This window comes from Mesoplodon densirostris, chromosome 6 (genome assembly GCF_025265405.1).
Source record: "Mesoplodon densirostris isolate mMesDen1 chromosome 6, mMesDen1 primary haplotype, whole genome shotgun sequence".
Taxonomy (NCBI): Eukaryota; Metazoa; Chordata; class Mammalia; order Artiodactyla; family Ziphiidae; genus Mesoplodon; species Mesoplodon densirostris.
In genome coordinates this window covers 30,306,550-30,428,445 of record NC_082666.1, presented here as the reverse complement: position 1 = coordinate 30,428,445, position 121,896 = coordinate 30,306,550, and the positions used below count along the sequence as shown (strand labels likewise).

The following is a 121,896-nucleotide window of genomic DNA, read 5'->3' as shown; positions in this document are numbered from 1 at the left end:
TCAAAGGACAAATCAAAGAGAGGCTGGACCACCGCCTGGCATAGACCCCAATGCTGAGACAGCAATCGCGCGGGGCGGCAAGAAGGCAGCAGCTGGCGCTTCAGGGGTGTCCTCACGGCTGCCTGGCACCTAGGCTGCAAAAAGCCCCCCGTCCATGGCTGTTCGCGAGCCGGCCGGAGGCAACCCTGGCAGTGGGTCTTCCCCTAAGGGCACGCTTCCTCCCCCAGCGTGTCCCGGGGCGGCAGCACCGAGCTCGCAGACCTGGGCTCTTCGGTCTGTAGGCGCATGCGCGGCCAGCGCGCTCCCAGCAGTCCCCTCCCCTCCCCTCCGCCAGGAGACATTTTGGGCACGCCCCAGCAGCAGGTCCCCGAAGAGCCAGTGTACGAGCGGCCAGAGCCCTAGTCAGGCTCCTTCGGAGGGCAAGCATGGCGCGGCTTCGAGCGCTGCGAAGGACAGCGGCCGGTATTCTTCCTTAAATTCCTTCTGTGGCTTCTCTACTGGTAGGGAGCAGCTCCTACTGCGGCGGGGGTGGGTGGGTGGGGGAGGGGGTAGAGGGGGTGGACAGCCCAGTCAGCGAGGCGTCCACCACCTGCCGGGCCCGTTAGGTGTCAGCCTTGACCCTTCGGTGCACTTTTGTTCCCTCAAGAGATCTTACCCCCAATGTCAGCTGTGACATTAGTTAGTTAATTTAACCTCATCTCCATGCACACCTGCATACACTTCGTAAAAATTCGTGTGTAGAATGCGAGTTTGTGTGACCATTGGGAAGGCAGTATGGATGCGTGCCTGTCGTGCTTTGCATTTAACTCGTGGACCTGTTTGCCGGGGTTAATTTTTACTCTGGTGATTTACATGTAGCTAAAGACCAGTGAGCCTTCACTCTTCTTTATTAAGTGCATTCTCTCTCCCTGTCGCCACCTCCAGCATGGCCTTGTTAGAGAGAGTATTTCTTAGTTGCTCAGAGGAATGGGGGCACTGAACTAGATAATGGAAATTCAAATTTAAACAAACAAATCAGCAGACTTCTGATCTTGGCTTCTTATTCTTGATATTGGTCCCAGAGTAACCGCTTTGAACATTTTCAGCTGTTTCTTCTAATGCTTGTTTCCCTTTTTCTGAGTTATATACACTTTCTGGTGCTTCTTGATATTTTCAGTTACAGATAGTATCTATTGCTTGGAAATTGAGGATATAGGTCTGTTAACATACCATTCACCCAAAATACACTTCCTTTCCCTCATCTGATAAATCACATTAAAATAGTTAAAATTTACACTATATTGATCTTTATGCCTTTATCACTAATTACATTACCTTCTTACACACATAACTACACACACAACACATAACTAAACCCAATTACACAGTAGTTACATTCGTGCACACACTGAAGTGATATTGCTTATACTATTAAGGCTAGGGAATTATTAGAGGGCTCTCATCTGTGGTTGTATTGGTTGTGCCTTTGCAAAGACTTTTGAATCATCTGCTCAGAGGAAGGGAGGCTTTTTAAAGTTAGTAATTCCAGAGGTAGTGAGTCAGTTTTTCAAGTTGATGGGCGTCCATATCTAACCAAGCAAGACAAAAAAACATCATCTGTGCCTGGACTGGATCTTTATGTTTAAGTTTATTTTCTTAGACTTTTTCTCCCTAGAATTTACAATTCATACCCTCATTCAACCCGTATTAATTAAACTCCTTTATGCTTCAGGCACTTTTACAAAAACTGGGGTGCAGAGGTGAACAAAAGTCAAAGTTCGTGTTCTCTTGGAACTTCCAGGTTAGGGGAAACAGGTAAACAAATGAAGGAAAAATATGTTAGGGATTGATAAATACAATGAGGAAAAACACGTAGGATATGGAGAATAGAAAGTGCTGGAGGGAGGTAGCAGGGACTGCTAGCTATTTCCCAATAGCCATTCTTCTCCCACCCCACCTTTTTTGAAAATTAGCCATAGAACCCTTGCAGCTTAGTGCAGCCATGTGACTAAGTCCTGGCCAGTGGGATGTGTTAATGCATTTATGACCTACTGTAAGTGGTCTTAAAGCAGTTTAGGTTGTTGCCCTCTTTGTTTCTTTCTTATTTCTGCCTGCTGGAATGTGGATGTAATGGCTTGAGTTCCTGGACTATGAGGTAGAAACCACATGCTGAAGATGGCAGAGCAAGAGAGAAGCAGCCAGAGTTCTGACACCATGGAGCACCATACTAGGAGCCCTGTATGAACTCCTTTTTTACTTGAGAAATCATTTTCTAGTGGCTTAAACCTATGATCTTAATGAAAAGGAGAGTATTTTCTCTTTTTCATTTGTTTCTATTATTTTCATTATACCTATCACTTATTAATCACCAAATTCTTTGCCAAAAGAATAAATTTCCTCTCAGTATGATTAAACCCATTAATCAGCTTAGCAGTTTCATCTTCTGGCATTGTCTTTTGGGTGTCTTTTGTTTTCTTGCTCCAGTGTGGACTAATTGTTCTCTAAGATAGCATGGTAGTAATTCTGGGATCTCCTCTCACTGATATCCTGGGGGTCTCATTTGCCTTGTGTTGGACCTCCTGTTGCCAGGATTTTGTAGCTTTTTTTTTTTTTTTTTTTTACTCCTACATTTTGGAGAGGGTGCGTGGGAGTTAAACTTTTGAGACTTGCATCTCTAAAAATGTTTTATTCTGTCAACCCTCTTGATTCATATGTTGGTTGGGTATATAACCCAAATTCTACATTGGAAATAATTTTTCCTTATATTTTCAAAGAAATTCTCCAGGGTATTATAGCTTCTAGTAAGAAATTCATAGCGTTCTGATTCCTAATTCTTTGTATGTGACTTGTTTTTCTTTCTCTTTTTGGAATCTTTTATGCTTTTTTCATTTTCCCTGGGGTTCTGAAATTTCACAATTACTGAAATTTCACAATTACATGCCTTGGAGTAGGCATTTTTTTTCATCCATTTTTCCTCACTCAGTGTCCCCTCTTAATCTGGACACTCTTCAATCCTGAAAAATGTTTGTGTTTCTTGGAGTTTTTTCCTTCTCTTGTCAATCTCTGGAACGTCTGTTTTTCAAACATTCTGCCTCCACTTGATCTTCTCACTTTCTTTTTCTACTATTTTACATCTCTAAATGTGTAGGTTTTTTTTTGGTGTAGGTTTTCTTGGGGTTAAGTACCACAGTTTTTTCTTTATTTTTTATTTTTTGCGGTACGCGGGCCTCTCACTGTTGTGGCCTCTCCCATTGCGGAGCACAGGCTCCGGACGCGCAGGCTCAGTGGCCATGGCTCACGGGCCCAGCTGCTCCACGGCATGAGGGATCTTCCTGGACTGGGGCACGAACCCGTGTCCCCTGCATCGGCAGGTGGACTCTCAACCACTGCGCCACCAGGGAAGCCCTAAGTACCACAGTTTTATCTTCTAACTTATCTACTGAATTTTAAACTCCTACTTTCACAGTATTTATTTACAAGAGCTCTTTTTTATCCCTTCCCCAGAATATTTTTATTTTTAAAAATAATATTCTCTTTCTTTTTCATGGGTTAAATATTTCTATATCTGTGGACATTCATTACAGGTATTTATTTTAGTCATTGTTTTAGGTCTTTTTCCTGTATTATTTCTTTTTCTTTCAAGTTTTATTATATTTTCTCTCATTTGATTCCTTTTCTCTCTTGTTACTAGGGTTTTTCCTATAATATTTTTATGTTTGTGATCCTTGACTATCAGATCATATTTTGGAGAGAGACAAAAAAAAAAAAATTGACAGCTCTTTGAGTACCTGGAGGGGTGGCTGTCAAACAGTGGTCTTCACTGTAGGGTTTTCTGACTGGGCTGTTTCATCACTGGGGAAATTGCCCCATTTGCTACCATGTGTAAGTCATTTCTCTTAGTTACCCCTCTGAGGAAACTTCCAGGATTCCATTTATGAGTTATAAGCCTTACTGCCAGTTTCCTATGACTGAGGAGGGTAGCATACTGAATATCTCAGTGTTTGGTTGGTAGTCATTCACATAATTTATTTAAGACTGGTTTTGACACTTTCCGCTGTATCTGGTATTCCTGAATGTGGTTCAACCTTTCAAGAATGTATTAAATAGGTTAGGCTAAAGTGCTGTAACAAATAGACACCAAAATGTATGTCTCAGACACAGTAGGATTTTTTTTTTATGTTCCAATACAGCTTTACTTATAGACATTGAAATTTGAATTTTATATAATTTTCACATATCGTGAAATAGAATTCTTTTAATCTTTCCCAACTGTTTAAAAATGTAGAAATCATACTTAGACCATGGATTGTGTAAAAACAAGGTGATAGAGCAGATTTGGTCCACAGCTTATAGTTTATAGACCCTTTTTTTTTTAGTTTCTGCTTTATAACAAAGTGAATCAGTCATACATATACATCTGTTCCCACATCCCTTCCCTCATGCATCTCCCTCCCTCCCACCCTCCCCATCCCACCCCTCCAGGTGGTCACAAAGCACCGAGCTGATCTCGCTGTGCTCTGCGGCTGCTTCCCACTATCTATCTACCTTACGTTTGGTAGTGTATATATGTCCATGCCTCTCTTTCGCTTTGTCACAGCTTACCCTTCCCCCTCCCCATATCCTCAAGTCCATTCTCAAGTAGGTCTGTGTCTTTATTCCCGTTTTACCCCTAGGTTCTTCATGACATTTTTTTTTTTACATTCCATATATATGTGTTAGCATACAGTATTTGTCTTTCTCTTTCTGACTTACTTCACTCTGTATGACAGACTCTAGGTCTATCCACCTCACTACAAATAGCTCAGTTTCATTTCTTTTTATGGCTGAGTAATATTCCATTGTATATATGTGCCACATCTTCTTTATCCATTCATCCGATGATGGACACTTAGGTTGTTTCCAGCTCCGGGCTATTGTGACTAGAGCTGCAATGAACATTTTGGTACATGTCTCTTTTTGAATTATGGTTTTCTCAGGGTATATGCCTAGTAGTGGGATTGCTGGGTCATATGGTAGTTCTATTTTTAGTTTTTTAAGGAACCTCCATACTGTTCTCCATAGTGGCTGTACCAATTCACATTCCCACCAGCAGTGCAAGAGTGTTCCCTTTTCTCCACACCCTCTCCAGCATTTATTGTTTCTAGATTTCTTGATGATGGCCATTCTGACTGGTGTGAGATGATATCTCATTGTAGTTTTGATTTGCATTTCTCTAATGATTAATGATGTTGAGCATTCTTTCATGTGTTTGTTGGCAGTCTGTATATCTTCTTTGGAGAAATGCCTATTTAAGTCTTCTGCCCATTTTTGGATTGGGTTGTTTGTTTTTTTGCTATTGAGCTGCATGAGCTGCTTATAAATTTTGGAGATTAATCCTTTGTCAGTTGCTTCATTTGCAAATATTTTCTCCCATTCTGAGGGTTGTCTTTTGGTCTTGTTTATGGTTTCCTTTGCTGTGCAAAAGCTTTGAAGTTTCATTAGGTCCCATTTGTTTATCTTTGTTTTTATTTCCATTTCTCTAGGAGGTGGGTCCAAAAGGATCTTGCTGTGATTTATGTCATAGAGTGTTCTTCCTATGTTTTCCTCTAAGAGTTATATAGAGTCTGGCCTTACATTTAGGTCTTTAATCCATTTTGAGCTTACTTTTGTGTATGGTGTTAGGGAATGATCTAATCTCATACTTTTACATGTCCCTGTCCAGTTTTCCCAGCACCACTTATTGAAGAGGCTGTCCTTTCTCCACTGTACATTCCTGCCTCCTTTATCAAAGATAAGTTGACCATATGTGCGTGGGTTTATCTCTGGGCTTTCTATCCTGTTCCATTGATCTATCTTTCTGTTTTTATGCCAGTACCACACTGTCTTGATTACTGTAGCTTTGTAGTATAGTCCGAAGTCAGGGAGCCTGATTCCTCCAGCTACATTTTTCGTTCTCAAGATTGCTTTGGTTATTCGGGGTCTTTTGTTTTTCCAAACAAATTTTGAAATTTTTTGTTCTAGTTCTGTGAAAAATGCCAGTGGTAGTTTGATAGGGATTGCATTGAATCTGTAGATTGCTTTGGGTAGTAGAGTCATTTTCACAATATTGATTCTTCCAATCCAGGAGCATGGTATCTCTCTCCATCTATTTGTATCATCTTTAATTTCTTTCATCAGTGTCTTATAATTTTCTGCATACAGGTCTTTTGTCTCCTTAGGTAGGTTTATTCCTAGATACTTTATTCTTTTTGTTGCAATGGTAAATGGGAGTGTTTTCTTGATTTCATTTTCAGATTTTTCATCATTAGTGTACAGGAATGCCAGAGATTTCTGTGCATTAATTTTGTATCCTGCTACTTTACCAAATTCATTGATTAGCTCTAGTAGTTTTCTGGTAGCATCTTTAGGATTCTCTATGTATAGTATCATGTCATCTGCAAACAGTGACAGCTTTACTTCTTCTTTTCCGATTTGGATTCCTTTTATTTCCTTTTCTTCTCTGATTGCTGTGGCTAAAACTTCCAAAACTAGGTTGAATAAGAGTGGTGAGAGTGGGCAGCCTTGTCTTGTTCCTGATCTTAGTGGAAATGGTTTCAGTTTTTCACCATTGAGGACAATGTTGGCTGTGGGTTTGTCATATATGGCCTTTATTATGTTGAGGAAAGTTCCCTCTATGCCTACTTTCTGCAGGGTTTTTATCATAAATGGGTGTTGAATTTTGTCGAAAGCTTTCTCTGCATCTATTGAGATGATCATATGGTTTTTCTCCTTCAACTTGTTAATATGGTGTATCACATTGATTGATTTGCGTATATTGAAGAATCCTTGCATTCCTGGAATAAACCCCACTTGATCATGGTGCATGATCCTTTTAATGTGCTGTTGGATTCTGTTTGCTAGTATTTTGTTGAGGATTTTTGCATCTATGTTCATCAGTGATATTGGCCTGTAGTTTTCTTTCTTTGTGACATCCTTGCCTGGTTTTGGTATCAAGGTGATGGTGGCCTCGTAGAATGAGTTTGGGAGTGTTCCTCCCTCTGATATTGTTTGGAAGAGTTTGAGAAGGATGGGTGTTAGCTCTTCTCTAAATGTTTGATAGAATTTGCCTGTGAAGCCATCTGGTCCTGGGCTTTTGTTTGTTGGAAGATTTTTAATCACAGTTTCAATTTCAGTGCTTGTGATTGGTCTATTCATATTTTCTATTTCTTCCTGCGTCAGTCTTGGCAGGTTGTGCATTTCTAAGAATTTGTCCGTTTCTTCCAGGTTGTCCATTTTATGGGCATAGAGTTGCTTGTAGTAATCTCTCATGATCTTTTGTATTTCTGCAGTGTCAGTTGTTACTTCTCCTTTTTCATTTCTAATTCTATTGATTTGAGTCTTCTCCCTTCTTTTCTTGATGAGTCTGGCTAATGGTTTGTCAATTTTGTTTATCTTCTCAAAGAACCAGCTTTTAGTTTGGTTGATCTTTGCTATCGTTTCCTTCATTTCTTTTTCATTTATTTCTGATCTGATCTTTATGATTTCTTTCCTTCTGCTAACTTTGGGATGTTTTTGTTCTTCTTTCTCTAATTGCTTTAGGTGCAGGGTCAGGTTGTTTACTCGAGATGTTTCCTGTTTCTTAAGGTGGGATTGTATTGCTATAAACTTCCCCCTTAGAACTGCTTTTGCTACGTCCCATAGGTTTTGGGTCGTCGTGTCTCCATTGTCATTTGTTTCTAGGTATTTTTTAATTTCCTCTTTGATTTCTTCAGTGATCACTTCGTTATTGAGTAGTGTATTGTTTAGCCTCCATGTGTTTGTATTTTTTACAGATCTTTTCCTGTAATGGTCGGAAAAGATACTTGATACAATTTCAATTTTCTTAAATTTACCAAGGCTTGATTTGTGACCCAAGATATGATCTATCCTGGAGAATGTTCCATGAGCACTTGAGAAAAATGTGTATTCTGTTGTTTTTGGATGGAATGTCCTATAAATATCAACTAAGTCCATCTTGTTTAATGTATCATTTAAAGCTTGTGTTTCCTTATTTATTTTCATTTTGGATGATCTGTCCATTGGTGAAAGTGGGGTGTTAAAGTCCCCTACTGTGAGTGTGTTACTGTCGATTTCCCCTTTTATGGCTGTTAGTATTTGCCTTATGTATTGAGGTGCTCCTATGTTGGGTGCATAAATATTTACAATTGTTATATCTTCTTCTTGGATCGATCCCTTTATCATTATGTAGTGTCCTTCTTTGTCTCTTCTAATAGTCTTTATTTTAAAGTCTATTTTGTCTGATATAAGAATTGCTACTCCAGCTTTCTTTTGATTTCCATTTGCATGGAATATCTTTTTCCATCCCCTTACTTTCAATCTGTATGTGTCTCTAGGTCTGAAGTGGGTCTCTTGTAGACAGCATATATATGGGTCTTGTTTTTGTATCCATTCAGCCACTCTGTGTCTTTTGGTGGGAGCATTTAGTCCATTTACATTTAAGGTAATTATTGATATGTATGTTCCTATTCCCATTTCCTTAATTGCTTTGGGTTCGTTATTGTAGGTATATTCCTTCTGTTGTGTTTCTTGCCTAGAGAAGTTCCTTTAGCATTTGTTGTAAAGCTGGTTTGGTGGTGCTGAACTCTCTCAGCTTTTGCTTGTCTGTAAAGGTTTTAATTTCTCCATCAAATCTGAATGAGATCCTTGCTGGGTAGAGTAATCTTGGTTGCAGGTTTCTCTCCTTCATCACTTTAAGTATGTCCTGCCACTCCCTTCTGGCTTGTAGAGTTTCTGCTGAGAGATCAGCTGTTAACCTGATGGGGATTCCCTTGTGTGTTATTTGTTGCTTTTCCCTTGCTGCTTTTAATATGATTTCTTTGTGTTTAATTTTTGACAGTTTGATTAATATGTGTCTTGGTGTATTTCTCCTTGGATTTATTCTGTATGGGACTCTCTGTGCCTCCTGGACTTGATTAACTATTTCCTTTCCCATATTAGGGAAGTTTTCAACTATAATCTCTTCAAATATTTTCTCAGTCCCTTTCTTTTTCTCTTCTTCTTCTGGAACCCCTATAATTCGAATGTTGGTGTATTTAATGTTGTCCCAGAGGTCTCTGAGACTGTCCTCTGTTCTTTTCATTCTTTTTTCTTTATTTTGCTCTGCAGCAGTTATTTCCACTATTTTATCTTCCACCTCACTTATCCGTTCTTCTGCCTCAGTTATTCTGCTATTGATCCCATCTAGAGTATTTTTCATTTCATTTATTGTGTTTTTAATCGATGCTTGATTCATCTTTAGTTCTTCTAGGTCCTTGTTAAATGTTTCTTGCATTTTGTCTATTCTATTTCCAAGATTTTGGATCTTGGAAATAGAATCTTGGATCAGCTTTACTATCATTATTCTGAATTCTTTTTCAGGTAGACTGCCTATTACCTCTTCATTTGTTAGGTCTGGTAGGTTTTTATCTTGCTCCTTCACCTGCTGTGTGTTTTTCTGTCTTCTCATTTTGCTTATGTTACTGTGTTTGGGGTCTCCTTTTTGCTGGCTGCACATTCGTAGTTCCCGTTGTTTTTGGTGTCTGTCCCCCGTGGCTAAGGTTGTTTCAGTAGGTTGTGTAGGCTTCCTGGTGGCGGGGACCAATGCCTGTGTTCTGGTGGCTGAGGCTCGATCCTGTCTCTCTGGTGGACGGGTCCACGTCTGGTGGTGTGTTTTGGGGTGCCTGTGGCCTTATTATGTTTTTAGGTAGACTCTCTGCTAATGGGTGGGGTGTGTTCCTGCCTTGCTAGTTGCTTGGCATAGGGTGACCAGCACTGTAGCTTGCTGGTCATTGACTGAAGCTGGGTGCTGGTGTTGAGATGGAGATCTCTGGGAGATTTTTGCTGCTTGATATTATGTGGAGCTGGGAGGTCTCTTGTGGACCCGTGTCCTGAAGTTGGCTCTCCCACTTCAGAGGCACAGCACTGACTCCTGGCTGCAGCACCAAGAGCCTTTAATCCACCCGGCTCATAATAACAGGGAGAAAATGTAGAAAGAAAGAATTAGTAGAAGAAAGAAAGAGAGAGGGAAAGAAAGGAAGAAGGGAAGAAAGGAAGGAAGGAAGGAAGGAAGAAAGGGAGGGAGGGAGGAAGGATGGAAAGAAAGAAAGGAGGGAGGGAGGGAGGAATGAAAGCAAAAGGAAGAGTGAATGGAGGAAGGTAGGGAGGGAGGAAGGAAAGAAAGAAAGACAGGAGGGAGGGAGGGAGGAAGGAAAGAAAAAGAAAGTGGGAAGAAGAAGGGTGGGAGGGAGGGAGGGAGGAAAGAAAAAGAAAGAAGGAAAGGAGGAGCGGAGGGAGGGAGGGAGGGAGGAAGGGAAGGTAGGAAAAAAAGGAGGAGGTAAAGTAAAATAGAATAAAGTATGAAATATAGTAGCGTTATTAAAATTAAAAAGTAATTATTGAAAAAAAACCGACAGATAGAACCCTGGGACATATGGTGGAAGCAAAGCTATACAGAGAGAATCTTACACAGAAGATTCTACATACACATTCACTAAAAGAGAGCAGGGGGAAAAATCAAAAATCTTGCTCTCCAAGTCCACCTACTCAATTTGGGATAATTCGTTGTAAAAAGAGGAAAAGGGCGAGAAGTCTGAAATCTTGCTCTCTAAGTCCACCTCCTTAATTTGGGATAATTCGTTGTAAAAAGAGGAAAAGGGGGGAAAGTCTTAAATCTTGTCCTCAAAGTCCACTTTCTCAATTTGGGATGATTCGCTGTCCATTTATGCACTCCACAGACGCAGGGCACATCAAATGGACCGTGGAGCTTTAATCCGCTGCCTCCGAGGCTGCACAGAGAGATTTCCCTGTCTCTGCTCTCACAGCTCCCGGGTCTCAGCCTTGGACCGGGCCCCGCCTCTGCGTGTAGTTCGCCGGAGGGCGTCCGTTCTTCGCTCAGACAGGACGGGTTTAAAGGAGCCGCTGATTCGGGGGCTCTGGCTCACTCAGGCAGAGGGGAGGGAGGGGCGCACAGTGTGGGGCGGGCCTGCGGCGGCAGAGGCCGGCGTGATGTTGCAGCAGCCCGAGGCGCTCCGTGCGCTTTCCCGGGAAAGCCGTCCCCGGGTCCCGGGACCCCGGCAGTGGCGGCGTGCACAGGCCCCCCGGAAGGCGGGGCGGACAGTGACCCGCGCTCGCACACAGGCCCCGCGGCGGCGGCGGCAGCAGCACCCCCAGCGTCCCACGCCCGTCTCCGGCGCTTCCCCAAGCAGCCCTCTTAATGCTCTCTCCTCGCGCACCAGGAAACAAAAGGGAAAAAAGTCTCTTGCCTCTTCGGCAGCTCCAGACCCTTTCCCCGGACTCCCTCCGGGCTAGCCGTGGTGCACTAACCCCTTCAGGCTCTCTTCCTGCCGCCAGCCCCAGTCCTCTCCCTGCGCTCCCACTGAAAGCCGATACCCGAGCCTCAGCTCCCAGCCCCGCCCGCCCCGGCGGCCAAGCAGACAAGCCTCTCGGGCTGGTGTGTGCCTGAGGGCACCGATCCTCTGTGCCGGAATCTCTCTGCTTTGCCCTCCACACTCCTGTTGCTGTGCTCTCCTCTGCTACTCCGAAGCTTTCCCCCTCCGCCACCTGCAGTCTCCGCCCGCGAAGGGGCTTGTAGTGTGTGGAAACCTTTCCTCCTTCACAGCTCCCTCCCATTGGTGTAGGTCCCGTCCCTATCCTATTGTCTCTGTTTATTCTTTTTTTCTTTTGCCCTACCCAGGTATGTGGGGAGTTTCTTGCCTTTTGGGGGGTCTGAGGTCTTCTGTCAGCGTTCAGTAGGTGTTCTGTAGGAGTTGTTCCACGTGTAGTTGAATTTCTGATGTATCTGTGGGGAGGAAGGTGATCTCCGCGTCTTACTCTTCCGCCATCTTCCTCCGGGCCACAGTAGGATTTTATTTCTTGTTATTTTATTTTATTTTTTTTTTGGCAGTACATGGTCCTCTCACTGTTGTGGCCTCTCCCGTTGCGGAGCACAGGCTCTGGACGCGCAGGTTCAGCGGCCATGGCTCACGGGCCTAGCCGCTCCGCGGCATGTGGGATCTTCCCAGACCGGGGCACGAACCCGTGTCCCTTGCATCGGCAGGCGGACTCTCAACCACTGTGCCACCAGGGAAGCCCTATTTCTTGTTCTTTAAGATCTAAAATGGGTTTTCCTAATTGGCAAGCAGCTCTTCTGTATGTGGTGAATTAAGGACCCAGGCTTCTCGACCCTGTGGCTCTGCCATCCTTAGAGCCCCACCATCAACTGTATCTAGTCATCAGAAAGGGAGTGAGAATTTACAAGGGGAAAGTACTTACCAGATAGTGAAGAGTAAAATGCATGACTGTAACTTAGAGAGGGAAGACATTGCTAAGTGCTGAGATAATTTCCTACTCACTTTCTCACAGGTTTTAATTATCTGCCAAACGCTGTGAGTTAAGCTTTATCTCCAAGTGAGAAAGGTGAATTTCTGAGAGAGAAGTAAATTTCTCAGGTTCACTGCTGCTCAGCGGCACATCCAGGGTTTAAAGCCAGATTTTAAAACTGGTTCAGTTTACCATTTATTTTAAATCAGTTGAGTAATCAATTCACTTTTTAATCTCTTTTAGCTTTACTTGACCATCATGGATTGCTTTTACAGCGTCTTTATAATTTTTTATGCGTTAATTATTCTCAACATTGTATTGAGGGCCACAGCATTAGTGCAAGGGGCTGATAGGCTTGTTCAAACCCATGGGTCCTGTTGTCTCTTTTGCCCCTTTTTAGGTCCTTCAGGATAGTGCCTAGGATTTTCCCATACACACTTTATGATTGAACCTCACGTCCCTCTATCTCTTATGAAGGTCGACAGACACATGGTTTATAGCAAATCAACACTACACAGATTAATATTCCTTCAGAAAATCATTCTGTGTTGTCTTTGCAAGATAGCTTAACGACATTAGTTGAAGTAGTCTTCATATTCAAGATGATTTTCTTCTTATATAGACACTGGATATTAAAAAACACAGCTCCCAATTTTCCCACTCTGTTGGAGTCATTGGAAGTTCGCACTCAGCACAAAATAAACATTGAAAATAGTTAGAGAAAAGTCGTAATTTTACAGGCCGCCTTAGTATAAATTCTATTTCAAAGTATATTTCATTGAATAAGGGTCCTGAGCCTGTGAGTGTTCTGGAATGAGACCTCTTGGTAGATTCATGTGACTAGAGTCTCGTTTGTGATTACCTCTTCAATGAGAGCTAGGCCCTCATTTGGTTGGTTAATTCTTTTCTCATTCCTGTCTCGCTGACCTTCTCGTTCTTAAGAGGTTCTAATAAACATTGATTATTCTCAAATCATATATCCTATTCCTCTCTCTTTCAGAGAACATCAATGATACCTATTTTGCAGACAAGAGAATATCAGATTCTAATGTGCCTGATACCATGTAGGAGCTGTCGTGTATATTAATGTCTTTTACTTAATATTTTCTTTCTTATTCTCTTTCATTTCACTTTGTGAGGTTCATATTTCCATTTTACAGATTAAAACAAAAACAGCAACCAAGAAGCTCAGAGAGATTAAGAGACAAAGGTAACAAAGTAAGTTGTTCAGATATGGTTCATTCATTTTAATACTCCCCAATAATCCAGTGTTTGAGTATACTGTTGGCCTGTATCTGCGGATTCTGCTTTAGCGGGTTCTGCACCTGTGGATCAAAAACATTAAAAAAAAATTCCAGACAGTTCAAAGAGGAAAAAACTTGAATTTGCTGCCCACAGGCTACTATTTACATGGTATTTACATTCTATGTACAGCTATTTCCATAGCATTTGCATTGTAGTAGGTATTGTAAGTATTCTAGAGATGATGAAGTATAAGGAGGATGTGCATAGATTGTATGCAAATACTACACTGTTCTCCATAAGGGACTTGATCATGGCAGATTTCGGTATCTGCTGGGGTCTTGGAACCAATCCCCTGAAATACCAAGGAACATTTGTACTATAACTTTGTTATTTCTTCCCTATTGATTTTTAAGTGTTTCCATATGTTTATTTTATAAATAATGTTTCAGTGAGTAACTGGTACATGGGAGTAGCTGGCAGGTAAACATGGTCACCTAACAGTTTATTGTTTAAGACTTTTAAATACAAAGCCATCACTGGCACTTAGTGATCTTACATTAGTCAAGACCGAGCTCCAGTTAATACTTGAAAATGTAGATCCCATATGTGGAGCATGGCAATTATTGTTTCTGCGTATCTCCTATAGTGTATCAGTATAGGTCACTAGGAATTCTATATGACCCTGTATAATGGGTGTATAAGACCGTTCTTATAACAAGAATCTGTTAGAATTTTTGTTTCTGTTAGATTAATATGCTATACATTGTTGTTTTCCAGTTTACTTACAGCCAGAAGAATTTAACATATTTGAGTAATTTCACACTAATATTTCTGCATTTATTAAGTTTTCAAACCAAAGCAGTCCTTTGTGTGTGTGAGAATTTACAAGCTGCTGCTCTTATAATGTCAAAAACTGAACCAAAGTGAACCCCGTTAGGCTATTCTCAGACCATTTTTAAATTAAATTAAATTAAATTAAATTAAATTCCATTTATTTATTTTTGGGCCAGGCCTTCCCCGACCAGGGTTTGAACCGAGGCCCCCTGCTGTGGAAGTGCAGAGTCCTAACCACTGGACTGCCAGGAGATTCCTTCTCAGACCTCTCTCAATAGTTTCATTTTGGTACCAGACTTTTTCATGAACTCAGAGAAATCAGTTTTTCATTTGCACTGTCAGTTTTTTTACCTCAATGATGTTTTAACTCTGAATAAAATAATTTTATTTTATTTATTGAACAGGTATTTTTCCCGGGGCTATTCTTCACATTTTGCATGTGTGCATGTGTGTGTCCACCTTGAGTCCTCAATTGCATCAGTGAACGCTCAGATTCTCACTGACTTTCTCTTTGCAAGAAGAACATGTTAGTGGACGTAATTACGTCCATCTGTGTCATCTCTGCGATGTCCTCTGTCCCGGCCAGGCTTGTCGTGTTCCTGATCCAGGGGTGCGTCAGCAAATAGAAGCACCTGTAGTTCATCAGCGGAGTGAAGCCCATCATTCTACTGGCTCTCCAGTTCTGTCTAGGACATGGTAAGAATGCTGGTCTGCTGCTGCTTTATAAACCTTCATCAGGGCTCTGGACTGGATGGATGAAAGGGCCCCTGGCCATCACCAGGAAATGTTCTAGCTAGTCCAAAGATAAATGAAAGAGGAAAAGGCAGACCCAGTTTTACACTTTCATGTGACCAAACATGGCCTTAAGCACACAGCTGATCTCACGCCAGAGGAAATCCATCCACACACACTGCAATTCATACCACCACCACCTCATTCCCTAAGTGACCACTTTTCAAGAAACTGAGGTGGAAGACTCTTAGTCAAAACTCAAAACCAATGCCTCTAACATGTCTGATAGATTTTAGCCTTCAGAGTTAGGGTGTTCTTTGCCTTACTAGGAACTCATCTGTCCTTCAGGTTCCTGAGGATCAGGTAAGTGAGAGATGACCGTGCTTCCTATTTTTCAGGTTTCCCATAGATAGTTAATTCATAATTTATTGTTTTTGCAGTGTGTTAGAAACATAAAATAACATAGCTGTAAGTACAAGCTACCAGGAGAGCTTAGAAGTGCCAAATCTAGTTTAAGAAGGCCGAGGCACTCAACTAAAATAAAAACTAAAGTTGTTTGTAAGAAAATCCTAGTATGTCTGTGATGGTACTGAAGAAATTCTTGTAAGGTTACTAGCAGGCTATTTACTTGAGGTGACAATATTTACAATAAAGACACTACATTATTACTGTCTCATTACCTTATGGCAACACAACAACAGCTCCAGAGATGAGGATAAAAATATAAAATACAATAGAAAGAATCAGATTGTATATGTAGGCTTTTATTAGGGCAGACATTTCCATAATTATAAATCTCATTAAAACAGATAGATGACCTAACACAACATTGTAAATCAACTATACTTCAATTTAAGAAAAACCAAATAGATGACCAAGTATCTTTATTAAACAGTGATCCAAAATGAAGTAAAAATTAGTAAAATTAACTGTAAATGAAGACACTGCAAGCACATAAACCAATGAGTTATCAATGTGCTTTAATACCAGGACCTAGGGCTTCCCTGGTGGCGCAGTGGTTGAGAGTCCGCCTGCCGATGCAGGGGACACGGGTTCGTGCCCCGGTCCGCGAAGATCCCACATACTGCGGAGCGGCTGGGCCCGTGAGCCATGGCCGCTGAGCCTGCGCGTCCGGAGCCTGTGCTCCGCAGCGGGAGAGGCCACAGCGGTGGGAGGCCCCTGTACCGCAAAAAAAAAAAAAAAAAAATACCAGGACCTAATAACATTATTTTCCAAGTAATTGATTAATTATTAATGTAAAAACCATTATTAACATAAATGGCACAGATGATTCTGTACTTTTCTGTAGTAAAGAAATGTTTAATGGATTTTTTTTATGGATCCCAATTGGTATTATATAGAAAATCTTACTGAACAAAAACTTTTATAATCTCAGAAAAACAGACATGATGAAAACGTTGATAATTTATACATACAATTTAACTATACTATCACAGGTATGGAAATGTAAGAATCATTTGTATGTAAGAAAATGGTATAGGGCTTCCCTGGTGGTGCAGTGGTTGAGAATCTGCCCACCAATGCAGGGGACACGGGTTCGAGCCCTGGTCTGGGAGGATTCCACATGCCGCGGAGCAACTAGGCGCGTGAGCCACAACTACTGAGCCTGCGCATCTGGAGCCTGTGCTCCGCAACAAGAGAGGCCGAGACAGTGAGAGGCCCGCGCACCGCGATGAAGAGTGGCCCCCACTTGCCACAACTAGAGAAGGCCCTCGCACAGAAACGAAGACCCAACACAGCAAAAATAAATAAATTAATTAATAAACTCCTACCCCCAACATCTTAAAAAAAAAAAAAGTCACTGGAACAGGACTTTACCATTAAAAAAAAAAAAAGAAGAAAAGAAAATGGTATAAAAGCAGAGGGTTGTCAAAATAGAGAACAAGAGATATTCTGAAACAAATGAAAAATCAAGACATTGTAGTAATGGCAACTATTTTTAATGTGTGACAGATACTGAAATACCAAGGGGAAAATGAACAGACTGTTTCCTGAAGTAGTGGTGACAGTGAATGGAGAGTAGCTTTTAAAAAATGCAAGGGATATAGCAAATTAGCTTACCACCTCCTTCAAATAAAAGTGAGAATCTCTTGGAAGAATTTAAGCACCATTAACAAACACATCTTATGGCAGTTCATGCAATGCTTTGTATTTCCGTGGAAAGCTATTTCAATGGTGAATATGATGTAGGAATCAGAAGCATATTTTGCTGAGACACTAGGTAATTGACACTTTCCCGAACTGAAAAAAAAATTCATAAGAAGGTATATAAAGTTGTTGACAAAATGAAATTTGTTCTAAGAATAACTCGTACCTAGTGAAATAGCTTACCAGCTGCCACAACTCTGGGATCCTCATGAGACTGGTGTCTCCCAGCTGCTCGGCTATCCTCACTCTCGTTCCACCAAAGAACATGAACTGCAGAAATAAATAAACCAGAAATAGATTCTAAAGACTGTGGCATTACTCAAATAAGAAAGACAGAAACATTCATCAGAAACTAAAAGTCCTATTCTTTAAATCAAAATAGTGAGTATCAAAAAGGTAGCACTAAGTATGTTAGTGATAAGATTTCAGAGGAGTCAAAGATTTGGGAGAGAAATTTATAAATTAATTAGTCAAACTGGTTTTATAGAAGAAGAAACAGAAGGATCTTACTTTATTTTGAAAAAGCAAGATTATAAAAAAAATTATGCTCACTACTGAATATTTGGCTGATGCAAAGAAGAAAACTGAAAGTAGCTGAAACTTATCCACCCAGAGAAAACCTTTATTAATATTTATTGTATTTCTTTTAAAAGATGAGAAATATAAAATTAGGGTCTTACTGTATATTATACTTTGTAATTGATTTTAAAAAGTCAACAATGAGAAGTTTCTATGACAATGCTATTAATCTTTAACATGTGAATTCTGCCCCATAGATGTAACAACTTTTTACACCAGCCCCTTATTGTTGATTTTTTTTTTTTTTCCTGCAGCACGCGGGCCTCTCACCACTGTGGCCTCTCCCGTTGCGGAGCACAGGCTCTGGACACGCAGGCTCAGTGGCCATGGCTCACGGGCCAAGCCGCTCTGCAGCATGTGGGATCCCTCCGGACCGGGGCACGAACCCGCGTCCCCTGCACTGGCAGATGGACTCTCAACCACTGCGCCACCAGGGAAGCCCTATTGTTGATTATTTATATCACTCAAAATAGTGTGGTATTCTACAGAATACTGAAATAAATGTTCTTTTACTTAAATTATTTAAAAATTTAAAAATAATTACAATGTAATACATGTTGGCTGTATAGATTTTGGAAAATGCAAATAAATAAAAAGAGAAAGCAGGAATAGTTTCTAATCCTACCACCCAGAATTCACCACTTTGCTATTTTGGTGTATCTTTTCCATATTTATGTATATATATATGTATTTTACATTTTTATGTATTTATAGACACACAGCATATATGTTTATGCTTATATGAGATGCATGATATATATGATGTATATGTGTGTCTGTGTATTACAAGTATATTATATACATAGGGTCATACTACATTGTTTCTAAAGTTTCCTTATTGTAAACAATGCTGACAAAAACTTCCTTAGAGCAGCACCTATCATGTATATTTATAAAAATAACAATGTCAAAGACAAATCACTACTTACATTTATTGGGTGCTTCCTATGTGCTAGGCCTGGCTCTAAGCGTTTTTCATGTATTAACTCATTTAGTCTTCACAAGAATCCTAGGTGGTAGGTTATGATTATCATTATTTTATCAATGAGCAATGTAAGGCACAGAAAGGTTAAGTAACTCACTCCAAGTCACAAAGTTAGTAAGTGGTGGAGCTGGGATTCAAACCCAACCAGTCTGGATCTCATTATTTCCTCAATGTAAACTCCTAAAATTAAAATTGAGAGAACCAAAGGGAGTATCTTATATAGGTACAGTGTATATACTATAAGTTGTCCAGAAATGATGCACTGAGTTATACTCAGCATATTACTATTCCCTTTTCTCCACTGAGAATGAATTTAAGATTAAAAAGTGTGCACACTCATTTTCAGTTTTTTCTTATAAAAGTTATATATGTTCATTATAAAAATTAAAATACCACTTAAAAATTATTTTCATCATTCAAGTGACCACTATATATTTTATATTCTTTCAAATTTCCTTCCTGTGTAACTGAACACACCTATACAACTATGCATATTTCCTAGAATATTGGCAAAAATAATTTTAAAATTAAGACTTTTCATTTATATTGCTGAATTTTGTGGTGGAGAATTATTAAGCCAGTATATGCTACACAGTAGGGGTACTTATTTTTTCCCAGCTTCTCTGGTACTATATCTATATAAGTATGTCTTTATTTGGTGAAAATGGCATCTCCTTATAGTCTTAATCTACGTCTTCCTAAATATATATTTAGTAGTCATCTGTACATCTACCTTTGCATACGTTTTTACATTTCTTTTTGCTTTTGAATTTCATTTCTGGTGTCTTAGGGCATGCAGAAAGATTGAGTCTTTTTATAAAAAATTAATCACTTGATATTTTTGCCTTCATTGTTTTCATTTGTTTTTTGGTTTAGAAATATAGTTCTCATCCATATTATTTTAAAAAAGCATCCAGGGGGACCTCCCTTGTGGTCCAGTGATAAAGAATTCATCTTCCAATGCAGGGGATGCAGGTTCGATCCCTAGTCGGGGAATTAAGATCCCACATGCCGTGGGGCAACTAAGCCCGCGCATCATAACTACTGAGCTCACATGCCTCAACGAGAGAGCCCAGGTGCCGCAAACTACAGAGCCCACGCGCCCTGGAGCCCTCACGCCACAACTAGAGAGAGAAAACCCGTGCTCCACAACTAGAGAGAAGCCCGCGAAGAGCCCGCGTGCCGCAACTAAGACCTGATACAGCCAAAAAAAAAAAAAAAAGCATTTATATTTTATTTTAGTAATTTTATGACTTCTTTTCTTCTACATTAAAATCTATAATCCATTTGAATTTTATTTTAGCATGTGGTATGAGATAGACATCTAATAATTTTCATAATTTTTCTCCTCTTCGTATATTTTCCAGCTTGAAAATATTTTTTTCTGTATATTCGGATTCTTTTCTTAGGATATGTTACTAGAAGTTAAATTTCTGGGTAAAGATCAGACGCTCAGTTTTGAATGTTAGGTTTGAGATGTCCACTGGACATTCAAGTAAGGAAGTTGAGGAGGCAGATGGAAATAATGAATTAGCTATTCTTGGTCATTTATCCTTCCAGATGAACTATACATGTATTTTCTAGAGTTTGCCACAAAAAACTGTGAAATTCAGATTGCAGTAACTTTCAAATTTAACGTTAAAAGCCTCAAATAGGTGTTTATTAAGTAAAGATATGCACTATCTATCTGTCTGCCATGTGTTACTCTCAGTGGAGCGTTAGGAAGTCATTAATCATGCATATGCATTATTTTTAGCATATATATGAATATGAATATATATGTATACACATATATACATTCACCTACATATATATGAATGACACAGGAATAGAAAGTCCAAAATGTTAACAGTGTTATCTCTAAGTAGTGGAAAATGGTTTTTTTCCACCTTTGGTCATGGCCATGATATTTAGTCTCTGTAAAAATATGTATTACTTTTTCATTCAGAGACAAACACTCTATCCCAAGTAATGTTATTTTTAAAAGTCAATAAAAAATATATTTAGAGGATAAAAACGATGAAGAACAGATTTTTCTTAGGCTCCTTGCAGTTTTTTAATTTTATCATTTTGATGTATCATGGCAAACAGGAGTTCAACATTTGGAAAAGCCTTCAGAAGTGGTTAACATTCTAAATAAATGTTACGTAAAACAGGTATTTTCAACCCTTAAAATGACAAAAAACCCTAAATATTTGGCAATAAAAATTAAATACATGGCATAATCAAAAACAGTGACAAAATATTGGAGGAACTTAGTAGGTCACCAGTACACTTTAAATTTCATAGAAGAAATGGACAACTATACCTCTGTTGAGTGCTCCATATTCTGTATGGAAAACTCCAACTAGTTTTGAGTAGCCTAGAGTGACATGGGCATTAACTGCTCTTTTAAATGCGTCACCCCACAGAGCTGGCCCACCAGGTTTCATCTGAAAAGTTACCAGCTCGTAGACTCCTGGAATAGGGAGAAAATAATTTATAAAAGATATTCAAGAAATTTCTCATCAGGTTAGCGTGGTTCCAGTGGAAGGCTAATCTACATATACAGATTTGGAGGATCGAACATAAAAATGTTTATGTACACATATTTATGATTTCTTTGCATTTCTTGCATTTTTCCTAGCTTTTATGTTTAGAAAGTCTTTCTCCATGTTTAAGGGTGAGCTATTAAGCTTATCATAGAGAACAAAGAAAAAGGAAGCTATATTAAGCTATTATCGGAATGATTTTTAATCTATAAAATTAGTCATTTAAACAAATAATGAGAATTTATGACAGGATTAGGATTTTTGAGCTGCCTGAGTCTAATTCTAGGTAAGAAATGAATAAGAAAAGTATTTTCTGATCTCATATATTTCCTTCTTCTTTCCAATTCTGAGAGGAAACACTTTTTTGTTTGTATAATTTCCCCCTACAGGTTTCCATTTCTAACAGGAACAGCCAGCAAACAAAGGACCCAAAGTGATATGTGAGATTTTGAGGGGAAAAAAAATGAAGAAGGTGGTTTTATTGTTCCTAAATGTCCAGGTAAACACTTGAAAATCAGTTTACCTTCTGGTCAGAAGTATGGAGCAGGTAGAAAAAAAGAAACTAGGGAACAAGTAGATTTGAGAAGTAAAAGGAGAAAAAGTACAAAGCAACTAAAGAATTATAAACAACATAGAGGCAGATAACCAAGATGTGACACTGTTCTAGGAGCCACTAAGTTCATGTAGACAGTGCTGAAGGCTGAGGGGAGGTCCAGGTGGATAGGATCCAAATAAGACATTTCAAATCTTTTGTCATCTAAGATACACTATGAAGTTGGGATTATGGGGGAAAGAAAACTTAGTGTATGCTTTTAAAAAGTCTGCCTTTTTAAAATTAGGTTGAGGTAAATATTTCCCTTAAGTCAGTAAGAAAGTGAAATCAGTAAGAAGATAAATCTTTAATAATTATTTTCAAACTGAGAAATAAGAGGAAAACAAAAAAGTTAAACTACAGTAATTCTGCTTAACAGTTTAAATTAATCCATTCCCCCCAGTTTTACAAGCAAAGATATACTTACTGTTTTTAGATTAACTGTAATCTGTGTAAAAAAAATACTAAGTTATGAGAAAATATCATACATTTTCCTTTACCTACCTATACATGTGTTCTGTGTTCTAGATCCCCAACTTCTCAACCTTTCTTCCCATGTAAACTTTTCATATTCATACCTAAACTTTAACAGTTTTTCCAAATTGGAAAAAATTTCATTATTTAATGCTCATTGTTTTAATTGTAAGCAAAGAGCTCAAATTCATTTTTATCTCTATAATCACAATATATTCTGATATAAAACAAAGGATTACTTTTTCCTACGGAACTTTAGTTTTTATAGCTTAAAATCTTCAGTATGTTCTTCATTAAAATTCAGTGTAATTTAGAGAGACGAGCTTACCTTCTTTGGGTGGTTTTTCTAATTTGCACCATGGCACCAGATAAGTAATTTCACTCTCTTGTTTATCAGTAAGACCCAAAATTGGAATGAGTAATTGTTCTCGCCATTCCTTATCATTGGCCAAGGCTTTCCGAACTTCAGTTTGATGAGCAAAATTGTCTTTGGGAATAACAGGAGTAAGAAAAATAAGTTATTTTGGTTTAAAATCACCTGTACACCTTTAACATATATAATATTGTATATCAACTATACATCAATAAAAAAATAAAATCACCTGTACTATTTCTGGGTTTCATTCAATTTAGCAAATGTTTATTGAAGCCACATAAGGACAATATGTTATATCACTAGAGATACCAACATAAGTAGTTGCTCATGGCCTAAAGGGGGAGTGGCAATGTAAACAACCAATGATGTCATATAGTAATGGGCTTTATAGGTGCTACCATTTAGTAGGTAGTTGTGAGACTTAGGTAAGTTATTGAATCATTCTGTGCCTGTCTCTTATTCTGTGAAATAGGGATAATGATATAGTATCTACCTCCAGGGCTGTGGTGAGGATTAAAAGAATTGGTACATGAAAGGAGCTTAGAACAATGTTTGGCACCAAGTGAGTACTCCGTATATATTATTTATTCTTATTACTTGAGGCATTTAAGTTATAGTGTTAGTTTAGAGAAAGGCTGTTTCTTCAGTAGTGCTGGTGGTGGGTAGTCAGGTCAAGGTACAACTGAATTAAATTTAACATAAATGAAATTAAGATTTGCTTTTTCAGCCTCTTTGAACAAACAGCTTCCAAAGAAACAGTGCTAATTCTTACTTATTGACACCCATTCTTTTTACCCAGTACTGTTTCTCTTCTGTTTGTTACCCGAACAGGTATATACATTTAATAACATATAGGCCTAGTACTATATTATTAGAGCCTAAGGTTAATGGTAAAAGAGTTTTCTATGGTTTATGCTAGAGATAAGGAATAACATCTGTCTTAGAGCTTAAGTAAGTTATATCACGATCTTACTAGTAATTTTCTTAATGGGACATAATTCTTCTTGTTGCACATTAAAGCATAAATTGTGTTTTAATGGGGTTTGTCCTATTACAACAGGGAAATCCTCTAAACTATGGCCATGTTAAATATAGAATGAGCATTTTTCACAATAAAGTATGTGATGAATATTAACTTTGGACACTATTATGACTCTTAACTTGATGACCAGACACTAAATGAAATTATTAAAAAGTTCTCTGGATATCATCAAGTCCTATGTGGACTTCAGAAATTAGACACTGGAGTAACAACCTGGGGATTCCTGTAACCTGTTCTTCATTGTCTACTAAACCAGCAGTAAGTCAGCTTCAATATGGGGAGAATTCTAATTCCTTTGCCTTTACTTCCCTAGAGCAGCGTAATGATAGTGAATTCCCTGAAACCTTGGGGTATACGAACAAAAGTGGTTCCCTAAATTTAACAAATTATTCAGTCTGAGTCGGGTGAGGCCTGGAAGTTAACTATTATCCCCATGAACCTCAACTAACCTAAATTAGAAATATTGAATTGTTTCTACTAAAATCCTGATATCCAGTTGCAGATTCAACAATAAGAAAAAATAACTCTCCCTTTTATGATCTCTACCCACTTGGGCTCTTGCAGTCAATGCTTTAAATTTTTCATAAATGATCTATACAATAAACCATTCTATGTTCTTTCTGAGCATTAAAGGCTAGTTCACAATTTCATGATTTGAAATATGAGATGTCACACTTTCCCAAGGATGATACATAGGAATTTGGGCAAAAGTTGTTAGAGGTACCAGTGGGAGGAGTAATCACTGAATTCATTTTTTGTTGTTGTTGTATTTGTTGTTCCTCTCTTTAAAAGTTGAATTTAACCTGTGTGTATTTATAGTAACATAGACCCAAGAGGTAAGTGTCATGTAACATTTAAAAGAGTGAGAATCTGTACTGAATACTTAAACTGGAAAAATCATACCATACTTCCAAATATGAAATACTTTATCGATCCTGCCTCCACATTCTACACTCCAGAATCCAACCAATTCAGAGTGAGCTGTCTGAAGATGTATGTTTTTCTTAACATTTTCCAGAAACTCATTCATCTTTGAAGGTTTAACGCAGTAAGTACGAAACTCATAGAATGTTCCATCATATTGTCTGGGGCCTGTAGCAAAAGATGAACACACCTGAAGAAACATAAGGCAAATTTAAGTATTTGGGGAACTTACGGCTTATAATATCATGTTACAACCACATCTAAATCTGCAAGAAGGGACACTCATTAGACTCACACTCCATGTTTGTACCTCTGTTGTCATCTCTCCTTAGAATTTGCTGAGATGTTAATAAAGGTAAGTACTCTTAAGCGTGCTGAATATACAGCTACTGCTTCCTAGCAGGGGTCCCTTAGCCACCTTTTCATGAAAAGTTAATCATAAGAAGCACTAGGGTCTTAATGAGAGTCCTTTATCCAAGAACTATAACTAGGATTCTAATTAATTACAAATGGTTTACCTTATTTATCCAATATTCTATCTTTAGTCAATACTATATGTTACAGTTATATATTTAAATGAACTTTATAAAATATACAGGTGTTCTGGCAGTAATGATGGAAATACGTTTACCTGCAGAAAGATCTTCTTTAGGTTTTTTTTAAAAATGTAAGTTTCAATTCAGGTTAAAGTATTTTCCAAATTCAGGGAAGTACATCACTGGTAAATAACAGAACTGGAATATAACTAATGTTAAAGGGAATCCATAATCTATTAAATTGCACTATAACATGGTGGTAGACTGTATGAATTCTATAAAGGAAAATCAACAGGTCAGAACTGTCTGAATCATTATTAGGTTTAATTATAGATGCAGTGTGAAGAAGGGCATTTAATCCACCCAATTATACTAGGTTGATGGAAATATCCCTTAAGAACCATTAGTTCTTCTTGTATTAGAGGTATGGTCACTATATAAATTTTTGCTGTGTTTAATCTTCTGAGTCTTAGTGAACTTAACTTTAGGTAGGAAATTACCTGCCAGAAATTATCCCCTGTAAATGTAAATGTGTATGTAAATACGTATATGCACACCTGTATACACACGCTCTCATATGGCATTTGTCTTTATAATTTCATGTTATTATAGTTTTGGATATCATGTGCCAATTCCTGAAGCTGATTAATCAGAATTATCTAATACAAATGTTGGTACAAACAAAGCTATGGACAAATTTGGGGCTCATGTTGACCAGCTGGTATGTCAAATGAAACCAGTAGGCTCCTTTCTCTGACATATTTCTGGTTATAACACACAATTGCCTATATATGTGATTTAATTGTGCATAATGTCATATTTATAATTATCTACTTGAGTTCATTCCACTCATGTCCCCTATGAGTTATATTCCTATTGCCCAAGTGTCTAAGCTTACAATGAAAGCAGGTATTCCCACCAAAAACAACTGCAGCTACTCCTACTTTTGGTGGACATGTTTTTTTTTGTGTCATTTTAACCAAATTCTAATAAGACAATATTACACAAACAACTGCCTGGTATAATAGTTTAATAAGTATTATAAATAATATATATCAGAAAATGAGCCAGTGGGGTATTTGTAACAGTTGCTTTTTTAGTTGATTTTTCAGGAATTTGTATTGATACTTGGAAACAAGTATGTGGTCAAGGCACATAATTTTGTTATCTTCCACAAGAGAAAGAAACAAGTAACAAAGGAAGCCCAGGGAAAGGTTAAACAGCAGTTGAAATAAGTATGTGTGTGCTCGGGGGAGGTGATTTTTGTTGTAGGGCAGAAACTAGAACTGTGCTGGGAGAAGAATCATGAGTACTTCAAGCTCCCTTATACTCGTGTCAGGGCTCATTTTCAGCAGCAGTAACTTCCAAGTCACCTATAAGAGAGCATTTGATCGACATTTAGTAAAGTCAAAGTTCAGAATAAAGTTGTAAGGAATAATTTTGGCCCTGCCCCGGTAGAGAGAATCAGTATAAAGGCTGTATTGCTCATTTTGAGTGAAGGGACCGTTATGGCTCCTCTTTAGTCTTTACAGGAAGTCAGTCTCTATGTAAATCCCCTTCCTGTCCTATCCCTTGAGAAAGAAGTACAAACCTAAACATCAAAAAACAACAAAACATCTCTAGCTTAGATTCACAAAACAGGACAATCCACGACAGTTAAGGCCGAATCACAAAAATCTATTTTGTACATTTCTCTCTTAACTTTTTAAATTTATTTAATTATTATTATTTTTTATATGTCAATGCCAATCTCCCAATTCATCATTTCTCATTTAACTTTAATGAGGTTGTCATCATCATATTTTCTAGGAAGTTCCCGACCCTGCATGACTTGGGCACTGACTGCAGAAGACAGTGGCAGCTGGGTAGATGCTGCACCACCTGTACCCTGGGCCCCTCTCTGAGGTTCTCTGCAAAATGCTCATAAGTTCTACTTCATGTATAAGCCCGTTCACTTGCTAGCGTCAGGTTGACCTTTTTCTCCTTCACCCTTCAGTCTAGAGGGGCTTGTGGCTTGTCAAAAGTCAGTAGAAGAGGCTGGACCAGTGCCTGGCATAAGGACCAGTGCCTGGCATAGGGACCAGCACCTGGCAAGGGACCAGCGCCTGGTACAGGGACCAGCGCGGTGAGCCCAAAGGCGCGGGGCGGCAAGAACGCAGCAGCTGGCGCTTCAGGGGTGGCCTCAGGGCCGCCGGGCACCCAAGCTAGAAAAGCCCCCCATCCATGGTTGTTCCCGAGCCGGCCGTAGACGAAACAGGCAGCCGGTCTTCCCCTAAGGGCACCCCTTCTCCTGCGCGCTCCAGGGTCCTCGCTTCCAGGTGCTGGGACTTGCTCTACAAGTACGCAGCAGCACAAGGCTCCCAGGTCAGGGAGCACGAGCCGGGTGGTGCGCCTCCCGGGCCCTCCCCTCCCCTTCCGTCTCCCAGGGATCATTTTGGGCGCGTCCCCGGGGCGGGTACCTGAGGCGCCAGGGTCCGAGCGGCCAGGGCCTTAGTCAGGCTCTTTCCGAGGGCAAGCATGGCGCGGCTTCGAGCGCTGAGAAGGGCAGCGGCCAGGATTCTTCCTTAAACTCCTCCTCCTGTGGCTTTCCGACTAGCAGGTAGCGGCGCCTGTACGACTGCCGGACGCAGGCTCGGGGCGGGGATCCGCGGGTCAGCTCCGCCTCACGCCCGGGGTTGGGCCGCGGCCGGAGAGCGCAGTGCGTAAGGCGTCCGCCCGGGGCCGGCCCCAGACGCCTTTGGTGTCACCTTTGACTTCCTGGCTCCTTTGTTTCCCCAAACGTTCTTACCCACATCGTCAAAAGTGATATTAGAATTAGCTGAATGCTGAGGTCGTTCCTGTACCACCTGTCTGGACATATCGCCTCATCTCCGAGAGCTCTTGCATACAATCAGTAAAAGTTCGTGTGTAGAAGGAGAGTGTGTATGACCATTGGGAAGGCAGTATGGATGCGTGTGTGCGTCATGCTTTGCATTTTAAATCGCGGACGTGTTTGCAGCGGTCGGGTGATTCACGTGTAGCTAAAGACTAGTGATTCTTCCCTTTTGTTCATTAAGTGCATTTTCTCTCCCTATTGCCACCCCCAGTATGACCTTGTAAGGCTCCTAATAATATAGATTGTATTTCTCAGGAGCTCAGAGGAATGGGGGCCCCCGAACTAGATTCGAAAATTCAAATTTAAATATATATAGTTTGAATCAAATAGTTTTTAAACCTTAAAAGCAAAACAGCAGACCTCTGATCTTGTCCTTCTTATTCCTGAAACTGGTCCCCAGAGTAGTTAACTTTCAACATTTTCAGCTGTTTCTTGTAGAGCTTGTTTATTATTATGTAAATGTCATTATATGCCTTTTCTGGTGTTTCTTGATATTTTCGGTTATAGATAGTGTCTGTTGCTTGGAAAATGAGGATTTAGGTCTGTTACATACCACTACCCCAAAATACACTTCCTTTCCTGCATCTGATAATGCTTACATTAAGAATAGTTAATTGTAACGTTATTAATTTGATTATATTGATGTTTACATAATTACTAATTACATTACCTTCTAAACATATAAATACACACACTAACTAAATCCAATTACACAATCATTACATTCATGCACACATTGAAGTAATATTGCTTATACTGTTAAGACTAGGGAATTATTACAAGGCTATTGTCTGTGGTTGTATTGGTTGTGCCTTTGCAAAGACTTTTGAATCACCTGTTGAGAGGAAGGGAGGCTTTTTAAAGTTAGTAATTCCAGTTTCTCTAGTGGATGGGTGTCCATTTCTAACCAAGCAAGACAAAAAAGCATCATCTGTACCTGGACTGGATCTTTATGTTTAAATTTATTTTCTGAGGCTTTTCCCCCCTAGAATTAACAATTCATTCCCTCATTCAACCCATATTAATTAAACTCCTTTATGCTTCAGGCACTTTTCCAAAAACTGGGGTGCAGAGGTGAACAAAAGTCAAAGTTCGTGTTCTCTTGGAGCTTCTAGGTTAGTGGAAACAAAAACAAATGAAGGAAAAATATGTCAAGGCTTAATAAATATGATGAGTAAAAACAAGTAGGATATGGAGAATAGAAAGTGCTGGAGGGAGGTAGCATAGACTGCTAGCTATTTCCCAATAGCCATTCTTCTCCCACCCCACCTTTTTTGAAAATTAGCAATAGAACCCTTGCAGCTTGGTGCAGCCGTGTGACTAAGTCCTGACCAGTGGGATGTGTTAATGCATTTATGACCTACTGTAAGTGGTCTTAAAGCAGTTTAGGTTGTTGCCCTCTTTGTTTCTTTCTTATTTCTACTTGCTGGAATTTGGAGTAATGGCTTGAGTTCTTGGACTATGAGGTAGAAACCACATGCTGAAGATGGCAGAACAAGAGAGAAGCAGCCAGGGTTCTGACACCATGGAGCACCATACTAGGAGCCCCGAACTGCCTATCTCTGGACTTCTTTTTTACAAGAGAAAATTTTTCTAGTTTAAACCACTGCTTTGTGGCTTAAACCTATGATCTTAATCAATAGGAGAGTGACTATTTCTTTTTCATTTGTTTCTATTATTTTCATTATACCCATCACTTATTAATCACGAAATTCTTTGCCTAAATAAATTTCCTCTCAGTATGATTAAACCCATTAATCAGCTTATTAGTTTCATTTTCTGGCATTATCTTTCGGGGGTCCTTTTTTCTCTTGCTCCAGTGTGGGCTAATTGTTTTTTAAGACAGCATGGTAGTAATTCTGAGATCTCCTCTCACTGATATCCTGGGGGATCTCGTTTGCCTTGTGTTGGACCTCCTGTTGCCAGGATTTGGTAGCTTTTTTTTTCGAGACTTGAATTTCTAAAAATGTTTTATTCTACCAAACCTCTTGATTCATATGTTGGTTGGGCATAAAATTCTACATTGGAAATAATTTTTCCTTATAATTTCAAAGGCAATTCTCCATTGTATTATAGCTTTTAGTAAGAAATTCATGGCATGCTGATTCCTGCTTCTTTGTATGTGACTTGTCTCTCTGTCTCTCTATAAAATCAAGGGAAGGAGTCTGCATAGATTCTTCTTGACAGACTGTGTGAGTGATATAAAGAATATGAGTTTGGAGCATACAGGCCTGGATTTGAATTCCGGTTCTGGTACTTATTGGCTGTGTAACCTTGGGTAAGTTACTCAGTTTCTCTGAGCCTCTGTTACCTTGTTTGTTATTGGTGATAATTAAACTCCTACCTAGGGTTGTAAGAATAATTGAGAGAATCTCATTATGGTACTTTCCCATAGAATTAATAACTCAGATTAATTTCTGCACTGAACCCCCAGAATATTAGAACCAGGGGCATCATTGGAATCTTTCACTTTTCTAAGGATAAATTTCTCAGAAATAAATGCATTAAATTGTATAATTTTGAAACTGAAAGGGACACTAGAAATACTTTGTTGAAAGAAGTAATTTTACATTTTTATTTTGCTAGTGGTGAAAATAAGCTCCAAGAGGGCAAGTGACTTGTTGATGGTTACACAGTAATTTAGAACTCAAGTCAGGCATAAAAGCCTTGTCGTTGGTCACCTGGGGTGCTTGCAAACAACCTAGCTCTTCATGTACCAACAACTCTGACCCCTACTAACTGTGCCCCTCCCAATTCTCTACTCATTTTGAAACATAAAGTGAATCCTGACACTCTCCACCAGGTTTCAGCACATTGAGCATAAAATGCAGACCCCTTCCAGGCCTGTGTCCTGTGGCTTCTGCCTCCCTCTCCTCCTCATCTCCCATCACTCTCCCTCGTAGCTCATCACATTCCAGCCCCACTGCCTTCCTGTTGTTCCTTAAACGTAAAAGCTCATTTCTTTTGTGGGACTTTGTACCTATACTTTCTATTGCCTTTGCTCATAGTGTTCTTTCTCCCCAAATCTTTTCCTGGCTTATTTTTCCTAATCATTTATGCCTTGGAAGAAGTTATCACCTTCTCAGGGAGCGTAGTCACTCTTCTCCTCATGCACTGCTTTATTTTTGGCTAAGTGATATAATTATTTGTTTACTGTCAAATTTCTCTACAGGATTGCAAACTCCTTGAAGGTAGGGACTTTTTCTTATTCACCCAGACTCTCAAATATGCAGAACAGTGTCTGGCATATAGTAGCTGCTCAGTGAATGTTTGTTGAGTGAAGACATGGGTGGTAGATTGGATTGACTTGAGTTCAGTATATGAGTGTTTAGGCCCTCTTTGTGTTCCATCATCCTTCACTGTAAATGAGTTTGTAGCTTACAAGTCTGTGGGGCGGATCAGATAACCAAGTGATGAGGTGGTAGATGCATGTTTGCCGTTGTTATTAATTGGTCCTGTGCTCTGAGGCAACAGGAGAGGCCAGGCCCTCTTGGGTGATCCTACCTTTAACGTCCCTTTGCAGAGACATGCCCTGCTCGGTGGGGGAGGAAGAGTGGACCACCACCCCAGTCCCCCAGACCATCACGGACCTCTTCAGAAATGGGAACTGGACGATGGAGAACCCCTCCCCCACCTGCCAGTGCAGCAGCGACAAAATCAAGAAGATGCTGCCCGTGTGTCCCCTGGGGGCTGGGGGACTGCCTCCTCCACAAGTGAGTCACTTTCAGGGTGTGATCGTTCAGGTGAGGTACAGGGTGGGCTTGGAGAGAAGGAATGGGTGACCTGCCGTGTCAGGAGGGTCTCTTTCAGTCTTGATTCTTGTCATAGGGAAAAGCATGTGAGTTTTGAGAGGAGGGGGCTTGGAGCACATTGTTCCTGTATCTGAGGGAGCTTAGCCTGCTTCTCTCTTTGAAGTCAGCCTAGTTTCCTTACTGGTTCGAGGTACAACCAGAATACAACACTCTGGATCAATGAGCTGTGGAAGGCACGCTGTGGACTCTCTGGTGTCACAGGGCAGACTGACAAGCCCAGCTTCATCTCTGCCTCTGCCACAGATGAGCTGGTGACCTTGGACAGGTCACGCTGAGTCCCTGGGCCTGTTTCCTCACTGCTGAATTAGGGAGGCTCATCCATAAAACTTCTGTGGGTCTTACAACTCTGACATCCTCGGAAACTCTGAGTGTGGGAAACAGTTCTGAGCCATTTTTTCTGAGAATGATTTCAGGAAGAGGCTTGCTTTTGATGTCTCTCTGCTGCCTTGTCAGCATCCAGGTTGCAGGGTGAGGAGAAGGAATTTCAAATGGTGTTGAAAACTTAAAGCAGTCCTTCCTGCTTACGTTTCTTTAAAATAAGAGCTCATCTCTTCATCAGTATAACTCCAATGAACAAAAGAATTCACTAGGCATAGTCAATGGTGCTGCTCCCTAAAAACCTTTTGTCACCATAAAGAATGATACTTCATGGTCTATTCTGATACTTCATAGTTGTTCAGAATAATTTGCTGGCGCTCTCCTTGGCTTGCCATAATGGCCCTGCTGAGAGCAGAGTGGATCAGGCCTTGGTGGCTGGCTGATGGCAGAGGCTGGGCCCTGTGGGCAGAGTCTGGTCACACTGTGGTACATGTTTGTCATTGTTGTCCTTGATTTGTTTTCTGTCCCAATTCTGCCCCGTAAAGACACATGTGCTCAGTTTACTTTGAATTTAAAAAGCTTCTAGCTCAGTCATATCTCATTAAATAAGGTTGTTTTTAATTAGTTTAATCCAAAGTGTGAGTCTCATATCTTAGTTACACTTTTCTCCCAAATCAGATTCATAAAGGGTCCTACGGATTTAAGGACAGTTTCTCAGGCTTTTTACATGGTCCCACGAAGGACTTGGATAGAAGAAGTGGTATGAAAACCATTTACTTTCACTGCTTTTCAACTCATTTGTCCCTCTGAGTTTTGAAGCAGTAGGTGGTACTCAGACGAAAAGAAGGAAGAATCGTTGAAATCCATTCATACCTTCAGGAAAATGAGCTAACTTACATGGCTGCCTCACAACATAGCTCTCTGAGCAGAGTAGTCTGGGACATCTACAGTGGCCCTCATGCAGGGAGAGCCAAGGCCTGTGTATAAGTCCTTCAGGTCTTTCTGGTCAGTGTCCCTCACTGCTCGTACTGACTCCTCATTCGTTTACCCTGCGATCCAAGTTCAGGCCTGAGCCACCATAGTTGGAGGAGCATCTGTGAGATGAATGAGTATTCTTTCTTTAACATCTCAGATGTCTAACTTTGTCTATAATCAAGCCCAGGCTCCTCCCCTTCCCCATTTAGCTTCTATTAGCCCCCTGGGCAGGAATAATAGGAGTTAAGAGGTTGCCAGAATCCAGTAGAGGAGATTGAGCCATAACTTTCACCAAATCTAACTTTAGACTTCCTTTAAAGAGGGAATTCATCTAAATGAAGCATGTACAGACTCATGCTATATCTGCTACAAAGCGGTACTGTGTTCATATTCTCAGTGTTCTAATGTCAGGCTGTACTTTTAGGTATGGTAGGTTTCTCGGGGTGCCAGTACTTCTCAATCATGTCCTCCAAGTCAAAGTTAAGGATGCCATCAAGCAAGTGAAGGAACACTGGAAGCTTGGCAAGTAACAGTATCCATCCCAAAACATGTCAGAAAAAGGGGCCCAGAGTAGTTGGTGCATGGGAGTAGTTGTCAGGTAAACATGGTCACCTAACAGTTTATTGTTTAAGACTTTTAAATACAAAGCCATCACTGGCATTTAGTGATCTTAGGCCAGTCAAGACTGAGCTCCAGTTAATACTTAAAAATGTAGATCCTATATGTGGAGCATGGCAATTATTGTTTCTGCTTATCTCCTACAGAATAATTACATAGGTCAATGGAAATTTTATATAACCCTGTATAAAGCATGTATAAGACCATTCTTATAACAAAAATCTGTTAGAATTTTTGTTTCTGTTAGATTAATATGCTATACATTGTTTTTTTCCAATTTATTTACAGCCAGAAGAATTTAACTTATTTGAGTAATTTCACACTAATATTTCTGCATTTATTAAGTTTTCAAACCAAAGCAGTCCTTTGTGTGAGAATTTACAACCTGTTGCTCTTATAATGTCAAAAACAGTGAACCAAAGTGAACCCCATTAGGCCACTCTCAGACCTCTTTCTTTTTTTTTTTAATAATTAAATTAAATTCCATTTATTTATTTATTTATTTATTTATTTTCGGGCCAGGGCTTCCCTGACCAGGGATTGAACCAAGTCCCCCTGAAGTGGAAGCATAGAGTCCTACCCACTGGACTGCCAGGAAATTCCCTCTCTGACCTCTTTCAATAGTTTCATTTTGGTACTGGACTCTTTCATGAACTCAGAGAAATCAGTTCCGCATTTGAACTGTCAGGTTTTTGACCTGAAAATGATGTTTTAACTATGAATAAAATAATTTTATTTTATTTATTGAGCCAGTGTTTTTCCCTGAGCTATTCCTCAGATATTGCATATGTGTGTCTGCCTTGATTGGGTCCTCAATTGCATCAGTGAACGCTCAGATTCTCACTGACTTTCTCTTTGCAAGAAGAACATGTTAGTGGACGTAATTACGTCCATCTGTGTCATCTCTGCGATGTCCTCTGTCCCGGCCAGGCTTGTCGTGTTCCTGATCCAGGGGTGTGTCAGCAAATAGAAGCACCTGTAGTTCATCAGTGGAGTGAAGCCCATCATTCTACTGGCTCTCCAGTTCTGTCTAGGACATGGTAAGAATGCTGGTCTGCTGCTGCTTTATAAACCTCCATCAAGGCTCTGGACTGGATGGATGAAAGGGCCCCTGGCCATCACCAGGAAATGTTCTAGCTAGTCCAAAGATAAATGAAAGAGGAAAAGGCAGACCCAGTTTTACACTTTCATGTGACCAAACATGGCCTTAAGCACACGGCTGATCTCACGCCAGAGGAAATCCGTCCACACAGACTGCAATTCATACCATCACCACCTCATTCCCTAAGTGGCAACTTTTCAAAAAACTGAGGCGGAAGACTCTTAGTCAAAACTTAAATCCAATGCCTCTAACATGTCTGATAGATTTTAGCCTTCAGAGTCAGGGTGTTCTTTGCCTTACTAGGAACTCATCTGTCCTTCAGATTCCTGAGGACCAGGTAAGAGAGAGGTGACTGTGCTTCCTGTTTTTCAGTTTTCCCATAGATAGCTAATTCATAATTTATTGTTTTTGCAGTATGTTAGAAACATAAATAACATAGCTTGTAAATACAAGCTACCAGGAGAGCTTAGAAGTGCCAAATCTAGTTTAAGAAGGCCGAGGCACTCAACTAAAATAAAAACTAAAGTTGTTTGTAAGAAAATCCTAGTATGTCTGTGATGGTACTGAAGAAATTCTTGTAAGGTTACTAGCAGGCTATTTACTTGAGGTGACAATATTTACAATAAAGACACTACATTATTACTGTCTCATTACCTTATGGCAACACAACAATAGCTCCAGAGATGAGGATAAAAATATAAAACACAATAGAAAGAATCAGATTGTACATGTAGGCTTTTATTAGGGCAAACATTTCCATAACCATAAATATCTCATTAAAACAAACAGATGGCCAAGTACCTTTGTTAAACAGTGATTTAAAATGAAGTGAAAATTAGTAAAGTTAACTGTAAATGAAGATACTGCAGCATATAAACCAATGAGTCATCAATAACTTTTAATACCAGGACCTAATAACATTATTTTCCAGGTAAGTAATTATTAATGTTAAAACCATAATTAATACAGATGACACAGGTAACATTGTACTCTTCCATAGTAAAGAAATATGTTTAATATTTTTATGAATCCTATCTGGTAGTATAAAATAAACTTTAATGGACAAAAACTTTTAAAATCTCAGAAAAACAGACATGATGAAAAGGTTAATAATGTGTACAAATAATTTAAAGATATTATCACAGGTATGGAAATGAAAGAATCATGTGAATGTAAGAAAATGCTATAAAAGCAGATGGTTGTCAAAATAGAGAAAAAGAGATATTTGGAAATAAATGAAAAGTCAAGATCCTATAGTAATAGCAACTATTTTTAATGTATGACAGATACTGAAATGCCTAGGCAAAAAGGAACAGACTGTTTCCTGAAGTGGTGGTGATAGTGGACAGAGGTAGCTTTTAAATATGCAAGGGACATAGCAAATTAACTTACCACCTCCATCAAATAAAAGTGAGAATCTCTTGGGAGAATTTAAGCACCATTAGCAGACACATCTTATGGCAGTTAATGAAATGCTTCATTTATCAGTGGAAAACTATTTCAAAGGTGAAAATGACATAGGAATCAGAAGCATATTCTGCTGAGACCCAAGGAAGTTAACACTTTCCCGAACTGGAAAAAAATTCATAAGAAGGTATATAAAGTTATTGACTAAATCAAATTTGTTCTAAGAATAACTTGTGCTTAGTGAAATAGCTTACCAGCTGCCACAACTCTGGGATCCTCATGAGACTGATGTCTCCCAGCTGCTCGGCTATCTGCACTCTCGTTCCACCAAAGAACATGAACTGCAGAAATAAATAAACCAGAAATAGATTCTAAAGACTGTAGCATTACTCAAATAAGAAAGAAACATTAATCAGAAACTGTAACTCCTATTCTTTAAATCAAAATAGTGATTATCAACAGGGTAACACTAAGTATGTTAGTGATAAGATTTCAGAGGGGTGAGCGATTTGGGAGAGAAATTTATAAACATTGTTTCCAAAGTTTCCTTACTATAAATAATGCTGACATAAATTTCATTAGAGCAGCAGTACATGTATATCTATCATAAGAGCAATGTTGATGACAACTTCTACTAACATTTATTGGGTGCCTACTACGTGCTGAGCCTGGTTTTACATTTTGTGTGTATTAACTCATTTAGTTTTCATAATAAGCTTCAGTGGTAGGTTATTATTATCATCATTTTATGGATGAGGAAACGAAGGCACAGTAAGGTTAAGTAACTCACCCAAGGTGACAGAGTTTTAAGTGGTGGAGCTGGGATTCAAACCCAGGCAGTCTGGATCTGATTATTTTCTTAACATAAACTCCTAAAATTTAAATTGAGAGAACCAAAGAGTATCTTACATATATACTTACAAATGTACGGTGTATATATTATACACTATCCTCCAGAAGTGAAGTACTGATTTATACTCAGCATATTATCATATTCCTAGTACACTGAGAATAAATTTAATATTAAAAAGTGTGTGCACACACATTTCAGTAGTTTTTTTAAATAAAAATTCTATACGTCCATTATAGTAAATTAGAGATTTAAAAAACCTTTAATGTCATCATTCAAATGTGATTATATATTTTATATCCTTTCAAATTTCCTTCTTGTATAAATAAAAACATGCATATTTCCTAGAATGTTGGCAAAAACAGTTGAAAAAATTAAGCTTTTTATTTTATTGCCAAATTATTAAGGGGGGCAAGATTAAGCCAATACAGCCCTACATAGTACAACAGTACTTGTTTGTCCCCAACCCCTCTAATACTATATCTATATAATATGTTTTTATTAGGTAAAAAGTGGCATCCAATTATTGTTTTAATCTGCAACTTCTTTAATATATATTAGTCATCTGTGTCGTCTTTGCATAAGCTTTTATTTTTCTTTTTGCTTTTGGATTTCATTTATGTTGTTTTGGGTATGCACAGAAATTTGAGCCTTTGTACAATAAAATCATCAGTTCTTTTCTCTCCTTCATAGTTTCTTCATTTGCTTTTGGCTTAGAAATGTTGTTCTCACATATTATTAAATAAATTTATCTATATTTTGTTTCAGTAATTCTATGAATTCAGTTTTATAATTGATATTTATAATCCATCTTGATTTTATTTTAGTGTATGGTGTGAGAAAGGCATCTAATAATTGTCATAATTTTTCTCCTCTTCATATATTTTCCAACTTAAACAAACATCTATTTTTGCACAGTCCAACTTTTTTTTTTACAATATATTATTAAAAGTTGAATTTCTGGGCAACGATCAGCTCAACTCTGGATATGTTAGGTTTGAGATGTCCATTAGACATGAAGTGGAGAATACGAGGAGGCAACTGGATATTATGGGTTTTCAAATATTAAAAGTCTTAGTTATCCTCTCAGATAAACCTTATAAGCATTTTTCGAGTTTGCCACAAACAAACAAACAAACAAAAAAACCCTCTGAAATCCTGACTGGAGTATCTTTCAACTTGAAAAGTTAAATATCCCAAATAGGTGTTTTATTAAATAAATCAATATGGTATACATACTATGTATATATAAGTAGTGAGAAATGGGTAATTTTTTTCTTTGGGCTTGTCCATGTTTTTAATACTTACAATAACTATATATTACTTTTCACCCCAAAACAACCCAAGTAATATTATTAAAAAAAATCATAAATGGTACAACAGTACAAACTTTCACATATAAAATAAATAAGTTGCTGAGAAGCTTAAAAGTTCCCATCACAAGGAAAAAAAAATTGTAACTATGTGAGGTAATGGATGTTAACTAAACTTATTGTGGTAATCATTTCACACAATAAATACATATATCAGATCATTATGTTGTACACCTTAAACTCACACAATGTTATATGTCAATTATATTGCAATAAAAGTGGAAAAAATCAATAAAACTACATTCAGAGATTATGTAGATTATGAAAAAAAGATTATGAAAGGAATAGGTGATTTCTTGAGGTTCTTTCCAGTTTAAAAAATTTTATCATTTTGATGTATCAGAGAAAAAAGCAGTTCAGTATTTGAAAAAGGCTTCATAAGGTATTAATATTCTAAATAAATAAGATTTAAAACAGGTTTACTCAACCCTTAAAATCACAAAAAACAAAAAATTTGGCAATAAAAAGTAAAATACACTCAATAATGAGAAGAGAGACAAACTGACCCAAGGAACTTAACAGTAGATCACCAATATACTTTGCAATTTCATAGAAGAGATGGACAACCGTACCTCTGTTGAGTATTCCATATTCTGCATGGAACACTCCAACTAATTTTGTGTAGCCTTGATTGACATGAGTATGAACTGCCCTTTTAAATGGGTCACCCCACAGAGCTGGCCCACCAGGTTTCATCTGAAAAGTAGCCAGTTCATAGACTCCTGGAATAGGGAGAAAAGTAAGTATTTTACTGAACACATTCAAGCAATTTGTAATCCTGTCTAGTTTGGTTCCAGTGGAAAGCTAATCTATATATAGATTTGGAGGATCATACACATATACATGTTTATGTAGACATATTTATTAATAATTTGCACTGTGATTTTATGTTTAGAAAGTCCTTGACCTACTTTAAGAATGAGTTGTTAAGCTTATAGAGAACAAAGAAAAAGGGACTGGAAGATATAGGTAAGTTATTATCTAAAATATTTTTAATCTATAAAATTTATCAATAAAATAGAAAATAACGGTATAGGACTTTTTAGCTGCCTGCATTTACACTTTTATAATAGAAATGAATAAAGTATTTTCCAATCTCTTACAGTTCTGTTCTTCTTTCCAACTTCTACTACTTTTTTGCTTTATATAATTTCCCCCTATAGGTTTCCATTTCTACCAGGAACAGCAAGCAAACAATGGACCTGAAGTGACTGTCTCAGAGTTTTTGAGGCAAAACAAACCCTAAAGGAGGTGGTTTTATTATTCCAGGTATATAATATCCAGGTAAATACCTGAAAAGTACTTTACCTTCTGGGTGGAAGTATAGGGTGGCTGGACAGAAAGAAACTAGGGGACCAGTAGATTTGAGAAGTAAAGGAAAAAAATGCAAAAGTTACTGAAGAATCATGAATAACATAGAGGAAGAGAACCAAGATTTGACATTGTCTTTGAAGCCCACTAGTTCATTTAGATGGTGCCTAAAACTGAGGGGATCTAGGTGGATAAGGATCTAAGTAAGACTTTTCAAATCTCTTGTAATCCAAAATGCACTACAGAGTTGGGAATAATGGGGGAAATAAAATTTAAATTAGTTTATGCTTTTTCTAATCTGACCTTTGTTTAAAACTGGATTGAGGTAATAATTTCTTTAAGTCAGCAAGAAGTGAAATCAGGAGGAAGACAAATCTTTAGGAATTATTTTCAAACTGAGAAATAAGAAAGAGGAAGACATAAAAGTTAGACTACAGTAATACAGCTTGGCAGTTTCAGTTAATTCATTCCCCGCAAACAGTCAAATTTTATAAGCAAATTTGTACTTAATGATTTGAGATTAGTAGTAATTTATGGAAAAATACTTTTATATCTAAAAGTTTGTCATATTTAAAAATTATGACAAAATATCATACACTATCCCTCATCTACCCACATGTGTTCCCTGCTCCCAAGGCCCAACTTCTCAACCTTTAGTGACCATGTCAACTTTTTCTATAATATAGCTAAACTTTAAGTATCAGTATGATACCAATTTGGAAAAATACTCCATTATTTAATGCTCAATTTTTAAGAATAAGCTAAGAGCTCCAACTTATTTTTATCTCAACAATCAACATATGTTCCTATATTATGCAAAAGATTAACTTCATTTTTTTCCAGTAGAACTTTAGTTTTTATAGCTTAAAATCTTTAATATTTTCTCCATCAAAATTCAGGGACTAAGACGGAAGGACTTACCTTCTTTTGGAGGTTTTTCTAATTTGCACCATGGCACCAGATAAGTAATTTCACTCTCTTCTTTATCAATAAGAGCCAAATTTGGAATGAGAAATTGTTCTCGCCATTCCTTATCTTTGGCCAAGGCTTTCTGAACTTCAGTTCGATGAGCAAAATTGTCTATGGGATGAAAAGGAGGAGGAAAAATAAAAATGTTTGATTTAAAACCACCTGTACTTTTTCTGGGTTTCATTTAGTTCATCGAGGCCACATAAGGACTATGTTATATCACTGGAGATACCAACATAAGTAAATGTGACACCTGTCCCCAAGTTGTTCATGGTCTAAAAGGGGAGTAGGAATGTAAACAACTGATGTCATATAGTAATGGGCTTCATATGCTCTACCACTTAGTAGGTAGTTGTGAGGCTTAGGTAAGTTATTGAATCTTCCTGTGTCTGTTTAACTCCAGGGCTGAAGTGAGGATTAAATGAATTAGCACATGAAAAGAGCTCAGAACAGTGTTTGGCACCTAGTGAGTACTCAATATCTGTTAACTATTCTTATTAATTTTATTGAGGCATTTAAATTATGGCACCAGTTTAGAAAAAGACTATTTTTCTTTGTCAGTGGTGATGGTGATGAGTGGTCAGGTCAAGGTATAACTGAATTAAATTGAACATAAATGAAATTAAGATTTGCTTTTTCAGCCTCTTCTTTGAACAGCTTCCAAAGAAATAGTGCTCATTCTCTTACTGTCATCCATTCTTTTTACCCAGTACTATTTCTCTTCTGTTTGTTACCCATATGTTACTAACATATGGGCCTTGTGCTAATATTTACTAATAGGGCCTTATAAGACTAATGGTAAAAGAGTTTTCTATGGTTTACGTTGCAGATAAGGAATAACAGCTTTCTTAGAGCATTAGTAAGTTATATCAGGACCTTACTAGTAATTTCTTAATGGGACGTGATTCAGCTGGTGGTGCATTAAAGCATAAATTGTGTTTTTTTAAATAAATTTGATTTTTGGTGGCGTTGGGTCTTCGTTGCTGCGCGAGAGCTTTCTCTAGTTGCGGCGAGCGGGGGCTACTCTTTGTTGTGGTGCTCAGGCCCCTCATTGCGGTGGCTTCTCTTGTTGCGGTGCACGGGCTCTAGGCGTGTGGGCTTCAGTAGTTGTGGTTCACGGGCTCTAGAGCGCAGGCTCAGTAGTTGTGGTGCATGGGCTTAGGTGCTCCGCAGCATGTGGGATCTTCCCAGACCAGGGCTCGAACCCGTGTCCCCTGAATTGGCAGGCAGATTCTTAACCACTGCACCACCAGGGAAGTCCCATAAATTGTGTTTTAATGGGGTTTGTTTTATTACAACAGGGAGAACCCCTAAACTATGGCCACGTTAAATACAGAATGAGTACTTTTCATATTAAAGTACTATATGACTATTAACTTTGGACACTGATGACCAAACACTAAATGAAATTATTAAAAGTTCTTTAGATATCATCAAGTCCTGATGTGACTTCACAAAAATTTAATATTGGAGTTAAACATTCTGGGGATTCCTGTAACCGTTCTTCTTGTAAACCAGAGGTTGGTCAACTTCAATATTGAAAGAACTCACTCATTTCCTTTCCTTTACCTCCCTAGACTAGTATAATGACAGTGAATTCCTTGAAACTCTGGGGGCAGAAAAAAACCCAAAGTGGTCCTGAAATATAACAAAATTATTAAATCTTAAGGATGGGTGAGGGCTTCAAAGTTAACTGTCATCCCCTATCAACTTCTATTTCCCTAAAGTCCCTAGATGTTTGAATGATTTCTGCTAAAACATTGATATCCAGCTATAGCTTCAATATAAAGAAAAAATAATTCTACTTTCTTTTATGATCCTAACCCACTCTGGTTCTTGCATTACCTGCTTTAAATTTTTCATAAAAAATCTTTACAATAAGCCATTCTAAACTTCTTTTTTTAGAATTAAAGTCTAGTTCAGAATTTTATGACTTGAAATTGGAGATGCCACATTTTCCCAATATTGCTTCCCATATGATAATATAAAGGTTCCAGCAATGGGCTGTTAAGAGGTATACTGTTGAGAAGAATAATCACTAAATTAATTTTTTTGATATTGCTTTTTTAGTTTTACTTAACCTGTATGTATTTATAGTAACATAGATCCAAGAACTAAGTCTCATGTAATATCTAACTGAATGAAAATCTGTACTGAATACTTAAGCTGATGACTCATACCATACTTCCAAACATGAAACACTTTATTCATTCTGCCTCCAAATTCTACAGTCCAGAATCCAACCAATTCAGAGTGAGCTGTCCGAAGATGAATGTTTTTCTTAACATTTTCCAGGAACTCATTCATCTTTGAGGGCTTAACATAATAGGTACGAAATTCATAGAATGTTCCATCATATTGTCTGGGGCCTGTAGCAAAAGATGAGCACACCTGAAGAAAGATAAGGCAAATTGAAATATTTGGGAAAGGTAGTGTTTATAATATTATGTTACAAACAAATCTGAGTCTGGAAACAAGGAACACTCATTAAACTCATAATCTGTTTCGACTTCTGTTGTCCTCTCTCCACTGAATTTGTTTAGAGATATGTCAATAAAGATGCCTGCTTTTAAACATTCTAAATATATAGCTACTGTTTCCTAGCAGGGGCTCCACCTTTAGTCACTTTTCCATGAGAAGTTGCTCATAAGAAGGCACTGGGGCAGTCTCTTTACCAAAGGACTACAATTAGGATCCTAATAAATTTTACAAATAGTTTATTATCCCTTATTTAGCTAATACTCCATCTTTATTGAATAGCATATGTATTAGACTTAAGCATTTAAAACAAACTTTTAACATATACAGGTATTTTGGCTGGCACAATGACAATGTGTTTACTGGCAGAAAACTCATTTTTTTTTTTAGGTTCTTAAAAGAATGGAAATTGCTGGTCAGATAGAAGTATTTTCTAAATCCAGTGAAGTGGACAACTAGTCAAATATAGGACAGGAGTGTAACTAAAGTAATAGGAAACTATGACTTAGCCAATTGCATTGTAATATGGTGATAGCCTGTGTAAATGCTAGAAAAAGGAAACATCAGTAAGTCAGAATTGTCTGAATAATTATTAGGGTTTAATTACAAATGCAACCAGCAGAAGGGCATTTAATCCACCCAATTATAGCAGGTTGATGGAAATATCCCTTAAGAACCATTCATTACTTTTGTAATAGTCATATGCTCACAATGTAAATTTCTAATTGGGTTCTCTGAGTAAACTTAACTTTCAGTAGGAGATGCTTTGTGTATGTATATGTGTTTGTGTATATATATATATATATGTATATACACACATGCGTATACATATACATTCATATAGCATTCTAGTTTACATATCCATCGTACGTAAGTTTGGTTAGCATGTGCACATTTCCTGAAGCTGATTATACCAGAATTATCTATTAAAGTAGTTTTGGTACTTATAAGGCTATTGATGAATTTTGGGCTTATACTGACTACCTGATATGTCAAAGGAAAGCAGTAGGCTTCTTCCTCTGACATATATTTTGTTTACAAAACACAGTAATGCATATATTTTACTTGTGTTTAAGGCTTAATTATAATAATCTCTCTTGAGGTCATTCCATGTCTATGATGCCCAACTAACTTAAGCTTGCCATCAAAAACAATTGCAGCTGCCCCTGTATTTGACAGATATTCTTTTTGTGCCATCTTACTAAACTTTACTAACAGAATGTTAAGCAAATAAAAACTGCCTAGTATTTATAGTTAAAAAATATTATAAATAAAATATAAGTAGATCAGATATCAGAAAATGGGCTAATAGGGTACTTGTAACAATTGCTTTTTAAGTTGCTTTTCAGGGAATCTGTATTTGGAGATCAAAACATGTGATCAAAGGCACACATTTTATTATCGTTGGCAGAAGAACGTGTCCTCCCTGTATCCTCAAGTCCATTCTCTACGTCTGCGTCTTTATTCCTGTCCTTCCCCTAGGTTCGTCAGAACCATTTTTTTTTCTTTTTTTTGGTTGACATTTAATAACGTCAAAGTTCAGAGTAAAATTCTAAGGAATAATTCTTGGTCCTGCCCCAGTAGAGAGAATCAGAATAAAGACTGTATTGCTAATCTCGGGTGAAGGGGCCATTAATGGTTCCTCTTTAGTCTTCACCAGAAAGTCAGTCTCTAGAGTAGATTATAATCCCCTTCTTACTGCTCTTTGAGAAAGAAGTAAAAGCCTAAACACCAAAAGGAAGAAACCTCTAGGTTAGATTCACAGAATAGGCCAATTCCTGACAGTTAAGGCTGAATCACAATAATCTATTTTGTACATTTTTTAGCCAGATTAAATGAAGTTGTCATCATCATATTTGCTACGAGGTTCCTGACACTGCCTGACTAGGGCACCAACCTCAGGAGACAGTGGCATCTGGGAAGGATGCTTCACCACCTGCACCCTGGGCCCCCTCTTAAAGGTTCTCTGCCTGCAAAATGCTGGAAGGTTGTGTATTTCGCTTAATAGGGGGAAGCCTGTCTTATTGCCCCTTCAGTCTGGAGGGGCCGGACCAGTGTCTAGCCCAGGCCCCAAGGCGGCGACAGCAACCTCGCAGAGCCGCAAAAACGCAGCAGCTGGAGCTTCATGGGTGTCCTCAGGGCTTCCGGGTACCTAGGCTAGAAACGGCCCCTGTTCACGACTGTTTGCGAGCCGGCCGGAGGCGACCCTGGCAGTGGGTCTTCCTCTAACGGCACCCTTCCTCCTGCCGCGCATCCTGGGGTCCGCCGCCTCGTGATTCCGAGACTTGTACTAGAAGTCTGCTCTGCGGCAGCAGCACCACGTTGGCAGGTCTGGGCCCGTAGGCGCATGCGCGGCCCGCGCTCTCCCCGCAAACGCCCCTCCCCGCCCCTCCCCCAGGGAACGATTTGGGCGCGTCCCGGACGGCCGGTACCTGAGGCGCCTGCGTCCGAGCGGCCAGAGCCTTAGTCAGGCTCCTTCGGAGGGCAAGCATGGCACGGCTTCGAGCGCTGAAAAGGGCAGCGGCCGGTATTCTTCCTTAAATTCCTCCTCCTGTGGCTTCCCGACTAGCAGGGAGCGGCGCCTGCACAACTGCCGGATGCAGATTCGGGGCGGGCCAGCTCCTCCTCCTGCGTTGGGGCCGGGCGCGGGGGGGTTGAGGGGCGGCCGGACCGCCCAGTCTGCCAGGCGTCCTTCGCAGCCTGAGCTCCAGACGCGTTTGGTGTTAGCTCTGACCCTTCCTTCCCCGTTGGTTCCCTCAAACGTCCTTACCCCCAGCGTCAGAAATGACATTAGAATTAGCTGAATGCAGAGGTCGTTCCCGTACCACCTGTCTGGGCCCATCGCCTCATCTCCTTGCGCACCTGCGTACAATTCCTAGAAGTTCGTGTGTAGGATGCGAGTGTGTACGACCAAGGGCCTTAATTTTTCTGTTCCAAGTGCATTCTCCTTCCCCATTACTGCCCACAGCGTGAAGTTGCAAGGCTCCTAATAACTTACACTGTATTTTCCAGGAGCTCAGAGGAATGGGGGCACCGAGCTAGGTATGAAAAAATTCAAATATAAACATACGTTGTTAAAATTCTGTGATCCTTAAAAGCAAAACCTCTGGTCTAGTCTCCCCTATCCCTGATTATTGCTCAGCAGAATAATCATCTTTCAACATTTTGAGCTATTTCTTCTGACGCCTGTTTCTGTATTTTTAAATAATAGGAATATTCTGCTATTTCTTGTGTTTTTTGTTTGTTTGGTTTTTTCTTTTCGGTTTAGATAGTATCTGTTGACTCCCTCTATGGAAGAAGAGGATTTATGTCTCTAGTATAACACTCCCCCCAAATAATTTCCCTTCCTGCGGCTAATAATATTTACATGAAAAATAATCAGTTAATTGATTACATCATTAATTTACATTATTCACATCATGTTAATGTTTATGTTATTCTTGCTAATAGTTACATTATTGCAAACATTAATGCAATATTGCTTATATTATTAGGACTAGGGGGTTAGTTGTACCTTGTACAATGACTTGAATCATCTGTTCAGAGGAAAGGAGGCTTTGTAAAATTCCAGAAGGGCGAGTCATTTTTCCCAGATGATGGGCATCCATTTCTAACTAATGAAGACAAAACAAAGCATCATCTGTGGCCAGACTGGATCTTTATATTTAAATTTATTTCCTTAGACTCCCCCCCCCGCTGGAATTAACAATTCATTCCCTCATTCAACCCATATTAATTAAATTTCTTCTATGCTTCAGTCACTTTTCCAGAAACTGGGGTGCAGAGGTGAACAAAAGACAAAGTCTGTGTCCCCTTGGAAGTTCCAGGTTAGGGGAAACATAGACAAATGAAAGAAAAGTATATCAGGGATTAATAAATACGACGAGGAAAGACAAAGTAGGATATGGAGAATAGAAAGTGCTGGAGGGAGGTAGCAGAGACTGCTAGCTCTTTCCCAATGCCATTCTTGTCCCAACCCCTCTTTAAAAAATACTAATAGAACCCAGGCAGCTTGGTGCATCCACGTGACTTAAGTCCTGGCCAGTGGGATGTTTTAGCGCATTTATGACCTACTGTAAGTGATTTTAAAGTTGTGTAGGAGGGGTTATTTTCCTCTTTGTCTTTTTCTTATTTCTGCCTGCTAGAATGTGGATGTAATGGTTTGAGTTCTTGGTCTTTGAGGTAGAAGCCACATGCTGGGGATGGCAGAACAACAAGAGAGAGGCAGCCTAGGTTCTGACACCATGGAACACCATACTAGGAGCCCTGGACTGCCTGTCTCTGGACTTCTTCCACAAGAGAATTCATCTTCTAGTTTAAGCCACTGCTATGTGGCTTATGTCTATGATCTTAATCATAGGGAGGTGACTTTTTTTATTTCTCTTTTTCATTTGTTTCTCTTCTTTTCCTTACACTTATTAATCACCAAATTCTTTGCCAAAACTCAAAATAATTAAACCTGTTAATCAGTTAATCAGTTTCATCTTCTAGAGATATCTTTCAGGAGTCTTTTCTCTTGGTCCAGTGTGGACTAAGCGTTCTCTAAGGTGGCCCTGTAGTAATTCTTGGATCTCCTTTCACTGATCTCCTGAGGAATCTCGTTTGCCTTTTGTTGGACCTCATTTTTCCGGGATCTTGCATCTTTTTTTTTCCTCCTAATTTTAGGAGATAGCACATGGGACTTAAACTTTTGAGACTTGCATCTCTAAAAATGTCTTTATCAACCTCCTTAATTTATAGTTTGAGTGGATATAAAACTTTACATTGGAAATAATTTTTCCTCATATTTTTAAAGGCACTGCTCCATTGCATTATAGTTTCTAGTGAGACATTCATCCCGTTCTGATTCCTGATCCTTTGTATGTGACTTATTTCTCTCTGGAAGCTTTTATGTTTTTCTTGTTTTCCCTAATTTTCTGAAATTTCACCATAATTTTCCTTGGGATAGATATTTTTTCATACATTGTGTCTCACTCAGTTGACCCCCCTCAATCTGAAAACTCTTAAATTATGAAAAATTTGTTATGTTTCTTGGATTTTTTTCTTCCTCCTCAATCTCTGGAACTTCTTTTGTTCAAACATTATGCCTCCACTTGATCCTCTAATTTTCTTTTTCCTCCTAATTTTTTAATCTTTCTTTTTTGCTTTTTTCAGGGGGGGGATCATGAAATGTTCCAATTTTATTTTCTAACTCATGTAGTAAAATTTAAATCTTCTAATTTCCAGTGTTTATGTCCAAGAGCTCCTTTTTACCCCTTTTTCCAGAATGTTTTTTTCCCCACTCTCTTCAGAAATATTATCCTCTTTTTGTTTCATGAGTTCAATATTTCTATCTCTCTGGGGACATTGATTATAGGTGTTTTCTTTTTAAATATTGTTGTTTTAAGTCGTCATTTGAGTTTTATTTTGTTTTCTATCTATTTATTTTTTCTGTCTCTGGTACTGGAGTTTTTCCTGAAATGTTTTTGTATTTGTCTATCAGCTCATATTTTGAAGTTGGACTATAAAAAAGCTCTGTGAGTATGGGTGGATCTTCCCAAGTAATGGGCTTTAGTGTAGGGTGATCTGACTGGGCAGTTTCCTTCAGTAGATGCCCATCACCCCACTGTTATTATCTATAAGTTATTTCTCTTGTCTAGTCAGTTTTCCCGGCAAGGAAACTTCTGGTGTCCCACCTGTGAGGTCTAATCTTTGTTGCCAGGTTCTTGAGGCTAAAGAGAGAAGGAGGCCAGAGATCTCAATATTTGGTAGTATCTTTCAAGCATATATATAATATATATATACACACATACATATATATATATATCATTTAGGCTAATTTGCTGTTACAAATTGACACCAAAAGCGTATTATGACTCAAACACTAATGAATTTTATTTTTTATGAGAAACCAGAGTTCATTTACCTACTTGGCAGGCAGCTCTTCTATACAGGATAAGGACCAGACTTCTTCCACACTGTGGCTTGGCCACCCTCTAGAGCCTCATCATTAACTGCATCCAACCAAGAGAAAGATAGAGGAAACGTCCAAGAATATTTCCAAAAGGAGAATGCTTACAAGATAGGAGTAAAATTTATGGCTACAACTTAGAATTAGGTAAACATTTTTAAGTACTGTTAGGTGCCTAAGGCAATCTCCTATTTATTTTCTCACAGGTTTTAATTATCCTCAAAATGCTATAAGTTAAATTTTGTCTCCATTTTATCAGTGAAAAAGGTGAAATTTTGAGAGATTAATTTCATCAGGTTCACTGCTGCTATGTGGCCCAGCCAGGACCACTTTTTAATTATTGCCATCTTGTCCAATGAGTGTGAAAATGCATTTTACACTGTATGTAAGAAATAGGTATCAGTTAAAGTGTGGAGGAAATTATATGAGGTGGGGAAAGGCAACAATCCACTTGATGATGTCTCTGCTTGGTTTTGTCCAAAGGTCAGCCTCATCAAATCTGCAGAAGGAAGTGGGAGAGATGGATCCAACGCTGGCCCAGCTGCATAGGAGGGCAGTAGCTCTACGTGTAAACTCCAGATGCTTGTACTTTGGTGACATTACTGGTAAGTACTTTCTTTGTGCTGCATCATTGTGTGGCCACTAGGTGGTGGTATAAACTAGTTTCCTTCATTAGGCCTCCAGTAGTGTGCGCTATTTTTGTTATTTTTAAGTTCCTGTAAGTTAACCTGTAGGTATTTAGAGTGGAGTTGTCTTACAGTTCTTCTTTTTTTGTTATATGGTATTATGTATAAAAGAGAAAAATTTCAGTAAAGATGAATTACTTTCAAAACTTTTATGAGTTGCTTTATTATTAATATAAATAAATGGTAATAAAGTAACAAAATTTCATTCAGTGTTTCTTAGCAAGCATCCTACTCATATCAGTGAATATGTATTAAGCACCTGTTGTGTGTTGAGTATTGAATTAAATGCTGTGGGGAAGGAAAAAGACTGGATACCTCTTCTTGAGATTGTCAATGTCTTGATATTTCTGTATAAGCCTCTTTGCTGCTAGCCTTCTTAGAATTAGTAGGAAAGACTTGTGAGCAGCCCAGTATTACATATAATATGAATTTATTTAACGCTGTTTCTATTAATAAAATAAATTGTTTTTTATTACTAAAACACATAAACATATGAGTTTAATATATATCCATTATATACCTTTTTAGATATCCTCTATTAATTGGCTTTCTTTATGTTTTGCATTTGAAAGTGAATTCTAGTGCCAATGACATTTAAAAACCTGTCAATAATAAAAGCAATTATTTCCTGAAATAGGCTTGGCATGTCTATTCCTTTGAATAATCCTTGTGCCTCACAATTGGAATTGGGGGGAAACGTTTGGGGGAGGTATTTCTGGACCTTTTGCTAATTGTTTTGGATTTTTATCATGAAATATGGCTGATTTCTTTCCTAGGTGTAAGTTTAAACACCTTTTACCTTTAGGCACTAGTGCGCTTAGTCTGTGACACATTTTTCCATGAAGTTCCTCTTTCAAATGAACACGCATTATCTGATGCTCTCCAATGGAATTCTCTTCCTCTCTGCAAGTTGTCATAGACACCTACTAGCTGAGTAGTCAACTCACTTTTTCATCTGTGTTAGCTTTACTTGACCATCTTTACTTGACCATCTTTAATTGCTTTTGCAGCATCTTTATAATTTGTTTTTTTTTTTTTTTTTTTTTGCTCTACGCGGGCCTCTCACTGTTGTGGCCTCTCCCGTTGCGGAGCACAGGCTCCGGACGCGCAGGCTCAGCGGCCATGGCTCACGGGCCCAGCCGCTCCGCGGCATATGGGATCCTCCCAGACCGGGGCACGAACCCGTATCCCCTGCATCGGCAGGCGGACTCTCAACCACTGCGCCACCAGGGAGGCCCTATAATTTGTTATTTTAAAATTTATTCTCAATATTGTATTGCGGGCCAGAGCATTAATGTAAGGGGCTTGTAGGATGTATCCAAACCCAGGGGGCCTATTGGCTCTTCTGTCCCTTGTTAGGTCCTTCAGGATATAGTTTAGGATTTCCCCAAATACACTTTATGATTGAAGCTCAGCTGTCCCTCTATCTCTTATGAAGGTTGACAGACACATAGCTTATGGGAAATCAGCATTATTCAGATTAAAATTTCTTCTGAAAAATGTAAGTTGACGTCTCAAGACAACTTAATAGTGTCAGCTAGAAGTGGGCTTACTAGAAGTGGGGTTACTAGTTCCATTACTAGATGTGAGCTTCATATTCAAGGTTATTTTCTTCTTATATAGATACTGAATATTAAGAAATATGGTTCCCAATTTTCCTACTACCTTGGTGTCATCAGAAGTTCTCACTCAGCACAAAATAAAACTAAAACTAGTTAGTGAAAAGTCATAACTTTACAGGCTGCTTCAGTATAATTCCTGTTCCATAGTGTTTTTCATTGAATAATGGTCCTGAGCCTGTAAGTGTTTTGGAATGGAGACTGTTGGTAGATTCATGTGACTAGAGTCTCGTTTGTGATTACCTCTTCATTGAGAGCTAGGCCCTCATTTGGTTGGTTAATTCTTTCCTCTTTCCTATCTAGCTGCCTTTCTCATTTTTAAATGGGTTTTAATAAACATTGATTATTCTCAAATCATATATCCTATTCCTGTCTGCCTCTCTTTCAGAGAATGTTGGTGATACCTATTTCACAGACAAGAGAACATCAGATTCTAATGTACCTGATATTTCATAGGAGCTGTTATATATATTATGTCATTTACTTATCTCTTTCTTACTTATTCTCTTTCATTTCACCTTGTGAGGTTGATTTTCCATTTCATAGATTAAAACAAAAATAGCAAACAAGAAGCTCAAAGAAGCTAAGTGACTGACAAAGGGTAACAAAATGAGTAGTTTAGAGCTGGTTCACTCATTTTAATTACTCTCCTATAATCCAGTGTTACAGGATACCATAACTTAGTTATTGATATTTAAGTGTTCCCATATGTTTATTTTATAAATAATGCTTCAGTGAATAACTCTGTGTGGATCTCCTTGGTCATATACCTGTAAGTGGAATGAATGAGTCAACTTCATATTTTTTTGTAGATTTTTAAATTGATTTATATTCCCACTGTCAGTGAATGGGATTTCCTCTTTCTCCATATTCTTGACAGTTCTTGTAACGGTTTAATATTTTTGTATCTCTTGGCTGAGAAATATCTCATTGATTTAATATACATTTCTCTGATTTCATGTGAATTGAGCCTCTTTTCATAATTTTATAGTCCATGCTGTTTTCCTTTTCTTTGAGGTCCTGTTTATATCCTTTGCCCAATTTTCTGTTATGTTGTTTATCTTAGTAATCTGATAGCTTAAAAAAAAAACAATCTGGATACTAATCCTCTTTTGTAGTATTTGTTACTGATATAATCTTTCATTTGTGTTAATATTTAAACCTTCCTAATGATGCATTTTTGCCATATAGATGTTTCTAAATTTGAATTAGTAGTTTTTTATGTTTTATGGGCTCATTTGAGATAACACTTTTCCTATCCCTGTGTATGAAGACATTTTCCTGTAGATATTTTACAGTTTTGCCTTTGGCATTTGATTTGTCTCAAATTTATTTTGGTCACAGTGTGAGGTGGAGGTTTAATTTGATCTTTATTTTTCCCTTTAATATTAGTAGTCCATTACCAAAGCACAGTTTATTAAATATTTCATCCATTCCCTACTGATTTGCAATGCCATATTAAGTATCATTTATTTAGGATATAAATTTCCACATATGCCCAGGCTATTTCTGAATACTCTATTTCTTTGACATATTTATGTTTACTTGTACCAGTGCTATGCTATCTGAATTATTGTAGTTTTATCATCCATCTTGACATTTAATACAGTAAATTTGTAGCTCTTATTCTTACATTTTCTTGGCTATTCTTGTTCTTTACTATTCTAGTTGAATTTTGGGGTAAACTTAAGAAATTTAAAAAAAATCCTAATTTCATTTTGATTGAAATTATACTAACTTTATAGAAAAATTTGGGCTGAATTGATATAGTTATTCTTGAATTTCTTAACATGAACAAAATAAAGCTCCCCAATTTGTGGGAGGTTTTCTTCTATGTGTTTTAAAGAAGAGTTATACTTTTCTTCAAAAATTCCTTATACAGGTTTTATAGATTTATTTGTGAGCACTTTATACTTTTGTTGGCGTTGTGAGATGCTTTCTAAAGTACATTTTCTAACCAATTATAACTGCTGCACAAAATACTATTGCATTTTGTATATTGATCATGTATTTAGAAGTCTTGCTAGATCCTCTTATTCATTTAAATTTTAAGATTTTCCTTTTATAGATTTTTTCTTACTTCCTATGTAGACAACCTTATTTTCAGTAAATAATGATAATTTTGTTTCTCCCTTTCCAATATTCATACCTCCTCTCCTTCCCTTCCTCCTTCTCTCCCTCCTGCCCTTTCTTCTCCCCTTCCTTCCTATTTTTCTCTTTCTTTTCTTTCTTTGCTTTCTCCCTTCCTTTCTCCTTCTCTTCTCTCTCTGCCTTTCTCTCTCTCTCTCTTTCACTGGGTAGGATTTCTGTGCAATGTTGAATTTGTTTGGAACTTTAAGGGAACTTGTTAGTTATAAGTTTTTTGATAAATACTTTTTATCGGGTTAAAGGAGTTTTTTTTCTGTTTTTAGTTTACTCAGTTTTTAATTTTTAAAAAATTGTGAATGCCTGTTGAATTCAAAACTTTTCCTGAATTTGCTAAAAACATCATTTGTTTTTATTCTTTAATTGATATTGTGGTGAGTTACATTAACATATTTTTATAATGTTAAGACTTCCTTACATCCCTGGTATAAACCCTGCTGAGATGTTAGGTATTATTATTTTGTACATTGTTAGATTCTGTTTGCTATTATTTTATATAGAAATTTTCTGTCTGTGTTTGTAAGTGTGATTGGCTCATAATTTTTCCTTTCTCATATTGTCATTCAGTTTTCATTTCAGTGTTATTTCAGGCTTATAAAAAAGAGTTGGGCGAGGTTCCCACTCACTTTTTATATTTTATGAAACAACTTGCATATGATAAAGGCTACCTGTTTTTGGAAAGTGTATTAAAAGTATCCAGGGAAATGGTATGAGCCTGGTAAAATTTTAAACTACTGGTTTGGTCTTTACCTGTCTTTGGAGTTTTTCGTTTCTTCTTTTTATAAATCTTTGGGCGGGATTCTTAGTGTATTAATTTTCAATCATTTTTTTTTGAATTTCTGAATTTTATTTTATTTTTTTATACAGTAGGTTCTTATTAGTCATCCATTTTATACACATCAGTGTATACATGTCAATCCCAATCTCCCAATTCATCACACCATAACCACCCCCCCCTGCTGCTTTCCCTGCTTGGTGTCCATATGTTTGTTCTCTACATCTGTGTCTCTATTTCTGCCCTGCAAACCAGTTCATCTGTACCATTTTTCTAGGTTCCACATTTATGCGTTAATATACAATATTTGTTTTTCTCTTTCTGAGTTACTTCACTCTGTATGACAGTGTCTGGATCCAACCATGTCTCAACAAATGACCCAATTTCGTTCCTTTTTATGGCTGAGTAATACTCCATTGTATATATGTACCACATCTTCTTTATCCATTTGTCTGTTGATGGGCATTTAGGATGCTTCCCTGACCTGGCTATTGTAAATAGTGCTGCAATGAACATTGGGGTGCATGTGTATTTTTGAATTATGGTTTTCTCTGGGTATATGCCCAGTAGTGGGATTGCTGTGTCATATGGTAGTTCTATTTTTAGTTTTTTAAGGAACCTCCATACTGTTCTCCATAGTGGCTGTATCAACTTACATTCCCACCCACAGTGCAAGAGGGTTCCCTTTTCTCCACACCCTCTCCAGCATTTGCTGTTTGTAGATTTTCTGATGATGCCCATTCTGACTGGTGTGAGGTGATACCTCATTGTAGTTTTGATTTGCATTTCTCTAATAATTAGTGATGTTGAGCAGCTTTTCATGTGCTTCTTGGCCATCTGTATGTCTTCTTTGGAGAAATGTCTGTTTAGGTCTTCTGCCCATTTTTGGATTGGGTTGGTTGTTTTTTTAATATTGAGCTGCATGAGCTATTTATATATTTTGGAGATTATCCTTTGTCCATTGATTTGTTTGCAAATAGTTTCTCCCATTCTGATGGTTGTCTTTTTGTCTTGTTTATGGTTTCCTTTGCTGTTCAAAAGCTATTAAGTTTCATTAGGTCCCATTTGTTTATTTTTGTTTTTATTTCCATTTCTCTAGGAGGTGGATCAAAAAAGATCTTGCTGTGATCTATGTCAAAGAGTGTTCTTCCTATGTTTTCCTCTAAGAGTTTTATAGTGTCCGGTCTTACATTTATGTTGCAAATCCATTTTGAGTTTATTTTTGTGTATGGTGTTAGGGACTGTTCTAATTTCCTTCTTTTACATGTAGCTGTCCAGTTTTCCCAGCACCACTTATTGAAGAGATTGTCTTTTCTCTATTGTATATCCTTGCCTCATTTGTCATAGACTAGTTGACTATAGGTGCATGGGTTTATCTCTGGGCTTTCTATCTTGTTCCATTGATCTATATTCTCTTTTTGTGTCAGCAGCATATTGTCTTGATGACTGTAGCTTTGTAGTATAGTCTGAAGATAGGGAGTCTGATACCTCCTACTCTGCTTTTTTCCCTCAAGACTGCTTTGGATATTCGGGGTCTTTTCTGTCTTCATTCAAATTTTAAGATTTTTTGTTCTAGTTCCGTAAAAAATGGTAATTGGTAATTTGATAGGGATTGCATTGAATCTGTAGATTGCTTTAGGTAGTATAGTCATTTTCACAATATTGATTCTTCCAATCCAAGAACATGGTATATCTCTCCATCTGTTGGTATCATCTTTAATTTCTTTCATCAGTGTCTTATAATTTTCTGCATACAGGACTTTTGTCTCCCTAGGTAGGTTTATTCCGAGGTATTTTATTCTTTTTGTTACAATGGTAAATGGGAGTGTTTTCTTAATTTCTCTTTCAGATTTTTCAACATTAGTGTATAGGAATGCAAGGGGTTTCTGTGCATTAATTTTGTATTCTGCAACTTTACCAAATTCATTGATTAGATCTGGTAGTTTTCTGGTGACATCTTTAGGATTCTCTATGTATAGTATGTCATCTGCAAACAGTGACAGTTTTACTTCTTCTTTTCCAGTTTGTATTCCTTTTATCTCTTTTTCTTCTCTGACTGCCGTGGCTAGGCCTTCCAAAACTATGTTGAATAATAGTAGTGAGAGTGGACATCCTTGTCTTGTTCCTGATCTTAGAGGAAATGCTTTCAGTTTTTCACCATTGAGAATGATGTTTGCTGTGGGTTTGTCGTATATGGCCTTTATCATGTTGAGGTAGGTTCCCTCTATGCCCACTTTCTGGAGAGTTTTTATTATAAATGGGTGTTGAATTTTGTCAAAAGCTTTTTCTGCATCTATTGAGATGATCATATGGTTTTCATTCTTCAACTTGTTAATATGGTGTATCACATTGATTGACTTGCATATATTGAAGAATCCTTGCATCTCTGGGATAAATCCCACTTGATCATGGTGTATGATCCTTTTAATTTGTTGTTGGATTCTGTTTGCTAGTATTTTGTTGAGTATTTTTCCATCTATATTCATCAGTGATATTGGTCTGTAATTTTCTTTTTTTGTAGTATTTTTGTCTGGTTTTGGTAACACGGTGATGGCAGCCTCATAGAATGAGTTTGGGAGTATTCCTTCCTCTGCAATTTTTTGGAAGAGTTTGAGAAGGATGGGTGTTAGCTCTTCTCTAAATGTTTGATAGAATTCACCTGTGAAGCCATCTGGTCCTGGACTTCCATTTATTGGAAGATTTTTGATCACAGTTTCAATTTCATTACTTGTGAGTGGTCTGTTAAAATTTTCTATTTCTTCCTGGTTCAGTCTTGCAAAGTTATACCTTTCTAAGAATTTGTCCATTTCTTCCAGGTTGTCCATTTTATTGGCATAGAGTTGCTTGTAGTAATCTCTTAGGATGCTTTGTATTTCTGTGGTGTCTGTTGTAACTTCTCCTTTTTCATTTCTAATTTTATTGATTTGAGTCCTCTCCCTCTTTTTCTTGATGAGTCTGGCTAATTGTTTATCAATTTTGTTTATCTTCTCAAAGAACCACCTTTTAGTTTTATTGATCTTTGCTATTGTTTTCTTTGTTCCTATTTCATTTATTTCTGCTCTGATCTTTATGATTTCTTTCCTTCTGCTAACTTTGGGTTTTGTTTGTTCTTCTTTCTCTAGTTCCTTTAGGTGTAAGGTTAGATTGTTTGAGATTTTTCTTGTTTCTTGAGGTAGGCTTGTACAGCTATAAACTTCCCTCATAGAACTGCTTTGCTGCATCCCATAGGTTTTGGATCGTCATGTTTTCATTGTCATTTGTCTCTAGGTATTTTTTGATTTCCTCTTTGATTTCTTTAGTGATTTCTTGGTTATTTAGTAACGTATTGTTTAGCCTCCATGTGTTTGTGTTTTTTACGTTTTTTTCCATATAATTCATTTCTAATCTCATAACGTTGTGGTCAGAAAAGATGCTTGATATGATTTCAATTTTCTTAAATTTACTGAGGCTTGATTTGTGACCCAAGATGTGAACTATCCTGGAGAATGTTCCATGCACACTTGAGAAGAAAGTGTAATATGCTGCTTTTGGATGGAATATCCTATAAATATCAATTAACCCTCTTATTTATTACTATTATTATTATTTGGTGATAAGAACTCTTAACATAAGATCTATCCTTAGAAAAACTCAAAGTATGCAATACAGAATTGCTATCTATTGGAACTATTGTCAGTGTATCTCTAGGACTTACTCATCTTGTATAACCAAAACTTTGTACCCTTTGATTAATATCTCCCTGTTTTTCCTTCCTTCTAGCTCCTGGCAACCACTCTTCTATCCTCTGCTTCTATAAGTTTGACTATTTTAGGTTCCTCATATACATTGTATCATGTAGCATGTATTTATCCTCTCTGACTGGCTTATTTTGCATAGCATAATGTCCTCAAGTTTAATCCATGTTGTTGCAAATGGCAGGATTTCCTTCTTTTTAAAGGCTGAATAATATTACATTTAATTATATACCACCACATTTTATTTATCCATTTATCCATCAATGGGCATTTAGGTTTCTAAGTCTTGGCTATTGTGAAATCATTGCAATGAACATGGGAGTGTAGATATCTCTTTGAGATCCAGACTTAAATTCCTTTGGATATATACCCAGATGTGGGATTGCTGGATCATATGTTAATTCTATTTTTAGTATTTTGAGGAACCTCCATACTTTTTTCATAGTGGATGCACAAATTTACATACCCACCAACAAAGTACAATGTTTCCCTTTTCTCCACATCCTTCCCAACAGGTTTTCTTTTTTTCTTCTGGTAATAGCCATTGTCACATGTGTGAGGTGATATCTTGTAATTTTAATTTGCATTTTCCTGCTGATTAGTGTTGTTGAGCACTTTTTCATCTGTTGTATATCTTCTTTGGAGAAATGTGTATTCAGTTCCTTTGCCCAGTTTTATTATTATTATTTTTTTTTGCTGTACGCGGGCCTCTCACTGTTGTGGCCTCTCCCACTGCGGGGCACAGGCTCCGGACGCGCAGGCTCAGCGGCCATGGCTCACGGGCCTAGCTGCTCCGCGGCATGTGGGATCTTCCCAGACCGGGGCACGAACCCGTGTTCCCTGCATCGGCAGGCAGGCTCTCAACCACTGCACCACCAGCAAAGCCCTGCCCAGTTTTTAATTAGATTATTGTTATTTTTTGCTATTGAGTTGCAATTAATCCTTTATCAAATATGTGGTTTGCAAATATTTTCTACCATTCCACAGGTGGCCTTTTCATTTTGTTGATTGTTTCCTTTGCTATGCAGAAGCTTTTTAGTTTGATATAATCCCTCTTGTCTATTTTTTGCTTTGGTTGCCTATGCTTTTGGAGTCATATCGAAAAAATCATTGCCAAGGCTGATATCCAGAAGATTTTTCCCTGTGTTTTCTTCTAGGAGTTTTATAGTTTCAGGTATTAGGTTTAAGTCTTTAATCCATTTTGAGTTGAATTTTATATATGGTATATGGTATAACATAAGCATCCAATTTGATTCTTCTGCATGTGATTATCCAATCACTTGTTGAAGAGACTATCCTTTCCCCATTGTGTATATTGGCACCCTTGTCAATCAGTTGACTGTACATATGCATATATGTATGTATATTTCTGGGTTCTTTATTCTGTTCACTTGGTCTGTATGTCTGTTTTTATGCCAGCACCATACAGTTTTGATTATATAGCTTTGAAATATAATTTGAAATCAGGAAGTATGATATCTTCTGCTTTCTTCTTCTTCCTCAAGATTGCTTTGGCTATTTGGGTTCTTTTGTGGTTCCATATTTATTTTAGAATTGTTTTTCTATTTCTGTAAAAACTCTGCTGGAATTTAGATAGAGATTGCATTGAATATGTAGGAACTTTGGGTAGTATGGACATTTTAACAATATTAATTCTTCCCATCCATGAATATGGAATGTCTTTCCATTTATTCATGTCTGCTTTAATTTCTTTCATCAGCATTTTATAGTTTTCAGTATACAAGTTTTCTACCTCTTTGATTAAGTTTATTCCTAAGTATTTTATTCTTTTTGTTGCTATTGTGAATGGGATTGTTTTTTAAATTTATTTTTAGATAATTAGTGTATAGAAACATACTGATTTTTTTTTTTTTTTGCGGTACGCGGGCCTCTCACTGTTGTGGCCTGTCCCGTTGCGGAGCACAGGCTCCAGACGTGCAGGCGCAGTGGCCATGGCTCATGGGCGCAGCCGCCCCGCGGCATGTGGGATCTTCCCGGACCGGGCACGAACCCGCGTCCCCTGCGTCGGCAGGCGGACTCTCAACCACTGCGCCACCAGGGAAGCCCCCCATACTGATTTTTTTTTCCATTGATTTTGTATCCTGCAACTTCGCTGAGTTTGCTTATTATGTTCTAACAGTTTGTTTTGGTGTGTGGAGTCTAGAGTGTTTGCCACATAAGGTCATTTCGTTTGCAAACAGAGATAATTTTAATTCTTCCTTTCTTATTTGGATGATTGTTATTCCTTTTCCTTGCTCTGGCTAGGACTTCAAATACTATGTTGAATAGAAGTGGTGAGAGTGGGCATCTTTGTCAGGTTCCAGTTCTCAGAGGAAAAAGTTTGCTGTCCTTTTGCCAGTTTAGATTGGTTGTGCCTGCCTCAAACTTTGTGCTCTAGTTCTTCATACCAGAAATTTACTTATTTTTACTTTTACTTTACTTTTACTTTACTTTTATTTACTTATTTTTAGCCTCAAAAATGTGAGTAGATAGAGGGAGATGTGAGGTAAGGGGATATATTAATTAGGATTTATATGGTTGTAAGTGGTAAAACCCAACTAAAATTAATTTTGCATAAAATACTAATTTGACTCATAAATCAAATGAACACAGGTGACTCTGATTTTAGCCATAGCTGGGTTCAGGAGTTAAAATGACATAATCAGGCACATTCTCTATCTCAGCTCTAATCTCCTTGGTTAGATTCTGCCACATATTGGCAAAGATGACTATCAGGAGCTCTGGGTTTACATTCTTCCAGTTTAGAGATCATTGCACAAAGAGCACCCTTTTTGCTGACACTGGGGTAGCACTTCTGGGATTGAGTCTGATTACCTTGACTCAGGTCAGTTGCTATACTATACCAGTCACCATGACTAGTATTTTCTTTTCTTCATGGTAGTTTTTTTGTTGTTGTATTCAGCACTTTAAAAATAAAATAAATTATTCATAATTCCCAGTTCCCATTCATCTTTTCCTTTCTGGAAATATCTCTTCTCAACTTTGTCCTTATGTTCCCTATTAAATCTTCAGTATAGGATCCTCAACTTCACCATTTGCAGTAGATAGCATGGCTAATTGGGGTTTCAGTTTTCATAACAAGGAAAACATTCTTTCTTTTTCATCAGTGTTTCACTAACTTCTTGTGACAGTTGCTGCTCCTCCTCAGTGAATGACTTCTTAGTTTTCCTTCTAGAGCTATAGCCATGCTCTAGGGCTCACAGTCAAGTATCCCACAATCACAGACAACTATTAGTAATGGTGAAGGAGAGGAAAAAATAAAGCTTTCTGCCCAACAGAATGTCATGTTATAAATTTGTATGCAATAGTAAACTAACATGTCACATAAATACTTTCCTACCTCTGAGCCCTAAATATTTCCAGAGGCTCCACAGTGGTTCTGATAGCCAATTTAAATCCTCCTTTGTTTTCTTCTAAGAGACTCTATAATCCCAGAAGTAATTTCAAGTTGAATCTTTAAATAATATAGAAGGTAGTAACTTTTAGATACCTTAGGGTTGATGTCTCAAAGAACTGATTATACCTAACTTACTAACATTAATTTCCCTTCTCCTCTGAATTATTATTTCCCTGGTTATACCAATAATACATATTCAGTATAGAAAATTTGAGAAGCTCAGGAAAACCCAAAGGAAGAAATGAAAGTCATTCATAATTATAGAATAAATATTCATATTTTTATATATACCTATTTATATACTATATTTACACACCCGAGAGCACACTGTATTTCTTGATCTACTACCTGCTTTTTTTTTTTTTTTTTTTTGCGGTACACTGGCCTCTCACTGTTGTGGCCTCTCCGTTGCGGAGCACAGGCTCTGGACGCGCAGGCTCAGCGACCATGGCTCACGGGCCCAGCCGCTCCGCGGCATGTGGGATCTTCCCGCACCGGGGTACGAACCCGTGTCCCCTGCATCGGCAGGCGTACTCTCAACCACTGCGCCACCAGGGAAGCCCACTACCTGCTTTTTTATAATTAACAGTATAGTGTATTTTCCCATATCATTTTAGTAGGTAATTTTAATTAATTTCATAATAATCTTTAAATGGTAAATAGGAAAAAGTATGTAAGAATGGAAAAGAAACAGTTTTTTGCTGGATTCTCAGCAACTTTTCACTTTTTTTTTTGCTTTTTGAAGGCTGGAGGACTGAGATCAGAGATTCCCTTCATTTTATTCCCTGTGAGTAAAAGCCAGTTCTCATTGTCAGAATGTACCACAAAGCCCATTTTATAGAATGGAAGATCAGTGTGATGCACAGTTTTTCTTTTCCAGGTGAAGCAGATATAAGGGTGTGGTAACCAAAGCTGTCGATGCACAGCCTCAAGGAATGTCCAATACCCTCCTGCTGTTTCTTCCCAACTGTCCCCTCTCACTCCATTTATCTTCTATTGACTTTCTGTCCCCTGACCCTGCTGTGCACTTCCATATCTTAGTGTTTTAGCTCCATCCACACTTACATTCTTCCAGCACTCCAGAATTGTGTTGGCCTTAGTTAGAAGATCACATTTCTATTTGTATTTTAAGATCCAAATATGTGCCAGGCCCTCTGCTCAATTTTGATGCCAGGTGTGTTTACTCAGTGTTGCAGGATGCATAAAGGGGAAAAAGACTCTGCCTCTTGATCAGGGGACTAGCAAGGTTTCAGAAGAGCCTGTTGGAGTAAAAATATTTCTGTGACTATTTGCGGAAATGGAATATTCCACAAGTATTTATGTTTTGCTTTAGCAGGCAGTACTTTGACAGGACTCAGATTTCAAACTTGTCTTCTCTGAGGTGGGCAGCAACTGAAATCTCTGTTCAGGTCTTTTAGCCTTAACTCTTCTTATGTGTAGTTTAGGGATCAGCCAGTATTTGGGCAGAGTTTATATAGAAATTTGGGGCTCCCACTCTCTGGCTGTATTTGACTGTGGTTTTCTTTTCTAGATTTTCAGCTGCTGTTGTCTTCCTGAACTCTGTCCTCTGTTTCTTTAAGTCAGTAAGATTGAAGTTTTCCATCTGAATTTTAGGCACCCTGTAGTGGTGGTGACTGTCCTTCCCTTATCTTAAAATCCCTAAAAGGGAAACTCACCCAGTGCCATTCCTTCTTATAAATGTTGACTGCCCCCATTTCATTTTCTGGATGCTTTTGGCCACTTCAAGAAGGTTTTGTTTTATTTTTTTATTGCGGTAAAAACTAACGAGATATAACCCCGCTTAACAAGACTTGAAGTGTACACTACAGTATTGTTAACTATAGCACAATTTGTACAGCTGATCTCGGGAACTTATCCATTTTCAATATATGAAACTTTTAGATGTCCTTTGGGGTTAAGAACCATGGTTAGAGAATGTATCCAGGAGAGGAATTTTTGTGTCATAGTTTATACACATATTTATCTTTTTTGTAATTTTTTTGTTTAATAAAAAAATTATTGGTTTGATTTTGGGATATATATTCATCTTTACTAATTTTCCAAATTTGTAGCTTAACAGAAGTGTATGAGGGCCCCTTTTGCACCATATTCTTGTCAATGCAATCTAATCTGGTTAGTTTGGAGAAGCGTTCTTTCAACCTCACATAACAATGGATATCATTTGAAGGGTGTTGGAAATTATATAAGATAGACATGAGAAACACTCTGCCTGAAGATATTTCTACTTGGTTTTGTCACAAGGTTAGTTAGGTTCATGCAAATCTGCAGAAGAAAGCAGGATAGATGGAGTCAAATACTGGCCCAAAAGGGCAGTGAGGGAAGTTACTGCATATATAAACTCTGCACATTTATAAGTTGTTGCTGCATCCCTGTGCATGTACTTTGAGAAGTCCTTTGTAAACCCTGCTGAAGGAATTATATTTTCCATTATATTCTGAGGCCACTAGATGGTGGCATAGACTAGCTTTTTCTTCATCCTTTCTTTGAGTACATACCTGGAAGTGGAATTAAGGGATTAACTTTACCTGATCTTGCTTATTTGCTCTTCAAAGTGTTAATTCCTATTCCCCGTGGCAATTAGATTTTGTGTTTCTCCATATTACTGTCATAATTTACTGATTGACTATTTTTGGGGTATGCAATGTCTCATTAAAAATTTTTTTGTTTCTCTGATAACTTGTGATTTGATTATTTTTATATTTTTATTGGTATTGGGGTTCCTTTACATTGTAGAAATTTCAGTTTTTTATTGGATTGTTTGTATTTTTAGAAACATACTCTGGACTAATCCTTTTTTTGTTTTTGTGTACTACAGATAATTTCTCCCATTTATGTCTAGTATTTAAACTTTCTTAATGGTGTCTTTAGTCATATAAAACTTTTAATTTTAAGGAGGCTGAGTCTTAAATTACCTATTTTTTGGTTGCATAATATTTCATTGAGTTGATGCAGGATACTTGGCTCATTCTCCTCCTATCTTTCTCATATTTTGATATTTTAAATAATGAAAATTTCTGTATGCTTTAATTTTTTTTTTCTTTTGGCTATATCCCTTGGATAAAATTCTAGCTGACTCTCAGGAATGAATAGATTGCTGAGATTTTAAATAGGTAGTGTCATATTATTTTTCTGAAGGGTTGAACAAATTTTTATCATTTAAAATAAAATTTTACTGTTTTGTTAAGTGTATTTCTTTGACTAAATAGTTTTTAAACCTGAAAACACATCTGAAAAAAAATTTTTTAAGGAGGCTGATTTTGTCATTCTTTTCATTTACTTTTTGTTTTGTGTCTTATTTAACAAATGTTAATACTATTCCTGCCCATATGCCGTAGAGATATTTTCCCACAATTTTCTATAGAAGTTTTAGAATTTTGCTTTTTAGAATTTGGCTATTTACTCTTTATTAAATTTATATGTGGTGTAGTATCAGGTAGACATCTATCGTTATCTTTTTTTGTCAGTATTTGGTCTGTACTGACTTACAATGCCATATCAGTCATCAAACTGTCTATAATATCTGTTTTCAAACTCTTTTAGATGCCTGGGATGTTCCTAGACTTTCTGTCCTATCCTGTTGATCCATTTGTCTGTTTATCTTCACCAACACTACATTATCTACATATCTACAACTTATAGTCAGTCTTGATATTTGGTATAGTGATTACCATATCCTCTTTCTTATTCTGCAGTATTTTCTTGGTGACTCTTAGTCTTTTATTCTTTCTGTAAATTTTAGGATCAACTTAATGATATCCAAAGAGGGGAAAGAAAACCTCACTTTGTTTGACTTTTAATAGAAATTGCATTAAATTTAGGTTGTTGGGGATAAATATTTTTGAATTTCTTAACTATATTCAAAATATAGCTCCCTGTTTACTCAGGTTTCCTTATCTGTTTTTTTAAAATAAAGATTTATAATTTTTTTTCTGATAAAGTACTTGTGCTTTTTTTTATTAGATTTATTCATAGGCATTTCACATATATGTTGCTATTGTGAATGAGATTCTTTTTAAGATACTTTTTTAACCAGTTGTGATTGATACAAGGAACACAATTGATTTTTTAATATTGATCTTTGACTTGCAACCATTATTAACTCAGATGATTTGTTTATAACTTTTCTTCATTTTCTTTGTAGAAAATTGTATTGTCTGGGATAATGATAATTTCATTTCTGCCTTTGTAATCTTTAAATGTCTTATTTCTGCTTCTTTATACAATTGGATTCTAGTCCAGTGTTACGGAAGAGGCGAACCCAGGCATTTAAAAAATCTCATTTTGAACATTACAATGAATATATTTAATATTTCATTATTAACTATGATATTTGCTGTGGGTTTTGGATAGGTATCTTATCAGGTTGAAAAAGTTTCTTTCTGTTCTAATTTTCCAAGATTAAAAAAATTATAATTGCCTGTTGAATTTATCAAATGATTTTCCTGAATTTATTAAAATGGTCATTTTTTTCTCTTTAAATTGATACTGTGAATTTTTGATATTGTGTGAAAATGAAACATTTTCTAATGTTAAAATTTCCTTGGTTGCCTGGGATAACTCCTACATGGACACTAGGTATTATTACTTTGTACATTGCTGGATTATGTTTGATAATATTTTATTTAGGATTTTTGTATTTATGTTTGCAGTAGAGTGACATTTTTTTCCTTCTATTCTTCTAATGCAGTCTTTTTTTTTAATTTAAATTTTATTTATTTTTTTATACAACAGGTTCTTATTAGTCATCCACTTCATACACATCAGTGTATACATGTTAATCCCAATCTCCTAATTCATCACCGACCCCTAACCACTGCTTTCCCCCCTTGGTGTCCATATGGTTCTTCTCTACATCTGTGTCTCTATTTCTGCTCTGCAAACCGGTTCATCTGTACCATTTTTCTAGGTTCCACATATATGCGTTAATATACGATATTTGTTTTTCTCTTTCTGAGTTACTTCACTCTGTATGACAGTCTCTAGATCCATCCACGTCTCTACAAATGACCCAATTTCATTCCTTTTTATGGCTGAGTAATATTCCACTGTATATATGTACCACATCTTCTTTATCTATTCGTCTGTTGATGGGCATTTAGGTTGCTTCCCTGACCTGGCTATTGTAAATAGTGCTGCAATGAACATTGGGGTGCATGTGTGAATTATGGTTTTCTCTGGGTATGTGCCCAGTAGTGGGATTGCTGTGTCATATGGTAGTTCTATTTTTAGTTTTTTAAGGAACCTCCATACTGTTCTCCATAGTGGCTGTATCAACTTACATTCCCACCCACAGTGCAAGAGGGTTCCCTTTTCTCCACACCCTCTCCAGCATTTGCTGTTTGTAGATTTTCTGATGATGCCCATTCTGACTGGTGTGAGGTGATACCTCATTGTAGTTTTGATTTGCATTTCTCTAATAATTAGTGATGTTGAGCAGCTTTTCATGTGCTTCTTGGCCATCTGTATGTCTTCTTTGGAGAAATGTCTGTTTAGGTCTTCTGCCCATTTTTGGATTGGGTTGGTTGTTTTTTTAATATTGAGCTGCATGAGCTGTTTATATATTTTGGAGATTAATCCTTTGTCCATTGATTCGTTTGCAAATAGTTTCTCCCATTTTGAGGGTTGTCTTTTTGTCTTGTTTATGGTTTCCTTTGCTGTACAAAAGCTTTTAAGCTTCATTAGGTCCCATTTGTTTATTTTTGTTTTTATTTCCATTACTCTAGGTGGTGGATCAAAAAAGATCTTGCTGTGATCTATGTCAAAGAGTGTTCTTCCTATGTTTTCCTCTAAGAGTTTTATAGTGTCTGGTCTTACATTTAGGTCTCTAATCCATTTTGAGTTTATTTTTGTGTATGGTGTTAGGGAGTGTTCTAATTTCATTGTTCTACATGTAGCTGTCTAGTTTTCCCAGCACCACTTATTGGAGAGACTGTCTTTTCTCCATTGTATATCCTTGCCTCCTTTGTCATAGATTAGTTGACCATACGTGCATGGGTTTATCTCTGGGCTTTCTATCTTGTTCCATTGATCTATATTTCTGTTTTTGAGCCCGTACCATATTGTCTTGATTACTGTAGCTTTATAGTATAGTCTGAAGTCAGGGAGTCTGATTCCTCCAGCTCTGTTTTTTTCCCTCAAGTTTGCTTTGGCTATTCGGGGTCTTTTGTGTCTCCATACAAATTTTAAGATTTTTTGTTCTAGTTCTGTGAAAAATGCCATTGGTAATTTGATGGGGATTGAATTGAATCTGTAGATTGCTTTGGGTAGTATAGTCATTTTCACAATATTGATTCTTCCAATCCAAGAACATGGTATATCTCTCCATCTGTTGGTATCATCTTTAATTTCTTTCATCAGTGTTTTATAGTTTTCTGCATACAGGTCTTTTGTCTCCCTAGGTAGGTTTATTCCTAGGTATTTTATTATTTTTGTTGCAGTGGTAAATGGTAGTGTTTCCTTAATTTCTCTTTCAGATTTTTCATCTTTAGTGTATAGGAATGCAAGAGATTTCTGTGCATTCATTTTGTATCCTGCAACTTTACCAAATTCATTGATTAGCTCTGGTAGTTTTCTGGTGGCATCTTTAGGATTTTCTATGTATAGTATCATGTCATCTGCAAGCAGTGACAGTTTTACGTCTTCTTTTACAATTTGGATTCCTTTTATTTCTTTTTCTTCTCTGATTGCCATGGCTAGGACTTCCAAAACTATGTTGAATAATAGTGGCGAGAGTGGACATCCTTGTCTTGTTTCTGATCTTAGAGGAAATGCTTTCAGTTTTTCACCATTGAGAATGATGTTTGCTGTGGGTTTGTCATATATGGCCTTTATTTTGTTGAGGTAGGTTCCCTCTATGCCCACTTTCTAGGGAGCTTTTATCATAAATGAGTGTTGAGTTTTGTCAAAAGCTTTTTCTGCATCTATTGAGATGATCATATGGTTTTTCTTCTTCAGTTTGTTAATATAGTATATCACATTGATTGATTTGAGTATATTGAAGAATCCTTGCCTCTCTGGGATAAATCCCACTTGCTCATGGTGTATGATCCTTTTAATGTGTTGTTGGATTCTGTTTGCTCGTAATTTGTTGAGTATTTTTGCATCTATATTCATCAGTGATATTGGTCTGTAATTTTCCTCTTTTGTAGTATCTTTGTCTGGTTTTGGTATCAGGGTTATGGTGGCCTCATAGAATGAGTTTGGGAGTGTTCCTTCCTCTGCAATTTATTGGAAGAGTTTGAGAAGGATGGGTGTTAGCTGTCTCTAAATGTTTGATAGAATTCATCTGTGATGCCATCTGGTTCTGGACTTTTGTTTGTTGGAAGATTTTTAATCAGAGTTTCAATTTCATTTCTTGTGATTGGTCTGTTCATATTTTCTATTTCTTCCTGGTTCAGTCTTGGAAGGTTATACCTTTCTAAGAATTTGTCAGTTTCTTCCAGGTTGTCCATTTTCTTATGCAGTTTTCGTTTCACTTTATTCTAGGCTCAAAATATTAGTTTGAGAAGCTCTTCATATTTTCAGCTTTCTGAAATTAATGCATGCGATAGAGTTTTTCTATTCTTTAACGTTTATTAGACTTTTCAAGGGGAATTGTTTTGGCCTGGCAATTTTTTAAGCAACTTATTCACTACTTCCTTGTCTTTGTTTGTTTGTTTTTTCTTTATTTTTTCTTAGTGTTTGAATTGAATGCTTAGTGTATTAATTTTCCATTTTTCTTATTTTCATATATGTATATATGTATGATATGTATATATGTCATATATAAAGATTGAAATATCTATTTATTTATACCTATAAATTTCTTTTTAGAATTAACCTACATGAACTGGTTTTGTTGTTATTCTGTTGTGTTGTAACTAGAAATTGTGGTCGAGTGATTTTAACTGTTCAGTATTTATTAATACTTGCCTTGTATTTTAAACATATATGCTCTAGTGTTTGAATATACATTTTTATAGACCTTACATATTATGTATTTCATATATTATTGTCTATATCTTACATTTTTATATATTTTAGTTAATCTTATTTACTGTCGAACTCAAATCTTTTATTTTCACATTTCTATAGCAAACAGTTTGAGAGAAGTTTGTATTAAAATCACCTACTCTTATTTAGTGTCTTCACAAAACTAGAGTCTTTTTGTAATTCTGAAGATTTTTGTTTTCTTTATTTTTCTATAAAGGCTATTTTATAGATCTCTTCATATATTTATTAATTTTTTGTTAACTATTGCTTTCTTTCTTTTTTTCCCCATTCTACTCTTCCATTTAGGTTGAATTTAATTCTTCCTTAGGTACATTCTTTAATAGCTAATTCAGTACATTCTTTGAATGATAAAAATCCCTTAGTCTTTATCTGAAAAGTAATTTATCTTCAGTCTTGAAAGATAATTTAGCTACTTTACAGTTTACAGTTATCTTGTTCCAGTAATTTGAAGATATGATTCCATTATCATCTACATTCTATTTTGTTGATGCCATTTATATTTTATTCTTTCATGCATATAACAAAGTACTCTTAAAATTTAATAAGATTACTTATTATTAAAAGCTGATTGTGCTTCTTTTTTTAAAATCTAAATAAATAAATGCTGTGTATAAATCATTATGACTTCTTTTTACACCAACTTCCATGTTTCATTATCGGCACTAGCTTTGCTAACATATTTTGCATTATTATAAATATTAGTGCTCACTTATTTAATATCAGTTAAAAACTCTTTATATGTTTTAAAATGTGAAATGTAAATGTTCCTGCCAAATCATAAAGTGTGAACTATATGATACACACAAAAGAAAAAGCAGAAGGAGGTCTTCTATAGCAACTATGTATAGAAACATAGTCTAGTCTAGGGTTTGTTACTTTGCTCTCTATCTTATAAAAGGCAAATAAAAAAATTATGTATTTTGTTTTGAAAAATGAGAAGATATGTTAAGGGAAAATACTAACAGGTTATAATAAACTTATTGAAAGATAATGTTAATTCTGCATACACTATACTGTTACATAATTGTACTTAGAATTTATTATGATTTCATCATTGTAGTTAACATAGCTTGTCAAATGTCCTACCTTAGACAATGTACATACTTAATTAAAAAATGCTAACCATCAATTGAGCTTTCACTGACTCATAATCTCTTTGCTGGCAGAGAGTCTTGCCTCAGTGTTGATGGCTGCTGACTGATCAGGGTGGTGTTGCTGAAGGTTGGGTGGCCATGGTAATTTCTTAACATAAGACAGCAGTGAAGTTTGCCTCATTGATGGACTCTTCCTTTCATGAATGATTTCTCTGTAGCATGCAATGGTGTTTGGTAGCATTTTACCCACGGTAGGACTTCTTTCAAAATTGGAGTCAAATTTCTCAAACCCTGCCGCTGCTTTAGCAACTAATTTTATGTAATATTTTAAATCCTTTGCTGTCATTTTAACAATCTTCATAGCATCTTCACCAGGAGTAGTTTCCATCTCAAGAAACTACTTTCTTTGCTCATGTTTAAAAAGCAACTCTTTATCCATTAAAGTTTTATCATGAGAATGCAGCAATTCAGTCACATCTTCAAGCTCCACCTCTAATTCTAGTTCTCTTGCTGTTTCCACCACATCTGCAGTTACTTCCTCCACTGAAGTCTTGAATCCCTCTAAGTCATCCATGAGAATTGGAATTAACTCCTTCCAAACTCCTTTTAATATTGATGTTTTGAATTCTTCCCATGAATCAGGAATGTTCTTAATGGCATCCAGAATGGTGAATCCTTTCCAGAAGGTTTTCAATTGGCTTTGCCTAGGTCCATCAGAGGAATCACTGTCTATGACAGCTATAGCCTTATGAAATGTATTTCTTAAATAATAAGACTTGAAGGTCAGAATTATTCCTTGACCCATGGACTGCAGAATGGATGTGTTAGCAAGCGTGAAAACAACATTAATCTCATTGTGTATCTTTAATATTTTGAAAGGAATCTCTTTTTCTGAGCAATAGGTCTCAACAGTGGTCTTCAGGTATTCAGTAAACCATGTTGTAAACAGTGAGCTGTCATCCAGGCTTTTTTGTTCCATTTATACAGCACAGGCAGAGTTGATTTAGCATAATTATTAAGGGCACTAGGATTTTTGGAAGGGTAAATGAGTATTGGCTTAAACCACCAGTTGCATTAGTCCCTAGCAAGAGTGTTAGCTTGTCCTTTGAAGCTTTGAAGACAGGCATCGACTTCTCTCTACCTGTGAAAATCCTAGATGGCATCTTCTTCCAGTATAAGAGTGTTTTGTCTACATTGAAAATCTGTTGTTTAGTATAGCCACCTTCATTCGTTATCTTAGTTAGATCTTCTAGGTAACCTGCTGTATCTACATCAGCACTTGCAGCTTCACTTTGCACTTTTTAATTATGGATGTGGATTCCTTTCTTAAACCTCATGAAACAATGTCAGCTAGCTTCAAACTTTTCTTTTGCATCTTCCTCACTTCTCCCAGGCTTCATAGAATTGAGGAGAGTTAGGGCCTTTCTCTGGCTTAGGCTTTGGTTTAAGGGAATGTTGTGGGTTTGATCTCTTCAGACCACTAAACCTTTCTTCATGTCAGCAGTAAGGCAGTGTGGCTTTCTTATCATTCATGTGTTCACTAGAATAGCATTTTTTTTTTTTATTGGCTGCGTTGAGTCTTCTTTGCTGCACGTGGGCTTTCTCTAGGTGTGGAGAGCGGGGGCTACTCTTTGTTGCGGTGTGCAGGCTTCTCATTGTGGTGGCTTCTCTTGTTGCAGAGCATGCACTCTAGGCACACAGGCTTCAGTAGTTGTGGCATACAGGCTCAGTAGTTGTGGCTCGCGGGCTCTAGAGCTCAGGCTCAATAGTTGTGGTGCACAGGCTTAGTTGCTCCGCGGCATGTGGGATCTTCCTGGACCAGGGCTCGAACCCATGTCTCCTGCACCGGCAGGCAGATTCTTAACCACTGTGCCACTAAGGAAGCCCTGGCACAAAGATTTTATGAATACTGGCAAGTATTAGTATGGCTGGACCAGTGATAGATAGCTAATATTTATTGAGAACTAACTCTGTCCAGGTGCTGTGATAAGCACTTTATTCAGTCATTTAATATTCATTGCGAGCCTATCAGTATTACATATAATAATAGTACGAGAAACAATTATTATCCCCATTTTACAGAGCAAACAGGTAAAGGGAAGGTAAAGTAGCTTGCCCCAGATAATATAGCTAGAACCAGGATTTAATAACTGGCAATCTGGATCCAGAGTCAGTCCTCTTAACACAATACCATAGTACCTATCACAGATTCTCTTCTGATCCTCTGAAAATACTACACGGCGTTTAGGTGTGTTGAAACGAACATTCCTGCCTTACTTGCTTTTTCTAGCCCACGGTGTATATCATGAGTTCCTATGATATACAGTGTTAGTACATTATGAAAACTCAGCTGTTGCCCTAATTGTTTCATATTTGTCCAACATGATGCCCAGGAAACTGTAGATTTTGGATGTAAGTACTGTGCCTTATACTATGCTGTATTCCTGTATTCCTGTGATAGATTGTTTTCATTGGGACCAGGGCAGCAGAGTGAGAAAATGTCTCATTTTTTTCTGTCCTCCAGCCTGCAACCAACCATTTGCCCTGCTTTCTCTTTCTGGAGCACAGAAGGGCATGATTCCTTGGCTTATTCCTTGGCTGGTCACATAGGGCAGCCTTCCTGGCTTCCCCATTAACTTTCTATATTTTTTCTCTTCCTCCTAGTGAGTTACCACCTAGATAATGGTTTGGGAGAGATTTAAAAAGAGATCATGGTACAGTAGTTTATTAACAGAAGAAATTCTTTTCTTCCTGCTCTTCCTTGCCTGTCTCTGTTCACGTTGGCACATGGATCTAACTTCAAAAGTGTGAGTTGAGGCAGTTTTGATTTGTTTGAGCACAGCTGCTCTAAGTAGAAGGAGGAGGAGAAGGAAGAGAAGAGGTTGGAGGAGGATAGAAGGAGCTTATTATTCTGTTACAAATGAGCACTAAACTAAGCACTTATATCTTGAGAGAGTGGGTGTTGAGAAAGAAATGAGAAGAGAGTGGCTCCTTTTCTTTGCTCAAAGAAAAAGGCCCAGATGAAGGAGACCATTTAAATACTTACGACAAATAAGAGAAAGTGGAAAAAGTCATCTCATTAACACTGAGTTAGCCCATCATAAAAGGCCCACTTTAATCTCTCCATCTTCTTTTATGTCATTTCCATATTTCCCCACACCACGAATGTGTCAAGGGAAAAGATACTGGGGGAGGATTTGCTTACCCATAATCTTCATCAGTCTTGCCCCCAATGTCAGTCCAATATAACAGTAGTAGAATTTGAGATAAAACAATGTAGTTGTTATATAACATGGCTTCAAGAAAAGTTTCCCACAGTCAGGTCATCACCCCTAAATGCTAATGTATAAATTTTGGAGCCACTACTGATCCTTCTTCTTCACGTTCTGTAATAGCCATGCTGAAATCCTCGCTTAAACTGGAAAGGCCCCTCCTAGTTAGTTAATACCTTTTCCTAGGAAACTTTCCTGAATTTCTAGTTTGGGTAGGATGCCCATTTAAGTGCTTCCATAGAACCGTGCTTACCTCTCTCCTAGTATCTTTCATTTATTCGTTTAGTAAACACTTAGCATAATAGGTTCTGTAGTATTACCAGAGATTCAACTGGGAGAAGGATAGACACTGATCCTCAAAATGAACATTGGACACAGATTACTTAGTAAAGCGTTAATTTATACTTTCAAGAAACAACCTCTGTGGTACATAAATAGTTTAATGTCCAAAAAATTATGGAACACTTCATAAATCATTTTATCAGACTAAAATAACTTTTACACCCCAAATTGTCAAAGATAGAACAAAACTATGGTTCAGTCTCATTTGAACATATATGTAAAATTTGTAAATATATTCAAAACAATTCCAACTGTATATTAGAATAATTTCATGAATGCAAGACATTCCGAATATTATTTAGATATCTATCAACATAATATACCAAACAAATAATAGCAGAAACCCCTATATGATCATCTAGTTAGATATAAAAAAATCATTTGCTAGAATTTAACATTCTTGATAAAACTCTTAGTAATTTAGACATGGGCCAACTTGATTTTAAATGATGAAACTCTGGAGGTGTTTCCCTAAAAGTCAGTTAAGGATTAGTGTTATTGTCATCATTATTATTACTTAATATTATTTTTCTGAAATAATCGATAGACAGTTGTAATTTTTTTTTCTTTAGGATGCTGAAAATCTGGTATGTAGTGGTGGAGCATGTTATGATATGTGAGAAAACATACCTTCATATGTTGTACCACTGAAAATTGTATTCTTGCAGAGGAGTTAAGACTAAGGAAAAATGCTCATGATATATTATTATATGATAAAAGCAAGTTACTTGGCAATGTAAATAATCACAATTTTGTATATGTGTAGCTGGAAGAAACAAAAATATTAACTGTGGTTTTCTTTGTCAGATTGGGTTTGAAGCATTTAACTTTTCTTAATTTTTTTCATATTTTCCAATTTTTCTATGCTAAACCTATATATTTTAATTGTAAAAATAAGAAAAACAAATTTTCTTAATAGGGAACTGCCCTGGGCCAAAGGTTAGCATCTCTGTGTTCTTTCTAATGATTAGGAGAAGCCAAAGAGGCCAGAAGGTCCAGGCATTTGTTGGCTCCAGCTGTCTCTAAAACCCAAGAAGGAAAAATAACAGTCAATGGATTGGAATTGACTTGAGATTTTCTGTTGCTTTTTTTCATAGACTAATCCAGGCCATTTAATGTTCCAGTTTCAACCAATCTCACAAATATATCCACTCTGAGAAGATGTACTGACACAGCCCAATTCTTGCAAAAAAAGATTATAGAGCCCACCATTTAGAATGTGATCAAGGTTAGCGGTACAGATAGGATTCATTAAAAAAGCAACAATAGCATCATATAGTAAAGAGAAAGAGGAGATACCTGGTAGAAAGGCAAGACCTTGGGGAAGCAGTTGGGGGCCTCTGTTACTTTTGCTTCTTTCTTTTTCTCCATAAAATGTAGTTTCAATTTCTTGGCTCCCTGAGCTTTATCCATCTCCCGAAAGACCCTGTTCTTAGATTATTTTTCACCATTGGGCACCACCTATGCAAGGAAAGAAAACATCGAGACTCACAGATCATGTGCATCTATCGTCTACTTGTATTTGCCAAAGGAAGTTTGTCTGTAAATCGTATAAATTCAGCCGGTGTTTCCTATTTTGCCCCAGGAGCCTCTTATATCGCGCTCTACCTCAGCCATCCTGGAAGGCTTCCTCAGGAGTAAGTTTCCAGCACTAAGTATTGAATTCTAATTTCAGAGTTATCAGGTTTCCCCTTTTGTTGGTAAAACGACTTTGTTCTTCACAATATGAAACATCCATCACAGGAGATCCCCAGTGCTTGTGTGAATAAATAAGCTCCTGTGAGCCCCCAAAGGAAACATTAGTGAATAAAATGGAGTGAGCAAAGGCAAAGGTAAAAAAGAAAGGCCTTTTCTCCTTTTTCTACGTGGTATTGATAATTATTCTGGGTTTTTCACTAACATTTCTGTGTGGAAACCAAGTGCAATTTTTTTGTTGTTGGAAACACAGCAACAGCCTTTAACTCTTATCTAGTGGGAACATCTATCTGAACAACAGGCTCACTCCTGGAATTGATTCACCTTGCTTATCCTGAATGCTCTCACCATCTCCAAGACTGTGCTCTGGAAGCCTACTGTGCCCTAATCCTTTTATCCCTTTGCCGAAATGCTGATAAGATTTTTATGAAAAAGTACCATGTCTTAATGCAAACAGCAGTTGGCTAGGAGTCAGAGAGCTTAGAGTTTAATCTCCACTCTGTGGTTTCTTAACTGTACAAATCTTGTGCAAGACACAAACTGTCTGAATGTGATGTGCCATCTGTAATATTAGCCTAATAGCACCTATTTTGTAGAATTGTTGTGAAGCAAGTATGTGTGACATGTGATAGTCCTTGATACAGAGTAATTGCGCAACCTGTGTTAATTTAATCTGGACTTTCAGGTTCACATTTTTTTCCCCTTTTTTCATAGTAAGAAGAAATGATAATTTAAAATGATGTTTATAGATATTCAAGATATTTCCTTAATTTAATAATTCTTTTTGTCTATATTTCCTTTTTAATTTTTTTATTTAGAGCTTTTCAAATTGATAAAAGAAAAAAGACTGAGGAACTGTCACAAACTGGAAGAGACAAAGGACAAATAACAATTATATAGAGTGTGGGACCTTGAAAAGGATCCTAGAACAGAAAAAGACACTAGTGGAAAATTGGTGAAATCTGAATAAAGTCCACAGTTAATATAATGTACCAACCTTAATATCTTATTCTTGATACTTGTACTATGGTTGTGTAAGATATTGACATTGGAGGTTAGTTGAGAGATGTAAGGGAACTCTTTGAACTAATTTGGTAAATTTTCTGAAAGTTTAAAATCAGTTCAAAGTAAAAAGTTTAAAAATATATAAAAAGTAAATTATTGAGAACTTATTATTTCCATTTCTCTTTCTTTTTCTGAAACAAATCTTTACAACTCTGCCCCAGTACTTCCTATTTAATTTTTTGTGTAGGATTCTTACCTTCTCCACACCCAATAGGTAGCATGTCCTGTTGGGGCTTCAGTTTCTAAAAAAGGATGTAGTGTTAGACACAAGCACACTCATCACTATATATCATTCCTTATTCTATTCCAGTATTTTACCAACTTCTTGGTAATAAATTCATAATAAATTCATTGTGGTTGCACTTCCTCAAGCTAGTTGACATCTTAGCTCTCTTCTTTTTTTGAGCTGTTTGGTAAGGCTGTCATTCTTACCTGGATGTTCTGTCTTGAGTTCGTATCAATAGTAAATCTTACAGATATTCCCCAATCTCTGAGCCTTAAAAATTTCCTTAGGACCCATCAGTGGCTCTGATAGCAATTTAAATCCTTCTTTGTTTTCTTCTAAGGGACTCTATAATTTCAGAAGGGATTTAAATAGTATCTCTAAACTATTATGTGGAGAGTAATAGTAGTTCTTAAAGCTTTAGGGATATTGCCTCAAAGATCTAATTAAATCTAACTTATTAAATGATTATTTTTTAATAAATTAAAAATGTATTAAATTAACATATATACACTACTATATATAAAATAGATAATCAACAAGGACCTACTGTATAGCACAGGGGACTCTACTGAATACTCTGTAATAACCTATATGGGAAAAGAATCTGGAAAAGATTAGATATATGTATATGTATAACTAAATCACTTTACTGTACACCTGAAACTAACACAACATTGTAAATCATATATGCTCCGATATAAAAAAAGATAAAAATAAAAATTTCCTGATTAAATAAATAATACATACTTATTGGAAAAGATCTGGGAAATTTGGAAAAATTCGAATGAAGAAATTAAATTCATCCACCATTTCAGTTATAGTAACTATTAATATTTTAATATAGTCATATGCATATACTATATATAATAAACTCAAGAGCATAGTGCATTTCTAACTTTCTAACCTACTTTAAAAAATAATTGTATATTTTGAATTGTTCTGTGTTATTTTTTCAGGCAATTTTAACTGATTTCAAAATATCTGTAAATGGAAAATAGGGAACAAAAAATAAATGGAGAGTGAAACAGTAATTTTCTACTTTTGACAATAATGACAATGGTGAAAGACTAGGCTAGAATCAATGATTCCTCTTTATTCCCTATTCCTAATGAGTAAAAGCCCATTCCCAGCATTAAATGTTAGGATTTTTGTAGAATGGAAAATCCAGTGCAATATGGTTCATTTTTCCTTGGTGGAGTAGGGAGATATAAGGCTGTAATAGCTGAAGGTGTATATGCCCAGCCTCAAGAGAATGGGCAACACGTTACTGCCATTGCTTCCCGACTGCTTCCTCTAACTCCACTTACCCTGTTGGTTGGCTCTCTGACTGTGTTGTGATAGCTCTTATTTTAATTCCATTCACATTTATATCATACCAGCACCTCTAGAGTATATATATTAGTAAGAGGGATGTGACTTTAACATGGAGACCCAAGATCATTTGTAAAAGATAAACCATGAAAGAAACAAGAACAAAAAACCCAAAAAACCACCACCACAACAACAAAAAAGATAAACCATGAGGCAAGAAGTTAGTGTGAATAATTTGGAAAAAGTAATGGACAACAGTACTTTAATAACATTATGAACATTTGTTATATTTCTTTTATTCCTATTTGAGATCTGATTATGTGAAAGATCTTTCACTAAATTTTGATGTCAAAATTGTGAGCATGTACAGAGATGAAAAAGCAAGGTTCTTGCTTTCAGGTAGCTAATTACATAAACATAAGACAAGGCAAAGTGAAACTTGTTCCATAAGGTTAAAAACAAAGAACAATAATTTTACAATATTTTTCTGCCTCCATGAATGTTATTACGTGATATTTCTTTTTAATAGTATTACTATAATTTTACTGTTTGATTTTTGAATGTTAAACCAGTCTTACATTTCTAGAATTAACTCCACTTAATTGTAAGCTATTGTTCCTTTTATATAACACTTCATTCAATGTACTAATTGTTTTTTGAGGACTTTTTCCAACTGTGTTCATGAGAGCTAGGCTCTTAATTTTCCTTTTAAACATAATCCTGTTAGTTTTTGGTATGAAGTTTATGCTAGCCTCATAAAATGAATTGGGAAACTTTCCTGCATTTTCTATCTGTGAATAGATTGTGTAAAACTGAATTTATTTCTTTCTTAAAAGAAAGAAATTTCAATTTCAATCTTTCTTAAAAGATTGAAATAATTCATGGTGGAGTTATTTGAGCTAAATATTTTTTAGGGAAGATTATAATAATGAATTCACTTTTTAAATAGATATAGGACTTCTGGTTCCAAACAAGTTGGAACAGACGCTTCTCCCTATTCTGTTAAATACAGCTAAAACTCTGGATATTATATATAAAAAAGCCTAAGAAGACTGCGAAAGGTAGAGAGAAAAAAGACCAGCTAGTGCCTTTGGGACCCAAGCAACCAAACGGCAGTGGGTTTCCTGGATTTCCTTTTTGCCTTCTATATATCTCAGACTGAATTCTAGATACGCCTACAACTTGGAAACACCAATGGGAACAAACAAAAAAAAGCACCAAGGAAATCTTACTCTCTGTAGCCAAAGGATCGAGAGGAGAGTAGCTTAGCAGGATAGAAAACATTTTGGCAATGCTTGCCATATTGCAGGCAAACACCAGAGAAAAATACTGTAGCTCTTCACCCTCTTCTTCAGCTAATATCAAGTAGGAAGCCTAGACTTCCACCCTCTTCCAGCTGTAGCAGGTGCCCTTCCCCTCCAGACAGGATTTCAGAAGAGTACTAGTGGGAAGTCAGGGCTTTCCCTACATTCCATTGGCAATGGATTTTCCTATCCCCATTGTGTCATGAAGGCCATGCGGTGAACCTATACTTCCACCCCATCTGGTATGAATGAGGTAGTGACCCTTCCCTAAAGGGCATGGTTTTAGAAGATGGCTGCTAAAACAGAAGATTTGAGTAAGATCCAGATTCTCACAGTACATAAAATATCCAGGATAAAAATGAATATCACTCTTCAAACAAAGAATCAGGTATCTCAATGTAAATAATAAAAGACAATCTCCAGATGCAGTGACAAGATGAACATCTGTTGGAATTATTTTACAAGCAATTTAAAGCAGCATTATAAAATACTTCAGTGAGCAATTATGCATACATTTGAAACAAATGAAAAAAATAGAAGGCCTAAGCAGAGAAATAGAAAGTCTTGGAAAAGAGATGGGAAATATAAATAAGAACCAAAAGGAGATTTTGGAACTGAAAAATACAGTAATGTAAATAAAAAATTCCATTGATAACCTCAATAGCAGAATAGATGGGGTAGTATGGAACATGTTGGTATGATTTTCTGTTCTTTTTTTAAACTTGGAGATAGAATCTAAGATTATTTTCTAATAAATATATTTGGGGCTATAAATTTTCTTCTGATCACTGGCTTTAGCTGGATTCCATAAGTTTTTAGTAGTATCTTCATTACAATTTGATTCAAAACAGCTTTATTTTTTGTTGTGATTTCTTCCTCGTACTATACGTTATTAGGAGTCCATGTGTAAGTTCCTAACATTTTGGATATTTCTAGTTATATTTTCTTTTTAAAAATTTTTCTAGCTTAAATCTGTAGGGTCAAAGAACATTCTATGAATGATTTAAATTACTTGAAAGTATTTGAGGCTTATTTTAATGCCTCATATAGTTATAGTTTTCATTCTGCTATGTATCTCATTTATTGAGTTTCTTATTTCAACTGTTAAATGTCTAATACCCAGTATTACCATATGATTCTTTGCTTGGTAACTGCTTATTTCTGCTTTATGCCATGAATATACTTCCTTATCTCATCAAGGATATTTATTTTGCTCTTTCACTAAATTTTGATGTCAAAATTGTGAGCATGTACAGAGATGAAAAAGCAAGGTTCTTGCTTTCAGGTAGCTAATTACATAAACATAAGACAAGGCAAAGTGAAACTTGTTCCATAAGGTTAAAAACAAAGAACAATAATTTTACAATATTTTTCGGTTCGTGCCCTGGTCTGGGAAGATCCCACATGCCACGGAGCGGCTGGGCCTGTGAGCCATGGCCTCTGAGCCTGCGCGTCTGGAGCCTGTGCTCCGCAACGGGAGAGGCCACAAGTGAGAGGCCCGCGTACTGCAAAAAAATAAAATAAAATAAAATAAAAATAAAGGTGATTAGCAGATACTTTATTAAGAACAAGTATCATTTTGACCTAAGTGTCACAGATTACTGCTACATCTTTCCATCAGATACAGTTAATTCTAATTTCTATGTCTTGACTATTTTACCTGGAGAGCAGTTCTAAATTTGGTCTTCCCAGAGGTGTAAGGTCAGAAGATTTATTTGTTTTGTGAGTTCCACCTTAATTAAATTGTATTAACAACTTTGTTTTAATTACTTCTAAGGGACTTCATCCCAAAAGTACTAGAAATTTTCTAAATTCTATCCAAACTACATTGTGAACTTTAAATTGCTTTTGGGATTAGAAATATCCTTAAAGCAGCAATGACTTTAAGTTGGTGCTCCACTGGCTAATCCTTTAAGGGATCCTCTATTAGTGAAATGACTGTAAAAAGCCACAACTTTCTTTTTTTTTTTTCCTTTTTGCGTTATGTGGGCCTCTCACTGTTGTGGCCTCTCCCGTTGCGGAGCACAGGCTCCGGATGCGCAGGCCCAGCGGCCATGGCTCACGGGCCCAGCCGCTCCGCGGCATATGGGATCCTCCCAGACCGGGGCACGAACCCGTATCCCCTGCATCGGCAGGCGGACTCTCAACCACTGCGCCACCAGGGAGGCCCCGCAACTTTCATTTTACTGGAAGTCAGTTCTATTTTGCTAGTGGTTAATTTCTTTTTTTTTTTTTTTTATTTTACAGTGTAGCAATGACAGCTACTTGATATTAATGAAAAGTGAGAAGCAGATAGTTCTTCTTATAGTTATCTTACTGAATTTACTGGGATGGAATTTATGAGACCTGCAATCTCATTAAAAAGTAAGGCTACTTCAGTTTCTGGCATTTTAATATAGAAATACTCTATATTCCAGTAAGTGGGGATACAGATAATTGTAATGTATTGCTAATGCTTAAGAATATTTTTGAATGACTCACCCCTCTCTTTTATGGGTTTTCTGAATATGCTTGAGAGGAAGAGCAGCAGAGCAGCTGTTAGAGCAGAAGCAGCTGATTTCTATGCAGGGAGAAGATAATATGTATTTTCTCATACCTGGAGGTAAAAGAGTAAATCCCCTGTCACTTAAATTTCTTAGTTTATACATTTATTTTTGTTTTGACTGTAGATTGAGACATGTGCACTAGAGTTTTCTGAGATCAATGTGTCATTCATTATCAGGCAGGACAGTAGAGTTACCTACATGTCTCAATTTGTACTGGAAAAGACTAAGAAGAGTAATTTTATCTAACTATATTTCCTTTTATATTACTAATGCCTTTGATTAATATTCTTAGGATATCAGAGGTTTATATTTCTCCCCAAATTAGAAATAACCAAACATCCTTTCTCTAAAAATGTGTCTTTTCAGTTTGTTCTTCTAGCCACAAAACAATGCTGCCACTGAGGTTAAATTACTGTTGAATCAGGATTTACATCTAACCATTATGTTTTAGTAACTGCAGAACAGTTATTTTTGCTAAGGTTAACATTAGTTGTGTTTTGGATTGTTTGGTCAAAATGTTATGGTGACATTGCATTCACAATAATTTCGAATTCATAATGTAAGTGAGATACACAATTCTAACCCAGTTGTATGTGTTCTGAATCTGTTTTCTAACAAGGGCATATTTTTCTGGAGTTAAAGCCTCCTTCATGTGTTCTAAAAGTCTAACTGAGCTTAGAGGATTGTAACATGTTCTTATGCTATCTATGTATCCAATTATAGGTCCACATTACCCATAAGGGAAGCCACTTAAGGGTGCAAACAACTCTTACAAACACTGCAGTAACAGATGCACATGTATTCTGGCTGCTGCAGAATTCCTTTTGGTGAAAGAAAATATTAACATGGGAAAGACCAATCAGTCTTCTGTTACAGAATTTGTCCTACTGGGGCTTTCTGGCTACCCAGAGCTTGAGGCCATTTATTTCTTGCTGGTGCTATTTATGTACCTGGTGACCCTGCTGGGAAATGGAGTCATCATCATTGTGTCTGTGACTCTCACCTGCACACCCCCATGTACTTTTTCCTCAGTAACTTATCATTTTTGAATATTTGCTACACCAGTTCTTCTATTCCCTTATTTCTCAGCAGGTTCTTAGCTTCAAAGAAAAACATTTCTTTCTCTGGGTGTGGAGTGCAAATGTTTCTCTCCTTTGCTATGGGAGCCACAGAGTGTGTCCTTCTAAGCATGATGGCATTTGACTGCTATGTGGCCATCTGTAACCCTCTGAGATACCCTGTCATTATGAGCAAGAATTTGTATGTGCCTATGGCTGCTGGGTCCTGGATTGCAGGGGGTGTCAATTCTGTGTTGCATATGTCTCTTGCCATGTGGCTTCCTTTCTGTGGTGATAATGTCATTAATCATTTTACTTGTGAAATCTTGGCTGTCTTAAAATTGGCCTGTGCTGATATTTCCATAAATGTTATTAGCATGGTTGTTGCTAATATGATTTTTCTTCTGGTTCCAGTACTTTTCATTTTTGTTTCCTATGTTTTCATTCTCTCCACCATCCTGAGGATTCCTTCTGCAGAGGGAAGGCACAAAGCCTTTTCCACCTGCTCTGCCCACCTCACAGTGGTGATTATATTCTATGGAACCATCCTCTTCATCTATGCAAAACTCAAAACTAAAGACTTCTCTGGTGCAGACAAAGTACAAGTCACAGACAAAATCATCTCTCTCTTCTATGGTGTCGTGACTCCTATGCTCAACCCCCTTGTCTATAGTTTGTGGAACAAAGATGTGAAGGCAGCTCTGAAGAATATACTCTGTCAGAAATGCTCCTCAGAGGAAATGTGAATGTTGCTTTTTTTTAAAAAAAAATTCATTTACTCTGAATGCAGGACTAGTTCTCACCTGGAGTTCCAAAGTAAATGTAAGGGTTGATAGTATCATTAATTCTTGAAATACTTATTTTTCTGTTCCCAACATCTAAATGTGAGAGAAATCTGGGGCCTATATTCTTCATGACTGGCTTAAAGAAAAAAAGGGAAAGAAATCTATGTGTAAAAGGATTCTCATCCAAACCACCCACCTTCACAGAATTTATTATAGTTTAACTCTGGAATGATGAGTTCTGTAATCTATATGAACAGAAGTACCTTGTAACTAGTTTAACTTCTTATCCTCTATTTGCATCAGTTTTCTAGTCTCATATCTTTCTTAGGAAGGTAAAGTAGAAAGTGCCTTGTTAAGTGTCAGAGTGCTATATAAACTCAACATTAAATAATTCATAACAGGGTAGTGTTTGACCTTAGAGAGGGATGACCACTTTTGGCTATGTATACATTATAAGCAAGAGTAGAAAAAAATGATGCTACTTTTCCTAGGGCTGATATCCTTCTGGCTGCAATCTGGCAAGCATACTTCTGTGCAGAGGTATCTGAGGCAATGTGAGCCTTAGTGCAGATGCCCCATCTGATGGGGGAATTTGGTCTATCTTGTGTTTCAACAGATGAGCAGTGACATCTTTGAATGAAAATGATGATTACTGATAAGTGACATAAAAATTACTCAGTTTCTAGAGAATGTGGTTGTCCACTTCTCTGAGAACATTGTGATATGGGTTTAGAGTGTCACAGATTAAGTATTTTTACAGTTACATGAATTTCCTGTAAATATGAGCTTTCCATTCATTCACTGAGTTATCTCTTCCTTAATTCAATTATTCAATCAACCAGTATCTACTGAATATCTGTTTTGTTTCAGGCATTATGCTACCTATTGGCAATACCAAAACAGCTAAACAACATGGAAACAAAAACAAAAACATGACCAGAGGTTACACAATCTTGTGGAATATAGACTGACATGAACTTGGGATGAAATATTAAAGAATATTCACAGCTTTTCCATCTCCACTATCTTCTAAGCTGGATCCTTTGTTTGCATTCATAGTATGTTGGGTCTTTATTGTGCTGAAAGACTATGGGTAGAATAGGACATTCCAATAAGTCAGGTCTCTGATATCCCTAACCCTCTAGCTAGCTCTGCTTTTGTCTGTTTTATATGCTCTGAGGTTCCACATAATATTTTATTTGGAAAAAAAAAGTTGCTAGGAAAAGCTTTAAAACCACTAAGGTGGACTATAGAATACAGTAAGCATTATAAGAAAGAGATTGATGCTTTTGGATTGGTGTTTTAGAAGGATCACTTTGGCACTGGGGAGGATTAAGTGGTATACCTCTTGCTGATAAATTCCCAGGGCAGTTTCACGTTTCTTGGCCAGCCACTAGCCCTTATCTTGTTTTCCTTCCCGTAGGTTTCAGATTACTGAGACCTACCCAGTTCCTTGGGGTTTTAATTCCCATCCTGATTGGTTATGGAACAAGTTTTCTCAAATAACTTTCATGATCCTTTCATTTAAAGTTTTACTTTAACTAATAGAGGCAACAGAGAAGGAAAAGAAAGTAACATGAATGGCAACATTCCACGGGTGTAGAAAAACTTCCAGGCTTTACCAGCAGCTGGCTCATAGGAAAGCCTCATTGCATTTTATTATTTTTCTTTTTTCTATCTGACTTTTTCGTCTCTATTTACCCCTTGTCTTCCCATGTCCATTCCCTCCTTCATTAGGTAAAATGAAGGCTGAACTCCAGAGTTTACTTCCTTTAGCCACCTCATCCTCTTTGATCACTTCCTGCTAGTACTTCCTCCTTTTCATGCCTTTTTCAAATGTAACCGCCCAGGAATTCATGATTAACTACCTTATTGTCCAAAACTGAGAGAACAAATGAGGAAGATAAGTGATGGGATGAGAAGGAATATTTAAATAATGCATACTGTGTACATAAAGTATACTAGGTAAAAAAAAAAAAAGGAGACATATATGCTATTTTAAAGTTCCTTTTAATTAATTAATAATGGTAGAAAGTGCAAAATATGATTGTCCCTCGCTGTCTCATTCAGATACAGACACCCAGGAATCCTTGCTTAATTTCCTTGTTTTCAAAAACCAGAGAGCAAATGAGGAAGGCAGTAGATGGAAGAGGCAGTATTATTTAATTAATGTATAATATATGCTATGTGGTGTGCTAGGTGTCATATATACACTATTTTAAAAAATGTTTTCATTAATTAATAATGATAGATAGTGTTGATTTGGGGTTGATTTCTTCTCTCATTTCTTCAACACTGTGTATGTGCTTGGTATAGGCTGGGGATTCATTATGGATATGACATTTTCCCTACTCATAAGGATTATCTCCAGATAATTTTGTAAGGTAGATGAGAAAATTTAGGCTTGTATAAATATCACATAGGTCATAAATGGCGGCCAAGACTTGAGCCCACTGTATATCTCTATTTCCTGTATTACTTTTAGGATACATTTGAGGAATAAGTTAAATATCAAGAGATATTTCAGGAGGACAAGAAGAACTGTGAGGAATTCTTAAAAAGTGAAAAAAAGGTTGTCTATTAGTTATGCTTCCATTTCTGTGAAGGAGGATTACAATCTTGATTCTGAATTTTGATTTTGAATCAGGGAAATCTTTCCATTTGTGCTGCAAACTGAATTTCTTTTGTGGCAAAACAACAATAAAAAAATCTTTATGGGGCCTCCCTGGTGGCGCAAGTGGTTAAGAGTCCGCCTGCCGATGCAGGGGATACGGGTTCGTGCCCCGGTCTGGGAGGATCCCATATGCCGCGGAGCGGCTGGGCCCGTGAGCCATGGCCGCTGGGCCTGCGCATCCGGAGCCTGTGCTCCGCAACGGGAGAGGCCACAACAGTGAGAGGCCCACATACCGCAAAAAGGAAAAAAAAAAAAAAAAAAAAAAATCTTTATGCTCCAAGGAATTTTGACATCATTCTTAGCAGCAGCGTATATGTGTAGTTAATGTAAAATCTGTTCTTAAAAATAAAACCTGAGTTTATAGTGCAGAATTTGAGCAGAAATATAAAATCAGAGGGTCATTGAGATCTTAAGAAACACTACCATGTATTACAACTCACTAGTTACTCAAAGGGAACATTTTTATGACCTCTTCAGTATATTCTAAGTCCTTTATCTTCCCTTGTTTTCCCCTACATTTAAAGATTAGGTTCTATTTTACAAAAGTATTTGGAATTGTGGTTTGGGGGATGAAATAATATATAAAGTCCATGTCTCTTATTTTCCTGTGTGGTATTTCAGATACTTGGACTTATGGGTTTTTTTTACTATTTTTTCCATTTTAATTAATTAATTCAACAGTTAATGACCTCACACTATTTTCAATTAACTTGGCATTGGACTTCATACAGAGAACAGTGAGCAATAGGGTGCCATTGGGAAGATTTCAGAAACTAACAAGTGGTTATAGCATAAAAGAAAAATTGCTGCAGTAGGTAAGGGTCAGGGAGGCATAGAGGAGGGAGTAACTAACTCAAAGGAGTATTGGAAGGCATTACAGAGGATGTAACACTTGATCTATTTCTTGTTATTGCCGAGATTTCACTGGAGAAGAAGAAATGTACCAATGCAGAGGAAATAGTGTGTGTTATTGTCCTTAGGTGAGAAAGAACATGAAATAATTGGATAACTTCACAGTGAATGTAGCACAGTATGTGCTAAGGAATGGGGGCAATGTGGGCAGGAAACAAGAAGGTGAAATATGTAGTTCAAAATGTAGGTTGGGGCCAGATGAGTTCTCTGGGGAAAAAAAATAAGCAAATAAATATATCAAAGGTATTTCAAATAAGGGGTACTGAAAACATATATGTGTTGGATTTTCTTGGAAAGACCTAGTTTTAAATATATTTTTGTCTTGTCCTCATAAGTTTACTTGCATTTTTCTTAGACTACTTAACCCTACATTTTTATGAGATTACAGTTGTTTTCAGAATGTGATATAATTAGACTTGTGATGTTGAAATTTCTAACTCTGAAATTCTATGATTCTATGTATGACTTTCTTTTGTTCTGTTTATATTTAAAATCCTTGCCTTAAAATATGTGAGCTTGTTTTGTGCATGAACTCAAAGATGTCAATTTCTTATCATTTTCTCCAGAGCCAGTATTAACTCAATATTTTTCTCATAGCACTTCCTTGTTCCTCAGGCTGTAGATGATAGGATTGATCATGGGGGTGACTACCCCATAGAACAGGGTAATCAGCTTCTTCAAAGTCATGTCTTTGGAATTTAGCTTTATGTACATAAAGAGGATTGTCTCATAAAACACAGTCACCACTGTTATGTGGGCTGAGCAGGTGGAGGAGGCCTTTTTCTTCCTTCATCTGAATTGATTCTCAGTACAGCATAGATGATGAAAATATAGGAAACAAATTAGCAGTAATGGAGCAAATGAAAATATTACATTGCCAAACAGTATTATACTCTCATTCAAGAAAATATTTGTGCAGACCAGCTTTATTAAAGTCAGTACTTCACAAAAAATGATTAATGATATTTCTTCCACAAAAGAGCACTCATAATATGAGTACATTTTGTGCCAACCCTTTGAGAAAGTTTAATCCCCAGGAGGTAGCTTCCATCTAAACACAAAGTTTCTAGTTTATGATGATGAATTATCTTAGAAATTTACTGATGGCCATATAGAAACCATATGCCGTCACTGCCAGGAACACACACTCTGTGGACCCCATTACATAAAGAGATAGACATTTAGGTAATACAAGCTACGAATGAGATACTTTTTTTTTTTTAAATAATAGGAAGAGGGGACAAAAGAGGATGTGTACCAGATATCCAGCAAGGAGGGGCTACCAAAAAAAGAAGTCCATGGTGTCCATGGTGTGTGGAGGTGGGATTCTTGGAGGGTTAAGATGACTAAGGTGCTGTTCTCCAGGAGGATTACCAGACACATCACTAAAGACATGACAAAAAGAAATTTTTGTCAATTCCTTGGTCCTCAGAAAGGTCTCTCAGAGTGAACTCAGTTTCAGTTGTCCAATTGGTCCTTTCCATTTTTCTTTTTCATTCTTTAAAGGATCCAAAAGAGGAAATAGCACATGAGTTAAATGAGCAGTTCTATGTTACATCAAGTCAGAGGTAATTGAGGTAGAAGGTCTAACAACTATATGAGCACTAGCTGGAGTAGTGCTAATAGCAGTGAGATCAGCTCATGGGATTCCTCTTCTAGTGCATAAAACAGCTGAGTGACTCTGGTAACTTATTAAAAATGCAGGCTTCTGTATTCCATTTCCTGGGATTGTGATACACAAAGTCTGAGGCAGGGAAGAATGATTTGCATTTTAAAATAAATATCTGGTATGAGATAGGTTAAAAAATAGTAACTAAAATTTCTCTGTCAAAAAAGTAAAAGAATATTTCCATTTTCTTGAAACACTGTTCTGATGTGACTTATTTGAGGACTTCACTTAAGTAATATTGGACATAGGATTTTGAGGACCCCTTGTGTTTTGCAGAGAAGAAAAGAAGAAATGGTTAAAAGAGCTCTGTTCTTGGGAAGGAAGCTTAACCACAGGACCTATTAAGATGTTCAGAAAGCAATTCTTTGTAATCAGGTCAATGAACTTCAGAAACAGTGATGTTGGACATCCAGTTTTAACTACTTTCCTGTCCAGTGCTGGGTTTTTTCCTCCATTATCTTCAGACTTCTGGTCAAAATTCGTTTTACCTAGGTTAGTGATTTTTGTGGTGAACAAATTGTATTCACTATTTGGGTGAAGCAGTTCAAGGAAAGGTGAGCACTGCCTGCAGAAGTAAAAAATGGCTGAGGGCACCTGGAATACACACACACACACACACACACACACACACACACACACACCCCATTACCTCCTAATTGTGTAAATTAGATAGGTGGTGACTGTATGTCAGTTAATCTGGGTATATCTATATATTTAGGTAAATTCTTTGGAGATGCTTATAGTATGGAGTGGGATTGAGTTACAAATTAAGTTGTAGAGTTACAATAAGAAAACTGAATAGCTTGATGACTTATAGGTTTTCATTACATGGTTTCAAACGTCTGAATTTTTTGTGAATTTCAAAATGCCACTCATATTCACATAGCATATGTTTCTGAGTTTCAGAGCCAAATGCAGTAATTATTAGAAAATATTGTACAATAAAACCCTTTTTCTCTTTATTCATTGATTAACAAATTAACAAATTTGATTTGTTAACAAATTAACAAATTTGAATTAAATAATAATATATATAAAATTCTTACAAGAATGCCTAGAAATTTGTGTATTTATTATTATTATTATTATTATTATTAATAACTAAGAGTTATTGTGGCAAAAAGAGGTCTTTCTGCTATATTATTAGTAAGACATAGTAGGATAAACAAGGGTCTGGACAAAAACCATCAGAATATGTTTGGATTAAGGATTCCAGAAATATATGATAATAGATTGCGAATGGGATAAAACACATTCTCAAGACTTCTGATTGGTTATTTGAAATACAGTAATGGATCTAATATAATTAAATCTTTAGGACATTATTCTTGAAGTTTTCAAAAGTTTTTAACATCTTTTCCCTGAAGCGATTTAAAGTTATGGCTTAGAAAATTGCATGAGTCCCTGAGAGGAAGAAATATTTAAATTGACTTCCTGAGCCAAGAGAAGATTCTTTAGAGAATTTCCTGGGTCTTCACAATGGGGCAGTGTTTCCACCTGGGCTTGAAGGGCAAATGAAATATTCCATATTCTCAAATATTCATTTTCCTCTTACTTTTGTACTAGCAGAACCAAAATATACTCCCTTTGTAAACAATCTTATTTGGCTCTAATGAATAGAAGCTTTTAAAACAATTTTGAAATAGTACCTTTGCTATCAGTGTTTTCCAGAAAAGTCCTGTGACATTATGGCTCCTCAGTGTTAACACCTTCAGAAATTTATCAACGCCGTAGAAAATTTTGTGCAGTGGACTGCAAATAGAAGACCAGTGCAACAATCTGCTGTGTGTTGCAACCTAGGAGGCAAGTCGACCTTCCATTTAAGGCAATTGCTGAAAACGTACTAATAACACAAATCCAAGGGGATATCAGTTCAGTGAACTGAGTTGAATATTGAACTGGTGATAGAATATTTCTTATTATGAAGAGTCTATAGAGGATAGGAATTTAAAAAATTCTAAGATGATATTGTCTTTGATATACTGAGAAAAAGGAGAAAAATGAAAAATATGACCCAAAGTGTAATTTGAAACTGGAAGTAATTTGAATATCCAAAAAATATGGATATATAGGTCAAGAATTTATGTTACTGGGAATAAAGTTTTATTTAGCCAGAATATAGATTCCTGGTCCGTGATTCAGTGTAAGTGCCTACATGCCTACTGGTGTCATTTCTTATTGGTCCAATGAGGAAAAATAGGCAGCAGATGTGCACTCTTATCCAGAACATAAAGTAGGCTGGTGTCACCAAAGTTGCGATTCTGTAACAGTTTATCTCATGGCACCAATTCAGTTTTCTTTGGTTTGGTCTACAAATGTTTTTCTAGCACTAATCATGAACAGACAGATGGTCCCTGTCCTGGAGCCTCTCACTGGGGTGCTATTTGGAAAACTTTATTACTTGTTTGAATACATATTTTGGTTTGTGTAAAAGGAAATGAAGAGGAACAATGAGTCCTTAGCTAACAGGAAAGAATTTTGACTTTCATAGTTATGTGTGCATGAATATTTGGGGAATTGTTTTGAGAACTTTTAATTACTTTGTTGTTGTTGTTGATGAATTCCTGTGGTAACTTTAGACATAATATTTGTGACCCAACCCCCCACACTCACATACTCTCATTTAACTTTTAGCTAAATGAATTGAAATAGCCGTTAAAAAAAAATGTCAACCTGTGAGTTCCTTGTTTTATATGGCGTTGGCCTTTGCTATAGTGATATAACACTCTTCATTACAAAGTGAGTAGAGTTTGGCATCAATATCATATCAGGTATGATGAAAATTTGTATGTTGGTTGGGTAAGAAGAAACCAGATAACTGACCAGTTTTGATTGATAAAAATTTAAAAGTATTTTTTTAAGAGTGAAAACTGGGGAAAGAAACGTGGAAGAACTTGAAAAAAATGAAGTCAGTGGAAGATGAAGGAAACCAAAACAGCATTTACCTTATGCCAGATTCTTTATATGCATTTAAAAATGTTTTCTCCCAAGAACACCACAATGAGACTATTAAAATCCCCACGGTATAGGTGAGAATATTGAGATACAAAAGTTAACTAAATTGCCCAAGGTCACACAGCTAGTACCTGGACCTGTTAGCAGAGAGGATATGGATGAAGGACCCTAGCCCTGTGGTCACTGCTGGCCAAAGACAGGCTTAATCCATACAGAAATCATGTCTAGTGTGTGTTCATATGTTCTTCACAAAGACAGAGGCTTGTCATCGAGCCGGTCCACTCAGAAAAGGGTTTCAGTGAGGCCTGAGTGGAGCAGCGTGGACGGAAGCTACAGCTTTTAGTGGGTGTGGGCCCCCAGGTGGGATAAGTTTGGGAACAGTGGAAGCTGGGAAAACAGGAAGCGGAGGCCAGTGTGGCTGTTTCTGCAGCACAAACTTGCCACAGGCCCTCTCACTGGGTAGCGCTTTGAGCTTCTGCCTGTCCACAGTGCAGGCCACGCCACCTCAAAGCCCGTTTCCCTCCAAACTTGATAGCCACCTCCTCCTCTCTGTGGCTGGGCCTCTGGAGGGTGCAGTCGTATACATTGTGATGTAATATTTTCAACATCTTACGACTTCATGCTAGAAGTTTTCTATTGTTTGTAGAACCTTTTTATAGAAATACTAAAGCACACCTGCATGTCAGTAAAAATCTCAACTTCATACCAAAAAATGGATATTCTTTCCAGTAGACAAAGTGACCTTACAGCATAAAACTGCTTCTCGATCATCATGTACTGGGTAATTGGGACTTGAGGGCCTTTATTTATCACCTAGCATTACGAAGGTGAATCTGGGACTCAGAGTAAAAAAAGCATATATCTTTGGGGTATAAAAAAGAGGGAAGAGATATGGGAACGTATGTATATGTATAACTGATTCACTTTGTTATAAAGCAGAAACTAACACACCATTGTAAAGCAATTATACTCCAATAAAGATGTAAAAAAAAATCCACAATCAATAAATGCTGGAGAGGGTGTGGAGAGAAGGGAACCCTTCTACCTTGTTGCTGGGGTTGTAATTCGGTGCAGCCACTATGGAGGACAGTATGGAGATTCCTTAAGAAACTATAAATAGAGCTACCATATGATCCTGCAGTTCCACTCATGGGCATATACCTGGAGAAAAACATGGTCTGGAAAAACATGTCATGGACCCCAATGTTCACTGCAGCGCTGTTTACAATAGCCAAGACATGGAAGCAAGCTGAATGTCCATTGGCAGAAGAATGGATAAAGAAATATGGTACATATATACAATGGAATATTACTCAGCCATTAAAAAGAATGAAATAATGACATTTGCAGCAACATGGATGGACCTAGAGATTGTCATAGTGAGTGAAGTAAGTCAGAGAAAGAGAAATATCATATGATATTGCTTATATGCGGAATCTAAAAAAAAGATACAAATGAACTTATTTACAAAACAGAAACTGACTCACAGACTTAGAAAACGAACTTATGGTTACCAGTGGGGAAGGGTACAGGGGAGGGATAGTTAGGGAGTTTGGGACTTCATGTATACACTGCTATATTTAAAATCAGTAATCAACAAGGACCTACTGTATAGCACAGGGAACTCTGTTCAGTATTCTGTAACAGCCTAATTGGGAAAAGAATTTGAAAATGAATAAATACATGTATACGTATATCTGAAAAAAATAAAATTAAATTTAAAAAATAAATAAAAATACATTTTAGAGGGGAGTTATAGGTCATAAGAAGAGATTAATTGTAGAACCACTGTCCTTAAGTACTCCCACCTCTCAGAATACATGTACATGCAAATCCTTATAACACATGGGTGAAGGATGCAAGTACATCCTTATCTCCTTATTTTTTATTGAAGTATAGTTGGTTTACAATATTTATTAGTTTCAGGTGTACAACATTGTGATTCAATATTTTTTAGATTATACTCCATTTAAAGTTATACATAATAATGGATATATTTCCCTCTTCTGCATAATGTATCCTGTTACTTATTTATTTTATACATAGTAGTTTGTGTCTCTTAATCCCATATCCCTATCTTGCTCCTCCCCACTTCTCTCTCCTCACTGGTGACCACTAGTTTGTTCTCTATATCTGTGAGTCTGTTCTGTTTTGGTACATACATTCATTTGTTTTATTTTTGAGACTCCACATAGAAGTGGTAACATAGAGTATTTTTCTTTCTCTGCCTGACTCATTTCACTGAGCATAATATGCTCTAGGTCCAAATTCTGAAATAGATATTCCAGAAAATATAACACTTAATTGTCTTTGATTAGGTGGCTAAGATACCACCATAGCAGAAATATAATGGGGATGAAGTGACATATACTATTGTCCTTAAGTGTGAAAGAACATGATATATTTGGATAACTACATAGTGAATGCAACAAAGTGTGTGCAAAGGGGGTGGGAGATACATGGGGACGGATAGAAGAAGGAAAAATATGTACCAGCAAAATTAGGTTGGGGCCAGATCAAGTTGTTGGGTAAGACACAAACCAATAATAGAAAAAATGTGAACTCAAATAGTTCTCTCAAAAAGGGGAGTGAAAAATATACGTTTTACTTGTTAAGTAGACATGAGCACTGGATTTTTTTGGAAAAACTTTATTTCCGTATTTTTCTTCTTTCTAAAAGTTTACTGTCACTTCTTAGACTAGTTGTCCCTACATTTTTATAATTTATTTTCATAAAAGATAAAGTTAGATTATTACCTTGAAATTTCTTTCCAACTCTTATCTTTTTTTAAAACATCTTTATTGGAGTATAATTGCTTTACAATGATGTGTTAGTTTCTGCTGTATAACCAAGTGAGTCAGCTATACGTATACATATATCCCCATATCCTCTCCCTCTTGTGTCTCCCTCCCACCTTCCCTATCCCACCCCTCTAGATGGTCACAAAGCACCCAGCTGATCTCCCTGTGCTATGCAGTTGCTTCCCACTAGCTATCTATTTTACACTTGGTAGTGTATATATGTCCATGCCACTCTCTCACTTTGTCACAGCTTCCCCTTCCCCCTCCCTGTGTCCTCAAGTCCATTCTCTACATCTGCGTCTTTATTCCTGTCCTGCCCCTAGGTTCTTCAGAACCTTTTTTTTTTTTAAGATTCCATATATATGTGTTAGTATATGGTATTTGTTTTTCTGACTTCACTCTGTATGATACACTGTAGGTCCATCCACCTCACTACAAATAACTAAATTTCGTTTCTTTTTATGGCTGAGTAATATTCCATTGTATATATGTGCCACATCTTCTTTATCCATTCCTCTGTCGATGGACACTTAGGTTGCTTCCATGTCCTGGCTATTGTAAATAGTGCTGCAATGGACATTGTGGTACCAACTCTTAAATTCTGTGATTTTCCATATAACCTTTATTTCCTTTGTTCTTTTTATATTAAAAACTTTGCCTCCAATATAAGAGCTTATTTTGTGCATAAACTCAAAGATGTAAGTTCCTCATCCTTTCCTCCAGAACCAGTCTAGCTGCCAATTTTCTCATAGCTCCATGCACCTCTGTATTCCTCAGTCATTGAGCTTGATAGGATTGAGCATGAGTGTGACTACTCCATAGAACAGGGCAATCAGTTTGTCAAAGGCAGAGTCTTTGGAATTTGGCTTTATATACATTAAGAGGATTGACCCATAAAACACAGTCACCACTGTTATGTGGGCTGAGCAGGTGGAAAAAGCCTTTTTTCTTCCCCCAGCTGAACTGATTCTTAGTACAGTAGAAAGGATGAAAATGTAGGAGATACCAACAGTAATGGAGCAAACAAAAATATTACATCGCTCAACATTTTAGTAATCACATTCAAGAAAATATCTGTGCAAGCCAGCTTGACAAAAGCCAATATTTCAAAAACAAAATGATTGATGACATTTTTTCCACCGAAGGGCAACCGTATTGCCAGAATTGTTTCTGTCAATGAGTTGAGAAAGCCCAATCCCTAGGAGAGAGCTGCCATCTGAATACAAAGTGCCTTGCTCATGATGATGGTGTATCTCAAAGGGATGCAGATGCCTACATAATAGTTATATGCCATCACTGCTAGGAGCACACACTCTGTAGACCCCATAGTGTAAGAGACAGACATCTGAACAACACATCTAGTGAAGGAGATGGTTTTTTTCTCTGATAGAAAGTGTATCAGCGATGAGGGGATAAAGGAGGATGTGTACCAAATGTCAAGGGAGGAAAGATACCAAGGAAGAAGTACATAGGGGTGTGAAGGCAGGAATTCAGGAGAGTGAGGATGATCAAGGTGCTGTTCCCCAGGAGGATTACCAGGTACCTCACCAAGCACATCACAAAAAGGAGTTTTTCGGCTCTTGGGTGCTCAGAAAGTCCCTGTAGAATGAACTCAATCTCTGTCCAATTGGTCCTTTCCATTTTACTTTTTCATACCTGGAGTAATCCAGAAGAGATGTGGGTTTAAGGAGTCTATGTAGTATTATCATACAAAGTAAGAGATAATTGGAGGTAGGGCAACAAGTGTGTCAGTACTAGCTGGAGTGGGTTTACAACTGAGTTTAGCTTTTCAAATTCCTCTTCTAGCTCATAAGTTAGGGATAGAAGACATGCAATAATTACATTGGTAGTTTATTAAAAATACAGACTCCTGTATTCTATATCCTGAGATTGTGATGCACAAGTTCTGAGTCAGGGAAGAACTATTTGCATTTTAATAAACATTTGTTATTTCTGATTCAGTTGACCCACAGACTTACTTTGAATATCATTATTTTGGAGATATTTGATTTTATACCATGCCAGTCATTAACAATAACATTGGTTTAGGGTTTTACAATTTATGAATAAGCTCACACATATTACTTATTTTATCATCACTATAATTCTTTTTTTTTTTTTTTTTTCCCGTACGCGGGCCTCTCACTGTTGTGGCCTCTCCCGTTGCGGAGCACAGGCTCCGGATGCGCAGGCTCAGCGGCCATGGCTCACGGGCCCAGCCGCTCCGCGGCATATGGGATCCTCCCAGACCGGGGCACGAACCCGTATCCCCTGCATCGGCAGGCGGACTCTCAACCACTGCGCCACCAGGGAGGCCCATCATCACTATAATTCTTTGAGGAAAATAAAGTTAATAGAAGTAAAAGTATTTTAAAACACAATAAGTGGACAAACTACTATTCAAATCTACATTTTCTGATTTACATCCCCCCTTTTTTATTTGCACGGTTATTGCCCTCCCAAAATTATGCAAGTTTTCTAAGGAGTGGGAATAAGGCATCTTTTAAAATAATGCTCTCCAGATGTTTCTATTGTGCAACTTTGGAAGAGAACCACCCATCTAGGGGAGTGTTTCCAAATTTTAGTATACAGATGAGTCACATGGGAAATCTTTGAAAAAGATTCTCATTCAGTGGTTCTGAAGTGAGTTCTAAGATCTGAATTTATTAACATGTCTCCAGATGCTGCTGATGCTACTTGTCTATAAGCACATGAATAGCAAGGCCTTTTAGACCATCTCTCTCTGATACCATTGGAGCATGCCATTGGTGTTTCAGTTGTATGTAGGATTGTAATTGAGTAGCAAACAATGCAAAACTAAACATTTTGGTGAGATTTCGAGGTGAGACTTCTGTGTAAGCGTATATTGCAATTAGCTTTGGGTTCTTTAGATTTTAGAAATACAAACAACCAAATTACACACAGAAGATCTGGCCTTTTATCTGTCCATATGAAAGTCATTCCTCTCCATTTGCTGAATTTGCAATTAGGCTTAATATTTTCCAAGAAAGGAATTTGATATCGGTTCAAGATCTGAGTTGTGTGCCATAGAGTATGGAGAAAATGATTTTAATATGAAAATATTTAAAGAGTAGATATTAGTAGATGACCTTCTTCTTTATAATAAATAAGTAAAAGAGCATAATTTTGAAAACACCTCTTCATCCTCAAAATATTCTATCTAGCTTAAAAAATATCCCTAGAGGAAAAAAATTGATCCAATGGATGGGTTTCTACTTAGGGTTTTAAAACAGTAGCTATGTTTCTGGTATAGGATTGGCCATTTCTCTCTGTGATAGTCATTTGCCAACAGGTTATGCTGCTTTCTGTGAAAACTCCAGTTCACAATGGTGAGACAATTCAATCAGCATAATAGAATATTTATATATCTATTGACTATGGAAAGGAGGACTCTCATCCAATTCAAGCTGTACCCTAATTTGTAGGTATACATTTCAAAGAAGGTAGGGAGTGTTGGGTAGGCTGGGATATACTTTTACTTGGTATTAAGATTGGAATTTGATTGACTGTAGTTGCACATATCAACCTACTCTTTCTCTGGGAATAAAATTCTGATAGAGGCTTTAAAGAAACTTCAGTCATCTGGGGTCTGTATGTACTGAAGTTTTGAGAGTAAAGATGTGAATCAGGTCAAATGCCCCCTCTTTTCTTTTCTAGGAACATCTTCTAAAAGCTGATTTCTCTTTGGAAATTACTTATAGAAAATAATTATGGTGTACACTTGGTATCCTAACAGCCCTTAGATAGTTGCTGCAAAAAATTTCACTTGCAAACTTTTTAAAGAGATACTACCAATCGGCTGTAACGCTTTCAAATGGCGGGGCGGGGGGGCGGGGAGGAAAATGGGTAGTAGAGAGGGAATTGTTTTCATTTTCATTACTCTTGCTATGCTAGTGTACCTTTTAAGAAGCAGTCAACAAACACTCTGTTGAATTGCATTGTGCCTGAAATGTTTTCCCCATTTAGCTTTACTTTCCTAAATGGATTCCCAGAATCTGGGAACAAGGGAATGAAGGTTTTTAAAAGATTTTTGCTAGTTTCTAATAAAATCGCTTTCCATGGTATCTGTATATTGGGTAATTCCATTTTTACTAGATCCTTAGCGTTATTGGAAGTTATCTTTTAAGAGTTTTTCATTCTTGTCTAATGCTAGGAGAATTGTTAAATAATTATAGTACATTCATTTGGTGGGCCATTATGCATCTATTAATATGATATTTGTGAGAAATTTATACTAACCCAAAAATGATAACTTAAATTATTTTAAATGATTAAGTGAAAACAGAAACAAAACAGTTATAACATTGTTTGCAAAACAAAAATCTAAACCAAGATAACCTAGACAGAACAGAAAGACTGGAAATATCCAAAACATTAATGGTTATTTTAGGGACCTTTTTTCTACTTTTCTGAATTACTCAAACTTCTAAAATAAATATGCAGAAAGGAAAATATAATTTAAAAAAACGTTGAAGCAGGTGTCCCAATAATGTTAGGAAAATTAATGCAGAGCAAAAAAATGCTAAAACAATTCAAACAGTGCAGTGATTGTCTTAGGTGTCTAGAGACTACACGTTGAGGCTGAGTTGTACTGGTGTGCTTTGTCCAGTTATGCATAGGAACCCCCTATTTCTGGTAGACCTAGAGCAATTATAATCCCTACTCTGAAAATCTTGCAGGTTAACAGTGTTTATTGTTTTTAGGAGGTAAACCAAGATAAAGAACTTGAGTTCTTAACTTAATCGTATAGTCTCAAAAGAGATAGCAGACCATTCGTGCCTAGAACAGAATTGTCAGTAGAAGGTGAAATTCTTATTTGTTAAGGCTCTGAACTGGCCTGGATCCTAGCTGTCCTCTAATCCCTCTCACCCAACTCCTGTTCTTTTAGAAGTAATCACTCTGTGGTTCAGTGTTGTGGGACTTCATCCAGGCACCATTTTAGTGTTGTAACAGACCTAAAGGAAAGTCTGTGACTTTTTTTTATCCAAGCCAGAAGTCAAGCTGTGTAATTTTCTAGAAAGCCTCTAACTTTCTAGAATTTTTTTTGCTTTGTTTTATTGACTCGGCTACTTAAAGATCTAATATTTAAAGTACTAAGATTTTTCAGTGAAAAACAGATAACCATCTATACTCTAAATTCTCACTAGAGGAAATAATTTTGTTATCCTGTCCAGTTCTTCTAAAAAGATCAGTTAAGACAATTGATATTTTGCCAAGATAAATGGATTTGCCAACTCTCAATTTATAGATTTTATAAACTGTAATCTTCAATTAATATACCACAAGGAAAGATGTATTATTTTAGCTCACAAATAGAAGAGTAAGTGAAAACATGTGAGGTCCTAGTCTGTATTAGGCACTTCATGTAATTTTTATCATTTAACTTTCAGAATAATCCAAGTATTATTATGAATTTTTTAACAATGAAGAATTTATTTTGAGATTTTAAAGGTCAAGTACAACTTTCAATATCTTATAGTTGGTAAATACCAGAACTATTATTTGAACCCTTATCCTTATGATCCCCAAGCCCCCATTTTTACCACTAAGTCACAATGTTTACTTGTTTATAAATTTTTAAATAAAAATCACAATTTAATATGATGCACTCAAGGACCCATATGATAATTTAATACACATTAAATATGTATTTGCCTCTTTTGAAAACATTGAAGACATTCATTGACTTCCACTTATGAAAACATTATCCCAATAATGAATTCAAATGAAAAACATGCCCAAAATTTCTTTCAGATTTAGTGTAGAGAATTAAGATCTAGATTGTGGAATTTGATTAGTTATATAAATGAGAGCTCAAAATTTTTTAATATATTTTCTTTTGCTTTGGCCTTCTAGGGCTCAGACTAACACTCATAATTAATTCTGCCCTCTGTTACATACTTTTTGTTTCTAATCCTATTTTTACCATAAACATGTTTATCTAATGTATCCTCAATCTCTTACTGAGCATAGTTTATGTGTGAATAATGTATAAATCACCAGGGGCTTTTTCTCCAGATACTTTTTTCTTAAGATTTTAGTGAACTTGATACTTCTCAATACTCGAATATAGTAGCCATTAGCCTGTTATTTATAAGGGTCTGTTGCATTGCAAACAGCTTTCTTTTCCTCACTAGTCTCTTCCATGGAATATTTTGGGATTTAAAAAAATTAAGTGGTATCCTGGTCTTGGAGATGTTGCCTGGGTTTTTATCTTTTTTTCCTTTACACATATATAAATATATATATGTATTTTCATAATCTCACTAGCAATGGTCACCTTAACTCAAAAGTTTTTATATTTATTGATAAGATGTTTTTCTTGTGACATAATTTAAATAAAAACTTCTCTCTTCATTTACCTCCTGACTGAGTTTTAAAGTCATTTAAAGTCATTCACACCATTCCATTCTATTAAGTAATAGAAAAAATTCCCAAGAATTTGAATTTCATTTGCATTTTTCAAATAAGACCAGAAGATTCTCAACTTGAAAAACTGTTGCTCCTTCCTAAAAAGAAATGTGAGAAAGAACAGCCACAATCAGGCAATTTGTCTGTACATGAATATTCTTAAGAGGCATGAGGGAAATAAAAGATATTAAAAGATCAATGATGCAACTCTAGTTTCCCAAGATTTGTCTTAAAGTTAACACTTACTCAAGAGACTCAGCTTCTTTTGGAAGCTAATTTAGCACTGGTTTTTATAAACTTCTTTAGTCCCTAAGGTTGTGAGTCAGAAACTTAGGAGTCTCTAGAGATAAACTTCCCTACTTCTGCTTGTTCCAAAAACCCAGTTATCCTGAGTTAACAAAAACCTTACCCAGCCATACATTTCTTGGAATAATCCTTGAACTATTTGATGACCTCAACATATATTGGGGCTTAAATCAGAATATGTCCAATAGTTCTCAAAAAAGTTAAACTCTCCCCAAGAATTTGTTTTTCTTCTTATTCCACAAATAATACTAGTTCAATCCTAATAAAATCCTAAATAAGTCATTCTACCTCTTTAAACTATTTTTGTCATCCATATTTTTGTTAATTCTCAACCACACACAAATGATTTTTCTTTATACCAGTATGGATAAATTTTAATTAGAATTTTCCATTTTAAATCAATAATTTTCTGTGACTTTTCAGTCTTTTTTACATTCCTTTTTAACATTTGAAGAATAATCAAGACTTTAATTTTAATATTGTTCGAAAATTTAATTTGTTTTTAATATTTTGAGATTTTGTTATAATGACCATTGCTATCTGTGTATCAGGCAATCTAATCTGCTTTTCCTTCTACTGGAAATAACTTAATCTCTAGAGATGGGATTATAGAATGGAAAGATATGAATTGAGAGAATTCTTCATACATATGAAAAATTATTTTTCCAAACTTTAACATTTTATCACCCTGCTACTGTGGTATTTGCACACACCATTTTTAATATATTTTCTAGAACAAGAGAAGGTGTTTATTCTTTTCTATTTGTATAAAACATTACTTTGTTTTACTTTTTATTCCTATGATTGGTAGTTAGATTGACTATTTCCTTTATGTTCATTTATTATATTTTCCCTTTTATTATGCATCTGTACTCTTTGCTTAACTACCTCTTGGTATTTTGATAGTTTTCCTCTTAATTTGTATGAACTCTTAATAGAGTAACATTTTTTAAATTTTCTGCAAATTTCCAATTTGTGGTTTTCCTTCTTATTTTTGACATGCTATTTAAATTTTCATTAAGATTGTCATATTATCCCTGAAAAATATGAAGGAAATTTTCTCCTCTGGTTATATTTGGTTTTGTTTTACCATAACAATGTTGTTTTATGTCTAATGCATGGAACAGATTGATATTTTAAAAATATTAACTAATCTCTCCAAAATACTTTATTAAAAATATGTCATGCTCTTTTCCCATTTTTCATTTACCAAGTATTTTTTGAGCACCTGTTATTGGGCAGGCACTATGATCAACATTTGGATGAACTTGGACATAGTTGATAGAAAAAGACAGTTTCAAAAATTTTAAAGATAAACATGGGAAGCATTATATTATAGGTCATAAAATTTCTATGTTTATCTAATTTACACCCTCTTACATTTAACATTAAATCATAAGCATTTTTTCACATATCATCAAATACTCAGGGAACATGATTATAATGCCTGTATATTACAGAAGATGTTATGGAAAAACCCAAATGAACTTTTTGACCAACCCATAGTGTTATATTATATTCACGTTTCAAGATTTATTTAATCTGTTTTCAAATAATGGACATCTACCTTGCTTTCATTTTTTTTCATGTAAACAATGCTGCAATGACAATCCTAATTTATTCTTTAAGGGGAATGCTATATTTCATTTATTTTGGAATAATCTCAATCAAGGTAAAGATAATTGAATACATACTCTTATACAATCATACTAGTGGAATAGTCAAATTCTAAATGATTGCATCTCAGATTTGGAAATCATCTTAAAATTAATCTAGTTCTAACCCTTAGGAGATTACAGAAACACACCTATAGTGTGGTTGATGTTCATTTTACTTCTGCCCCCCAATCCAGTGATGGTTAGAGCACTTTATGAGGGCACTCAGGTTAGTTTTGGACAACTCTCATTATTAGAAAGTTCTTTACATTTAACTATATATATAACTCTCTGTATGCAACTCTCACCTTTCCTTGTGGAACAAGAATAAGTATATGCTCCTTTTTCATGACAGCTTTTTGAGTACTTCCAGATTGCTGTTTCTGAGTCTTTCTTGTACCAAACTACAATATTTTAGTTCTTTCAGGCATTCCCCATGTGTTTTGTTAAAATAGTTAAGAACATGTATTGCTGAAGAGAATATTTTAGGGTTGTGAGATTCTCTGTGATAAATAGGACCTCACCTATGCATTATACTTCTGGTTACTGGTTTTGCCTGATTCTACTGGAGTAAAGCATTTTCTGTCATTTAAGAGGCAGAAGAGTGAGATGGTTGAGAACATTGGATTCTGGAGTTAAACAGTTCAGCTTTGTCAGGCACTCTCTCTATGACCTCAGTGAGGTCACTGTACCTCTCTAAGCCTCAGTTTCAATGTCTCTAAAATGAGGAACTTAAAAATACCTGATGATATTGTTATTCTGAGAATTAATGAGGCAGTACATATGAAGAATTTAACATAGTTATGGATGCATAGTAGGTATTCAGTAAGGGTGTTTGCTATTCTAATTATACGTATGATATATATATGCATCTTTTAATTATAAAAAGAGAATGGCTATGGAGTTAGATACACTGGATCCCAGTTTCCTGACCTGTAGATTGGTGATCTTGAATAAGGTATTTAAGTTGTAGAATGAGTATTATAACTACCTTGTAGGGTTGGTATGTGATAGAGTACTTATGATTCTTCATATTTAATAGCATTCCATAAAAGACAGTTGACATTATTATATTTGATTACTGGTCAGTGAGTCTGAGTATAGTTTGCCTACTGTTGATGTTATAAATAATCACTTTCAATTGGTTTGGGTAAATAAAACAGACATATAATCATCCTGTTTCAGTAAGCTATAAAAATCAATAGAAAGAGTATCAAAATGAATCACTACTGCCAAAAAATGGAATCTATTCCTTGATGAATTGGGAAAAATATGAATTGCTTGTATAAGATAGAACTATATAACTTATTGAATTTAATTACACAAAATTTTGTGAAGTCATTTAAGGTAATTCCATCAAAATTAGAGGGGCTTATTTTTCTTGATAAGTATATTTAAGTCAGTTTACCTCAGCAGGTACATTGGCAGACCAAAAAGCTGTGGGAGAAACAAAAATGAGTAATGCATAGTTCTGATAAGCCACGAGCTCCTGAGTGAAGTGGCATTTCTGCAACAACTTCCTAACTGGTCTCTCAGCTTTCACTCTTGCCTTCCTTCAATATATTCCCAGACAATGGTATGGTGGATCTTCTTAAAATGTGATACAGATAACACCATTACTCTGCTTATCACCTAATATGTCATCCCAGCTGGGTTTCTATTCTGATTCATTGTTGCCTACGCCTTACTTGTCAAATATTTTTTTTTAAATATCATCCCTTGTCAGAGCCCGGTTTCACATTCATACGAAACTGGGAAATGGCCATTACTGGATATCTTGTGAGGGCTATCTTGTAGACAGTGAAATTTATCTCAAGATGAGAGAAGATGCTGCTGCAATACGACTACATGCTCTCTGCTTTCACGTGCTGCACAGGTTCTTATAAAACAAAGTGAAAAACTATTTACAAGAAGCAGTGCTCATATTTTCAAGGGTTAGAGCTGTCCCTCCCATGCTCATATTTGGGTGTTTCATTTGCATTCAGGGCTGAGGTAGCACATTCTACTTCTCCTGAGGCTTTGGGTAGAGTAGGGGTGAGTGAAGTACAGGGTATGGCAGGAATATAGGAGTTGGCAGGTCAGCATGGCCCAGTTCCCTTCCCACTGCAGATGCGTGTGTTGAATGCCAGAGGGACAGTTATTGATCAATTTTTAGTTGTGATGAGTGATAGGTAATGTTAAAAATGATATATTTATTTGAGACTTTCAAATTTGAGTCCTCTAAAGCTACTTGCAAATTGGAACAAAGCAAAGATAAAGTGGTTTGATCAACCCTAGTGCCCTTGCTCACATTTGCATTATATTTCATAAAAATAATTCTCTCAGTGGATCCTCTCATGGATATCTACCATGTAGCTATGAAACCTTGGGCATCTATGTATTAAACTTTCTGTAATAGATGCTTACATATCTAGGTGGTTTGTTCCTCTGTATTTTCCAAAAAGGAATGCTGATTAGGTTGCACACCTTTATTACTATTTTTATTTATTATTAAAATTTCATTTATTATTTTATTATTGTTGTTATTTACTTACCATTCTTTGTTTATTTGCCATTTATCTCTAATTTCCTTTCTTAGAGTTTGGATATTCCCTTTTAGGCATCATAAGGCTCTCCCTTTTGTGATGCTGGTGACTCTACAGAACCATGCCTCTCTTTCTACCTTTTGAATGGCTACTTGCCTCTGCTTTTAGTGGTTCTACTTCTTTCTTCCCTAAAAAATTGGGTGCAGTTAGTAATGGTTGTTCAGCTTTTCATATATACTGCATAGATATTACCTATAATATCCACATCAAAAATTTCACCGTCTGCAGCCTCACATTGAATGCCCATCTGTAGTGTTTAAATTTGTATCTTCGTATACTAGCTAGATGCTATCAACCTGGTGATCTACTATCATCACAAAAAAACCTGGTTATAGTTGCACTCTTGCTATTCCTCCAGTTCCTTGATTTTTTAAAACTAAGACTCTTTCTCTAGAGTGAGAGAAGTGCTGTAAAATGTGGATAAATAAGCTAGTATATTTAATCTTCACAACACATGAGAAAGCTGAGGTTCAGAGAAGTTAAATTACTTGTATAGGCTATAGATTGGTAAGGTAGATATGGACATGAGATTCCAATCTAAAAAGTTTGGCTGCACATGCAGTCTCATAACCAGTAATGTTTTCTGCCTCCCTTGATAAACTAAAAATTCTCACACCCTAAAAATTCCCCTTCCTTAAAGTGCATCACACTGAAAACCCATGACCCTAGGTTTATTCAGCAGTTTTCTGGTTATTTAAAACACTTTGTTCCTGGTGATTACTGTCTGTTACTTGTAAGTACAAGGGTATCAGCGAGTTTCCCATGAGCATGATGCTATACTGGGCTCAAGACAAAGTCAAGTATTATCCACTCTTTTTTCATGGCCTTTGCCATAATCACTGAGGACTTGGTCATCATTGTCTCCTGAAATCACCTATATATCCAGTTAACTGCTTTGGAGAAATTACAAGGTTAAATCCATTTAGAATATTTTAACTTTCTTGCTCTCTAATATGTTTAGATTAATTCTTCTGATTTAGATACAACTGGGCTTCAGAATATTTTCTTCTGACTAGTAGGCAATAGAGGAAATAATATGTCTCTATAGTAAAGACCGTGGTTTGAAAACTAGCTTTCCCACTTAGAACCTGTATGATCTTAACTTCTATGAATCTTAATCTCTTCACCTATAAATTAAGAGCAAGGAGATATACCTTTTAAGATTACTGTGAAGATTTAGTAGGAAGTAATAAGATGTGATATATAGCACAATACCTTGCATATTGGCATCTTATTCAAATTCTCTAGATAGTTCCTTATCTCTGTCTTCCTTTTTGTTTTCTTCCTTCTCTCTTCCTTATGAAGCCAAGTTTCCTAAACGAATTCTAGTAGGAACATCTCCCTCAAAAAACTGTTTTCTTTTCTGTATCTAGTGAATTTTAATTGCAGTGTTTAATTATATTTCATTTCTTAGCAAGGTTGATATTGAAAATATTTTACAAAGACTATGGAACAGCTACCAATTAATCAGAATGGATACTAATTATAAACAACTAGTACAGTTATACCAGTGGGTATAAGCTCAGGTCTGGTTTTATGAGGTTTTAAGTTTTTGGTTGTAATTTTTTCTCTGATCTATAAGCAGAGCTAAAATTTAGCTGGCATATTACTATGGCCACACTGATTATTTATGGTAGGCATTCATTCTGATTTAATGGAGCACTTTCCATAGACATTGTTAAATATTTTGAATTTCAGTGCTACTCATTAATCATTTAGAAGTGTGTTTTAATTATCTCAGTCAATGGAGCTTTTTAATTAATTAATTACTTTTAATTTAATTGAGAGAATATGGACTGTATAATATAATTTCACTGAAATTTGCTGATTCTTGCTCTCAGCCTAACAAAATATCAATTTTTGGGCTTCCCTGATGGTGCAGTGGTTGAGAGTCCGCCTGCCGATGCAGGGGACACGGGTTTGTGCCCCGGTCTGGGAGGATCCCACATGCTGCGGAGTGGCTGGGCCCGTGAGCCATGGCCTCTGAGCCTGCATGTGCAACGGGAGAGGCCACAGCAGTGAGAGGACCGTGTACCACAAGAAAAAAATATATCAATTTTTATACGTGTTCCACATGTTATTTAGGATAATGTGTATCCCATAATAGTTGGGTTGTTAAAGTTTGTTAATCATTTTATTCAAATGAAAAACTTTCCACATCCTGATTGTGGCTTCAGATATTCTACCTTTCTGGAATCAGGTATTCTGTAAAGTTGGGGAAATAGTAGCTCCTTGAAGAATTTTCATGAGCATTCAATAATATGATCTTGGTGAATTGTTTTGGAAACTATGTACCTTTCTGAAGTTATTTCTCCCATTAATTTATTTATGCATTAATTCAACAAATTTATAGAAATAGCCTACTCTGGTGCCAGGTATGGAATTTAGGTGGGTGCTAGGTATGTGTTGGTAAAAGAAAAGAGTTATTTTTTTTTTTTCTTTCTCTCAAGGTCCTAAGTTTATCCCTTCTCACATGTATTTCAGGATTTGGTGAACTACTCAATGTTTTCTTTTCATACAGTCATATGATAATCATTATTTGTCATTTTAGAGCATACTAAAGAGGTTTCCATAATCTACATTTAGACACAAGGAGGGAACTGTAAAGGAAATGCAAATCCCTTGCCCAATACCTGTTATTTAATTGTGTATGGAAATGACAATCTGACCAAATCTATTGCTGTGCTCCATCTGATTCACTACATTTCTCAAGCAGAGAATTGCATATTTTATTGTTTTTAAAGATACCTCAAGACAAAGTAAAGACTTAGCAGGGCTATTTATTTACCAGAAGTAAAAGCTGAGTGACAGATTCAAATCTCTGAGGAGGTGGCGCTGGTAGGCTACTGGTTTTGGCTTATAGAAAAGAAGAAATAAATACTGAAACCAATACTGGAAGCAGCTAAGGATTTGCCATTGTTGTGGTGAAGAACCATAGCTGGGGTAATGCTGACATGAACAGAAAGCTAATAGGGAGGGTCAAATCCCTTAATCCTCATCCAACGTTCCATTCTCTTGCTAGCAACTCTTTGGGAAGAATTTAACAGAAGCTGGCTAGCAAAGAAGAAATGTGGTTTTCAATGTCTCAACCCTAACTCACAAAGAAAAGCAAATTTGAAGCTGAGAGACAGTAGTTTAATAGCATCAAAATTACTCTGTAGGGCTTCCATGGTGGCGCGGTGGTTGGGAGTCCGCCTGCCGGTGCAGGGGACACGGGTTCGTGCCCCGATCCCGGGGGATCCCACATGCCGCGGAGCGGCTGGGCCCGCGAGCCATGGCCGCGGAGCCTGTGTGTCCGGAGCCTGTGCTCCGCAGCGGGAGAGGCCACAGCAGTGAGAGGCCCGCGTACAGCAAAAAAAAAAAAAAAAAAAAAAAAAAAAAAAATTACTCTGTAAAAAAGTAAGGATGAAAATCTTGTGTCTACTCAAAGCTTTATGATCTATTAAAGTACACTGAGCATTAATAAAAAATCACCAATGTTTATTGGATATTTAGGGTGTTCTAGGCACTATTTAGTGCTGAGCATGAATTAACTTATTTAATATTACGAGGAAATAGTAATTACCTGTTAGCAAGAAAGGAAAATATTAAGGGCTTACTTTTACAATTTAGAAGTAGTTATAGTCTTTTACTCTAGATGTGTGTTCTATATTTCAACTCTCATTGACTCCTCAAAGGGCTAGAAGAAAGGAGTGCTTTCTTCTATTGACATATCTGATTAAATTCCTTCAATGGAAATGGGGTTTCCATTTCTCACTTTGGCGCCAATACAATGGCTACACTCTTCAGACAATAGAGATTATCTCAATTTGGGGCTATCTTTCTTTTATCCTCCAATGCCCAAAACCCTGTAGCTCTTCAGTTCATTGAACAACTTGACTCTATTTGCCACTTCTTATCCTCTTATTGAAATTGTTGTCAGTTACCAGTTCTATCTAGTTCTCCTTCCGCTTAGAAGCTGTGTGATCCAATGCAGGGTAAGAAAGAAGTCCTTATTATGACCTGGTCTCTTCTCAAAATCCAAGAGGAATTCTCTGCTACCATGTCACCTCTATTTTATTGGGTTAAAACTTAGGGTGCATTACTAGGGGACTTTCAAATTAATCTCATTATGTACCAAATCCAGAAAAGTTATGGTATATGATAAATAAAACCTCTTCCTCTACATTATGGTACACATTATATAAAAAATAAAAGGTAGTAATTTATGAAGGGAGATCGTATGACAAAATGTCAATATAGTTAACTTATAAAATATTATATTGAATTAGATATCTTTTTGAAGAACCACTGTTACCTCAGATATGACAGATATACATTTATTTCTATGTTTATACATGATGTGGTTCATTTATTTATTAAAAATATTTATTGAGCACCTATTATATGTCAAGTCCTCATCTGTGTCTTTGAGGTGTTGTAGGGTAATAAACAAACAAGTTCTTACTCACCATATAAGAGAGCTTTATGTCTTGGTGGACATAAATAGTAAATAAATGAAAAAATTAAAAGTAAATATATGATATATGTGCTCGTTGATAATGACTTTGCAATGCACTAAGTAACAAGTAATATTAATAATCTGCATTTTAAATATTTTTATTAGCAGCAGCAATTATAAAATAATAATATATGTATTGATTACTTTATTCCAGTTACATTTCTAAATGCTTGTATTCATAACAATCCAAGGAAGTAAGGACTATTATCGTATGACATATGGGTTATCCTTCCTTAAATATTTGGTAAACATCAGCAGTAAATCATGATATCAGTGGACTAAAGAAAATCAAAAGCAATTATTTCAAGATATGTTGGAAATAAATTTGGTGAAGATCAATTCATAATTTTTATATAAACTATTTGAAGTTCACAAACAGGAGTTAACTTCCTAATCTTGAAAGGAAACTTTCAATACCAATATACCAAAAATCTATAGGAAATTACTATTCACTAATAATTAATTGAGACAGTTTATACATTCTCATTAAGATCTGGATTAAGATAAGAATACCTACTCTTATAGCTACTAGTTAGCATAGACTTAGTAGTCCTGGTCAAAATCATAAGACAAGAAAAAGGCAGAAGTAACAATAAAAAAAGATTTAAAAATTTATAAGACCTGATGAAAAAATTAGTAAGAAATGTAGATGTAAGATCAATGGAAAAATCAGTAGTTCTCTTTATATTAGTAATAAATGATTAGCAAACATAATAGAAATAAATACAATAAAAATAACAAAGTATAAAACATCTGAGTTTTATCCTAACAAAGCATGTACCAGACCTTTACAGAAGCCATTTAAAAACTAAGATAAACAGCATATCAAAATATGAGTAATTCAAAAGATATGTTAAGAGACGGGATAAAAATATAAGACTGCCATTTTTTCCCCAAATTAGCCTATACATTCAGTTAAGTACATTCAAAAGTTTAGATGGTTTTTTTGAGAAATATGATTAACTGTTCTAAAATTTATATGGAGGAATAAAATTGTACAACTTGCACACAATTTTTTAAAAGAAAAGTAGGGGGAAAATCCATATTTGAAACATACAACAAAGCCACTGTAATAAAAATATAATAATGCCTCAGGGACATTTAAATATTGCAATAGAAAAGAGATCTCAGGTATAGACACATGTTTATATGGGAATTTGAAATATCATAAAACTGTCACCCTAAACTAATGGGGAAGTGATAGCTTAGTAGGTCATGTTAGGAAAGTGTCTTTATATATGAAAAATCTAGAATTTGATCCTTGGATTATCATATATACAGTTGTAAACCAGATATATTAACAATTTATATGTGAAAAATTATTAAATTAATAAAAGAAACAATATAGAAAATATTGGGAACTTAGAGGAAAAAAACTTTTAAAACATAAAGGCTTAAACTAATAGAAAATTGGTCAAAGGATATGAATCAGTGATTCATAGAAAGGTTTTCCTAAGTGGCTGACAAATACATGGAGAGATTCTAACACTTAGAAAATCTGAAAAATGCTCATTAAATGTTCAAAGTCAGAAAAATTATCATTAAGATAGCCATAAAATATTCATTTTCTTTAGAAAGTAGATATCAAATGTTGGCAAGCATGTGGGGAGGTAGAACTCTGATGGGAGTGTACACTGATAATACTGGAAAAGTCTCTGGCTGTATTAAAATTGGGTGGGACCTAGTGATTCCAGTCCTGGGAATATGTCTCAGATAAGTTCTTGCCCAGGACTGTAAGGGGACAAGCATGAGGATGCTCATCATTGCATTGTTTGTGGCAAAAGGAGGTTGGAGGCAACCTTGATATCCATCATCAGAGGAATGGTTCTGCCACACATGAGTAAGCATCATGGAACAGTTTGCAGAAGTGAGGAGCAAATGAACTAGATGTCCATATAGCAACATAAATAGATCTCTGAAAAAGTGTTGAAAAAGTAGGCAATGTTGTGATTTATAGCACAGTAAAATTTATATACAAATTTAAATCCATATTTTACAAGGGTACATGCATTTTTAGGGACAAAGCAAAAACATAGTTGTCAGGTGGGAGGAAATGTTAGTGGAATCAGTGATTATGGGAAAATATAGGTGGCTTTTTAAGGATTGAGGAAAATAATATACAGAGGAATAGAAAATAAAATACAGAGGAGCATGATTAACTAAAGCCTAAGTATAAAATGAAACAGACAAAAACACATATAAAATCAGAGAGAGCAATATAAGGCATATGCTAATGAAGGAGCTCTGATCAGAAATGTAGTTCAATAGAAGGGACTATCATAAATGTAAAAGAAAAGGAAAATGGAGTTCTCACACCATAAAAACAACACATAATGGATTGGAAGACAAAAATGAAGGCACTTAAAAGAAAAAAAATAGGTTAGAGCTTAGTTAGATAAGGCATTTTTTTAAAAATAGAGTTTTTAATCTAGTTAAAGAAAAAAAAATCAGTCATTAAGTGGTTGCTTAGCACGGAGAATGAAAGGGACCCTGGGAACTTCCTTTCATTCAGTGCTCATCCAACAGATTTTTAAGTCAAGTATAACCTTGGAGAGGTCATACTTAATGTAGAGATTGATGAATCTGACATTCCTTTTAGCCTGATTCCAGTAAATATGCTATTCATGTAAGTAATCCCCGTGATTTGACCTAGTTTTCCCCTTCTGATGAGAAGCAGACATCCAGGTCACCTGTATAGAAGGAAAGAATGGACTGAGCAAAGGAATGAAGTGGCTCTTCCACTTTGGCCTATGTTAAGCATTGTAAAGGATGGCACTCTGCTTCATAATAGTATCTGTGAGCTAGTGTGAATCAACCCTTGTGAACGAGATCTAGCTTCTTGTTTTAACAAATCAACTTTGAGTCTTGTAGGGCTAAGGAACAGAATGTGGACCTTAGTTAAAAAACAGCAGCAACAACAACAAAACACACAGTATTGCTGTCTGGTGAAGTCTGTTGGCAGGAAGCCCAACAGCTTCTCTTGGGGGAAGCCTCTGAATCACTGTACATGTTTTATTCAAACTCTAAGAGTAAGTACAATCAGCCTTCAAAGAAAGGGAGATCCTGTGAGAGAGGGCTAAGGCAATATTTCATTGCATCAATTGAGTTTGACCTTGATCAGCTGAGGAGGAATAGTCTTAGGTAATGGGCTGAAACCAGAATGCATCAGTGGGGCTTCTAGACAAGAAAACAATGTGCATGGGTGCAATAGACAGAAAAATAAAGAAAAAGAGGAACAAAGGTTTGCCAGTTTGTGAGGTATATTAAATGGAGTATTCAGGAATTATAATTTATTCTCCAGGAGATTTGGAACCTTTCGAATTTTGACCGAGGGAGTATAGAAGATTAAAACTCAGAAAAAAGGTTAATATAGAGGCATTCTTCAGGGTCATGTGCTTTTCTCACCAATATGGAACTGTGACCTGTGCTTGGTGGGTCTGTAAACATTGTTTTTCAGGACAATCATTGGCTCCTCCTCTAGCTTGTAGAGAACCTGAATAAAAATTCATCTTTGTATGGAACTAGACAAATAGCAGTTCATTTTAGGTCAAATTTGGTATCAAAAAGTTTTAATTCCCTTGGCAAAAACAGTCCTCCCATTTCCTGTGGGTTCTCAGCTCAGTCCTGTAACAATCTGTGAAAATTAAAGTGAATCCAGCATCAGTCTGAAGTGAGACTAAAGCTCTGTTGGGTCCTTTGCAGCTAAGTCTTAACTGATTGCTTTAGTTATTAAAGTAATCAAAGTAATAATAACTGCTTCATTCTGTCTGGGTTTTTCAGTTTTGTTTTTGTTTTTGTTTTTCACTTCCAAGAACGAAGGGGACTTCAACAGATACCCAAAGAAAAAGAAAAACATCTCCATTTATAAGTTGAAAAATTGATGTCCTGGGGGCCATAGGAACCTAACCCTTCTACTATTCCTGCTTTTGTTTTGTTTTGTTTTTTTTAATAGCTTTTACCCCCTACCCCTAGAAAACTTCTCTTCTAGAAGTAGTGAGTTTATGGAGGTATTGCTCACTGGGTGAAAAAAAACATGTTCATTTTGTGGTCAGTTTTCCTCCATATGCCCTAAGATATGTTGAACATTATAAGCAATAGTAGCCAAATGTACATGAGCTTAAAAAAATTGGCTACATCTCTTAAGAGCTCTGTGACATTATGCTCACATTTTTAAGCTTTTCTCAGCAACTGTCGGCTCACCTATATAATGGAGCAGCCTGTTCTGAATTTAACTGTTACCACATATACTAAGTTTATGGCTTAGATTAGGAACTTAAAACACATTTGACTCTTACTGGGGTCATAATTAGTTGTAATTAAAAGAGTATGAGGCCCAAAATTACATTCTTAGGAAACCTAATTTCAAATTCTAGATCTTTCTCATGCTAGGGAAGTGAGGGCTGCACTACTTTTCAGAGTCTAGGTTTACTCATCTGTAAAGTTACCAATAGCTTCTTCATAGATTCCATGAGTGAATCCAATGATATCATATGATGAAAGCGCTTTGCAAGTGAAATGCAATATCCAAATGCTTGTTCATTAATTCATTCAACATATATATGGCAATGGCTTAGTGTGTGCCAGGCAATATAATTAGGGATGGTGGTGAGCAAGTGAAGTCATTACAACATTTATTTTTCTCAAGACCAAAGGATATTTCTCTATACAGATATTTTAGTATATTTGTTAAACAACTTTCATATGACTTTACAATTTGAAGCTTACAGGGAATTTTCCCAAGCTACTGCCTTATCATTTTAGAAACAAGGAAAGCAATTCTGAGAGAAGGTAAATTACTTGCTCAGTGTTCTGTGCCTAATTAATTGTGTGTAGGAAGCAAGTGTTGACTGGCTCTAAAGCTTACACTCTTTCCAAAACACTGTGTTATCTCAGACAGGAAAAGTTGTGCTGTGTTAATCTTACTGGTTTTAATGGCAATTGGAGAGAGGCTAAATTAAGTAAACTTGGAACCCAAACAGAATGGCAGATGTATGGAGAACGGGACGGCCACAAATTTGTTCCACTAAGCCGAATTTCTCCTACAAATTATATCACTTGGCACAATGTAGGAATAGATGGAATAGATGCTCTTTTTTTTCTGGAACATTTCTGTCATACAAAGTTAGTAGATTAATCCAGGTCACAAATAATCAAAACAAGAGATAAAGGGCCTATGGTGGATTTTTGCTTCTACATAATTTATTCTCTGGAGTCAAAGCTTACTCTGGAACTCAGGGGCACTAGGATAAAGAGGTACTGATTACAGTGATCCTGGCCCAAGGAGCTTCCCGAAAGGGTTCATGGAAGAGGTGGTTTTTGTTTATTCGTATTTAGAGGGTTAGATATAGGAATCATATTTTTGTCTTAATTAATTTGAATTCAACAATTATTTTGAGTATAATCATTTAGGTGATATGGTATCTCAGCTACATTTAAAAACGTTTTAAAAATATATTTTTTTATTACAGTGGTCATAGCAACTGCTGATGATGGTCAAATGATTGTATTGCAGTTCCACACATTTGGGACAGAATTAATTTTTTTCAGCAGATTATAGGTCCAATAATAGCATTCAAATTGTTTAGATGCTAAAGAAAATAACAGATAACACATCTGTTTTGCAATAATTTCTCTAAGATCACCAATTAAAGGAATCTAATGCTCTCATTCCATCTGCTCTGGGGAGGGGAGGAGAGGCAGAATAAATGTTTCTGAAGAGGCAGATATAGCAAAGAGCACTGAATTTTATTTTAGAGTACCTAGATTTGAAACTGAAAGATTTGGAACTTCTTTTTTTCTCTTCTTTAAATGAAGCCAATTCCTACCTAAGATCTTTATTGTGAAAATTACCCAGTAAGGGTCTAAAATATAACACGAAGCTTTATGACACTAAATAATGAAAACTTGACAAATGAGAAAATAAATATATCCAGTTAAAGCATATAAAATCGATATCTTACCCTTAATTTGAAAAACCACATTTACAACAGAAGAATATGGAACATTATGACATTTATGTAACTCTGAGCCTGAGGAATGGTTTCCTTTCCTTGATTTGAGATCAATATTCTTTTGCTTTACAGCCTCAAGAAATGCTTTCCATTTTATGTAATAATTTTCAGGATAAAGAGAGGGGTTATTAGTGAGCATTGGATAAAAAGTAAGGTGCTGTAATTATTTTCTTCAAGTTTTGACTTATCATTAGTTTATTCCTCAGGTAAAACTGATAGATGAATCTATTTAAAATATTCTGACTCTCAGGTCCAGAGTTTCTAGTTCAATCTCAGAAAAGAAATATGTAAGATAACCCAGAGATTCTTGGGGCCTTTGGGGTTATCTAACTGCTCCTCTACATTTTGAGCTCCAGAAATGTCCTCCAAAAGACCAACCATTAGCATAGCAAGGCAGTTTAAATGCATTTTGGGGCAAGCCAGGGAGGGGTCCAATATTTGCAACAAAGTAAAATTAGGAATGTAAGCATGGAGGATTATAAACTTCCCAACACCCCAGGGGGAATGTAGTTAGACCCAATTATATAATTGGTATGTTCCTTTTGTAATATGACTCAAACATGAAACATATATCACTGTCTACCTTCTCACAACATTTGAAGATTTAAGACCCAAACAGAAAAAAGTCTTTAATAAGTATTGCTGTTTTTTGGGGGAGATTATCTGAAAACTATCCACAATTAATTGTGTAAATTGCCTTCACTTTTATAGTGCTTTCAAATATCTAATGTGTTTCTCAGAATACTACCATGAGTTAGTACAGTTATTCCTATTACACAAATTTAGAGCCTCAGACTTTGAAAGTTGAAATATTTTGCTGAAGTTTGTCCAGCCAGTATATGAGAAGGTAAAAAAGACCTGAAATTCAGCTTTTGTGACTCTTGCCCCTGCAATCTATTTGCAGCACTGCCCCATCTTGCACTGATAAGAGCCTGAAATGAGCTGTTAGAATTTTGCATCCCCACCCTGCAATGGATGCAGGAAAGTTAGGTTAGAAGGATGTAAACAATTGAAAATGACAAATGTCAATAAAAAATTAAAACTGAACTTTATTTTCCCTCTAGGTCCAGGTCAGAGTTGAAGCATATGGAACAGAATGTAACCTTTTATGAAAAACAATTCCTCTTTGACTTTAATAACAAAGATTTGCACTCAAACTCAACCTTTGCTCCCGAAATGAATCCTCCTTTCTCAGTAACTTTCTGTTAAAGCTTTTTCAGATAAGCCTACTTTTTCAAATTGGTAATTTCTTCTTAACCTACGTATTTTTTCTAAATTTAGTTCACTCTAAATGCTATAATTTATGCTGCACAGGCATCTGACATTTAATACTAGAGAATAATAAATAATACTAATTGAGTTGGGGGCAAGGAGCATTTTTCTATGCACTTTTCATGTATTTCACTTATCTGATCCTTATTACAATCTTATGAGATATATGCTATTATTATCTTCATTTTAACGGTTGAGTAACTGAGGAACAAAAAGATATTATCATTGACTGTGAGGTGTGTGTATGTGTGTATATACGTATATATATATATATAGATATATATGTGAGATATATATATATATATATATATATATATATATATATATATATATATATATATATATATCTCACATATATATCTATGCAACAAGTTTCCCTAAAGGGACTGAAAAATACTTAGGGCAGAAAACTTTCTATTTTACTTTTCTGTATCACAGAACTATCTGAAGATGTGCCTTGAGAATGGTGGACACTCAGAGTATATACCTGTAAACAGATAGACAATTTTTCATTTAGTTCCTCAGATGCTGTCTATAGTTTGTATATTATGAAGTTATATGTTGCTTTACTATTTATAGTTACTGCTTGCAGTAGTAATTTCTACTAAAAGACCACCACAGGAATAAAGGATGTTGAAAGGAGGCAGGACTTGAGTCCTCTTTCCCAAACATCTTTCTCTCTGTTCAACCTGAAAAACTCAAAATCTATATATTTTATGTGCTATTCTGCATTTTTATTGACATATAATTGACATGTAACATTGGGTAAGCTTGAGTATGTTGATTTGATACATACATATATATATATATATATATATATATATATAGTAATAGCAGTACCACTTAGCATTAGCTAACACCTTCATCCCATCACATAATTATGTTTTTTTGGTGGTAAGACATTTAAGATGTAGTCTTTTAGAAACTTTCAAGTATATAAGAAAATATTGTTAACTATAATCACAATGCTGTGTATTAGATTCCCAGAATGTATTCCTCTTCTAACTGTAAGTTTATATGCTTTGACCAACATCTCCCCAGTTCCCTCACTCCATAGCCTCTGGTAACCAACTTTCTAATTTCTGTTTCTATTAGTTCAGCATTTTTAGATTCCACATGTAAATGATATCAGACAGTATTTGTTTTTCTCTGCCTGATATCTCACTTACCATAATGCTCTCAGGGTCTATCCATGTTGTCCCAAATGGCAGGATTTCCTTCTTTCTCATGGCTGGATATTATTCTATTTTCTGTATATACCACATCTTCTTTATCCATTCACCCCTTGACAGACACTTAGGTTGTTACCATATCTCGGCTATTGTGAATAATGCTGTAATAAACATGCAAGTACAGATATCTTTTTGATACCTTGCTTACATTTTCTTTGGAGGTGTACCAAGGAGTGGGATTGCTGGATCATATAGTAGTTTTATTTTTAATTTTTTGAGGGATCTTCATACTGTTTTCCTGGTGGCTGAAGCAATTTATATTTCCACCAGCAGTGCACAGGCCTTTCTTTTTCTCCACATCTAACACTTGTTCTCTCTTGTCTTTTTGATGGCAGCCATTCTGACCGGTGTGAGGTGCTATCTGATCTTGGTTTTGATTTGCATTTCCCTGATGATTAATGATGCTGAGCATCTTTTCATGTTGTCCAGTTGTATGTCTTCTTTGGAAAATATCAATTCAGTTCTTCTGCCCATTTTTTAATTGGACTGTTTACTTTTTGTTATTGAGTTGTATGACTTAGTTATATATTTTGGATAATAACCACTTATCTGATATATTGTTTGCATGTATTTTCTCCCATTACATAGGTTGTATTTTATTTTGTTGTTATTTCTTTTGCTGTGGGGAAGCTTTTTTGTTTGATGTAGTCCCACTTGTTCATTTTTGTTGTTGTTGCTTTTGGTGTCATATGCAAAATATCATTGCCAAGACCAATGTCACAGAAATTTTTCCCTATGTTTTCTTCTAGGAGTTTTATAATTTCAGGTATTATGTTTAAGTTTTTAATCTATTTCAAGTTAAGTTTGTGAGTGGTGTAAGATTGGGGTACAATTTCATTTTACTGCATATGGTTATCCAGTTATCCCAGCACAATTTATTGAATAGAGTATACTTTCCTTATTGAGTATTCTTAGCTCCCTTGGCAAATATTTTTTGACTGTATATGTGGGGGTTTATTTCTGGGCTCTCTATTCTATACTATTGGTCTATGTGTCTATTTTTATGCCAGTATCATACTCTTTTGATTACTATAGTTTTGTAGTATAGTTTGAAATTGGGAAGTGTGATGCCTTCAGCTTTGTCCTTCTTTCTCAGGATTCCTCTGTGTTTGGTCTTTTGCGGTTTCATACAAATTTCATGATTTTTTTCTACTTCTGTGAAAAATGCAATTAGAATTTTTATAAGGATTGCGTTGAATCTATAAATGACTTGGGTAGTATGGATATTTTAACAATGTTAATTCTTCTGATACATGAACTTGGAGTATATTTCCAATTGTATCTTCTTCAATTTCTTTGATTTCATCAAGGTCTTGTAGTTTCACTTTCTTGGTTAAATTAATTCCTAAGTATCAATATTTTATTGTTTTTGATGATACTGTAAATGGGATTGTTTCACTTATTTCTTTTTCAGATGTTTTATTGTTAATGTATAGAAATGCAACTGATTTCTGAATGTTGATTTTATATCATACAATCTTACTGAATTCATTGCTTAGTTCAGTTTTTTGGTTGAGTCTTTAAGATTTTTTTGTACATAGGATGATATCATCTGCAAATAGAGATAATTTTACTTTTTCCTTTTCAATTTGGATCTATTTCTTTACTTGCTTGATCTAGATAGGACTTCCAGTACTGTGTTGAATAAGAATGGCAAGAATGTGTACCCTTGACTTGTTCCTGATCCTAGTTGAAACACTTTCCACCTTTAACCATTGAATGTGATGTCAGTTATGGTTCTGTCATGTATGGCCTTTATTAAGTTGAGATATGTTCCTCTATACCCAATTTATTGATGATTTTTTTTATCATGAGAAAATGTTGTTTCTTGTCAAGTTCTCTTTTCTGCTTCTATTGAGATTATCATGTGATTTTGATCTTTTATTCTGTTAATGTGGTGTATTGCATTTATTGATTTTTATATGTTGAACCATCTTTGCATCCCAGTGATAAATCCCACTTGATCATGGCATATGATCCTAATGTGCCATTGAACTTGGTTTGCTAATATTTGGTTGAGAATTTTTGCATCTATATTCACCAGGGATATTGGTCGGTAGTTGTTTTTTTTTTTTTTTTTTTTCTTGTAGTGTCCTTATCTGGCTTTAGTATGAGGGTAATGTTGGCCTCCTAAAATAAGTTTGGGAATTCTCCTTCCCCTTTAATTTTTTGGATGAATTTGAGAAGGATTGATATTAATTCTTTAAATGTTTGGTAGAATTTACCAGTAAAACCATCTGGTCCTGGGTCTGTCTTTGTTGTGAAGTTTATAATTTTGATTTAATTTTCCTACTCATTATTGGTCTGTTCAGATTTCCCATTCCTTCATGATTCAGTCTTGGTAAGATATTTATTTCTAGGAATTCATCAATTACTTCTATGTATTTCTTTGCTATCATTTGTAATGTCTCTTCTTTTATTTCTGATTTTATGTATTTGAGTCTTCTCTCTT

General features: G+C 36.4%; 2 protein-coding genes, 1 long non-coding RNA gene and 3 pseudogenes across 6 annotated transcripts; 2 read left to right on the top strand and 4 right to left on the bottom strand.

Moving 5' to 3' along the window:
- The first annotated feature begins 329 nt into the window (after positions 1–329).
- Positions 330–23,835, top strand: LOC132492009 (uncharacterized). 3 transcript variants are annotated; one of them, XR_009532778.1, is made up of 4 exons: positions 330–500; positions 13,455–13,512; positions 14,778–15,069; positions 21,759–23,835. It is a non-coding gene; the product is annotated as an uncharacterized LOC132492009 (long non-coding RNA). The 3 variants fall into 3 exon arrangements; XR_009532777.1 differs by having other exon boundaries at positions 19,805–23,835; XR_009532776.1 differs by lacking the exon at positions 21,759–23,835 and adding an exon at positions 18,108–18,371.
- On the bottom strand, positions 17,051–28,010 carry LOC132492008 (protein NipSnap homolog 3A-like). Of its 2 annotated transcripts, XM_060101125.1 has the most exons (6): positions 27,773–28,008; positions 24,757–24,967; positions 22,764–22,922; positions 21,147–21,296; positions 17,458–17,544; positions 17,051–17,367 (listed from the first exon to the last, which is right to left on the bottom strand). In XM_060101125.1, the coding sequence occupies exons 1-6, from the start codon at positions 27,830–27,832 to the stop codon at positions 17,291–17,293; spliced, it is 744 nt and encodes a 247-aa protein (XP_059957108.1). In that variant the 5' UTR covers positions 27,833–28,008; the 3' UTR covers positions 17,051–17,290. The 2 variants fall into 2 exon arrangements, with proteins under 2 accessions (XP_059957108.1, XP_059957109.1); XM_060101126.1 differs by lacking the exon at positions 21,147–21,296 and having other exon boundaries at positions 27,773–28,010.
- Positions 28,011–35,730: 7,720 nt separating this feature from the next.
- Positions 35,731–46,036, bottom strand: NIPSNAP3A (nipsnap homolog 3A). Its single transcript, XM_060101124.1, has 6 exons — positions 45,834–46,036; positions 43,104–43,314; positions 40,876–41,034; positions 39,216–39,365; positions 36,675–36,761; positions 35,731–36,585 (listed from the first exon to the last, which is right to left on the bottom strand). The coding sequence occupies exons 1-6, from the start codon at positions 45,891–45,893 to the stop codon at positions 36,509–36,511; spliced, it is 744 nt and encodes a 247-aa protein (XP_059957107.1). The 5' UTR covers positions 45,894–46,036; the 3' UTR covers positions 35,731–36,508.
- A 37,405-nt stretch (positions 46,037–83,441) lies between these two features.
- Positions 83,442–84,400, top strand: LOC132491985 (olfactory receptor 13C7-like; annotated as a pseudogene).
- A 4,216-nt stretch (positions 84,401–88,616) lies between these two features.
- LOC132491610 (olfactory receptor 13D1-like) lies at positions 88,617–89,509 on the bottom strand (annotated as a pseudogene).
- A 6,631-nt stretch (positions 89,510–96,140) lies between these two features.
- Positions 96,141–97,091, bottom strand: LOC132492068 (olfactory receptor 13C7-like; annotated as a pseudogene).
- Positions 97,092–121,896: the final 24,805 nt, after the last annotated feature.

Coding starts and splice junctions, on each gene's coding strand:
- NIPSNAP3A (XM_060101124.1), bottom strand. CDS start 45,893: ATGCTTGCCCTCCGAAGGAGCCTGACTAAGGCTCTGGCCGCTCGGACG. Junction 41,035..43,103: donor GTTTCATGTTTGGAAGTATG/GTATGAGTCATC, acceptor TTCATCCCATAG/ACAATTTTGCTCATCGAACT. Junction 39,366..40,875: donor AGAAAAACCTCCAAAAGAAG/GTAAGTCCTTCC, acceptor TCCCTATTCCAG/GAGTCTATGAACTGGCTACT.
- LOC132492008 (XM_060101125.1), bottom strand. CDS start 27,832: ATGCTTGCCCTCGGAAAGAGCCTGACTAAGGCCCTGGCCGCTCGGACC. Junction 22,923..24,756: donor ATTTCATATTTGGAAGTATG/GTATGATTTTTC, acceptor TTATTCCCAAAG/ACAATTTTGCTCATCAAACT. Junction 17,545..21,146: donor ATATGGAGCACTCAACAGAG/GTATAGTTGTCC, acceptor TTATTTCTGCAG/TTCATGTTCTTTGGTGGAAC.